We start from the raw sequence: 140952 nt of genomic DNA on the forward strand, positions 1-140952 counted from the left end.
CAATTCACTAATGTTAAATACTAAAAAGGAAAAATCATATTTGTCCCCAAATTAGTCTAGACATTCTGTATAATGTTTTTATTGGGCCTAAGCCCGTTAAATACCAAAATAAAAAATAATTTTTTATCACAAACTTATTGATTAACAACATAAAATACTAAGTAAGTAGTTGATGGTTTTATTTTTTTCTTTGTCTTGAGTGAGATTTATTTTCCCGTTTAGCTTAGTTTATTTTGGTCTTAAGGTCGTAGGGCTTTCCTTGTATTGAAAAAAAAAATGTTAATCGCAATTTGAGTTAGATTGGTGATTAATTTATTAGTTTAAGCAGAATCTCGCCTTGTGCATGCAGCAACCCATTGGCCAGCGACAGACCCTTAAATGGAGCTCCATCCGCGACGGATTAGTCCTTGGCCTGTCGGGCTGGGAGATACCGTGGGCAATCGAAAAAAAAAATTATTAATTTAAGCATATAAGCAAGTGTCAAGTCTAAAAAAAAAAAAAAGCATATATTAGTCAACAATAAATTTTTAAATGAATTTTAAATTCACAGCAAATTAATAAATATTTATTTAAGTCTAGTTAATTACTAAAAAAATTTAAAACAGAATTATCAATTAAGGAAAAATTGCCGGTCTAAGATCAATTTATGGAATTCGACCAATAAATTAACACTAAAATAAATTGTTTACAAGTATTAAAATCAGTAGCATATGTATATATTTATTAGTATGAATCATTAGCATATCAATTAGCGTGTCTGTATATATATTATCACGATACTATTATAAATTATAGGATACTAATTATTTATCATTTTATTTGTTTATTACCTATAAAGATCTTGTAGATTGTATCATTTTTACATAATTCAGATGTATCTTTTTTTTTTCCCCTTAATTCCCTGTTCTCGTTTCTAAAAAAATCACATCTACAAATATATATATATATATATATATATATATATATATATATATTTTATTCTATTTAAATGAAAAAAAAAAGGGAGCAATACCAAAAGCATAGAGGAGAGAAGAAAGAGAGAAAGTTAACTGTTTCTTCAATTTCTCATCTATCAAACCATAAAAGATATGAAGGTCACGTTATTTCTTCCATTAGGAATATCAACATTCCTATTCATCATTATTTCAATCTCATCTGCTTCTACGGACACACCCCTAACCTATACCAATGGACAACAAGCACAAGAACTTGGTATACAAATTTCTTTAGCTTTTTTTTTTTTTTAATTATTATTATTATTATTGTTATTGTTATTATTATTTAAATCCACTAAAATATTGTTCAAAATAAACTTGAAATTAATTGGCATGTTGATAATTTGATAATTTCATATACATTGCTCATTGTAACTTGATAATTTGTTAGAATATAGTTACAAACATGTATAAGTTTATTTTGAACATTACAATTAGGTAGCGTTTGTTTTGAGGTATTGAGACAGAGACTGGGAGACTGAAACTCACTATCATGTTTGTTAGTTCAGAGACTGGTATTAAAACTTTTGTCTCTATCCCCAAAATTTTAGTATTTCAGTACCTCCAAAATCGGGGACACAGGAAACTAAAATTTTTAGAGATGAAGACTGAAACTTTAATAACATTTTATACATAAAATACCTTCATTTTAATTAATTAATTCCAATTTTACCCTTTGTACAAATTAAATTAGAATTTCATTCTTGTTTTAATTTCTGTCTCCCACTCTGCACCAAACAGAATACTAAGATTTATTTCAATTTCTATCTTTTAATCTTTGTCTCTCAGTCTCAGTCTTTCTGTCTCTACCAAACCCTATCTTACAGAACACTTTTCAATAATGGATAGTTAGTTATTACTTATGTTATTGATATGATATGATATGATAGGAAAACTAAATGGAAGCATAGATGATGAAGGCAAAAGAAGTTTGAATGAAAAAGTGACTGAGAAAAATGTGAGTAAGCTGCATAGTGTTTCGAAGATAGGAGGGGGAGGAAGTGGGGGCGGCGGAGGACGAGGAGGAGGAGGTGGAGGCGGCGGAGGACGAGGAGGAGGAGGTGGGGGCGGCAGTGGGGGCGGCGGAGGACGAGGAGGAGGAAATGGGGGCGACAGTGGAGGCGGCAGAGGACGAGGAGGAGGAGGTGGGGGCAGCAGTGGGGGCGGCGGAGGACGAGCAGGAGGAGGTGGGGGCGGCGGAGGACGAACAGGAGGAGGAAGCGGAGAGGACGGGCATGGATGATCGCAGGTTCCGGTGAAGATGATAGAAATTCAGCTCCATCATCATTATTATTATCAGCTTCTAGATTTTGGATCTTACTACTAATTATATTTGTAAGCTTGGATATATTCTTCTATTAATTGTTCTTGTTAATCCTATAATTTTATTAATTTTTATATAATTTATTATTTTTCAAAAAATTATACACATTAATATTATAATATTTGTGTTTATATTCATAATTCATCTAATATCAAATACTATACAAAAGTAAATATCTTAAAAATATTTTATATTTTTAACAAAAAAAATTCAGAAGACCTAACATAACTAAAATGTTTATATATTATAAGAATTCGATTATAAATTTTTAAACTAGAATAATAATTCAAATGAATCTTTGAAATTTTTAGTATCAAACACTTTAATTTTTTAAATTTTAAAATATACAAAATCCATAAAATAGTCTCCCAAAAAGTTTTTAAAAAATTTAAAATAATTCTTAAAAATTCTAAAATAATTATTTTGATTAAAGACATTAAATTGATGAAAACTATATTATTTAACTGTGGTAAACGTTAAAAACTATTTTATGTATTTTAAAATCTAAAATCTAAAGTGTTCAAAATTAAAAAACTCACTGATTTGGATAATTATATTTTAAGATTTAATTTATTATTTGAAAAAAATATTAGGATTAATAGAATGTTAAGCCCCTAATTAAGTCTCAATTATCAAGTCTTCTATGGAGGAAAAATAAAGATATATTTATTACAATTGTTTGTTGATTTTTACACCTAATTTAGGATACTACATTATTGCTTGGAAAATGTAAAATGTTAAATTGTGGTCTAGAGATATCTAGTGTTACTTCAACCGTTAGAATTCAATGACTAATTGGTTATACCCAAGGTTCAGAAAATCGGACCGGTAATTAAACTGCTCTAGTTACTGGTTTATTAGTTTATTGGTTTAATTGGTTTAATCAGTGATTCAACCAAAAAAACCGTTTTAGAATAGAATAATAAATAAATTATAGATAAACATCCTAAAATATAATTATAGTCTAATATAAATCTTAAAATATCTTCGAAATTTAAAACACTACATAAAATATCATCAACCAAATACATATGATCTTATCAAAATCCAAACTCAAAAGTTAAATAGTAATAAAAGCATATCTAAATATTAAATCCCAACATCATGGTTTATCAATCATCAAAATCTGCAAGAACTTGTTACAAATCTGCTTTGTTAGGAGTATCGTTAGCACTACGAGAATTAGGATTATCAGCATCATTCAAAATAGGAGTATCGACAGGCATGTTATTATTCACAGAAGCATTGTTATCAGCAGTTGCTTCTTGATTAATACTATTTTCCATAACTGAAATTAATAAAACATATATGAAATTAAAAACAGCCACAAGCCCACAACACAATGAACATTAACAATGAAAATTAACAGCATGAAAATTAACCATGTTCTTAACCTAAAGCAGGAGCCAAACACAAGACAACACAACATTCAGCCATTCAACAATTCTGCCTACAGCAATTCATAACCATGTTCTTAACCACAACACAAGATCATATCAGTAATTCTGTCTACAGCAATTCTGCCTAGTGTCTACAGCATTCAGCCATTCAATAATATTGCAAAAGTGCAAAACAGAGTAAGTTTCTACTTTCTAGCATTAACAAAACAGAGGAACAAATTAACAATTAGTCAATTACAAAGTAACAAATTAAAACAGAGTAACAAATTAACAATTACAAAGCAACAAAAGTGCAAAACACTAAAACAGCAATTGAACAAAAATCGCGTAACGGGTAAACTAAAAACGTCTTCATGTTTCTGTATCAAACTATCAACTGAGGAAAAAAAACTCCTAGGGTGAAAGAAGAATACAATAAAATAGAAATTGGAATTAATTTAATTTTAAGAATTATTGAAGACGAAGACCCAAGATGAATTATTGAAGACCGAAGAAGACTGAATTATTGAAGACCTAAGACCCAGGATGAATTGAAGAATTAATATTATGGAACAAAAATTGAAGAGGAAGTCGAAGTTCAGAGAAGATGAAGAACGACGAGTCACTCACCTGGTTTCGAGAGGCCAGCGAAGACGATGGAGTGCTACTAAGCTGGGAACCAGGTGACGATGGAGGGCTACTGGTGCTGAGGACCAGGCGACGACGGTGGCGCTCATGACCTGAGAACCGCGGCGACGACGGATGGAGGGCTACTGGGCTGGGAATGCTTCAGACTTCAGAGTGCTAGGGTTCACTGTGAGACTAAGATGAACGATTGGGGGTCGGGGGAAGAAGGGGCCAGGGGGTTTCACGACTGGGTCGGGTCGGGTAATCGGGTTTCACTTTTTAAAACAGTTAAAAACGGCGTCGTTTAGAAGAACCGGCCGGCTTTCGACTGGTTCACCGGTTTTCCAGCGGTTCTCTCACAGGCGGTTATTGAAAGAGGATCGGACCGTTTGCATCGTCGGTTCGCGGTTAAACCGGTCGAACCGGCCAGTCAGGTCCGGTTTTCAGAACCTTGGTTATACCACAAACCGATAATGTATTATTTATATTTTGCCACTATTTAAAAATTTTAATTTAATACCACGATAAAAAATGAAGTGAGGAGTGCTAGAGGGCCAGCACTTTTATTAAATTTTGGCCAGCACTTAACCATCAATAGGAAATTGAATGATTTTACACCATTAGATGCAATTTCACACCATTAAAAATATCATTGATGGCTAATTGATAGATAAAAACCACAAAATCTGCTGACCCTAAACTTTCTCAAATGAAGTTGAGTAAAGACTAAAGATGATTTGTTTTACAATAAAAAATATTAAAAAAATTATATATAATACACATTTTTTTTCAAAATTTAATTGCAATCATCACTATTTACGAAATTTTATTTTTCAATATATATATATATATATATCCCTTAACTCTATTCTAATTATTACATTATAACTCTCACAACAAATGTAATACATTTTTTATATACATAATTTGATATGAAGTTAACTTTTTTTAAGAGTCAATATTGAGAAGAATTTTTAAATTTTCACAATAAATAATACACGATAATTTTAATACTCATTAAATAGTTCATTGTGTATTAGCATAATGATAGACATAACTGACAATTGATGAACACTGTTTTCAGAATTTATGGAATTTGTATTATTTAGTGTTTTAGTTTATAAATTCTTATGTTAAAATTTATCTGTTTTAATTAGTTTTGTGATATAAAAATAGACGAAGTAAAATTTTAAGAGTTTGTTTAAAAACTATTTAATATAAAAAAGGACAATTTACATAAATAAAATAATTGAAGGAAACATTTACGTAAATACAACATTGGCAAACTTCAACCAAGTTGGGTTGGTCTAGTGGTTAGCTCACTAGTCCGCTTAAGCAAGTGTCGGGGGTTCGAATCCTGCCTTGTGCATGCAGCAACCCATTGGCCAGCGGCAAACCCTTAAATGGAGCTCAGTACCGCGACGGATTAGTTCTTGACCTGCCGGGTTGGGGGATACCGTGAGAAACCAAAAAAAACATTGGCAAACTTCAGACGCAAATGCAACAAACGCAATTGTATGTAATCCGCGACACTCTCTAGCGGAACCTAAGTACACGTAATTCATTACAGCCCTGTCACGGATTACGTTGAGAACTTAAATACTCATAAACTGCTACACTCTGTAGTGGTTTATGATCATATGGGCCCGAAGCCTATTCCGCTACACCCTCTAGCGGATTATGAAGAGAGTGGAACCTTGGGAACATATTCATGAATACCAGTCTAATAGTAACAACCCGTGATGCAAAATGTATGAAGTTATACAAATATACTCTTCATAAGCAATAAGCCGTAGAAATATAATAGCTACCAGGCATTAACACTAACATAGAATAAATTACTACATAAGTCATACAAATGTAATAGTCATACAACGATTAACCGGTAAAGAAAATAAAAATGTCATAAGTCATACAAATAGGTCGGAACTAACACTAACACTAACACACCAAAGGCACTAACACTAACACAAAAAAAACGTAAATTGCTACATGAGAAAATAAAATTCAAAAAACTAGAAGCACAAAGACTACAAGTCCTACGAACTACCAGCAACGGTGGAGTCTCTCTGGGGGGCAAGATCCACGCGTGTGCCCAGGCTGTCTGCAGAGCCTGCATCGCTTCGGTCGGTTAGGGTCGGCCTCATCCATATTGTTCCGGATTCCGGTAGACTTAGGTCGCCCATCACGACAACGCCTCAAGCTAGGATCCGGAATAACGGTCAGACCGTCATAAGGTGGCCAAAGTCCCTCTGGTATTGGCGGCATAAAACCTATCTGGTACACCCTGAACACCTTCTGCATGGTGTAGACTTCGTCGACATAGATATACCAGTCAAGTCGTGACTGACTGACTGGGCACAACATGCAATCGCATGGCAACATGGATAATGGAGAGCTTGAAAGTATCCACAGTCGCATGTACGATCCTGAAGAAAAACTCGGTACGTCCCAAGTGAAAAGCTCACGGTCGGTGTCGTCTCGGCAACAGTGTACTCAGACTGGTGTCTATCGAATAGGGTGACAGTGAAGCACCTGGAGTCTCTCAAGTTGCGCTCCATCGCCTGCATAAAAGACTGGCAAAACTTGGCACCGCTGGCCAACTGAGCCTCTGCCGTCTGACCACGAATCACAAACAACTCCGATAGCCGACCATATGTGGACTTCACAAGGGCGGTAACCAGAAGATTCTGTGTACCCTTCAGAACAGAATTAACACACTCAGATATATTGGTCGTCATGTGACCGAATCGTCTGCCACCATCTTGGTGCTAAGTCCACTTATCGTATTCTATTCTGTTCGCCCAATCACACATTGCCGGATTCTCGGTATGTATTATATCAAACCAATAGTGAAACTCTGCCTCAGTCTTCGCATAAGCAGCGTTCACAAGCAAACACTTTGCATCCGTGCCCTTGAAACTGAGTGTGAAGTTAGCTGCAACATGACGAATACAAAATGCTCGGTACGCATGAGGGGGTAACCACCCACTGTTAGGGTTCTCTAGTGCAGCCTTGATGCCGTTGTGCCTATCTGAGATTACCAGTATCCCCTGTTGTGGAGTCATATGTTGGCGCAGGTTGGTCAGGAAGAAAGACCACGACTTGGCATTTTTTCCCTCCACGAGACTGAAAGCAATAGGCAAGATGTTGGAGTTCCCATCTTGAGCGATGGCCAGGAGCAAAGTCCCTCCATACTTGCTATACAGATGAGTACCGTCTATGCTGACCAATGACTTGCAATGTCAGAAAGCTTCAACACAAGGAGGAAACGTCCAGAAAAGACGATGAAAGTACATGGTTGAGTCATCAACGTCATCACCGACTCGAACCGGAGACATCTTCAACAAGGCAACCGTCCCCTCCATGGTAGACTGCACACCAAGGATCCAATGAGGTAGCTCGGCATAGGACTCTTTCCAGTCCTCGTATATTTGTGCTACCGCCTTCTGTTTTGCCAACCACGTCTTCCTATAAGTTGGCCTGAACCCGTACGTTCCTTCGGTAGCTTCTTGCAACATCTTTATCGATACCGCCGCATTGGCTCGAACCAGAGAAAAGATTTTCACACAGATCACATGATAATCAAGTTGTCGGTGGTCGCTTGATATCGATGTAGCCAAGCATTTGTGTGGTCTGTCGTACCGTCGAACCTCCCAGGTTCGACTCCGCGCTCGAAGGCTGATGCGAATCATCCACGTGCAACCCTTCCCGAACTCCTTGCATCTCCCATGGTACTTAAGATGATCCGACTCCATCACTCTGTACTCAACACCGCGCCGAATGCTGTAATCCTTTACAGTAAGAACAACTTCCTCCTTAGTGTGGAAAGATTGACCAACTTGAAATTCAACTACAGAATTTCTCTCGTGCAACCCTTGACCCAAAAAGGTTGGTGCTGACTCCGGCGGTTAGCCGATGGCTTCCAGGTCCAGGGTAGAATAATGTGCAGGTTGCTCATGTGTGCCGACACTTGACGGTGGTTGACATGTTGCTGGGTTTGTTGGAATTTCATCATCGCTGTCCCCTCCAATGTTAGCAGGCTCTTCGTCGGAATCATCCTCTAGCATCGCATTTTCAACCCGATCCGATTCCCCCCTCATAATCCGCTGGAGGGTGTAGCGGAATAGGCTTCGGGCCCATATGATCATAAACCGCTACAGGGTATAGCGGTTTATGAGTATTTAAGTTCTCAACGTAATCCGCGATAAGGTGTAGCGGATTACGTGTACTTAGGTTCCGCTAGAGGGTGTCGTAAATTACATACAATTGCGTTTGTTGCATTTGCGTCTGAAGTTTGCCAATGTTGTGTTTGCATAAAGATTTCCTTCAATCATTTTATTTATGTAAATTGTCTTAAAAAAAAGAATTTTATTTTCTTTAAAAAAATATTTTTATTTGAAATGGTTATCATATATTAATAGAATAAAATTTAAGTTTAGAGAGTGTGACAGTTGATTTAAAAATCAGACATTTTTTTATCTGATTTATAAATAAAGCAAAAATAAAAATTAGAATTCTCAAAAAAGTTCAAATCATTTATTTTTAGTTATTTTAAAGTAAAAAAAAATTTCAACTCTTCAGTAAATTTTAATTCTTAACATTTCAAATAAGCTCTAAAGGAGTGTTCGAAACACTTTGAGAATAGAATTTCCACAAGAAAATAATTCTTTTTTTTTTTGTTTATAATACAATAAAAATATAATTTTCAATTCTTAATAGAATTCTAATTCTCACGTTAATGTTTAAACTAAATCAAATTAAATAGGTTTGATAATTTGATTTGCAATTTTATTATTGTTAAATATTGAAATTTTAAAATGGTCCCTAAAACAAACAAGATTTAAAAAATTTTAAATTTTGGCAAAATAACTAAACGTCAATTTCTCCTATTTCTATTAACAGAAAATGATAAGGTGGCAAACGAAAAAGAAGACATGATAAATTATAAAATGATGTGATATTATTAATTAATAATTATTTTAAAATTAATCTCTCTCATTTTTATTTTTTTTTACCCAACTCCATTCATTTATAATCTCTTTAGATTCAATTTCTCCTCAAATTAAAATTTTCAAAAGTTTTAAGTAAAAGTTTATATGTAATTGTCTTTATACGAAATTATTAACTAAAAATTATCAGATAATTTAACATATTTAACTAAATTATTATCTAATAACTTTTAACTATCACCTTTTCATGATGTGAATGTTAATCAATGTATTTCATGAAATTTAGATCCTCTAAATTTATCTCAATACTTTCCGCTGACTTTCTTTTTTTCTATAATTTTTAAAAATTAATTTTTATAAACTATATTTTAAAAGTAAAAATTTTATCAAACTAGTTAGCTAGGATTAGAAAATTTAAAAAAAAAAAAAAAATCAACAAATAAAGCAAGCAAGCGAGCCTTAGATACGTGAACTTTGGGCCTTTTATATCCATGCATTCCTGGACTACATATTCAGACAATGCTTAAAAAAAATAACCCATAAGTAAGTGGATCGAAGCCTTGAAGAAGTAATGGGACATTATGTCCAATTTGTCAAAAAGAAGAGGAAATTAACTTACTAAGGCGGGTTATTTTATTTTAGAGTCTTATTAATATATATTTTAAGGTTTTTTAAAAAACATTACAAATATAAATTGAATATTTGAATGTATTGTTTGACTGGTTGTGAAATGTAACCAACATATATAGATTAAAGAGTGAATACCCCATCCGGCCCCTGACAATTATCTCGAAAGGACAACGAGGCCCCCAAGAAAAAAAAAACACCCAATCCAGCCCCTGATAAATTTTTTTGGGACAGATTAGCCCCTGTGCCAAAAAAAATAACATTGATTTTTTTTTGGCACAGGGGTCTCGTTGTCCTTTCGAAGTAATTGTCAGGGATCGGGTTGGGTTTATTTTTTTTGTTAGGGGCCGAGTTGGGGTTTTTTTTTTGTCAGGGGCCTCGTTGTCTTTCGAGGTAATTGTCAGGGGCTGATTTGGGTTTTTCTCTAGATTTAAAAGGCTTGGCCTAACTTACATTTAAAAACTTTATTAAAAATTTAATTTATTCTCTGAAATTCTTTTAAAAACAAGAGTTTGAATTTTAATTAGTGTTTAAAAAACTTCATTCAAAACAAGAGTTTGAATTTCTTTTATCTTATTTATTAAGTAACCAATTGGACCAAGTAGTAGTCTAATAATAAGGATAGCGTGTTCCATAAATTATTTTTAGTGAATAGAGAATAAACATGTTCTATATATTGTAGAAAAAAACACTTAATATTCATATAATATACTAAATTTTGTCTGTTTTTTTATCACCTTATTCCTAACATTCGAATTTATTTTAAACATAAAAAATATCTTATAATTATTAATTATTTATATTTGTAAGTAGGAATATTTATGTGAAATTATATTTGTAAGTAGGAATATTAATCATTGTAATTTCATAATTTGTAAGTAGGAGTATTAATCAAATGACGTCGTATTGGATTATGAGGCGGATGATATCGTTTCGTGGAAGATAAATTCGTTCTCATCATAAAAGGCAGAATTACAAAATGGCACCGTTTTAAATGGAGGACCAATTCGATGCATAAATCTCCTCATATTCAATGGTGTGGTGAAATTACTCCATACTCCATTAGCACCGTTAGATTTTACAAAAAAAAAAAAAAATCATTCTACATCTCCATTAACATTATCCATACTCATTACTCTACTTGATCGTAAAAGTGGTTGTGACGGAAGTAGTCACGACAATAGATTCCATACTCCATTGAACAAGGTGAGTTGAAAATGTTTTTGAATTTTTTGATTTTGTGGACATGCATTGTTATGAATACTCTATTTGATTTTTTTGGTGACTAATACTCTATTTGATTTGTTTAGTAATCAATAATTTAATAATTAATTTCAATTATTTTTGTGTGTATGTTTGTATTTAAAATTTTATTATTATTATTATTGTTATTAGCTTAATAAAAAAAGTGGTATGTTCATTTCCTTTATCAGAATTAAAAAAAAAATAATTCAAACACCTTTAAAAATTATAGAAAGTAATTTTTAAGAAATAATGTAAGATGATTTTCTCCCCTCTAATTAATTTAAAGTAATGAGAAGAGTTTTAAAGTTTTCATAAAAAATAATATACGTTGAATAATTAAGAAGATATATGTCGTTTTACTCTTTTTATTTTAAATTATTTTTCTCAATATATAATCAACTTAAAAATTTCAATGGGTAAATCAGTAAATGCACTCTTCTCTTCTATTTTTCCTTTTTTTTTCCCTTTTGGACCAAAGAAATTATCTCTTCTTAAGTATTGGATCATTTGTATTGAAAAAAAAAAAAAGAAAGACTAATCGGAATTTGAGTTAGATTGGTGATTAATTCATTAGTTTAAGCATATAAGCAAGTGTCAGGTTGGTCACCAATAAATTTTCAAATGAAGTTTAAATTTACAGTAAATTAATATATATTTATTTAAGTCTAATTAATTACTAAAAGACTTAAAATTATCAATTAAGAAAAAATTGTCCGTCTAAGATAAATTTATGAAATTCGATCAACAATATAATAAATTAACACTAAAATAAATTGTTTTTTTTTTAACCAATGATAGAAAACTCGAACCCGCAACTTCTTAATTGAGTATGGGGAGACTATGCTATTTGATCTATAACTCATTGGCTAAAATAAATTGTTTACAAGTACTAGAATCAGTAGCATATATATGTATATATATATATATATATATATATAAAGATCTTGTAGATTGTATCATTTTTACATAATTCAGATGTATCTTTTTTCCCCTTAATTCTCTGTTCTTGTTTCTAAAAAAATTACATCTACAAATATATATATATATATATATATATATATATATATATATATATATATATTTTTTTTTTATTTAAATGAAAAAAAAAGGAGCAATACCAAAAGCATAGAAGAGAGGAGAAAGAGAGAGCAATAACTGTTCCTTCAATTTCTCATCTATCAAACTATAAAAGATATGAATGTCACATTATTTCTTCCATTAGCAATATCAACATTCCTATTCATCATTATTTCAATCTCATCTGCTTCCAGGGACACACCCCTAACCTATACCAATGGGCAACAACCACAACAACTTGGTATACAAATTTCTTTAGCATCTTTTTTTTTTAATTATTATTATTATTATTATTTAAATCCACTAAAATATTGTTCAAAATAAACTTGAAATTAGCATGTTGATAATTGATAATTTCATATACATTTCTCATTGTAACTTGATAATTTGTTAGAGTATAAATACAAACATGTACAAGTTTATTTTGAACATTGCAATTACAGAACACTTTCCAATAATGAATAGTTAGTTATTACTTATGTTATTGATATGATATGATATAATAGGAAAACTAAATGGAAGCATAGATGATGAAGGCAAAAGAAGTTTAGATGAAAAAGTGAATGAGAAAAATGCGAGTAATCTACATATTGTTTCAAAGAAAGGAGGGGGAGGAAGAGGGGGCGGCGGAAGACGAGCAGGAGGAGGTTGGGGCAGCCGAGGACGAGCAGGAGGAGGTAGGGGCGGCGGAGGATGGACATGGATATTCGCAAATTCCGGTGGAAGAAATTGTAGAAATTCAGCTTCTAGATTTTGGATCTTATTACTAATTATATTTGTAATCTTGGATATAACGACGTTGTTTTTTTTCTATTAATTATTTTTGTTAGTCCCATAATTTTTATAGAAAGTAATTTTTAAAAAATAATATAAGATTATTTTTTTCTCTCTACATTAATAATAAAAGGATATTTGGGTATAAATTAATAAAATAATAAATAAATGAGAAGAGTTTTTACGTTTTTATAATAAATAAGATACGTTAAATAATTAATAAGATATGTGTTCGTCTTACTCTTTTTATTTAAATTTTTTTTTTCAATGCACTCTTGTCTTCTATTTTTCCTTTTTTTTTTCTTTCGGACCAGAGAAATTCTCTCCTTAAATATTGGATCACATAATTTTTTGGCTGTTTATAGTATTCTATAATACGATTAACTTGTCTCATATTTAAATTTTTACTTTAAAATTTTTTTAAATCTCATTTTAATCTTAGCTAGAAATTTGTTTTTAGGGGTGTAGTTCAAGAATCCTAACTCTGCTTAATTCGAAGATGATCCTCTCAATTGTTAAAAAAAATTAAAGAAGTAAAATATATAATTTTTAATCTTTTATTATTTTTTTTAATATTTTTTCTTAGTTCTACTTATAAAATTAATAATGAGAAATCATACTTTACTCTCTGTAATTTAAACTGGTGTAGCTTGTTTAAGAGACAATCTTATATGCCACTTAGTCTAAGTCTTTTCTACAATTTATTAATATTAAATACCAAAAAGACAAAGTCATATTTGTTCCCAAAATAGTCTAGGCCTTCTATATAATATTTTTATTGGGCCTAAGTCCGTTAAATACCAAAATATAACCCACCGTTAATTACTTCAATTTTATAGTAAAATACATGTCCTACCAAGAAAAAGACAGAATTTGTAACTTGCTATCCTCTTGTCTAGCGGGCAAAATCAAAAAATTTTTTGGGAATCCTACAAGAACCAATCGTTCTTTTTTCTCTAACAGTTTCGAACTCTGTCTGTAACTCTCTGTAAGCTCGAAAAACAAAAAGAAGATGTGTACAAACGAGATATCCAGCAACAAGAAGAAGGTTTTTTCTTTTTCTTATCAAGGAATAGATCGCTTTACTTGTATGACTTAGATGTCTCGTATTTCTCGAAAAAGCGATTCGATTGTGGTTTCGGAGGATCCAGCTACAGGAAAATAGGAACGGAGAGCCCCCCTTTCTGCCCGACTCTTTGATCTTAAGAATGCTAGTTTTAAGAACGAGTGATTACCCTTTTCCGACTCAATGGTTTTTTTTATCACAAACTTATTGATTAACAATATAAAATACAACAATTTATTGGTCAACGATAAATACTTAAATAAAGTTTAGTACTGTGGTAAATTAATTTTTTTATCTACTAGACTAAAAAATACTATAAAAAAAAAAACATAAAATACTAAATAAATAGCTTATGGTTTTTTTTGTTGGTCATACAAATACACTCACGTACCCGAGTACATACCCCTAGCCACCACAGCTAAAATTCGAACCTGTGTGGCTTTAATTTGAGGCAAATACTTTTTCCACTACATCACATGTCTCAGCTACGGTTTTTTTTTTTTTGGGTCTTGAGTGGAGTTTATTTTTCCGTTTAGCTTAATTTATTTTGTCTTCCGATCCTTAGTCCTAGTCCTAGGACTTTTCTTGTATTGAAAAAAAAAAAATGCTAATCGCAATTTGAGTTAGATTGGTGATTAATTCATTAGTTTAAACATATATGCAAAGTCAAGTCCTTTTATTTTTTTGTTAGCAATAAATTTTTAAATGAAATTTAAATTCATAACAAATTAATAAATATTTATTTAAGTCTAATTAATTACTAAAAAAACTTAAAACAAAATTATCAATTAAGAAAAAATTGCCAATCTAACATAAATTTATAGAATTCGACCAATAATATAATAAATTAACACTAAAATAAATTGTTTACAAATACTAGAATCAGTAACATATGTATATATTTATTAATATGAATCATTAGCATATCAATTAGCGTATTTGTATATTTATTATCATGATATTATTATAAATTATAGGATACTAATTATTTATTATTTTTATTTGTTTATTACCTATAAAGATCTTGTAGATTGTATCATTTTTACACAATTCAGGTGTATCTTTTTTTCCCCCTTAATTCTCTATTCTTGTTTCTAAAAAAATCACATCTACAAATATATATAAGTTTTTCTATTCAAATGAAAAAAAAAAAAGAGAGCAATACCAAAAGCCTATCCAACTCCAAGGCTTTGCGAATTGCAAGGTTTTGGAGTTGGGATATTATTGTCAAAGCAAATAATAGAAGAGAGAAGAGAGGAGAAAGAGAGAGCAATAACGGTTTCTTCAATTTCTCATCATTCAAACCATAAAAGATATGAATGTCACGTTATTTCTTCCATTAGCAATATCAACATTCCTATTCATCATTATTTCAATCTCATCTGCTTCTACGAACACACCCCTAACCTATACCAATGGGCAACAAGCACAACAACTTGGTATACAAATTTCTTTAGCATCTTTTTTTTTTAATTATTATTATTGTTATTGTTATTATTATTTAAATCCACTAAAATATTGTTCAAAATAAACTTGAAATAAATTGGCATGTTGATAATTTGATAATTTCATATACATTGCTCATTGTAACTTGATAATTTGTTATAGAGTATATAGACACGGGTAATGCTAGATAGACAAAAAAAAAGAAAGAACTTGTCTTATTTAGCATTAATTAATTATTACAACAATTAATGAATACTAAATAAGGCAAATTATGGCTGTTTTTGTCTGATTTTCTTTGGTTACCAAACATTTTCGATTTTATTAATATGATACGATATGATATGATATACTAGGGAAACTAAAAAGAAGCATAGATGATGAAGGCGAAAGAAGTTTGAATGAAAAATTGAATGAGAAAAATGTGAGTAAGCTACACATTGTTTCAAAGAAAGGAGGAGGAGGGAAAGGCGGCGGCGGAAAACGAGCAGGAGGAGGCGGCGGCGGACGTGCATGGATAATCGTAGGTTCCCATCATCATCATGAAAGAGATTGTAAAAAATCAGCTACTCCATCGTCATCATTATTAGGTTCCCATCATCATGAAAGAGATTGTAAAAATTCAGCTACTCCATCATCATCATTATTATCAGCCTCTAAATTTTGGATCTTACTACTAATTATATTTGTAAGCTTGGATATAACAACGTTGTTTCCCTTCTATTAGTTATTCTTGTTAATTCTATAATTTTATTAATTTTTTAATTATTACCTTTTTAGAATTTTAAAAGTTTATAATTAAATTTTTATATAATTTATTATTTTTCAAAAAATTATAGACACGTTAATCTTATAATATTTGTGTTTATCTACGAAGCACGGATACTTCACTGTGTCCGCATGTCGAACACATTTTGGACACGACAATCATCGACACTCGTCCGCCGTGTCTTAATAAAAAATAAAAAAATTTTCTTCGGACACGCTTAGACATACCTAAATACCATTATGTGTCAGCGTGTCTAATCTTATTATTAACATATATTCTTGAAATGGATTTAGATATAGTATATATTATTATTTATTAAAACAAAAAATATTTTAAATACTTGATATAATTAAAATAAGACATTAAAAATAATAAAAAATTAATTTATATTTTAATATCAATAAAATATCAAAATATCATTATGATTTATCTAAAAAGTATTTTATATTTTATATGTATGCATGTCCCCGTGTCTTATAAGATTTTAAAATTCATACGTCGATATGTCCCGTATCGTATTGTGGATCTTAATACTAATTATATATGTAATTTTGAATTTAGTGACGTTGTTTCCCTTATGCTAAATGTTAATTTTATAATTTTACCACATTTTTAATTATTAAGTCTCTAGAGTTTTAAATCTTTATATAATTTATTATTTTTCAGAAAAAACATACACACGATAATCCTTCAATATTTGTATTTATATTCATAATTCATCCAAATAAATACTTTAAAAATATTTTATATTTTTAACAAAAAGAAAATTGAGAATACTTTAATTTAAAAATTTATAATTGAATTCAATTATAAATTTTTAAATTAGAGTAATCATCCAAATTAATTTTTAAGATTTTTAAAAATAGACATTTTAATTTTTTATATTTTAACATAACAATTTTCAATGTTTATTTCTATTAGACAATATAATCTTATTTAATTTGATTAGAAAAATAAAATATAGAACAATTCTCAAAGAGTTTAAAACAAATCTAAAAATAATTCTTAAAAATTTTAAAAATTCTAAACCAATCATTCCAGTTACACATCAAATTAGTAGGGAATATATTGTTTAACGGAAGTAAATGTTAAGAATTATTTTGTGTAGTTTAAAGCTTAAGATCTAAAGTGTTTAATATTAAAAATCTCAGAGACTAACTTGGATAATTACTCTTTAAATTATAAGAATTAATTGATTATTTAGTGAAAATATTAAGATTAATAGAATATTAAACCAACTAATTAAGTCTTAATTATCAAGTATTCTCTGGAGAAAAATAAAAATATATTTATTACTATTGTTTACTTTACCCCTACCTTTACATATTATATTATTACTTGGAAAACGTTAAACTGTGATCATGAGATAATTAGTGCTACTTCAATAGTTAGAATCTAGTGACTAGTTGGTTATAAATCGAAATTTAGTGATTTTAACTTGGATAATACTACGATAAAAAGTGAAGTTGCACGAAAAGTGCGAATTATTGTTTCACAATAGAAAAAATATTAAAAAAATAAAAAACATCATATACAATGCACATTCTTCTTAAAAATTTAATTGCAATCTTCACTATTTACCAAATTTTACTCTTCACCAAAAAAATTCCTTTATATATATATATAGATATATATACTTTTGTTTTCCCATTGACTCTATTTATTCTCTAATAATTACATTACAACTCTCAACAAGTGTGATACATTTACATAATTCGATATGCAGTTAGCTTCATTTAAGAGTCAATTGTAGAATATAAATCAATGATAATTATATTAGAAAGAATGAAGAATATTAATCATTATTAAAATTGAATTGATAATTGCAAAACTTTCTTAAGGTAGAAAGATGTATGGTCTCTGGTGTAAACTATTAAAAGGAAATTGCATAAACTGATCAGTAATGGAAAATTGAAAAGCATGCTTACACACAGTTACATTTTCTTTGTCAGTATTCCACATGGTTTGCATCAGAATAATAAATCAAGCCAAGCATTTAAGATAATTTGCTTTTTCTTTATTATATTTTAATTTGAGTAGAGAAAAAGACTAGTTCTAAAGATTATGTCATCATAATCTAGTTCTATGTGCATACTTTCTATTGGCTTTTGCAGCAGATATTAGCTTTTATGAAGTTGATCCTGTTTTAAGTTATGATCAGAATCTTGCTTCCTAAATCAAACCAGAAAAAAATTAGAGAAAGATAAAGCAAACTTAATCAACAAGCCTCAATATGAGCATGACTTTATTCTATATTTTTCCATCCACTAAGAGTATTTCTATCACTTTTATGCTGTCTTCCAATTGTTGTGAAAGAATAACATGTCACATGTTAAGTACCTTCAAATTTGGAAACTGAAAAGGAGGCTTCCACCTAATAGAGCCTAAGGAGGGTAAATTTATTTAATTTGCTTCTACAATTCGAAAGGATTTTTCGTGTTTTCAATCGATTATGTTCAAGTCATAAGTAGTATCACTAGGTCTGGTCGACTATATGGCTCAAACGACGCTATAACACTTTATTATGAACCGTATTCGTGCTTGAAACATTTACAACATAGCTTAAAGTGAGTGAAAAAATGAACATAGCTTGCAACTCCTGATTGTTTTTTGCATATTCCATTTGTTGGTTGGTTTGAGGAAAATTTCTCACTCAGAAAGCACCAAGTAAAATAAAATGCATTCTCATGTGTTTACCCCACCTTAGATTTATGTACAAGCAAGGTAGAACAAGAATCTGATGCAGACAGGGACAGGGTCAGAAGCTCCATGTTGCATCGATGCCTCATTCAGCTTCTCCTCCAAGCAAAATCCAAAATCTGCACCATCCACACACATTATCCTTTTTTTTTATAGTGCTTATCCATTGTTGTCAAACTCTCGAGTTAACTCGTGAAATCATATGAGTTTACGAGTTTAGGTAGTGAAATTGAGTTAATTCGAACACAAACTCATTTCTGGGTGGACTCAGGTAGACTCGAGTAAACTTGCATAAACTCGGTCAAACTCACGAGTTTACGGGCGAGTCAACGAATTTGCTTTGTTTGGCCTTTTTTGCAAAAACGGAGCCGTTTTGGGCCAAAAAACGAGAAAAAAGGGAGCAACGTATGAACGTAACCCTAAATAGCTAAATCCCTCACTTTGCTCGCCGCACTCATTCAATCACTCTCTTCTCTAAGCCCTTTTTGCGTTTTATGTTGAACTAGATGCATACTTGTGAAAGATTTAAATGTGTGTTCTAGAGTATTTGTTGTAATTGTAGTATTATGTTAATTTATTATGCTTTTTGATGTTAAAATTGTTGAGTTTAAATGCCTATATTTGAGTAAACATATATATTATACACGATATATATATTTTTTACAAAAAAATTATAACAGGTAAACTCATACGAGTCTACGAGTCGAGTCTAGGTCAGCTCCACGAGTTTACCTATACTCGCGAGTTGACAACCTTGTGCTTATCATTCTTTTATTCTCTGCTTTTTCATGAAACTAGAGATTATATATTTTATGGCAATGAGGATTGAGCTTGATACTAATCACATAAGGACATTAGTTCTAAACACTTAATTGAGCCTAAGAAATAAGAATATGCTTTATGTTTGATAGACTCACTAGTGTTAAACATACCTTCTTTTTTTCGTCAAAAGGAAAACAAAGAGTGTAGATCTTATACTATATAAAAACTCTACCCTCAAACACATTTCAAGTCTCTTAGCTCAAAGAATCTATAAACAATCACCCAAATCCACTATATTCCATACCATCCGCCATATATAGGAAGTTAGAAACAACTAACAAGTTCTAAATCTATACAAAGAAGTTTTTTCCCTCTATAACCCCAAAGATGAGGATACAATTTCTTATTACATGGTTCCTTTTTGTCTCATACAGCCAAGCCATATCAAACTCAGGTTTGCATACAAGTTCTACTGCAGAAAAGAAAGGTCTAAACTCTTCAACCACCATAGTGCAAACACAGCAACCTTTTGGTAAGTTGTTCTGTTCTGTTCTGTTTTGAATATTATATCAAATAAGTGCATCATGAAAGTGAAGGATTCCTGAAATTGTGGATACCCCACATCTGTTTTTGTTAATTCTGAATTGCTTATTCTGTTCAAAACTGCAGAAAACTATGGGAGCATAAAAGAGACAATGTTGTTTCACAGTAAAGATGAAGAAAAGCAAGAACTATCTCATGCCTCAGTAAAGAGAGCAGCACATAGTGGTAGAGGAACTACTGGGGGTTCATCAGATGTTGATCGCCACCATCGCAGCTCTGCAAGCTCCACAGCATCATTGTTACCTTGGAGCTCTAGATTTTGTGTAAGCATGACCTTGATATTGATGTCCTTCTTCCATGTTAAGCTGCTCTGAGTGTAACTATTCAAAACTCCAGATTATGTTTAATGCTTTGGTTGCCTTATGAGGAGCACATTTTTGTACTTCAGTTATGATTCAAACTATGATGAACAAATTTAGTCACATGAGTTGAGTGATGTGAGTTGAATCAATGTGTTATATACTTCATTGTACTTACCAAACCTCATTTGTTTCACCTCTCTGAATTGGCCTCCCATGGATTATGGCACAGTATTAGCCAAATCAAGTGGGCATTTGTTTTTGCTGTCAATTATGAAAGGAGTTTGTGCAAGAAACAATATTGAACTAATAATTAATACACTTGTCTCTAAGAGTCCAATTTATGTTTACAGAGTATAAAACTTGAAAAGGGCAATAATGAAGGCATATATAAGCCCCTTAAGATTTTGCACACCTTTCATCAAATGTATCTAAGGAAAACCCAAAAAAGAAGAACTAAGAATGCAAAGCCATATTAGAAACATATGTGGCCATTCACATTCCTCAAATGTCATAGATCAATTCCTTGAACACCTTCATGTGATCAGGCTGAAGAGCAATTGCCACAGACAAGCTCCCACAATTCGTTGAACTCGGAATTATGAAAGACAATCCTTCATAGGCAATCCCTCCAGGCCCCATGAAAATAGGCCTCCCCCAACCAAAATCAGCATCATGGATTGGAAGCCTAACCCAGCTAGTGATGCCGAGATTCGGACACTTGAAAGTGTGAGCGCCGCGAACCAGCGCCTTGAGATCCGGCTGCAGCTCCAAGTAATCAAGAGCAGACCTCAAATAGTCATTGTCCATCCTCAACAGAGCATTGTGGATTCTGCTTGCAGAGTACCAAATAGGCTTTGACATGAGATCTCCGGCCACAGCGATCGGTGTTGTTGTGAATATCACATTGCCAAAGTAGCCCGGAGGAAGCGGAGGCTGCAGCCTAGACCTTCCATCTGTCGCAATATACAACTTTGTTTCTTGATCCATTGGAAGTCCCCTTGCTTTGCACACACTCCTCCAAACATGACCAGCCAACATCTCATAAGAGCTGTAACTCACAGTGTTACCATCTTCCTTAGACTTTGCTTTCAACTTGTTCAGTTGATCACGTGTCAGCTTGAAAATAGAAACCTCTGCAGCATCTGATCCTGGTTTTTGAGGTTGTTGCTGTGATACTGCTTGTGTTTTCATGGATGGTGGGAGCTTGTATTCAATGTGATCAAAGACTGGCCGAGGCGGATCTCTTGCTCGGAGCAGTGTCCGGTCGATGAATGGTGGGATTGACACCTCAAGGCCGCGAGCTACATCGGACCATGTGTTGATGAAGTGAAGACCAGAAGCTCCATCCGCTGCATGGTGCTGCATGCCAACTCCTAATGACACCCCTCCACATTTAAAATATGTTACCTGAAAATATTATATAACAGACTCCAAAGTTAGCAGCTTAATTTATACAATGATTTTGTTACTAATATAAACGTATACTTAATCATTACCATTAAGGTGATAGGAGAGGGCAAACTAGGAATATTCAACTAATAGTTTTTACATACTTTATGACGTCTCTAACCACAAAAGAATTGAGTTACAGAAACTCACTTATTGCATAAAGTTCAAATATTAAAATATGAAGATATATTATATCAAAAGGTTTAGTTAAATATATTATTCTATTTAATCATATTTAGTTAATATCTTAATACAAAGATTGTACCGACACTAACATAACAATAACATAGGATAGTAGGTAACCATTAACCAATGACAGGTACTTGCTGTATTGCAAGTAAATAAACAATTACTTGTCCTTAAAGAAAAGAAAAATAAAAAAAGAGAGTCGCTTGGAGTAAACCGAAAAAGAGAAGAAACTACACGTCGTCATGGTGAAGTTCAGTTCACGTCACGATAGTGGTTGTATACATAGCACATAATATTAAATTGAGTCGCACTATATTGACTCTATTTTATTTGTGACAGGGATTGGAATGCTTCACCCACCACAAGAAAACAAATAATATGATATTTAAATTTTGAGCATGTCAGAGTCAACTTAGTGGGCTATGTCATGCTTCAACACCATTATAGGTATGAGTTTTGGAAGGTGGCAGCGTCAAAAGTAGGTGAATGAATATGAAGTGTAACCCCTTTTGAATATTTAAAAGTTAAAACTCATACCAAAAGGGGATTTTTTATTTTAATATAGAAGAATGAATAGAGTTTTATGTTACAAAAAATAGAGTTTTAAAGTGTTTTGGGGGAGCTGTACTGTACAAGCACAATACCCAGAACATGTATTACACTAACAATACACAATCTGTGTATTTACAATACCCAATCTGCGTATTGTCTTTATAAATTAAAAAAAATCTAATCTAACAATCTCTCTTCTGAAAATTCTACAGCCCCCATAATTTTACAAAATACCCTAATTTCCAATATTCAAAAATTACACCAATTTTTATCCCATATCTAAAAAACTGAACCACCAAAAAGAACTGCAAATCACTAAATTAATTTTTTTTCTCCGACAAATATTGGATGAGATTATATTATAGAATACTCTTGGTGGCTACAAAAAACATTAGTGGGGAAGTATGAAATATTATTTCATATATTTGCCGGCATGATGGGCAATTAATTGCGTACAAGAAAACATACAGTTCATTTATTTAACCCTTAAGATAGTAAGGTCATTTTTTTCAAACCCTTAAGCGATACTTTGTTTGGCATGTAAGAAATCCAGTACACCTGAGTCTATAATGCTAGCTTCAAAGTGGAGATATATCAAAACTTTCTAATATTAATCATTTGCATAATATTTTATTCGCAACACTTATCATCATAGCACTTGTTTGAATGAACAAGTTATTATACACATGTCTGCATATAGTAGATTTCATTTTGTTTGGTAATCAATATTTGTTTATGTTTGGTGTTTGTTAGGTATACCCTAATAATATGAAGTTGGCATCATTCGAAAATTCCACAGAAGAATAACGCTTAAACATTCAAATCAAACCAAAATTTGGTGGGAGCATCATTTGCATTGTTCAACCATTCTAGACCTAAAAAAACTACTATGAAAGGATAATTCTCGAAATCATACTATACGTGATTGTAGGAAACGTGTGGCACCAAAAAAGATACCTAAAATTTTAAATTACATAAAATACTGAGTTTACTTTTCAAAATGACACAAATTAAATTGTCTGATTTTGATAAATATAAGGATAAAATAATAAAATTAACGTGTTGAAATTTCAAAACAATAAATAATACAAATTAGACAACCAAATATAATTCTTCTTGAATAGACAGTAATATTCGGATTCCACTGAAAAAATATCAAGAAATTTGATTTGACAAATTGCATATTTTCACCAAATGCACTAATTCATGATTTGTCTTGATATTGACCATATCAACGAAAAATCTTATTAGCCAATGAGTAATAGCTCAAATGGCATAGTCTTCATATACTCAATTATGAGATTGCGGGTTCGAGTGTCCTATCTTTAGTAAAAAAAACAAAAAAAAAAAAAACAAAAAATCTGATTAATCTAATTATTTAATAAAAGGTGCTATAATTTTTCGAACTTTTTCTTTTTAATATTGTATTACTAGAGGTGAAATCCTTTATCATGAACCAAATTGTGTGTTGAACACAACTATGGCCATTTACAAAACGTCAATGACGTTTTGTGTTTCTTCAATTAAAATAATATTTTTCTAACAAAACGTCAGCGACGTTTTGTGTTTTAATAATTAAAATAATATTTTTTTTATTACAAAACGTCAGTGACGTTTTGTTCTTTGATGATTAAAAAAAATTTTTTATTACAAAACGTTAGTAACGTTTTGTGCTACTACCACAACCCTGTAGAACACCAAAATCATCAAATATTTTTGTATTTCACATTAAAATTATCCATATATAAAAATTTTAGCCTAATTTTTCTCTATTTAATTAAAAAATCATCTACCTACTCAATCAATCATTCAATCAAAAGTGGATTATTCTTCATAAATTTAATTTAAAGAATTAAATCATAGCTATATTTTACCAACAAAGTATATACTGAAAAAAATAAAAAGAGAAACGCACCTGGAGTACCAAGAGTGGATAGGATTCAATCCCTTGTGAGTAATCAACGGCTGGGATTAGTTGCCGAAGCTCAAGCGTTGGCGCGAAATCCCCAAAATCGTCGATGACGCCGCCGGTCTCCGCCTCCACGAACAGAACCCCTTGACCGTCGCAATCGATCTCCACGCGGCCGTCCTCGTCGCGTCGGAGCCTCCCAGCCATCGGATAAAACGGCACCAGAACCTTGCTCAGCGCTTCCTTCATGATCTTAGCGTCGAAGAAGTTCGACGCGCCGTTCGGACGGTAGAAGTACACGCTAGGCGTGTGGAAGTTCGGTACCACCAAATCCACGTTCGAATTCCACAGCGTCCTTCTCGGTCCTTCCTCCGCCGGACGCACCATTGTCGATTCTCTCACCTTTATGATCATCTTCAATTTTCCAAACCCTCACTCTGTCACACCACAACACAACGCAACGTTAATCACTATAATTAACAACAAATCAAGCGCATTATAATTAATAATTACTGGATAGTTACCAGAATATCAATATTAATTAAATATTATTTTTGCATGGATGAGTTAATATTATTATTACTTTTTTATTATATATATTGATATATTGACATGCATGAGTGACTTTTGTAATAAACTCGCATGAAATTTCCAGAATTATTATTATTATTAATAATATTAATTGATAAATATGAAGAATAGATGAGAGAAGAGGAAGAAGCATTACCGGAGAAGATCGGAGTTGAGTGGTTGGGAGTTGGTGAATGAGTGTGTTTTGGTGGAAAAAACAAAAAAGGTGAATGAATTAGTGACGAGTGTGATAGAGTCTCTGACTCTGAGAAAATGGGGAGGATGATGGGGTGACTTATAAGGGAAAAACCTGCACTCACCAACCCCCGCCAACTACGTGGGTCCCACCACCCATTTCGCACCCCACCTCATTCATCACTCAATTAGCCAATTCACCTCTCTCTATTTGCATATATCTTTCTAAAAGTTTAAACTTAATTTGGAGATTAAACTTTTGACCTTTTAGATCTAACGTTTTAATATTATGTTATGATACCACTCATCCCAAAAATTTTAGTTGATAGAAAAAGATAACACTAATAGTTACATCTTTAATACTCCCTACAAATATTTCATTGGCTCTTCATACTTTCTCTACTTATTACTACGAGAAAGTATAGGAAGCCAATGTAATATCTGTATAATGTGTAAAATGAGATTTAGAGATGTTCGATTTAATGGGGTTTAGAGATGTTTGATTTAGTAGAATATTATATGTTTATTATTCTTGGTATCTAGATACTTATTCTAAATAGTATAAATGTATTGTGTTTGAAAAATTAGTAGTATTTTATTTTAAAAATTCATTTTTTAACTCATATTAGACCAAATAAATAACTCATTATATACATTGTATAAATACTCTATTAACTCTACAGTAGAATTCACTTACTACGACTACCACTCTCTTATTTTTTTATTAATTACCTTTTTATCTGTAAAATTTCTAAATTCAAAAAAAAGGTTAGATTATTATTATAATTTATTATTTTTAATAATTAATTAATTATTAATATTTAAAAATATGAGATAAAATATATTATTAAATTAATAAATTATAAATTAGAATAAAAAATTAAACAGGAAAATGATGAAATAATTTTAACATTTCTATTATAGGAGGTAGACTTGAGTTTTTCACTTTTTTTTTGTCATTGTGAACCTGAGTGAAAATGAAAAATATTATTAGATAGAGATTGAAAAGGTAATTTAGCAAAATAACTTGAACTGCGGGCCTTTCTAAAAACTAAAAAAGCCTATAAAAGTAAAACCCAATGTGGCAACCCATTTTAAGGTATATGTATTTTTTTTTTGACTGAACATAACACAAAGAAAAAATACCTAAGAGAAAGAGTAACACTCCTCTCTAATAATAATGTCTAAATTATTAGGGGGTTGTAACCACTCTAGGTACACCTGCTTGTTTAAAGCAGCAGTCTTAGCCATTAAATCAGCCGCTCTGTTTGCTGTACGCTGGATGAGCACTAAAGTAGCTGTCCAATTGCGCTGAAGCATCTCTTTGATTTTGCCAAGCAGATCAGAGTCATTCGTAATCATGCTGGTTGTGCCTCGCGAAACAAGAAGAAATGCATCAAGATTATCAGTTTCACATATGACCTCTTTACACTCACAATCCCAAGCCATAACAAGCCCTCTCCAAAATAGCATGAAGCTCACAAGAGAGAACACTAGAAAGAGGTATACTGGCAGAACAACCTTTCATCCAAATTCCCATGCTGTCTCTAATAATACATCCAAAGCCCGCTAATTGCCCATTTTCAAAAACGCTTGCATCGCAGTTCACTTTACAGACATTCATTGGAGGTGGTTCCCAGTTATATTGCAAAGAGGAAGGAATAATATGTTTTTGGTTGGTAACAACCTTAGAGAAATCGCCAGCAGCATGTTGAACTAAGTGAACAATTTTCTCCTTACTCCATGGATCATCTTGATGGAAGATGTCATTGTTCCTATCCCTCCAAATCCACCAAAAGGCCGCTGCAAAGAGAAACTCATTTTTGTTGAGGTTAGAACGAATCCAAGACACAAAATCCAAACTAGAGTCCTCAGCGGTCATTCCCAAATTTAAGCTAATCCAAATCTGACGAGCCTTTTGGCAAGTCCTAAAGCAGTGGTTAATATCCTCTAGAGCAAGATAACATCGCTGACAAAAATCAGAAGTAGCAAGACCTCTTTGAAACCGGTAACTAGCTGTGGGAACTCCGTTGTTGAGACAAAGTCAGAGCAGACACTTTATCTTCTCCGGTATTCTCAAGCGCCAAAGCCAAAGCCAATTTTCATTATCGTTCCAGCCAAATTTCTTCTTCAATAGCCATTCATACCCGCTTTTAGTCGAGTAGGTGAGAGTATTTGAGTTTGTCCAAAACCAACCTGTTTTATCTCCTGTCTGCTTGATAGGATCAAAGAGCATCAAATCAAGTTTAACTTCTTCCGGAATCATTGTGCAAAGAATATCCCACCGCCAATGTCCATGGTACCAGACATCTTCTAGCTTCAAGTGAGAATCAGAGATGTGCACAAAAGGAACCAAAGGAGCTAGTGTTCCACATGGTCGCCAAGCATGATACCAAAAGGATTGAGACATCCTATCTGTACACCAATCAAAACCATCACGAAGCTTTTCTATTGTCTTATAAATCGCTCGCCAAGTGCTTGAAACATTATTAGAAAAACTGGATGAAAAGCAAGACCTCCCAGATAAATATTTTGCCAACATAATTCTTACCCAAAGCTTATCATTCTTACCCAAAATGGTATATTATACATATACCATTTTAAGGTATATGTATAATATATTATTATTCTTATACAATACCAAAAAATAAATAATATGTTCACCAAAAAAAATAAAAATAAAAAATATTATTGTTCTTTTATATAAATAGTAAGAAAAATTTGTCCTTCTTTTTTTTTTTTGGAAAAGTCTAGATTCTTTTCCTTGATTGTTATTTGTATGTAACGTTGAAGCTTTCGTCTAGTTATAGTTATGGCTTGTAGATTAGGTTTGTGGGCCAAGTAGATTTTAATGCTTATCAAAATCATGACTTAAAATAGATAATACTATTATACTAATAAGCTTAGTGTTTGGCTATTTTTATGTAATACAGCCCAAATTTGTTTAAGTCAAACTTTGTTACTTTTCACTCTAAGCTGTGGAGGTTCATTTGGTAACGGTGTGTTTGGTTGGAAAACAAACTAATACAAGACAAATCACAAAAATACAAAAATGTATAGAAATTTGATTTCGTAATTAATTTTGATCAATGGCGGAGCTTGAATATAATTTTTAGAGGATGAAAATTGGATTTTTTTAATAAAAAAATAAAAAAATATATTTTCTTAAACATGATTTTTGGACTTTAATTCTTAAAATACGATTTTTTTTTTGTATTTAAGTAAGTTCGCCGGACCAACGAACTCTATAAAAATTAGCAAGTTCGCCTAACCCCAGTGAACTCCACTTAAGTTTTTTGAAAAACGCACTTTTAATTCATATTATTATCTAGAAAATAGTATATTATATCCACAAACAATATATAGAAATATACAAAAATGCACAATCAATAAACATGACTTTTTCAAGAATTTTTTTAATTATAAATAAAAAAGTTATATTTAACAATAACAACTATTGTTATCGTCTCTAAAAAATATATAAATACACTGAAATAAGTCATATTTAATAATAATTTTTTAATTATAAATTAAAAAAAATTGGAGAATCATGGCTCCATCCCCTAAATAAAAATTTTTAATATATTAATAGTATAAAGTGTCTTATATAGTTATTTAATTATATTAATTCTTTTCGATGATTATTTATACCGTTAATATAAAAAATAATTATTTTTATTAATATGAGATTATATAATTAATTATATATAAAATTAATTTATACTGACAATATATTAAAATTAATTTTTAAAACTAATAGTGATGAAATTTTTTTAAGTTTCATAATTTTTAAGAACCAATAATGTTTTTTTTATTTAGTAATATAAAAAATGCTGGTTCATTCTTATTTAAAAAAATATAATTCGATCAGTAGAAGAAAAGAATATTATTTAAAAGAAAAAGAAAATCAACACTATTAATGGAAAGGTAATCCATTGTTTTTGTTGGGGGTAGTCCACGTCATCGAGATTTAAGTTGGTAAGATGGTGACCTGCATTCTCATGCTTTCAGGTAGCGTTTGGTGGAGAGACAGAGACGGAAAGACTGAGACTGAGAGACAGAGACTAAGAGACAGGAATTGAAATAAATCTCAGTATTCTGTTTGGTGCAAAATGAGAGACAGAAATTGAAACAAGAATGAAACTCTAATTTAATTTGCACAAAAGATAAAATTAAAATTAATTAATTGAAATGAAAGTATTTTAGGTATAAAATATTATTAAAGTTTCGGTCTCCATCTCTAAAAATTTCAGTCCCCTGTGTCCCTACTTTTTGGAGGTACTGAAATACTGAAATTTTAGAGACAGAGACAGAAATTTTAGTACCAGTCTCTGAACTAACAAACACGATACTGAATCTCAGTCTCTCAGTCTCTGTCTCAGTACCTCAAAACAAACGCTACCTCATAGTTTCATTTGATATATTCATTGATTATGAAGCACATTCATCCATGACAGACCCCACACATGCAGAAGGAATTGAAAAGGAATAATAAAAATAAGGAAAGTACAATTTAAGGGATTCTTTTCCACTTTTTTTCCCCAATAGTTCTTCTACTTATATGATAAAGTTATTTTAATAATTAAATTTAATTAAATTGATCTAATAATATATTAACATAATAAAAAATTAATTAAAAAAAGAGTTGCATAAAAATCCAGTTGAATTTAGTTATTGTTACGGCTTGGACCAAGCAGTTTACGGGCCGGCCCGATCCGAGCAGCACCCGACTCGAACGGTCGGGAGAAGATGCTCAGATTTCAACTCGGACACGCGTTCCTGACAGCTTTGCCACAGCTGTGCAAGGGAGGCCTCGAAGAAGGTGGGCATGTACCTGCAAGGCCCACCTCTAATACGGTATATATGGGGAAGGACCTATCATTCTCCCAAGATACGTCACATACCACATACTCTCTACTCGTCTGCACACTTCACTGACTAGGGCGTCGGAGTGTCTTTGCAGGTGACACCCCCCTTCCGCATCTGAAGAACTCGGGACCTCGCCTACCCCAACCCAGAGACGTACGACTAGACGACTTCCCTTTCGTTGACCAGGATACTCATCCGACCCGTCCGATACCCGACCTACCCAACAGTTATAAAAATAACTTATTTACAATTCATTTAACATTTTTTTATCCACTTTAACCAGCGTGTATCTTAATAAAAAAAATTAAGGATGACTTCTTATTTTCTCACCATAATTATAATTTTTAAATAAATAAGTACTTGTTAGATATTAAATGAAAAAATAATGTTGCAAAATTAAAAATATTAACTTTTAGAGTGAATATCCTACCCGACCCTCTAATAATTACCTCAAAAAGACAACGAAGCAAAAAAAAACACCTGATCAGGTCTCGATATTTTTTTTGGGACTAATTTGTCTCCGTGACAAAAAAAAACATTGAACTTTTTTTGGCAAGGGGCCTCGTTGTCCTTTCGAAATAATTGTTAGGAGTCGGATTGAATTTTTTTTTTGTCAAGGGCCTCGTTGTCTTTCGAAATAATTGTCAGGGACTATTTTGAATTTTTCTCTAATTTTTTTTAAATATCTATTATATAAATCACATATAAAAAGTATTAACTTATTTTTATTACAAGTAACTTTATTGAACACTTATTCTTTTTAATAATTCAAACTAATTTAGTGCTATATAAATCTTTTCAGTTTTCAATCACATATTCACATGTTAAAAATTGAAAGGTGCCCAACAACTAACCCATGCAAAATAGTAAATGAGACTTAGCTTTTATATGTGATTTACAATACAAGAAAAAACTATGACTACTTAAATCAGGGTGATATTATTAAATTATCATAAAAAATAAGTAAAAAAAAAAAAGAAAGTTTTGCCTTGTAAACATAATTTAGATGTACTTTTATGTTATTTTTTCTAATTATTTATCATGATAGCCGGGTGATAATGGCTCACCAACTCTTATCTTTTTTTTTGGTAATGACCAACTCTTATCCTTAGGAAGTGACCAAAAGAATGGTGATTGTGAATGTGGTTAGGTGAGACTTGAGAGTGAGAATGATAGGTGCATGTTAAGTGGGTATTATGGCCCATCCCTTTCTAATAAAATAGTAATATTCTACATATTTTTTATGGACAATTTTATTAAATAGAATTTTCAAAATAATAATATAATTATTTTTATTTTTAAATTGTGCATGTTTTAAAATATGTCACAAAATATTTGAATAAATTTATTTTTAACGTATTGATAATGTAAAAAAATTCATATGATTATTCAATTGTATTCATGTATTTAGATAATTTTTAAATAATAAACTTAAAAATTAATTATTATACTAATATATAATTAGTTGTTTGCATAAAAATATTTTATACAAGTAATACATAAAAATTAAATACTATTTTAATTATACTTTTTCTAATTTATTAATAAAGGAAAAAAAAAGATATCTCTTTTTATCTTTTTCGTTTATCTAAAAATTATAAATAATAAGACATTATTTAATGCTCAATATGATATTGGTTATTATGATAACTACGTGTGTACTTTAATTAAAAATGATCTAAAATTGAAGCCCAAAATATTAGTATATTATTCAGAGACTCTTATTTTCTTTATATGACTCCAATTGAGTTAAATACTTAAATCAAGTTAATTAAAAATGCACAAAAATTTTTTAGCATAACAAAAAATATATTTCAATAATGTTGGTTTCAACTTTCAACTTCCATGTGTCAATGACAAATTTTGACTATTATTCACTAGCCATGTGTGTTTAATTCATGTACTTTAGCTACTATATGCTTTATATGCTTAATGCCTTAATCAGTGTGTTTAATTCATGTACTTTAGCTACTATAAGCTTTATATGCTTAATCCCATAATCAATGTATTATTGAAGTGCATGTTGTAAAGTAATGTAATTAGGGGTACTTGTTGATTTGTTAGGTGAGCTTCAATAATATATATACACACACATATCATCCAAATCCATTCATTTAACTTGTAGATTCAATATTCCAAAAATATTTTAGGCTTAATTAATTTTTTTACTTCTATAAAATACTTGTTTTTTTTAGTTTTGGTCTTTATAATTTTTTTTCTTTTATTTTAGTCAAATAAAATTTATAATTTATCTATTTTAGTCCTTTCATTTTTTCCAGTTTGTTCTATTAAATACTGATTAACATATTAAAGTAATATGGCATATTTCAACTTATCATATTAATATTTAACATGTTATGTTAGTACTTGATAGAATAAATTAATAATATAAATTAAAATACACGTCCTTTAAATTTTAAAAGATTAAAACCAATTTTTTTATGTGGTCTGAAAAAATAAATATTTTTAGAAATTTAAAATTTATTTTTAAGTTAAATATTTTATATTATTTCTAAGTCAAAAAAGCGTGTTTTGTTTCTAATGTTAGATTATATTAATAAAACTATGAGTTGGTATAGGTTTATCCATAATAATAGTAGGCACTTTTAAAAAGAAATGTATGTGATTTTGTTCTTAAAATTAATGATATTATATTTTTTGTATATTTTTTTAAATTACTCTGTATCTTCAATATCTTATTTTCCATAAAATTTTCATTAAAAATAATTTAAAAATGATGTATAATTAAAAATATACGATATTATTAATTAAGAATCACTCTTCTCTAAATATGTTTAATTTCCTAACTTATTTGTGGACAATACATATATTAATTATAATCACAAATTATGTTATTTCAAATTAAATAACTTATATAATGGTGATCTCATTTATTGTTATAAATGCTAAATTGAATAAGTCATTATTACTTTTGATTTGGAATTAAATGAGAATAAAATCATATATTATCTTTTGTTATTTAGCTAATTATCTTTTGGATTTTAAATATATTATTTTTTGGACTTTAGATATTATTTTATTTGGGTTCAAGGGTTTAATGGGTGCCATACTTAAATATAAATAGTGTCTTTAGGGTTTCGGTCTCCAAGATACCAAAGCCGCCTTTGTTGTTCTTTCCCCGTCAGAAGAGTCACAATTCAGCCGACTAGGGATACAGAAGACTTTGGTTGAGGAAGATCGAAAGAACCACAAGATCCAAATCATTCCATTAATTTCTGATTTCTACGAGTAAAGGTACGCTTCCGCATTATGATATATTTTTTGGTGATTCAATGTAGATGATCTGGATTAATGAAATAATTTATTCTAATAAGTGGTATCAGAGTCATCCATAATTTAGTCATAAAAAATATCAATTTTTTTATTATTCTTTCGATCGACAGATATATATTTTACTGTATCCATTTTTTTTAATTTGATATAATAATTGATTTATTCTGAAACATTAGTATAGGGTATTATTATGATTGTTTCAGATTTAATTATAGGTGTCATTAATTTGGTGTAAAACTAATTAATAATTTCTTTTGGAATATAAAAATTATTGTGTATGTAACTTATGCGAATATTAATCGATCCAAAAGAAGATTTATATTTGACCAAGTTATGTATACACATTAATAATATGTGAGTGATAGAATTATAATGATTGGTTTTAATCTTAATTGATCATGAATTTTTTTGCACATAAATTTATTTCACAGTTATAACCATGTTTTTCTTTAAGGTTTGAAAAGACACTATTAAGATTTAATTCTTTGTGCGATTTAAGGATTTTTTTTTATTGTTACATAAGAAAACTAGTAACAATTTGGATTATTATACCCACCAATTTTATAAAATTTTAGTTTTGAAATAAATTGATTGAACATTATGCTGTCAAAGTACTCTCTTTTGTGAAAATTGATTTATTTAAAACATAAGAAGGAATCTGGTTATATATAATACATGCGAATATTGGTCAGTCTAAAGGAAGATCTATATTTGGCCGAATTATATACACATATTGATGGTAAATACATGTTTGAGTAACTAATTAAGAATAAAGTAATGTTTATTATTTATGCGGACAATAATCGGCCCAAAAGAAGTTTATTGTTTGGCCAAATAATAAGCATTGCACACTTTTGTTTATTTTCTATTAATTATGCGGTCAATGATCGGCCCAAAGAAAGGTTATTGTTTGACCAATTAATAGAAAATATATGCGGTAATAAATAGGTTGCAAAGTTTAAATTTCTATGTGTGTATTAAGTCGATCCAAAGAAAAGCTTAATGTGTGACAGGAATTTTGACAATATTTGATTACTGCAATGAGAGTATCACTTATAGTTAATTTTCTATCTAAAGATTGAAAATTAATGTTGTTCTAGATATCTCAATATGAATTTTTTTCTATTATTTAACTAATGTTTACTGCATGTTCTTTTTGTTCTAATCCATAAACTATGCCTTCAGCTACCAATGCTTCTGCACAAATTAGCAGTATTCCTATGCTGAATGCTTCAAACTTTAAAGTTTGGAAGGATACCGTGGAGATTGTCCTTGGTTGTATGGATCTAGATATAGCTCTTCGAGAGGAGAAACCCACTTCTACTCCGGAAAACCTCAATGAGGTTAAAATAGAGAAGTGGGAGAGATCCAAGCGAATGAGTATCATGATCATGAAATGCTCAATTCCTGAGGCGTTTCGGGGCTCAATTACTGAGGATAAAGATGCCAAACAGTTCCTAAAGGATGTTAAAAAATTCTTTACTAAGAATGAAAAAGCGGAGGCAAGTAGTCGTTTGAGCAAACTTGTCTCCATGAGGTATAAAGGTAAGGGAACATAAGGGAGTACATTATGGAAATGTCTCATCTTGCTTCAAAATTGAAAGCAGTAAAGTTAGAGTTGTCTGAAGATTTACTCGTGCATCTCATTTTGATTTCCCTTCCTGTAAACTTTGGGCAATTCAATGTGAGTTATAACACTCTGAAGGACACTTGGTCCTTAAATGAGCTTATATCTCACTGTGTGCAAGAAGAAGAGAAGCTACAGCAAGATAAGACTGAAAGTGCTCACATGGCTTCATCTTCTCAGTATATAAAAAAAAGTGTGATACTACTGCAGATGTGCGTTCTCAGCAGAAAAAGGCTAAGAAACAGGATCAGGTTTCAACCTGTTTCTTCTGTAAGAAGGTGGGACACATGAAGAAAGATTGTATCAAATATGCCACCTGACGTGAAAAGAAAGGTATAATACTTACTTTCGTTTGTTCTGAGACTAGTTTAAGTTATGCACCTGTTGATACTTGGTGGGTAGATTCTGCTGCTACTACTCATGTAAGCGTTACTATGCAGGGTTGCCTGTGGAGCCGACCGTTAAGTGATGCTGAAAGATACATCTATGTGGCAGACGACAATATAGTTGCAGTCGAAGCTATAGGAACTTTTAGATTATGTTCCACGAGTGGATTTTACTTGGATTTATTAGAGACATTTTATGTACCGTCATTTAGACGGGATTTGGTTTCTATTTTTCGTTTGGACAAATCAGGTTATGTTTGTTCGTTCGGAGACAATAAACTCAGTCTCTTCTATAATTCGAATAATATTTGCTCTGGTCATTTGGTGGATAATCTATATAGACTTGACTTAAATTCCTATAATAATGAAATACTGCAAACAGGTACAAAACAAAAACTAAATAAGAATTCGGCATCATTATGGCACAAACGCCTAGGTCACATCTCTAAACAAAGAATTCAGAGACTTGTGTCGGATGGAATTCTTGGACCCCTAAATTTGGCGGACTTTGAAGTCTGCATTGAGTGCATAAAGGGGAAAAGAACAAATGAAAGGAAAATGGGTGTCGATAGAGCTAAAGATATCTTAGAACTGATACATACCGATATATGTGGCTCATTTTCTACTGTCTCTTGGAATGGACAACGATACTTTATCACGTTCATAGATGACTACTCTCGTTACGGGTATCTATATTTAATTCATGAAAGGTCCCAAATCTTTGATGTTTTAAAGTCTTTCAAAACTGAAGTTGAACTTCAACTCGGAAAGAAAATTAAAGCTGTCGAGTCTGATCGTGGTGGTGAATATTACGGAAGATATGATGGTTCAGGTGAGCAACGTCCCGGGCCTTTTGTTCTTTTTCTAGAGGAGTGTGGTATTGTTCCGCAATACACCATGCCAGGCAAACCTAGCATGAATGGTGTTGCAGAACAAAGGAACCGAACTCTTAAGAATATGGTGAGAAGTATGATTAGTCATTCTTCCTTGTCTGAATCACTCTGAGGAGAAGTTTTAAAGACCGCAGTGTACATCCTTAATAGGGTGCCAAGCAAAGCAGTTAAACCTTATGCATCAGCATTAGGGAGCTTAATGTATGCTCAAGTCTACATACGTCCCGATATATCATTTTTAGTGGGAGTGTTGGGTAAATACTTGAGCAATTTGGGCATGAATCATTGGATAGTTGTTAAACGCGTAACGCGTTATCTAAGGATAATAAAGGATTACATGCTTACTTATCGGATATAAGAAAATTTGGAGATCATTGGGTACTCGGATACCGATTTCATGGCATATGGTTGCGAAATTTTATCACTGAGTTTCGTACAGTAGATGACATTGAAAGGTCATTAAAGATATTTTGTGACAATAAGTCAGCAGTACTATACTCCAATAATAATAAGAGCTTGACAAGATCGAAGCATACAGACATCAAGTTCTTAGTTGTCAAGGAAAAAGTTTAAGAAAAACAGATTTTCATAGGATATATAGGAACAGAGTATATGCTAGCAGACTCAATAACCAAGGAATTGATCCCTAAAGTCTTTCATGAGCACACTGCTCGGATGGGTGTCAATATTTGTGATGCCTTGGTTTAGTGGGAGTTTATTTTATGCTATATGTCCTATGACAGATATTGAGTTATTTTTCTGCAGAATTAAGTTGATGGTTTATTTCATGTTATGTGAAATGTTCATTTTGCAATATTTGTATTGTGTTTGATCTCAATAAAGTTTTAAAGTTGGACCAACTGAAAATAGACATGCATGAGATCACTTGGCATGTAATTTTTATATTACTCATCCAAATTTGATCTATGTCGTTAAGTATATTAGGATGGTGATTGTCGTGGTTTAATCACGACATTAATGTGATAAAAGTTGCGGTAGTTCCATATCTAATGTATGAGACGGACCAAATTGTTAAAGTAATGAGAGAAATAGCATTCAGATGCGCGCATAAAGTTTATAAGATGTGATTATGTCAATAAAGAATATATGTATAGTTCAAGTGGGAGATTGTTAGGAAATTATTTTAATTTCCTAACTTATTTGTGTACAATACATATATTAATTATAATCACAAATTATGCTATTTCAAATTAAATGACTTATATAATAGTGATCTCATTTATTGTTATAAATGCTAAATTGAATAAGTCATTATTACTTTTGATTTGGAATTGAATGAGAATAAAACCATATATTATCTTTTGGATTTTAGATATATTATCTTTTGGATTTTAAATACTATTTTATTTGGACTTAAGGGTTTAATGGGTGTCATGCTCAAATATAAATAGTGCCTTTAGGGTTTCGGTCTCCAAGATACCAAAGCTGCCTTTGTTGTTCTTTTCCCATCAAAAGAGTCACAATTCAGCCGTCTAAAAATACAGAAGGCTTTGGTTGAGAAAGATTGAAAGAATCACAAGATCTAAATCCTTCTATCAATTTCTAATTTCTACGAATAAAGGTACGCTTCTGCATTATGATATATTTTTTGGTGATTCAATATGCATGATCTAAATTAATAAAATAATTTATTCCAACAAAATATTGTATTTATTTTTTATTGAATAAAATATCATTATTGTCTTAAAAAAAATACTCTACCCTAAACAATGAAGCCATTTCAATTTCGTTGACTCAGACTTGAAGTTAAAGAAATAAAAGTTGAGAACCGACAAATGGGTAAATGGGTAATTTTCTAAATCATTCAATTGGAAGTTGCAACAAGCTAGTCTTAGCCACTACGACAGCATCTAGATGTATATGGGTTTTAGCCACCGATAAGTTAGTTTGAAAGTAGAGTAAAACTCATTTTCAATTAATTGGCACAAATATGCTCAAAATTAACTATATTAGATTTGATTAAGTCAAACAAGGTGTTAGTTTCAACGCTAATTACAGCTTTAATAAATGTGGAATAGCACTTTAACCCTTTTTTGCTGGCAATATAAATTGAATTGGATGGAACGATGAGCTCATTTCAACGCACAAAGAGATTAAAGTGATTTCAGTTGTGTATACTTTTCAAATATTATGATGCGTTTGTATTTTTTTTTTCAGATTTTGTATAAATTGTATAAAATATATTTTTTTAAAAATATATATATTTTTTGAAATGATCAATAAAATAATTACATTAGAATTAATGTCTAACCTTTTCAATTATATAAAAACATCAAGTTGTAAAATAAAAATTTTCTTAAGTGAAAAATCAGACTACCCTAATTTACTATTTGAAACTAATCTCACAAGGATTATTTTGTTACTTTTGATTTTTTTTTTGTCAGAGCGAGAGTTAGGGATTTTGTAACATCATAGGTTTGTTATTTTTTAATTAAAATGTCGCATGTATTTTTGGATTAGTAAATTGTGAAGTTAGTTTTTTCTCTCTCTTTCGTAGGCCTGCCTTATTATTTTTATTTGGTAAATATAGGCCTGCGTTTGTTTTATTACAAAAATAGCAAAAAAAAGAACAAAGGAAGCATGGCCCAAGAAAAAAAAATAGTAGAAGTGAACCATTCGGCTCTCCAAAGAGTCCAAAAAAATTTGTCAATTGCATATAATTTTGTAAAAAATTATAATACTTAATATATGATTTTATAAAAAGATAATAATAAATAAATAATCAAATTTATCTCTAAAAAATCACATATCCTTTAAATTGTTTTTCAAATTATTTTAATTAAATTAGCACTTTAAAAATTTTATATTAGTTATATTAAGTGCAAAAATTTGTCTTTATCTATTTTATTACCATCTTTACACACACCTAAATCTCTTAATTAATTTTTAACATAATAATTTTCTATAAAAGACCTACGAATTTATCGTTTTCTTCAAAACCTTTTGTAATCTTTTCACTAAAAAATTTTCTCGCAATCTTTTACTTAAATAAATAATATTTTTGTTTTTCTTAAGTTATAATCCCAAAAATTTTGATCAACTAATAACAAAAAGGGATGCTCCCATAAAGACGCAAAGAACGTCTTTTTTTGAAGATATTTTTTAATAATTAAAATTTAACACATATAATCACTTAAATTGTGTTATTTTTGTTAAAATTAAGTCAGACAAATTAATTTGACCGAAAAATAGTGAATCAAATTTTGAATTTGTCTAAATTAATATTATTTTTTATAAAAAATAACTATAATACTCCTATTTTATATAAAATGACTAAAATGTTCTTATAATATATATTAATTTTAAAAATTATAAATTTTAACTTTTTTTTATAGGATTAGAATTTAAAATTTTCAAAATATATATATATGATAGAAATATTTTAGTTGTATTGTATAATAAGAATATTATAGTAATTTTTTATAAAAAATATTAATTTTTTTAATAAACTAATTTATTCAATCTAATTTTAATAAAAATAATACAATTTTATTGATTATATATGTTAAATTTTAATTTTTAAAAAATATTAAAAAAAAAAGATATTTTTGATATCTTTATCTAAGTGCTCCTATAACAACCCATAACAAAAACGGTGAGCGTGGTCGCGTTGAGTCATTGGTCTTGCGAGTTACACCAACACTGCAGTTAACGGAGCTGCGGCACTGAGCGGTGCGTGGGGGTTCAGCTCAAGATATTTCAATTCTGCGTTTGGGATTCACATTTCAATCTCAATTTGAATTCAGATCCGAAATCCAGAAACAAGAAGAAGACGACAACGAGAAACAATGGAGGTGGAGCTGAAACAGTTGATGGCCGATCTTCAATCTCTCAACCAATCCCTTCCAGATCCATCTCTCCATGCTTCCCTCCTTAAAGTATTATATAATCCCCAATCTCTGCGGCATTTTTTCTTCTTTCAATTATTCAATATTATTTTTGCCCTGCATTCTAATTAGCTTGGTTTTCATGTTTGTTTTTTTCCGTTTTCGAAGATTCAATCGCGTGTTGAGCATCTTGCAACCCTTGCCAAGTCTGAACCTGTTCGGCGCTCCAAAGTTAAGGTAATTTCTCTGTGGTATCTCAGCAGATATTGCTTAAATAAATTAAATTTATCATCTCATATAATTTAATTACTTAGTTAGTTAATTAGCTAGAAAACCATAATAGCATTTAAAAGTTTGTGTTGTTGGTTGCAGGATATGAGTGCTGAGGTTGTAGACAGCAATCCGTACAGTAGGCTTATGGCACTTCAGAGAATGGGTATTGTGGAGAACTATGAGAGGATACGGGAATTCTCCGTTGCCATTGTTGTCTGTATCAATCTCCTCTTTCACTGTACTTTATTTGCACTTGTATACCCCTTATTGAGCATGGTGTATCTAATATAGAATAGTCTAATATTTTGCATTATTAAAGTTGAAAATACATGATTTTTGAACATCAACAGGAAGAAACATTACTTTCCCATGATACACTAAATTAGTAGGATAATTTGCAAAGAGTTTCTATGGACAATTATATTTTGAAAGATAGGACAGAGATGTGAATCTGACTCTTCTGTAAAAGTCCCCTATCTTATTCTTTGGGTGTGTTTTCCTACTACGTTTAGCTTATGAATTCATATTGTTTTTCGTTATTATACAATCACAGGGAATAGGTGGGGTAGGAAGTGTTGCTGCTGAGATGCTAACTAGATGCGGTATAGGTCGACTATTGCTGTATGATTATGACAAAGTAGAGCTTGCAAACATGAATAGGCTATTCTTTCGTCCAGATCAGGTGAGTATATAAGACCTCATTTTCTTGTGTTACAGAATTGTGTATTTGATCTGTGTTTTAATTTCTAGGAGCAAACCATAAATTTTGATGATTGCAATAACTGCCAGAGTGCCAGATATATGTACATGCAAAATTTATGTAGTTTACATATAAAGGCTTCTGGTAGTTTACATAACCCATACATTAACTAATCCGTTCTGGCTTTCCAGGTTGGTATGACAAAGACAGATGCAGCCGTACAAACTCTTTCAGATATTAACCCTGATGTTCTGCTTGAGGTAAGTATTTTGTACTGTTTATAGCCTTTCTTGGTTCACTCCATGTTTCAATGTTGCTAAGACAAGTTGCTTGCTGACAGTTTATTTTCCTTGTCATTTAGAGCTATACATTGAATATCACAACAGTGGAGGGCTTTGAAACCTTCATGTCATCTTTGAAAAATAAGTCATTCTGCGCTTCCAAACAAGACAGTGGTGTGGATCTTGTGTTAAGTTGTGTAGATAATTATGAAGCAAGAATGGCTGTAAACCAGGTATTATAATCTTAGATGATTAAATCTGTCCTTTATTTTTGGGTGGGCGAATTGTCATGTCTAACAGATTTCTACTTGAATTGCAGGCTTGTAATGAATTGAGCCAGACCTGGTTGGAGTCAGGTATGCAATTCTTATCTTCAAAGTTTGCTTGTATAGGTGTATGATCATTACACTTTTCATGTGGAAACTCAATTGAAGTATAAAAATTGAACAGGTGTTTCTGAGGATGCTGTCTCTGGTCATATTCAGCTACTTATTCCTGGTGAAACTGCATGTTTTGCATGTGCACCTCCTTTGGTATGTCTATTCTTTATTTCACCTTGACAGGGTCAAGTTTAATTAACCTCATAATATGCAAAGTTTCAGGAGCTCAAACATTTTTAGTCTATTATACCACAATGTTTTCTTAAATTATCATGGACTATGCAACTAAATTGTTATCATATACAACTACATGTGGCTTACTTCAAATGTGAAACTTTTATGCAGTATGTACCAAAAATATGAAAGCATACATTTATGTTTTTCCTCTTAGGTTGTTGCATCTGGAGTAGATGAACGTACACTCAAGCGTGAAGGGGTTTGTGCTGCATCTTTACCAACAACTATGGTATAATATAATCCTCCAGCCCTCATGTTTGCTTTTATTGTGTATAGTTAAACATCAACAAGTTTTTATGGAAATCCATCTTATTATAATTGAATCTGGTGCCTTTATCGTGCGTGAAAAGACTGAACTGTTCTAAGTAAACACTTATATGGCATTTTCTACTAACCTTAGAGTATTGTTTAAAACATGTTTTTCACTTTATTTGTTTGGCATTCTAAATTTTGTTTTCATTTTCCAGGGGGTTGTTGCCGGGCTTCTAGTGCAAAACACACTCAAATTCTTGTTAGGTTTTGGTCAAGTCTCTCCATATTTGGTAAGTATCACACCTACAACAATGTTCCCTCTATTCTCCTCCTCGTTGAGTTGTCTTATAGAGCTGATTATTCCTTTTTTTTTTCTTCTTAACGTATAGAGGGGTAAAAAACTTTATAGTCTTCAAAAAGAAATTTGGTTATTTTGACATCCCCATTATTGTTTTCTTATATATAGGGATATAATTCTCTTAAGGACTTTTTCCCTACCATGCAAATGAAGCCGAATCCTCAATGTTCAAATTTTGCATGCTTAGAAAGACAGGTAAGATGTTTTTAGTCAGGCCATTGTTGCAAATATTATAGTCGAATTATTGAACTATAAATGTTAATGCAGAAAGAGTACATTCTTGCAAAGCCCGCAAGAGATGCTGCAGCAAAAGCAAAGCTAGAAGCTGAAGCACCGTTCACCGAGGAGGGTCCGCTTCACATTGACAATGAATGGAATATAAGGTGCTTAATACTCTTTTTATGTTCCTCTTCTTCACATTATTATGTGTTAATCTGATTCCTTCTTGAAAAATGTTAGCGTTATCATGTAGTGATCATATTCTTGTGGTTGAATTTTCAGTGTTGTTGATGATTGTGAACCAGATGTTTCTAGTGCCAAAAATTCAGGTATTACTTGATACTTTTCTAAAGTTTATATTCATGTGCTGAATGAAGATTGAAGTAAAGATAAAACTGTGCAACCGTTTTTTTAGTTTGTGGTACTGGCTTTATAGATGTTGATGTTGGTTTCCTTATTAAATCAGCTACATGAGAAATCTTTTCAATCTCATGGCTAGAGGAGTTTTACTTTCGTCTTATCATCTATATCCTTCATAAAAACGCTTTCTCGCAATATGTTTCATCTTGCAAAAGTAAATTTTCAAGGTTATATACATCTTTTTAGTCGATGTGTCTCTCTATTCACCATGGTTTCAACATTTGTTTTAATTCCACTATTCAATTCCAATTATTATCAAATCTGGTAACAACTTCCCTCAATATATGCTGTAGATATATTGCCTGAAGGTCTCACTCATGAACTTCCTGTCGCGGATGATTTTCGGAACATAGTGACTTCTGAAGCTCCAACCACTGACAACGAGGACCTTGAGGAACTCCGAAGGCAGCTTGAAGCTATTAATTCTAAGTAGTCAGTGTTTTCATAGGGACTTATTTTAAAGAAGGAAAAGATTTTGTTTATTTTTTCCTTACAGAAACAGAAAGCAGAAACCCCTTTGAGGGGGTATAATTGTTCAGGCAAGCAGTTTCAAGATAAAATTTGGTGTTCATCCTTTTTGTTCTTTGAAATTTATATGTTGGTATCATGTGGGAATGGGATGCTGTTTCAATAATAGGTCTTAATCTATGAAGCACGGACACTTCGCTGAGTTATTGTGTCTCCGTGTCGGACACATTTTGGACACGATACTCATCGACACTCGTCCGACACGCGCGTGTCTGTTGTGTCCAACCGTGTCTTAATAAAAAATAAAAAATTCTTCTCCGAACACGTCTGGACACACCTAAATATCATAACGTGTCCGCGTGTTCAGTCTTATTCTTAACATATATTCTTAAAATAAATTTAGATATAGTATATATTATTATTTATTAAAACAAAAAATATTTTAAATACTTGATATAATTAAAATAAGACATTAAAAATAATAAAAAATTTTAATTTATATTTTAATATCAATAAAATATCAAAATATCATTATAATTTATTTAAAAAGATATTTTATATTTTATATATATGCGTGTTCTTGTATCATGTAAGATTTTAAAATTTGTGTGTTGGTGTGTCCCATATCGTATTGTGTCTTGTGTCAGTGTTCATGCATCATAGGTCTTAATAGCTTTTGAGAAGTGAGTGAGTGATAGTCGACATAAATCAAAGATCATTGTAACAAGGAGCATATGATGATTTGTCTCGGGAGAATAACTTAGAAATTCACACCTAATTTCACTTTGTTTATTTAAATAGTGAATAAGAAATCGGTTTCTTTGTAAACAAACAATGTCAAACATAGACACCAAAAAAATTCATAGACACCAAAAAAACAATGTCAACATATACTATACAATATTAACGAATGTGGTGGACACCTAAAAACAAAATTAATAAATGTGAATATGACGAAATTATGTTTCACAATTAAAATGATTTTTCTAGTTTAAAAGATATAGGATCGAAGTTATAATTAATATAATCAAATTTCATTTACATTTTTAATTAAATTTTATAAATAATATAATTAAATTAGTTTTATATTTAATAACTATTTTGACATTTGTATTTTATCAACAATTAGCCCAGGTCTTTTTGTTTATTATTATTATTATTTTTTACCAAATATATGAAACTCGAATCCGCAACCTCTTAATTGAATATGTGGAGACTATGCCATTTGAGCTATTACTTATTGGCTTTTTGTTTATTATTTTGTTGATTAAAAATAATATAAATGTATAATGTATAATTAAATAATAATTATCATATTTTTATTCAAATATTAGGAGTGATAGTAGTTTTGAAATATCTGTGTGTGTTTCTAAAACATCTTTCTTAAAAATCAACATGCTAACACAAAATAATTTTTAGTTTAGCAAGCTCAAAAGTCAAAATAGTGAAATACTTATTTGATACAGTATTTTCAAAATATTTAATTACTCTGTTGATTCTTATAGTTTCGTGAAATTTTCAATTAGGTCCCTATACTTTTTTTTTAATTGGGTCCTGCACTAATTTTTTTTTTAATTAAGTATTTCTTAGTAGTAATTGACTTAATTTTATAGGAACCCAACTAAAAAAAAATTGGCATAGGGACCTAAATAAAAGGAAAAAAAATATAGGAACCCAATTAAAAAAAATTTGGTGTAAGGACTCAATTAAAAAGAAAAAAAAAGTATAAAGACCTAATTAAAAATTTCGCAAAACTATACAGACCAATAGAGTAATTAAGCTTTTTTTAAACTAAAGATAAAAAAAATTACCCATTAACCTAAGTTCATCTAGATACTTTCTCCAACGAGCAAAGCTACCCTTCAAATAAGCAATTCCAAAACTAATTCCTCACAAGAACAAGTGTTCCAGCAAACCCTAATTCCTCACACAAAACATACTCAAATCCCTCTCTTTCTCACTTCCTGGTTCCTCTTTACGACTCAAGTGAGTGTTCCAACAAACCTTAATTCCTCACTTCTAATCGCAAATTCTTTTTATTTAAAACCTTATTACTATTAATTGAGCTTTCGGTCCTTTTTTTTTTATTAAAAAATTGTTTTTCCCTTTTTGTGTTCATCAAACAATTGCAGTTTCGGCTTCGAATTGAGCGCACGTTGAGATTTTACCATGGCGACGGAAACAAAGGCAGCCACGGAGGACGTCAAGATCGATCTCTTCGAAGACGATGACGAATTCGAAGAGTTTGAAATCAATGAAGGTTAGTGAAATCCATATTCCTCATTCTTTCGATCTGTTTGTTTCTCTTTTCAATTTTAGCCAATGATTGTGTTTTAGTGTTTCCTTTTTATCAAATTCGTTGAAGCATTATTTTGAATTTATGGTTGTGGCTTGAGGATTTTGTTATTATGATAATAATCCATAATTGTGGAGAGGCTTTCTTTAATCCAATAAGCGTTAAACCATGACAGTGGAATGATTCTTAGTATATTGCTGCAAATCCATGCGAGGTTTTGCCTAGTGTTTGAGAAACAGGGCACGACCGCACAAGTTAGAGTAATAGAGAGAGTTGAAGGTATGAAAAGAATTAAAATGAGATTTAGTGATATGACTCTTGGTCCTTCTAAGAGAGGTGTAGGGTTAGTTATGAACAGCTTTGAGGTGTTGCTACCCCTTGACCCTCGTGTGAAGTGGAACTAATCATGCCTTTACGTCTATCGTGGGCTATTCGAAAGCAAGAAGACAGGATGCTTCCGACGAAATGTTCTTGATAAGTCTACTAATAAAAACAAAGGTTTATTCTAATAACTGAGGCTTGGCTGGGTTTTATCCTGGTGTCCAAGCATGCCAGGGCATGTTTGGAGATTTAAAGAGGTTTTTGATAATTTGGTCAAGATACTATTAGATGCAATGGTCTGTTAGTTGGTGTGTGTTCAATGAGGTTTTTTGCGTCTTGATCAAAACACTGCTGTACAGAGGATGGGCATGTGTGTCGGATGAATATCATTGAGGTTTGCCGTTAGCAATGTGCCCGTCATGTAGAAACGACAACTCAATGTAGTGTGTGCTTCTTAGATAATTCTGTGACTTTATGAGTAATATAAAGTAATACAACCTTTTAGAATAATAAAATTCAAACAATGCAGATTGGTAAAGGTGATTTGACACTTATTTTAAGGTTAGAGTGTTATGAATAAAAGAATCTAGGTTTGGGATAATGATACCCTCATAGTGCATTGACCTAGTTTGAACTAGATTATTCGATGTATAGAGTCTGTATACTGCGGCCTAGACCAAAAATAAATGGAAGTAACCAAGTAATAACTAATCAGATGCCTTGGCAAACTAATCTAGCTAAATTCTACTAAGCTAACTGACCATGACTATATTCAAAGGTTAGTGTGCCTAGACTAGCCGTTTTGTAATAACTAACCAGCTACCTTGGGAAACTAATCTGGCTAAAATCTGCTAAACTAACCGACCTTGACTGTACTCAAAGGTTTGTGTGTATAAACTCACCATTTTGCTGTAATTACAATGCCAAATACTTTGTTCCTCATTCATCGTCTTTCTCGTTATTCTTAAAAATATCAGTATTCATTTAATAACTTTGCTACTTCTCGTTCATCCGGTAATAATGATATTTCAAAGGTCTTTGGTAGTTACGTCTGCTTTTACCACTTATTGGTTTGGGGACTTGGAGCTTCAGCAATTCTGCTCCATATGCTCATATTCTAATGCTTATATTTCACTTTTGTCTTTTATACTACTTACAGAGTGGGATGCTATAGAGGAAGGCAAGGAAGTGACCCAACAGTGGGAGGATGATTGGGATGATGATGATGTCAGTGATGATTTCTCTCTTCAGCTGAGGAGAGAGCTGGAGAGCAATACTGAAAAGAATTAAACATTCTGCTTGCTACGATCGGTTGATAAAAGTGTCATGAGTTAGGTACTTGAGTCTGTTGGTGTTTCCTTTTGTGGAAAAGAAATGAAAGCTATATGCCTTTTCATTTAGTAGATGTAAGACAGTAAGGCAGAACATAAGGACTTAAGTTGTTATTTCTGAAGAACATCTAGATAGAAGTATTGCTTGTACTTTAATTGTATTTTATCTCATAAGTTTTAAACTGGGTCACAATCCCTTGGTGTGCTTTCCCATTAATAACTGGTGAAAGTGGAGTCTGCAGAAACTGGCTTGTGGGTATCTGAATTCAACAACCCTAGGAATTTGAATGCCAATGTCCCAAGTTAGTTTTACTAAGAAGTCAAAAAGTGACTACATACTCGTATGCTTTGGAAGAACTTTCTACATCGGAATTCGGAAACACTTGAGTTAGAATTTGGATCCTCTAAATTTATGATCTCTCACTATTTATTTCATAGGTGGTGGGATCAAGAAAAAGTATGAGAGAAAATCTATCTAAGGATGAAAGATTACATTTTACTCTTTAAAGTAAAATTTAAAATTTAGAGGATATAAATCTCTCGAGTTATGGTCTTGTGGATCATGATAGTTTTGAGTTCTTCACCATTAAAGCTAAAGCGAAAAAAAAAGAATAAGATAGAAGAATTCTTCTATATTATTATATTATTACGTTTTGAGTTTACATTTTATCATGTTGAACTTGGATCATATAAGTAGAAACCTATGTTCTCAATGTAAAATTCGGTTGCTAGTTTTGATTTCGTTCAAGTTGATATGGTGGGGTGAGACACCGTTCAAAATTGATGGAATACCAATGAAAGCCACAACTAATGAAAGGTAGAGCAACTAAGCCAAGATAGTTATTATCATTCACTTGGGAGTGGACCAATTCTTATATTATCAACTTCCAATAATCACTAATCTAACATTTTAAATATACTTAGCGATGAGATGTCTCCCATTTGATGATTTAGATCTGTCTGCTAAACAACATCAAGCTCATAATAATTATGTACCCTTAACTTTAAAGAAAAACAAAAACCAAACGCGCCTTTGAAAGTTTCTTTTATTATAATAATAAACTCAGGTCCATTATTGATTCCAAGAACAACTTCACTCGGGATAAGGATCAAGGGAATCTAATCTAATAAGTAATAACAATAAATAAAATAAATCTGGATTATTTTCTAGTAAAATTTATATTATTGATTAATCATATACCAACACTAGAAGTAAATTGGTAATTTTATGGTTGCAGTATAGTAAAATTCAGTTTATCCAATATTTTATTAATAGAATAATAGAGTAATTTTTCTTGAGAAACTAAATTATATGTTGGCTACAATTCTGTTATTTTGAGTTTTTGACGGTGTGGCGAATAATTTTACCTATGTTTAATGATGAACCTATCATTTTTTATAGGCGTTGAAGATAACAATCATAACATCAATAATGATATTGAGATGAATGAAGTGTACCTACTATTTGAATTATAGAAGAAAACAATAGTAAATTTAACAACGAAGATGAAAATAATTTAAAATATAAATGTAATCTTAATTTTATTTCTCTATCATAGCATTTCAATGTACAATAGCCCCTATAAAAGACACCAAAATATTATTTTGTTCATACACTCGAAGATAGGGATAATTTTTTTTAGGTGAATTATATAGTAAAGATGTAAGTTTATAGATTTTTCTTTTAATAGGATGAAAGAAAGATTAATAAAGGTAGGATCCATATTTTGAATAAAAATAAAATAATAAAAAATAACTATAAAAGAAATTATATTCTCTCTCTGTACCATTCCAATCTGCACAGTAGAGTGTCTTTTTTAAAAAAAGAGAGGAGGTAATTAGTTTTTCATGGTATAATTCTAATAAATATTATAATATATGTGTTTATAGATTTGAAAAGATGTTTCAATATAGTGATAGAATAAAGCTGTAATTATTTTTAATTTTTAATTTCAATCGGTCCATGCAAAAAAATTCCTCATGTTGATAATTTTATATTTTATATTTTCAATAGAGGAAAAATGGGAGAATGAAAAGAAACACGTGGCAGCCGCTGGTTTAAGAAAAGAAGCGTTTCAATTTTCTTCTGTTCTGCTATTTCTTCCTCTTCCATTCCTCACACACTTTCAAATCTCTCTCTCTCTCTAACGCAAGTGAGTGTTTCAACGAACCCTAACTCCTGATTTCCCTTCTATTTTTGCTTATTCTCCTATTCTGATTTCAATTCTTTCTCGTGCTTTTTAGATCCTCATTTTTGACACCACTTTAGCGTTTGGTTCGAACTTTGATTCATATCTTCCATGCTTCTTCATTCGTTCAAATTACTGCTCGTGTTACGCATTGGATTTTATTTTAGATTTTCTTTTACTGAATTACATTGCAAATTGCATTGGTTCTTCTCTGTTTGAATCACGTTTTAGAATATCGCCGTTGTCTGCGGAACCGCATCTTGTAAGAAGAGTATGGCTAGAACTAGATTTGACTTTTTTTTCTTTTTTTTTTCTTCTGAAATGATGCGTATTCTTGTGATTTATTGTTTCTTATTTTTTATAACCACAAATTTAAAGAGAAAAATTGCTAAATTATAATTTTTTTGGTTGTTGCAGTTTGTGATGGGGATATATCTGAGTACGCCGAAAACAGAGAAGGCATCTGAAGATGGTGAGAACGACAAGCTTCGGTATGGTCTGTCTTCCATGCAGGGCTGGCGTGCTTCCATGGAAGATGCTGTAACTAACTACTCTTTTCTCTTTCAGTCTCTTATTTTATTTTATTTTATTTGTTAATTGATAATTTGTAAATACAATAATTTTATATCGTAGAATCTCATTTCCATTTTTATTTTGAATATTTCATTTGGTGGAATTTCTTTCATCAATTAGGTAGTTGAAGTTAGTTAAAAGTTAGTTTTCAGTTGATAATTTGATTAGTGTATGTCTATGTATCAGCCTTGCACATTTAAGCCTCTTGACATCAGAGAATCACTGCGATTCAAAACATTGTACACAAAAGTAGGGTGGGTTTTCAGCCGTAATATCAGATAGTCAAGTGTAAAGGAAATCAAAATCATGCACTATGTCAAGTGTTTGGCATATTAGTGACTGATAAAATAGTGATATTAAGTTTCTGATACTGTGAGAAGGTTGTGAAAGGATTAGTGTCTTACGTTTTTTACAGATTACCTTATTTGATCATTGGTCTGTTATGATGAAGAGTGCAAAGGTATCACTTATTTGTAGTTCTTCTATAAAAGTTTTGTTAGTCAGCTATTGATGTGAATCAGATTTAAGTAACAAATAACCCGTATACTACCTAAAAATTCAGAGAGATAAAATTGCCCTCCTTCTGTATACCTAGAAGACTCATGAGAGTTTGCCTCTCTTTGGAAGTAATAGTTGCATATATGGTGTGGATGGTTTACCACTTTACCTTGGTTCTTTTTTACCTAATTAGCGTAATGTTAGTATTACAATCTTTTTTAATGTGAAGAGTATAGAATTTAATTCTTATTATTACTTGCCAGCATGCAGCTTATCCAGATTTGGATGATTCTACATCTTTCTTTGGTGTTTATGATGGCCATGGAGGTGGGTATTAACTCTTGAGTTATTCAGTAACATATATCTTTTTAATGCCAACTTGGATCCATGCTCATTAATTAGAACGCTGAGTGCACCGAAGGTCCTGAGACATTCAATATTATTGTAATATAGGTTCTCCATTTTGATGTCTCCATTGGAATCCACCTAAACATGGCTGGCCTTTTCATTTACACATGCTGTAGCTGTTGTCTTCTCTGTCATGTACTGATCAAGTTTCATTTACTTTACATGACCTTATATGCTTCATGTTCCACCTTGTCCTAATATCACTTATTTATAGTTAACTTAAATTTAATATAAGAGAAATAAAAATATATTTCTGGTTTAGTGTTAGTAGGCAGTTATTATAATGAGTAGTTATTATAAAGAGACCAAGAGAAACCAAAAGTTGTTACGGTCTCTCATTCTCCCCCAATCATCATATATATAGGTATTGATTACAATTACAGTTTACAACACTTGTAAACTTCTCAGGGTTGTAAAACATTGCTTTAAGATTGATTTTCCTCTCTTGTTCTTTCTTTCTTCTTGTTCTTTTTTTCTTTTAATAATTTCCTTGTTATATATGTGATTCAGAATTCCAACATATTTCCATTTTCTACAAACAAAGATCCCTGTAGGCTGTATACTTAACATTTTTGGTACATTCTTGTTAGATGCTTGTTATAACCAGAGCTCGTGTTTGAAAAAAATGCTTTTCCAATCCACTTATGAACACCTTAAGGGTCTGTTGGATGGGGTATTCTTTAATTTCAGTTTATTTCAAATATAAGGGAATCTAAATGCCGTAATTAAATTCCCTTCAATTCTGGTCTTTTTTTGGTTGAGGTAATTAGCTTATCTCCATTAATAAAATATGCAGTTGATATTATTTATAAGTGTTAATTAATGCATATGAATGCATTTTGAAGTGATGTAGAGAGAGGGGGAAATTAAAATTCCTTCTCTGTTGGGGAATTAAAATTCTTCCTTTTAATAGTTAAAATCCATCATTAAAAAAATCCCTTGAATTTGCCATTGAGAATTTTAAATACTCTCTAAAATTACTTTCCCTCCCTTAATTACCTCATTCAAGCACACTCTAATGTCTTTTTCATGCATTTCATTTATTTTCAACTTCAGGATTTTGTTTTGATATCCATGTTAAAAAAAAGGCAACAAAAAAAGGAGGGAACATATTATCCATGTTTTTGGGTGTACTTTCTCAGTATTGACCCATTCCAGTTTAAATTAGTGTTGATCATAAGGCTTTGTTGTTGTTGTTGTTGTAAAGCTTCCTTAATAACTTGGAGATCTTTAGGTGTTAAAGATTTCAAAATTATTGTGATGGAACCAACATATATAGCATATTAATTAGCTCACTTCTGGTTCTAATATCTTTCCATATGGTTTTTCCTATTTGCAGGCAAAGCAGTTTCCAAATTCTGTGCCAAGTATCTACATCAACAAATGCTTAAGCATGAAGCTTACTTAGCTGGAGATATAGGCACATCCTTACAGAAAACTTTCCTTAGGTGCTTTTTTTATTCTTTATTTTGTTTGTTGTTTTGTTTATTTAGAATTTTCATTATACTTACTGCATGCGGATAAAAGCATGGCGATGAGATTGTCAGGTAGGAGTATAGATAACAAAATACTAAGTAGGACTATGCTCAAGCTTGCAATACTTGATGTTCAACTGTTGCTCTAGATAATTTACTTTATCTAATTTACATGCCCAGGGGAGGTTTGGCATCCCGGTCTCTTCAAGATACAAATATAGCTGGATCCCTAGAAGTTATGTGCAGTTACAAATAATTTTAAAAACACTTTTCTACTTCCCTCTGTTTTCTACTTCTCCTGTGAGTTATTGGAAGTTTCAAAACCCCTTTAATCTTCATTTATTTGTTTCTTATTTTTACTCACGTACTTTATATCTTAAAAGCATTAACAAAACAAAGTGTTTTAAAGTGCCATGCATGTGAATGTTTGTGTAGACATTTATGCTTGTAAAATTATTGGAACCGTGACCACCTGAACCGCCAGTCATTTTTTGGGAATGAGTGTTAAGTTCTTACGTATACTTTTCCTCTTCATGATCAAAATGATTTTCTTATCTAAGTTTTTAAACATGTGATGGTTTTTCTGCCCAATAAACAAAAGTGGGATATGGAGTTGAGACAAATAGTTTTGTTAAAGTTGTGCCCATTTTTTTCTTCCTTCATATTGAGGCAGAATGGATGAGATGATGCGTGGACAAAGAGGGTGGAGAGAATTGGCAGTCTTGGGAGATAAAATAGAAAAGTTGTCTGGAATGCTAGAGGGGTTTATATGGTCTCCCAGGAGTGGTGAACCAAATGACCATTCTGATGATTGGGCTTTTGAGGAGGTAATGGATTATGAACCCATTTTGCTTTCTTGTTCCACCTCTGCTTGTTACTCTTTCTTTGCTCCTTTCTTTATAAATAAAATAAAAGCTATGCTGCATGTATGTTGGAATCTTTTGATATGTGGAATATAAGCTTGTGAATTTAACCGAAGGTCCTTTCTCAATAAATGACTGCAAGTTACATATAAAAATCATTAGGTCTGATGTTGGGCATACAAACTTTGAATCCTTACTGTATAAAATGTGTTATTTTAAACTGAGGATGTTATGCTGCAAATAGGGACCACATTCTGATTTCACTGGACCAAACTCTGGAAGTACAGCTTGTGTGGCTGTCATTCGAGGAAACAAACTTGTCGTCGCCAATGCTGGTGATTCTAGATGTGTATTATCAAGGAAGGGCCAGGTACTTCCACCTCATTTTGTGGTTTTTTAATTGTCTCGAATTTACTAGGCATGCAATATAGGGTATTGAATATGGTTGATGAGAGTTCTGGTGGTAAAGATTGCTAATTCAGAGTACACCTTTTGTATTCTGAGATAGATATTTCAGTATGGATAAGCTTGGACATATATAATGTAGCACATTTTATTTCCTTTTGCTTTGAAGGGTTCGTGATTGAGGTTGAACCAGCATAGCTTGCTACTCAGCATGATCTATATTCTTGATTTTTTAATGAAGTTGTATTTCCAGGCACACAATTTGTCTAAGGATCACAAGCCTGAGCTTGAGGCTGAGAGAGACAGGATTTTAAATGCTGGTGGTTTCATCCAAGTTGGACGTGTCAATGGAAGTTTAAACTTGGCTAGAGCGATCGGTAATAGGAATTTGTTTTTATAAAGTTTGTAAGGAAAAATGTGAGAGTTCATTACTATTGTAAAATTTACTTGTTGCTTTCTACAAATGTTTTCCTTTCATTAGTCCCAAAAATTTGTAATAAAAAATTCCCTCAATTACAGGAGACATAGAATTCAAGCAGAACAAACGTTTGCCTGCTGAGAAACAGATTGTGAGTGCTGAGCCTGACATAACTTCCGTAAGTATTGCTCAGCACATTATATGTTAATATTTATGGCACGATTAGCACCTTTTCTTGCATGCCTCTCTGGTTTCCTCGTGTTTGATGGGTGAAAGAAATATATTTATTTGAAAAAGGAATTCTATGACTTGAGTTTCTTTTTCGTCTGACATCCCCTCATTGTGTTATTTGCCATTTTGTTTGCTCTTTTGAATTTTCTTTTCCGTGTTCTTTGTAACAGATTGAGCTTTGTGACGATGATGAGTTCCTTGTAATAGCTTGTGATGGGATATGGTACGCTACTTGGCTATTTAAATTTTCTGTGTACGAACTCCATTGATATTACCAAGTTCCTAGAAAATCTTCCCCTTTTTTTGTTTTAATTTTTATTGATCATCAACAAACTATTATATAACCTGTTATATGTGTAGGGATTGCATGTCAAGCCAACAACTTGTGGACTTCATACATGCCAAGTTAAAGGAGGTAAGTTCTGTGGCTTTTACTTTTGTTTATGTTATGGAGAACATTAATTTGGCCACAGCATGCGGATTGTCATAATTGCAATCTGTTATGACACCGATATAAAATCATGAATATGTAGGAGAATAAACTATCTGCGGTGTGCGAGATGGTTTTCGACAGGTGCTTAGCACCAACAGCTGGTGGCGAGGGATGTGATAACATGACCATGATCTTGATTCAGTTCAAAACTCCTTCGAATCCAAGTGCTTCTGATGCAGACCCGCCTCAGTCGTCTGCGGAACCATCCGAAGCTGATAAAAGTTCAGAGCAAACAGAACAAAAGTGAGGGAAGAGTTTCAGACCTGACTAGACAGCGATTGGCGCGAGCACAGAGATGATCATGGGTAATATTTTAATATCCATATTTGCAGGATGTTGATTCTCAATAGGGGATTGTAAATTTGTTGGGGGGAAAAAAATTCGATACTACTGCTGCTCATGGGGGCTATTGACTTTGTACATTAAATTCGGGTCTCTACATGTGAAAGGTAAAAAACAAATGGCTCAGCAAGCACGGCAGACACCTAAATGGATGGCTAAAACCACCCCTCTGGCCATTTTCTTTTGTCAATTTTATTTCTTAGCAATACCAGTGATCGATGACTAGAACAATACGTGAAAGAACATCTCTAAAATTATGGAACCATGTTTGATGTTTCAATACCCATCATCTATACAAGCTTGTGCCTTTTAAGGATTCAGTGCGATGAAATGACCCCCGTAACCCTGATATATAGTATTGTTACTATTGTTAATTTTTCTTTCTGGGAGAGATGATATTTCGTTTTGTTTTACTTGAGCCTCATCATTTATATACCCTAGCTACAATGTTATGAAACAAGTGTATTTCAAGTTCTGCTTGTATCTCTTCTACTAGACCATGTGGAGATTGCATAATGAAATATAAGAGAAAGAAATAATGGTGAAAGATTATGGATGAAGCAAGGTATGAAATGTCGAAGGATCTCCCCACGAGTACATTTTAATCTATCCACGGCTAGTAACTTAATAATTGGTGTATAGTGTTAATTTATAATCAAACGAATACCATTTGTTACGTTACAATTTTAATAATTGAGAGAGTAAATATAATTTTATTCAATTTTTTTTAATAATTAAGGGAGCAAATATAATTTTATACTATTAATTTTATAAGTGAGACTATAAATAAATATAAAAAGTTAAAAAATTAGAAATTATATTTTACATTCTCAATTATTTTTTAACAATCGAGAGAATTCATTTCCATATTTAATAAATGAAAAATGTTTTCAGAGTCGATAGAATTACATTTAAAGAAGTTGCAAATTAACTGATAAGCCTGTGCCGAATAAAACGGAAGAGATAAGCAGAGAAGGGAGATATATATAGATGCGATGATGGTTGCATGGTTGCCACGTGTCCAATCTGAAGGAACCCCTTATCCGCTAGTGTTTCTGGTCTTATCGTATCGCATCGGATCTTCTTAGTTCTGAACGCGCATTAACTTACAACTGATTCTCTCTCTATTGTCGCGTTAATATTCAACACGTGTAAAGTGCTACTGCCACCTCCCTCTTTTTGCAATCATCTCAATTCTGAAACCTTTCATTTCTCGCAACATTTTTAGCTTGTAAACTCTCTTTTTGGCTTTTTTTTTTAATTTATTTATTTTTAACCTTTATCTAAGACGATGCTTTTAGATCGTGTTTGTTTCTCAGAACAGGATAAAATATTCAGAATAGGATAAGATAAGATCTTGAAAGATAGAGACACAAATTTTTGTGTTTTTGTATTTTGTTTGATAAAAAATTAGAATAAATTATGAAAATTCAACTTATTCGCATTATTTTTTTTATTTAAAAAATTTAAGATAAAAAATATAAAATATAAAATATAATTATGAAAAATTAATAAAAATAATAAAAAAAAATAAAAAATAAAAAATAAGTTATGTCTTTTGTTAATGTTTTTGTGTCTTTCCTATCAGAATTGATACAAAATACACTAATTCAATGTCTCTAGACACATTATTTTTGTTCACATCTCTTTTGTCAAATATGATTATGTGTTCCTATCTGTCTCTGTAAACAAACACAACCTTAATAGTGACTGTCATAATAAAATAATAATGGCCTTATGATTTGTAAAGAAATTAAGATTCTAATTTTCACAAAACCATAAATCCACCGCAAATGAAAATTTGAATATACAATGATATTGAAATGGCGATTTGATATGGACTTATAAGAAATATCTATTTAACGAAACATGAGAGTGGCTAGTAGTCTTCACAAAATAGTTGCAATTTTCACTAAAATATTAAATATCGTTCACGTTATAAAATGTGTTTCACTCATTCGAAGTAGTCATGATCATAAATAAAACGTTTATTTTATCTGAAAAAAAAGATAATTTAAATCATCATATTTGTCTCATATATGGATGTGTGTGTATCTGTTTTTTTTTTATTTTCAGCTCCTTCATTTTTTTTGTTATTTTATTTTCATTGACATTTAATTAGATTTCTCTTCAAGAATAATGGCATTTAGTTAGATATTTTGAAGAAATGGCATAGCCTAATATGACCAAATTGCCAACTACTATAAATTTGTTGCACCAAAAAGATAAATTGAGAGAAGTAAAAGGGATAATAAATAGTGAATTAATGGCAATAGAGGTGGAAGGGATATCCAATATTATATGCTTCATTCAGTGAATAATAAACAAATAATCCAAAACAACAGTCTTCCAATTCAGACCAAGTAAATAACATCATATCCTTCAAAAAAATAGAGAGTAAAGATAAAGGATAATCCAAGAATCTCTCACCTTTTTTTATCATCTTTTGTTCTTTTCTTTTGCCTTTTTCATGTGCTGTTTTTCTCTCTCTCCTTTGATCCTTTCCCATTTTTCTCGTATCTAAATTTTTTACCTAGTCCTAATTCTAAAATTTTTTCACCTTATAAATTATAAAAATTTAGTTAATAATGTTTTTCCCGTTTTTTAATAACTTAAAACCGTACTTATTTCTATGGGATGCTCCTATAAAGACACAGAAAACGTCTTATTTAATAATTAAAATTTAACACATATAATCACTTAAATTATGTTATTTTTGTCAAAATTAGGTCAGACAAATTAATTTGACCTAAAAATAGTGAATCAAATTTTGAATCTGTCTAAATTAATATTATTTTTTATAAAAAATGATTACAATATCTCTATTATATAAAATGATTAAAATACTCTTATTATATATATTAATTTTGAGAATTCTAAATTCTAGTCATTTTCTTCTCTATCGTTATAGGGTTAGAATTTAAAGTTTTCAATATATATATATATATAGGGATATTTTAGTTGTGTTTTATAATAGGGATATTGTAGTAATTTTTTATAAAAAATATTAATTTATATCGATTTAAAAATTTAATTTATTAATTTTTTTGTTAAACTGATTTGTTTAGGTTAATTTTAATAAAAATAATACAATTTAATTGATTATATATGTTAAATTTTAATTTTTAAAAAATATATTTAAAAAAAGACTTTTTGACATTTTTATTTAAGTGGCTCCGTATATCTATAGTAAATTTTGCCACTTAACTCTCACTTAATTTCAGAAGAAAAAATAAAAATAAAAATAAAATAGACAGAGTCATAACACAAGAGATAAGTGCCTATAATTTCTGTCTTCTCCACAAAATACGAAGTTACACGTCACTCCACAATAAGACTCAATGGATAAGAACCGTGCTTGCATTCCCAATTCCACCTCAGATTCCTTTTCTTTCTTCATCATTATTTATTATTTATTTTATTTCACACTATACTATATAAACAAATCCACTCCCTTCCATTTTTCTATTCTTACTTAATAGTGTTTCAAAGCATCCATTTGATCAATTCCACAATTATTGAGCCTTAAATAATTCAACAAGAGTGAAGCTACTATTTCAACTCTACTTGCCCTTTTAAAAAAAAAAGAACTTTAGACCAAAGTTGTGTTATTTATACCCAAAGTTTTTGTGGGTCGTCATAGTTTTCTGTTGGGGTGTTTCATATTTGTGGTTTTTGGACATCTGTTGAGGTTTCTTTTAAGAGTTTCAATGGCTGCTGCTTCAGTTGCTGGGGTTGTTGGTGGAAAAGGGTCATCATCTTCTTCATGGATGAAACAATTCAAAGGAAACAAAGGAAAGAAGATGAACAAGTTTAGGATTTCATGCTCTTCTTCTTCTGTAGCAGATCCTTATAAGACCTTAAGGATTCAACCTGATGCATCTGAATCTGAAGTTAGAAAGGCTTTCAGACAACTTGCTTTGAAGGTTAGTTTGCTTCTCTTTCTTCCTTCAATTCTTATCTTTTGTTCTTTTCATTTTTCATCAATTTTTTAACTAAATGAGAGAAATATTTTGTGTGTTTTTGTTATGATGCAAATTAAGTCTTTACATGTCATCTGATGATAATTTCTCATGTTATTATTTGATTAAGTTCAAGTGAGACATTTCCCCCCCCCCCTTTTTTTTAATTAAAATATTGATTAGTTGATAATCTGTTTTGTGTTTTTCTTGCAGTATCATCCAGATGTATGCAGAGGGAACAATTGTGGGGTGCAGTTTCATCAAATCAATGAGGCTTATGATGTATGTAACAATCATATGCAAACAAAATTTCCTCCTAAATTTTGGTTACATAAAAATAATGCATCATTGAATATTGAAAATTGAATTGTTATTAATTGAGGCATGAACAAATGCTGCTTGTGGTTTTGGGACAATCAATTGGTCATTTGTTATTTCTATAAAGTGAGAAATATTTTGGTGGACCAACAATAATGCAAGAGAATAAGAATGGGGTCTCTTTGATTTCATTTTAAAAAAGTTCAGATTCTTTATGCCAAAAGAAAAATCTTAATTATTTTATATAAAAATTTTGGGGTGGTTTGTATAATACTTGCATAATTGACCTTCTTTTAGTTTAATATTATAATTATGAAATAATGCAACTATAAAGAATTGTAAATGTTAACCAACTTGGGTTGGTCGAGTGGTCAGCTCACTCGTCCACTTAAGTAAGTGTCGGGGTTCGAATTTCGCCTTGGCCAGCAGCAGACTCTTAAATGGAGCTCTGATCTACGACACATTAGTTCTTGGTCTGTCGGGTTGGAGATACGGTGGCAACCAAAAAAAGGAATTGTAAATGTTGGTGTGTATGTTAGCAAAGGGCAGTGGTTGCAATGATATGATCATCCCAACTACTAACACATATCCTTCAAAAAAATAAAAAAATGAGAACAAAAGCAACATTATGGGGTCCATAATTTGTTTTCTTAATTTGGATATCATTATTAATGTTTGGGTGTTTTGAATGCAGATTGTGATGGCTAATTTGAGAGGAGAATCAAATGAGACAGAAGTGTACAATGTTTATTATGAAGATAAGGGCATTGATGAGCCTCTTAGGGGAATGAACGATCCAGATTGGGACATGTGGGAGGAATGGATGGGTTGGGAAGGTGCAGGAATCCGTGATTACTCTTCTCACATTAATCCTTATATTTAAAAATAATAATAATTTATGTAAATTATTATTAATTTTAATTCTAGTCTTTGAATTTATCATCAATTGCTATGTTAATGTTATGTAATTAATAAGTAATAGCTAAAGTGCGCCGTAGAGCCACTTCAACTTGTACCTACCAACAATTGTTGGTGTTCAATGTACATAGTCCAATTTCAATGTCCCTTCAAAATTAATTAAATTTGAGAAGAGAATTATTGTTTTTTTTTTTCAAATATATGTTTATGTATCTTATCTAACTCTTGACATTGTTTAAGGAACAAACATGAAACATTAGATTATATACAATTTGATTTAAGTCTTCTGCATTATTAAAGGCTAATCATGATAGCATCCTTTTAATTTTATATTTATCCTCAACTCAAAGCATAGGGAAATCGAAGAGCGGCTAATATTATTTAAGACACGTGTCATATATTCAAAGAAAAAGTCTAGGGGGTCAGCAATTTTAATGAATTTTGGCCAGCATGTAACCAGCAGAAAAAGGTGAGTCATTGGATGAAATCTCACACCATCAAATTATCATTGATGGCTAGTTGATGGTTAACAATTACAAAAGTTGCTGTCCCTAGCATTGCTCATATTCAAATTCCAAATTTTGTCATGTTTTCTTCAAGCGATTTTACTTGGTCTCATTTGGCATCTAGAGTTACGTATGAAATTGGAGTAGACTTCTATCTCAGATTCAATTTTTAATGTTTATAGTAGTTTACTTTTTTTTTTTTTTTACCAAAGATAGAAGATTTAAACCCGCAACCTCTTAATTGAGTATGAAGAGACTATGTCACTTGAGCTACAAATCATTAGCATAATAATTTACTTCTTGTATTGCATCTTTTGGATACATTTCACTAAACACATAAATAAGGTTTCTCAAGTAATACTTGTTTCTGGTGGAGTGAGAAATATTTTGAAGTTAGACAATACAATGCAATCCATCCATCACAATAATATTTAACTATTTCCTTCTTTGATAAATTATTTGAATTAATACTAATCAATTTTGTGTTTGACAACTTTTTGCTATTTAGTCTTATCACATTTTATCAAGTCATAAGATCATTTCAATTTTGGTGTTCATAGATAGTCTAAATTGATCAAAGCCAAGGTTCAAAATGAACTGCTCATTATTATTGGATGAGATCTAATGAGTTCAGTCAAAAATTGGAGAAGAGCGCTTTCAAAGATACACAAGTTATCCTATTCGACCTACTCAGTAGAACTACGGGAATGGATCTTCTCATTTTTTTTTTATAATTGAGAGAATAAAATGTGATCTCTTATCATTAATTTTATAAGTGAAATAAAAAATAAATACAAAAGAAAGTAATAAAGAGTTAAAAATTACACTCAATTTTTTTTTTAACAATTAAGTAGCCGCACACGGATCGGATCGGATTGGATATAGTCTAAAATTCTATCCGATCCGCACTGCATTCATCGGATCGGATATCAGATATATCCGCATAATTCAAAAAAAACTATTTTAAGATTTTGTTTGGCTGTTTTTACAAAAAAATATCTAAAAAATTCATTTTTTATCTGATTAAGCCTATTTACTTCTAAAATATTATCAATAATAGTTCTCTTGAATAACAAAAACAAAATAATAACACAAGATTTAAGTTTAATTATTCTAAATTGAAGTACAACATAAAAAATTAAAAATAAAATATCATAAAATTCATAAAATAACACACTAAAATTCATATCACATTAGGGTTTACTTTTTTAAACTATGCTATTTATATGTGATGTGCGGATATGTGGATTTGCGGATCGGATCCGCAGATATCACTGTCAAATCCGCAATCCGATTCGACCATAGTGCGGATTGGATCCGATCCGATCCGATAGCTATGCGGATCGGATAATATCTGCAAAATTTGGATCGAATGCGAATAATTACCACAGATATGCGGATATTATCCGATCCATGTCCAGCCCTATAATTAAGAGAATCTATTCCCTAGAAATACCATAGTCTGTGCCCTGAAATTCCACCCGACTTGGGAACAAGAAAAAGAGTTCATGTCCTACTACTTGGATTATTATTCTAAATGGATTAACTAGCTTAGTGTTGGTTTGGGCCTCAATACCATTTTTTTGGTAAATTGTTAATAATAAAAATAAAAAAATATTTTTATTTTATTTTATCTAAATATAATTGATAGATAAAAAAAATCTTTTTACATATGATATCTAAATATAAAATTATTTTTATTTTTATAAAAAATCTTTTAAAAAATTATCATTTAAAAAAAAAATCTTTTTTAAAATAGTGTCCAAACAAACTCTTAATGGGAACTAATTTTTCATGCAATAAAAAATAAAAATCACTCATTAACTTTAGATAAGAGCTCAGTAATTTATAAATACTTTCAACATTTTAAGTATTTTTCAATCTATTATATATTTATTGCTAATTTAAGTATTGAAATTTGTTGCAAGTATTGTCACCTGCTGATTCGAAACTGATGTGAAGCTACCTTTAACGTTTTTACCACCATTTTCGTCCTCTTTACTCGAAACACATCTACTCCTTAGAAATAATCAATATGATTTTGTTTGTCATTTTCTCTTTCCATCCTCAAACTTAACTTTCCTCAATTATTATTTGTTCTCTTCTAAAATTGTTCGTGTTCACGGATTTTAGTTTCTTTTTCTTTTTCCTTGATAAAATTGTGAAAGAATAAGAAAAGAAAAGAATGCGAACTTTTATTGATTATTGATTGATTGAATTGTACTGAAGTGTTGTTGTAAACTATGAGGGTAAAACTAAATATATATAGAGCATTGTCCTATGAAAGATAAAAGCAAATAAAGATAAGATAATAACAATTAAAGATAAGATAAAGATAAAATAATAAAGACTAAAATTAAAATTGAATTTTTGTATTCTGTTGGGCTGAATTTGTGGGCCACGATACTTCTTTATTGTTGTCATGGTCTAAAGTAGAAGAGTAGTTTAATATTCCTCTTCTAAATTTTTGTATCATTTCGAAAAGAAAGAAAGATGGAAAAGGTGGGTAAATGTAAGAAAAAGCAAGGAAGCTAATTAACTAAGTAAGAGTATAAGTTCCACTTTTGCTTGAAAGCAAAGCAAAAAATAATGTATAGAATGTACTATCATATACTACAATTTATTTCATTTCATCTAATCTATTTGATGTGATAAATTTCTCAAGACAGTAAAGAATAAAAGATATGATGTCTAAGAACACTTAACCACAAAGAAATGTCTCTTGAGAGGTACGAAAAGGAATAAGCTAAATATTGAAATGGTGCATTTCGTGAAGGAATGAAGGGTTTAAAAGATATTGTATCAGTTTTGACATATATAATTTAGGAAAATGTTCAAGGGTATCAGTATATTAGTGATTTTTAACGGTTGATTTTAATTATAAAAAATATATATAATTAAGATCAACAGTTATAAATCACTGAAATACTGGTATATCGGTATATTTAAAAATTCTCTTATAATTTAATGACTATGTTATGTATATATTAAAATCAGCCACAAAAATCAACTATCATATAAAATACATGTTAAAATATGAATACATATTGAAAATAAATTTAGTCACATATATGTTTATACACAAATACATTGGTGGCTAATTTTAGTGTACTAATAGCATTTTTGATAATTTAAACTAACAACATGGCATATTTATTTAAAAATTTTGATAATAGTAATTAAATTTTAATGCCAATTTATTATTTTTTGAATGTAAAAATAATATATAGAATATATAATTAATCGACGAATATATATATATATATAATTAAAACGTGACACTAAATACTAATATAAAATAACATTAAGACTCTTTCCTTCCAAAAAAACTTAAATGAAAAATCAATGTAGTTTTTAAAAACATGAGAAATTGTGACAATTTTATCAAAACTAAAAAGATATTACTATAATTTGCACTTTATATTATGATTCTACCAAGAGGATTTTTTTTTACATTATCAAGATTCAGTTCGAAATTCGGTTAATGTCTAAAGTATTTTGTTTGATTCACATTTGTCATTTTTATTTGGTATTATTTTTTTATTATCGAATTTGAATAGTAATTTGGTTCTAAGTGATATTATATAATTAAAATACATAATTTATAATAAAATAATACGAATTTAAGAGGATAATTTTATTATTCTAAAATTAAGAGTGATTTGAATTTAAAATAATATTTTTGTCATTCTAAAATTAAAAGGCAAAACAATAATCGTATCATACTAAAGACCGAAAGAATTATAATATACCAGCCTTAAAGATTAAGAAGAGAAAAAGTTTATTTTTAATGCAATTACATCGATTTAAAAAATAAAAAATATAAATTCTCCTATGTTACTTAAAGTGCAAGTAATCATGAAAAATTTTCTAAACCCAAATTGTCTATAACTAAATTGATTGAATTTAGTATAAATTTAAAAATTATTTAAGGATTAGATTTCTTATCTTTTATTTAAATTTTAAATAAGATAGTTCATATTTAAATTTGATTAGAATTTGTCAAAAAACTTCATTTAATTTTGATTTATTTAATAATATCTTTAAAAATTTAAAATTTAAATCTAATCTAATTTATTAAGATCAAATTTAATTTAAATTAATTAAAAAATACCAGAGTTAGAAGTGATTATCATGTGTTAAATTAGGATTCTGTTACTGTTTTCCGATCTCTCTCTCTCTCTCTCTCTCTCTCTCTCTGGCATGAGATTCTGTATCGAGTTTCAGATTCAGGTTGAGTTCTTCACCCAGAGTCCTGTTCAGTTATAACTTATAACAGAGATTACAGGTTAGTTAGTTAGTTAATGGTTAGTTATGCCTATCAAAATTGTAACTTGTTCTTTTCCCACCACTTTTCTCACTTTTCAACCTTCAATTATGTCACCATAACCCCACTAGTTTCTTTTTGCGACATAAACCCCACTATAAATTATTCATCAGGTGCATGTCTCTGTCTTTGTCTTTATTTATTTGCATATTTAATGAATTCACCATGCTCACCAATACATCATTAATTTTCTGCCAAAATTCTGGTTTTGGAAGCATACATATCTATATTGAATTATTAATAAATTAGTATGGAATCAACATCGGTTTGGTTGAATAGTAGGGTATATTAAACTGATTAGTCAAATTGAAACTGATTCTTTGAAAGTTCTTTTTGTATCATGAATAAATTACCATTTGTACCCATAAAAGATATGACAAATGTATCCATATAAGAATAAAATGACAATTATAACTACGGAAGATGGCTTTCGTGTGCCAAAAGTACCCAGACGTTGGTTACACAATTGGTCCGTCAGGGTATTCTTGGCATACGGAAGCTATCTTCCGTGGGTACAATTGTCGTTTTATTCTTATATGGATACATTTGTTAGCGTTTGTATCTTTCATGGATACAAATGCTAATTTATTCTTGTATCATTGTTTGTGCCTTGATAATGTGATAAGTTGGTGATTATTCTATTAATTGATTCATGCATCAGTGTTGATAAAGAGGAATGTTCATTGTATGTTTGATAATGTTACCAACATTGATTAAGTTGTCTGATGTTGTTACCTTTCAGCAATTAGCAATTAGGAAAGTTTGATAATGGCAGACCTGAAAGATCCACTTCTCCCTCCAAAACTGGCAACGACCATCAACATAAGAGAGGCTGTGAATCGGCCTATGGGTGCCGGACGGCAGCTGTATCAAGGAGTGGATGTTCTTGAGCTGAAGAAGAGAGGGCAGAGTCTTCGGTCGTGGATACGAGTTGATATGTCAGGAGACTCACAGATAATTGAGGTAGACAAGTTTACTATGATGAGGCGTTGTGATCTTCCAGCGCGCGATCTTCGCCTATTGGATCCACTTTTTGTCTATCCATCAACAATCCTTGGAAGGGAAAAAGCTATTGTTATCAACTTAGAACAGATAAGGTGTATTATTACGGCCGAGGAGGTTTTTCTCCTGCATTCCTTGGACAGTTATTCATGGAACTATGTGATGGAGCTACAACGACGATTAGCATCGACCAGTGTTGGCGAGCCAGGAGATGTGTGGCAGTCAGACAATTTTGATGTGAACCGGAGCAGAGGAAGTAGGAATTTCGATAATGACTTTAGGAATAACTCGTCCCCGGATGACTTGCCATTTGAGTTCAGGGCACTGGAAGTTGCATTAGAGTCAGCATGCACATTTCTTGACTCTCAGGTTTGTACATTGAAGAGTTCATGGTTGTGAATAATCAGAATAATTTACAGCTTGATTCTTAGGATGACTATGCACATGGCTTGAATTATTTTATCTGGTTCTGCACTTAGAAAACAGTTTGAAAGCACAAAAGTTGTGTTAATTTATCCCTAAGCAGGATCCTTAATCAATACGGTTGCATGTTGTATTTCCTTTCCTCAAATTCTTACTCATTTGATTTTGGAAGATTAGTTAGTAACACTCTAATCTGTTGTGGCCATTTCCAACAGGTGTCTGAGTTAGAAATTGAGGCTTATCCGTTGTTGGATGAACTAACATCTAAAATCAGTACTCTGAATTTGGAGCGTGCTCGTCGGCTGAAAAGCAGACTCCTTGCCCTGACTCGTAGGGTTCAGAAGGTAGTCTTCATGGATATATTTTTTCTTCTTACCTGCAATTGATGAAGTTCATAGTTTTTCTCACTTTTTTTTAACCTTTCCTCTTATTGAATGAGTATGAATTCAGGTTAGAGATGAAATAGAGCAGCTTATGGATGATGATGGTGATATGGCTGAGATGTATCTTACTGAGAAGAAAAGGCGAATGGAGTCATCATTCTGTGGAGATCAGTCTTTGTTTAAATCAATTGATGCCGTATCCATATCTGCTCCGGTTTCTCCTGTTTCGTCGCCTCAGGCTTATCGGAAACTTGAAAAGAGCATGAGCAGCGCTAGGAGCCGACATGAGAGCACGAGAAGTTCTGATAGTGCTACAGAAAGCATAGAAGAGCTTGAGATGTTACTAGAAGCATACTTTGTAGTAATTGATAGCACTCTAAACAAGTTGACATCGGTAAACACAGTCTTATCTTTGTAAAACTTCTCTCTGTCTGGCCACAGCAATTTATTGATCATCGTTTCTTGTTTCAGTTGAAAGAGTACATCGACGACACAGAAGATTTCATCAACATTCAACTGGTTTGTTTTCTGTCATTTCCTCTTCGTGTTTAGTCCGACAAAAAGTCCATGCTCATTATTGGATGCATCATATCATTGTCCATGTTTTTTTAGTCTTTACTCTTTTGTATTACTAATCATCTGACATGTTCTAGTTCTATATGTCAAAGCACAAAATGGTTGTGCACATTGGCCTCATTTGTCATTGATGATTATTTGGTTTCGCAAACTTTGTGAATTTCGAAACACTGACTGAAACCTCTTTTTTTCCTCCGGCAGGATAACGTTCGGAATCAGCTCATCCAATTCGAGCTGTTGCTCACAACAGCAACATTTGTAGTTGCCATCTTTAGTGTTGTAGCAGGAGTATTTGGGATGAATTTTGATATCTCATTATTTAGGGTTCCTAAAGCATTTCAGTGGGTTCTTATAATCACAGGAATTTGTGGAATCCTCATATTTAGTGCATTTGTGTGCTTCTTCAAGTACAGAAGACTCATGCCCCTTTAGAATAGAGATATTTTAGCTTTAGTTATCACACCATTAAGATGGATAGGTAGTATTTTGGTACACGCAATTGTGAATTTCAACTGAAAAGTTAGACAATATTAAAAGCAATTCTTTCAATTCATTTATGCATCAATTGTAAGTGGTTCTTTTCTTTATGATTTATGATTTAGACAAAATTGTATACTAAAACAAAGTAGTTAAATTTACAGTGTTATTGGTTGCATCTATCCTTTAATCTTGTTTCTTATAATGTGAAATACACTTTAAAAGTATGCAAGTGTTTGTGTTCTTATTCAAGTTTAAGTTATACATGTTTGAAATGTTGGGGTTTTGTGACCCTAATTTGTGTTACTATTTGTTTCATGCTCTAGATCAATACAATTCATTCACCATCATATAAGTTGCAAAACTCATTTCATCTAAAGTTTACACCACATTCAATGATGAAAAAAGTATGTTAAAACCACTATGACACAAAAATTTACACGTAAAGACACAAAGTGGGCGATCCTCCCAAACAAACAAACTTCATTCCCATCCTCCAAGAATAATCAAACCCGGAAGAGATGGTTAAGGGGCATAAACTCTCATCCATCTGTGCCAACTTGTGTTGGTAGAGCTTTGTCTTTAATCACGTGTTAATTTCACAAGAACTAAAAAATTAAGAAAGCCTTTTTAGTTCGTTTCAATTACATCATCTTTAAACACTAAATGAGTATTACCTCCTCTTAATCAATCATCAATCAAAATTAGGTTAGTGCTCACTAGTGGGTTCTTTAATTGATCATTAGAGATTAACAAACGTTGCAACACATAAATCTCTTAAACTCAATCGCCATGCTTCAAACAGCATAATCATATCTTACCAATGAAAATTGCCTACATCAAGTTATAGTACATCATTATTTTAATAACATGATAAATTTAAGTTCGGTACAATGGAAACAGGACATGAGGGAAAAAATGGACCTCCATTGCACAGGAAAATCTAAAAGACACTAAAAGGGTAATCAACAAACATTTCTAACTCCTTTATAATTTTGGTGTAACTTGAAAGTTATTCTCTTGAACATAATGCTGTAAAACATCACTTGGTAGCAGCAGAACTAGCTGAGAGTCTTTGGCTCCTTGCTTTATCAGCTCTTTCCAAGTAATCTTGATGAGATTGATGTGTGGTTCCTACAGGGAAAGAGAAGCTCAAAGGATTAAGTAATTAAATCGCGAACTACGTAAATATAATCCGTTTTCAAGGTCTAATCATGATCAAAAGAAACCGATCGAGTGATCGTATAATAATAAGTCTAAATCAGATTCTAAATGTCAAAGAATAAATGCATTTTGGCTTCAACAATTTTTAAGTCATGCAATGGAATGAAATACTAATACAACAAATATGTGAAAATCAAACAAGTTTAACCGAGTTAAATCTCAATTGTACCCCTGAAATTTAGCCCGATGCTCAGAATGACCCCCACAATTTTGTTGGCCTCAATTAGAACCCCCAAATTTGCAATTGTGGCTCCAACTTGCCCCTGCGATCATCTCCGTCACTAGAATGCTGATTTGATGCAATTGCATGACACAGTGGACACTACTTAAACGACGGCGCATTGGTTTCACGCCTAAACCCTTTGGAAACCACGTCGTTTCAGTTTTTTTGAGTTAAAACTCTCTTTCTTTCCACTACGACGATTATAAGTTGCCAAACATCAAGAAAACCCTTACACTACGTGGTTTCTAAAGGGTTTGCACACGAAACCAATGCGTCGTTGTTTAAGTAGTGTCTACCATGTCATGCAATTGCGCTAGATCAGCATTCCGGTGACGGAGATGATCGCAGGGGCAAGTTGAAGCCACAATTGTAAATTTGGGGGTTCTAATTGGAGCCAACGAAATTATGGGGGTCATTCTGAGTATCAGGCCAAATTTCAGGGGTCAAATTGAGATTTAACTCAAGTTTAACCCTATGAAAATTATAGCCTTCTACTTCCAATGCCATAGCTTAACTCAAAGTTAAGAGCTTAGATGCAAGTTCTAATAAGCAAAAGGAAAATATCAAATGAAACTCCATTGACAGATAGATTTACTCCCCTTTTCGTTTTAGAATGAAAAATCATTCATAGACTTAGGCTCTCACCAGCAACCTCCAAAACCCATGATCCAAATGGGACAATTGCTATCTTTCACTATTTATTGCAAATAAACCCTAAAACAGGATTGTAACTCTCTAATTGATTTATCCTTCAGCTCAACAACAACTAACTAGGTCAAAATCACTACTCAGACAAATTTCATTACCCTAAAACTACTTCTAAGTTCTAACCTAATTTTAACAAAATTAAAGTCACAAAGAATCAAATTTGCAAAAATAGAACCAAGCACACACTAAATAGCTCCTCAAAATGATCTTTTCCCTAAATCACACAAACAAACAAATAATCAAATAAACACATTTATAAAAGATTCGAGCTTTACAACGCAACAATGGTTTGAAGGATCTGAATTATGTATAAAATAAGAATAAAGGGAAGTCACCTCTGTTTCTAAGGAACCAAGGAACGGAGAAAACGGCAGTGATGAGAACTATGCCAACGAAGACATGTTTTGGAGAACCGCTATATAGATAGTGATCCAATTTTGCCCTAAATCCACCACTTCCTACCTTCGCTTTTGTTTCGCTCTTCATTTTCTTATTCTTCTTCTCACTTCAGAGCCTTGAATAAAAGGAAGAGGGTGATTGTTCAATATTTCAGCATGTCATCTTTTTTTAGTGTAATTCAATAAATTCATTTTCGTTTTAACGTATTAATTAAAAATATTAAAAAACTAAAGAAGTATTATAAAGTTTTTTGTTTAATTGCAAAAAATTTCACTACTTTCTAAGTGAGTAAAACATAGACTAATTAAATTAGTAGTTAGGTCATTAGTCCGCTTAAATAAGTGTTAAAAATTCGAATTTTATTTTATGTATGCATTAATTTATTGGCCAATAATAAATTTTTAAATAATGCTCAATTTCGCGATAAATTAATAATAAACCTAAAAATATCGTAGAAACTAAAAAAGTTAGCTGCCACCTTCAAAAATATATGCAACAGATTTATATTAGCAAGCTATGCTTTTTTTTTTAATAAGAGAGCACAACACAATAAAGTGGAGCAACAAATAGGCCAACAATTCAACAAGAATAAGAAAATAAAGATAAAAATCTCCTTAATGTCATCTCCGGCATTGCCATCAACAACAGAAAGGATCTAGACTACTTCATTCTCTATAACTGTTTAAAGATTTCTGAAATACCACCTCTGCAGTTGCCTCCTTGTTATTAAAGATTTGTCCGTTTCTCTCGAGCAAAACGTTCCAAATAACCGAGAAAAAGCAAATGAGCAACTTGTTGCGCTCTACCTTCCTGTTAGCAGCACCTGTCAAACCCTCAAAATGTTCTTTCAGTGAGCCCGGGACAGTCCACGATCTCCCAAATTCAGTTAGCCATTGACACCACACTTGCCAAGTAAACTCACACCCCAAGAATAAATGGTGAATATGTTCAACTTCTTTGTTACATAGGACGCATATGTTATCACCTTGGCTAATAATTCCCAATCTAAGGAGTCTTTCTTTAGTATTTACTCTTCCTATCAGAGTAAACCAAGTAAATAACTCTACTCGTGGCGGCACCAAACCTTTCCATAGTGTTCTTGTGAAACTGTAGCTGGTTATATCCTCTGGAAGGGATTCTGACTGTACTACCTGCACAAAAGAGTTAGTTGAAAATATACCTTCCTTGTAAAACTTTCAAAAAATTCTGTCCGACTTATCATGTGTTAGCTTTATGGGCCTTAAGGTCTCATGCAACATATCCACTAATTCCAACTCCCATTGGTATAAAGTTCGCCTCCTGCTATTCTTAATTAGCTTTATTAATAATAAAAAAATAGTTATGATGACTCGCTAAAAAAGTTTTATTTGGTAGACAATTTTGTGATATGCTAAAATATGAGTTTTGGAGGTAATTTTTTAAGAAAATAATAATGTTACTCCTATTTGATAATAGCATTTTTATTTTTTAAAATATGATATTTGAAGAAATCACCAAAAAACGAATGCTAAATGAACTTTGAGAAAAGGACAAATAGGTTCCTGACCTTTTGTCTCGCGGACATTTTTGTCTCTAACCATTGAAAAATACTTTTAAGTCCCTCACCTTCACAAAATTTGGACGTATCAGTCCCTCCGTCTAAATGCCTCCGTCAGGGACTAATCCGTCCAAATGCTTCCGTCAGGGACTGATCCGTCCAAGTTTTGTGAAGGTCAGGGACTTAAAAATATTTTTCAATGGTCAGGGACAAAAATATCCGCGGGATAAAAGATCAGGGACCTATTTGTCTTTTTCTAACTTTTTCGTATAGTATGTGAGATTTTGTCCAAATTTGGGCTTAAATGTTTTTTGTTTAATTTGGGCCTCAATCTGATTTGGCACTTTTTGTGCTCTCATTGGACCACCCTTCATCAGGGCTCTCTCAAAAGATAGTGTAGACATCTAGTGATGACTTGAGATGCCTTGGGCCTCTTACTATTTGACCACAACAGAAAAAAATTACTATAACTATTGATTCACTAAATAAAATGTTAATAAAAAAAAATTGAATTGTCCAAAAACTCCAAAGTGAACAAATATGAAAACTTTTTATGACTAATGAACAAAAATACCTTTAAATGTTCATAACTTTATATAATTGATTCAAAAAATTAATATTTTTATCCTCCGTAACTATATTTCGTCTTGTATATGCATCAATTCATTAATTAGTTATAAACTCTTAAATAAAGCTCAAATTCACGGCGAATCAGCTCTTAAACTTTTGAGCTAGAAGATACTGCAAGAAAAAAAAAATTGATGGCAAAATTAATTTTACTCCACAAAAACAAAGAATTAAGGGGAGAGGGAAAAAGTTATGTTTAAACTTAGAAGGTGGGTCAGTGTCAAGCACATTATGAATTATGATACAGCAAATGCACCACTGTCTACATAATAAGTGTCCAACTTTCTTGGACCCTACCACAATTATTACTCCATATTTCTATCTATCTAGTGACTATTCATCTTCAATCTTCTTCAACTCCTTCTTCTCTTCTTCCAGTGATTATGAAGATGAAGATGCCCCATTATTACTACTCATTGTGTGCAATGTTGCTTCTTGTGATTTCAGGCACCACTGTGGTTACAGCCACAGACCACATTGTTGGTGCAAACCGTGGCTGGAACCCTGGCATGAACTACACTCTTTGGGCCAATAACCACACTTTCTATGTTGGTGACCTCATTTGTTAGTATACTCATTTCTCTCCTCCTTCTTAGTTACCCTTCTCTTTCCCATTTCTGAATTCTATCTTTCTTGTAAATGTGACTATTGTTATTGCCATAGATCTATATATCATAGATCTAAAACATTCTATTTTGGTCTATGGTTTGTTTTGTTTTGTTCAAGGAATGAAAATGATGTATTAAATTACACATTAAAATAGGTTAAATTACGCAGTTGGTCCTACACTTTCAGTGAAATTGCAAATTGGTCCCTATACTTTAAAAGTTTGTAATTGGATCCCTAAAAATAATTAAAATTTGTAATTTAGTTCCCGTCGTTCAAAAATTGTTTGATTTAACAGAATATTCTCAGTGTATTCTCTATTTTAACAGAATATTTTCAGCATATTCTGAGAATATTATGTTAAATCAACATTTTTTGACCAACGGGGACTAAATTGCAAATTTTAATTCTCTTTAGGAATCTAATTACAAACTTTTAAAGTGTAGGGACTAATTTACAATTTTACTGAAAATATAGGGACAAATACATATATTTATAGACAAATACATAGTAGCTTATTTTAAGTTACACATGACATGTTTTTTTTATCTACATTACTAGTTTTAGTGTTTATGGTTTAATAGATAATTCTCAATCAAATTTTACATTTTCTTCTTACTTTTATTAGAATAGTATTATCCACCATTAGTTTATTTTTTCATTTTTTTAATGAATTAGACTTTTGAGTTTCATAATTTGGATTGTGTTGTTAACAGCATTTAGGTACCAGAAGACACAGTACAATGTGTTTGAAGTGAACCAAACTGGCTATGATAACTGCACTACAGATAGTGCTGTTGGGAATTGGAGCAGTGGCAAGGATTTCATACCCTTAAATAAGGCCAAGAGATACTACTTTATTTGTGGCAATGGACAATGTTTCAATGGGATGAAGGTCTCTGTTCTTGTTCATCCTCTTCCGCCTCCTCCTTCGGCCGCTGTGGCCGCCGAACATTCGACAAAGTCAGCTTCTCCTCCTCCTGTGCTCTTGGATTGGGGACTCTACTCTTTAATAGTGTCTATTGTTTTACACTTTTATTTCGGTTTAGATTGGATTGGATTTAGTTAATTAATTTGTCAAGCATAAACATTATTGTTAGTTCGGTTTGTCCTTAATTTCCTATCAAATCAGAACTTTATGATGTTGTAATTACAATGATATTCACTCAATGGATATCATGACTTTTGTTAGTTTGAGAAATTATTTATTCTCCATTTATATGAAGTAAGAGTTGATTAGTTTTTAGGATTTTAAGACATTAATTATATATACTTTTTAATTTCATTTAGTTTCTTTTTTACAGTATTTCTTAATTCGGACGAAAGACTAATCTCTCGCAAATCTAAACTCCATTTAATCTTGCAATTGTGAGCTCATATAATACAATTTTTTTTTTAATTTTTTTTGTTCTACTTAAACCTTTGATTTCAATTGGTTAACCTTTTTAACTTTTCCAATGCTATATAACTGTTTGTCTTGACTAATGACTATTGCTTAGTTATATAGGTCAATTCAATTCAATTGAACTAGTGTAGAAATTCAAAATATTTCTAATTTGGTGTAGAATATATATTGTGATAAAAATGACCCATTTTATCAATATATATATTTGGTAAAAAAAAAATATATATAGTTGACTCAGTACATCAGAAGCCAAGCTAATTATTATTAATGTTTATATATGAAGAAATTGGAGATACACTCTTTACAAAATTTTTAATCACTTAATTATAATAAATTTTTATATTTATTTGTTTTATATAAAAAATAATTAATTAAAAATACAATTTAATAAATACTTATAAGACAATATCTGAATATTCAATATTTGTTTTAACGAATAAATAAACTAATTACTCAATCAACTAAATTTGATTTTATATATCAATATAATGAGCTATTATTTATTCGATTTTAGAAGGTTTAATTATTCTGTTGGTCCCTATAATTTTTTAAAATTTTCAATTAGGTCTCTATACTTTTTTTTTTCTTTTAATTGAGTCCTTGCACCAATTTTTTTTAAATTTGGTCCCTATACTTTTTTTCCTTTTATTTAGGTCCATGTACCAATTATCTTTTTTTTTAGTTGGGTCGTTATAAAATTAAGTCAATTACTACTAAGAGAGACTTAATGAAAAAAAAAATTTAATACAGGGACCCAATTAAAAAAAAAAAGTATAGGGACCTAATTGAAAATTTTACGAAACTATAGGGATCAACAGAATAATTAAACCATTTTAGAATAACAACCATAAAATACTTATTTTTTATTTATATTCTATTGTTTCAAATTAAATACTATTATTTCAAAATTTGAAAACAATTACATTGTATACTATTATATATTTATAAAAATAAATTTCATTTTAGTTTTAAAATTTAAGTGTTATAATTTTAAAAAATAATTTTAGAAAAACAAAAAGAAAATTTTAAAAAATTTTTAAAAAGCAAAGGCAACACTAACCAGTAACCACCATGGATCTTCAAAACTGAAGCAGAAGAAACCAGCCGGAGAGAAGCACAATTACGAAAGTGCCCTTAAACCCCTGAAAACACAAAATCCTACTTATAACTGCTTCTCTCTTCAGCGTCACAGATTCGTCTTCAGCTTCTTCTTCTTCTTCTTCCCTCTCGCTAGGTATTATATTACTCTTCCAATCTCTCTCTTTTCCGAGATTCATAGCTATATTTTTCATTCTTTTTTACATTGAATTTATTTATGTTTTAATGTTTCTAATTTCTGCAGTTTTCGAATTCGTTCATGTAGTTCTTTCTTTTTACTTCATATTTTGGTGTTTATATGTTGACGCAAGCTGAAAAAACAAATTATTCGAAAAAGTTCATGACTTTTTAGTTTTTATTGATGCTGAATGCGGTGATGTTGTTGTTATTGCTATAAGATGAGTAGTATTGTTGGCTGATGTGCAATTCCCTCGTTTTGCATTGTGGTGTTGCTTGCTTGCTCTGTAATTGTTACTTAATTTTATCTAATTTGTTGTTGCTGGTAATTTTTATTGATGATCGAATGTGCTGTTGTTGGTAAATCTTCTCCTAAATATACAGAAAAGTAGGTTTTCAACAAAACTCTTTCTGGTTAAGTGTCAGCATATCTTTGTTTGTCACCATATCTATTAGAAGCTCAAACTCTATTTTCTATTTCTGCCATTACTGAACAATAAAGTGACCTCAGTTACAGCTACAGTTACTCTAACACTTCTGATTTTGTTAAGGTAATGGCGTTTTTGCAACGAATCCGAAACAACAAGCTCAAAACAGCTTTCACCCAATTAAAGAACCATAGATGTTACATGCGGCTTCCTCATTCTTCATCCATCAATTCCATTCCAAAACCAGGCACTCTTCGGATTCCGCAGCCCTATTGGGCATTCCATGACACACCTCCTCTCGTTTCTAGTAGCGTGAGGTTTTTTGCTGCTCCCATTCAGGTAAATTTTCAAGCATTTGTCTATGCTGGAGGTTATTGTCGAAGCTGTTTGTCTTGAATCTTAACTGTGATTGGAATTGGGTTGCTTTTATTAGTTTTGCTATCCATGGTGGGGCGTTTTTAGGTTGATTATTGACTTGTTTCATGGCTGATCAATGTGGGGGGATGTCATTTTTCTGCGTTGTACTTGTGGAGGGTTTTGAATTTTGGTAGCATAGCCGGTGGAGTGGGCATTAATGGTTAAATGGTAGTGGTCTTGGATTTGATGATGTCAGTTGATACATTTTGGGATTTCAGTTTCAGAGTAAGTGGAAGAAGGAAGAAGAGGACTCCATTGAAGGGCGACGATTGAATGACCAAATCAAAGCTCAATATGTTAGGCTTGTATTTGACGATGGTACAAATTTTCTCATGCTAATGAATGGGGATTTGGTTGTTTTATTTTGCTTTGTTATTATCATATTGGACAGCATTGCATATGTATGTTGACTTTCAAGTCTTGCCATCATTCATCTTTTCTTATTCTTAATTGCTTAAATTGAGGAATGTTGATTTATTTTTCATAATGGTTATGCTGCACTAGCTCATTACTATGGGGCTTGCAGTTTAGCCGTTTTGTTTTATCTTTTATGAATGGTATATGTTTTGGAGTCATGCACCCATGCTTAGATGATAGATATCCATGGATCTGCTGTGGATGGAAACATACCAATTAGATATATGTCTGCTTGAAAGATCATCTTTATTTTCTATTTATGACAATATGAAATTCACAGGGAATCATTCAATAATATCAAGGTTTGAAGCACTTGATCGTGCCAGGAAGCTCAAACTTGATTTGGTTGAGGTGATTATTTTTAGTTTATTATTTTCTTTTAGAGTCTTTTCCATTTAACTGATATTTCGATATACTTGCATAGTATAGGTGTTGAGTTGAAGTAGGTTACATAATTTGAATGAAAATGTTTACTGAAGGATTTATTGTTTTTCTGCTATCCTGGGGTCTTTCCAGTGATTATGTCATAATCTGGATTTTGGTAGAGTGTGATCATTTTCACCCCCCACCAACAGCATATCCTTGATATTTGGGGCATGTTGTGACCAGTAATAATTTATATACCCATGTGTCATATCTGTCAACTTTGACGCACTAACATTTTTATAGAAATATGAATTAAGAAAGTTACATGAATTACATGAGGTATGACATTTATTATATGAGTGCATGTATTACAGGTTCAGAGGAATGGTAATCCACCTGTTGTAAAAATAATGGACTACCACAAGGAAACATACAAGAAACAAGAAAAGGAAAAGGAGCGTGCTAAAAGCAAGGTGCATTATGCAATGGATTTATGTTTTCAATTTGCTTGTGTAGTTTCTGTAAATTGCTTTTGGTTGAAATTGGATATGAGATTTTTTATTTTCTTTTGGTCTTTTGAATTTTCAGTCATACACTAAAACATATGAATCTTTAATTAGCAAATTACTGGTGCTTGAGCTACACTGTACCGTGAAAATGTCAGCAATATGCTCATTCTGCTTTTAAGGCGTGCTTAATGAGTTGCCAAAGACAAATCTTTATGATATGCACTATTGTTAATCAGTTTTCTAACAAATGCAGTCTGAACTGACATTGCGAAAAGGAGAATGTAAGGAAGTGCGGTTTTCTGGAAAAACTGTAAGTGTTTTTTTTCTCCACTTCATCCTTCCTTTTATTTTTTATTTATCCTTTACATATTTAAGCAAGCTTATTTCTTTCAAATCAAAATTATTTGCTGTAGGTCAAATCTGTTAAACATGTATTTTGCTTATGTTCTTATAGGCTTGCTGCAATCGGCTTTAAGGCATGCAAATAATCTAGATGGATACATATAGTTTTTTTTTTTTTTTGGGGGGGGGGGGGGGGGAGGGGGTTTCAATTATTGGGTGTAAGCTTTTTGTATTCTGACTGTGTTCTTGTTGTATCCGGAAGTACAGAGCCTTGAAAAGGATTAAAGAAGTTTGATATTGAATTTTCTGTTGACATTTTCAGGAAATGAAAGACCTGAAGATGAAAGCAGATATGGTTAAAAAGTTGATGGAAAAGGGATATCGTGTGAAGGTACTCTCTTTTTTTCATATATGGAATATGCACTCTGGTTTTGGATTAGGTTACTGCTTAAGGCTTATGTTTAGGTTCTAGGTTTGAGAAATAATAAAAGAACAAAAAAGAGATAATCTAATAAGATCTTGCTCTTTATCACATCAAATATCACATTAGTCAGTTGCATTATGTATTGCTAGTTAAAGATGATGTGACAAAATAAATTTATGATACCTTTTTATTTGTCCATTTAAAACAGTGCAGGGCAACAGGCAGTGATACGCAGGAAACAACAGGAGCGTTATCCCGTCTAAATGCTCTGGTATGATGGTGCAGGCTTTATTCTGGGACTTCCAATCTGAATTATTTTTTTACAAGATACTATGTATATTTCTCTCCTATTTTTTTGTCCTTCCATTCTATATTCATAAATCATAACGATCTTTGCAGATAGAAGATGTCACTGTTGTGGAAAGTGGACCAAGTGTGGCAAAAAAAGATGTATTTATGATTGTTAGACATGCCAAATATGGGCCTAAAAAAGGTGGTGGTGCTCCACGAAAATTTCAAGATGCTTTGGAGATGGCTCTTAAGGCTCAGGAAGATAATGCGGAATCATTAACAACTAGTTCTAGTGATTCTATCGAACATGGGAAGCACAGTTCTACTAAATATGGGTTTGAAGCTGCAGAGGAGGTAGGAGGATCAGAGAAAAATAGCAGAGACCGGAATAATGCTTGTCCTTCTGATTACCAAAACATTACCACAAGTGATTCAGTGTCTCCGCCTGAGCCAGAAAATAGGTATAAGAGAGCTGACCGTAACAAGGTTCAATCTCATGCACAAGCACCTCCTGCTGCAACTGAGAATAGATACCAAAGAGCCGAGCCAAGAAACCGATACCAACAAACATCGTCGAATAATACAGGTTTCAACAATAGAGGTCCTGGAACAAGGGATGCAGCAAGGCCAAACAATCAATATATTCCTCCTGCAGGATCAAGATACTCAAGGCCTCCTAACACCAATCAAAGACCCGGTTTTGGCTTTTCTAATGCTCAAAGAGGCCCTGGAGAACAAGGTGGACAAGCAGGGATGCGTAGAAACATAGAAGGGAACCCTCAGGATTCTACTCAGAATTCGTTCGGTCGTGACTCCTGGTAAGGTGTTGGCATCTCATCTTATGCGTCAAACAGAGGAGTGTTGTATCAAAGTTATGGGCAAATGTGTTCCAAACCCAATGTCACTCACCTATTTAGAAACAAGAATGAAGCAATGGGTGTCCTTCCCCATACTCAGCTGAATTAAGCTGAGGCTTTTACAACATCTAGATTAGTAATTTTTGCTTGGAGGAGCACATTTTTTAATTTATGCTTAACTATAGAGATGGGGTGTTACTACTACCCCAGTGGAAATTTTGATACATGTATCCTGTTTTTCACCCACTAAGAACAGGCTATTGTTTGATGTGGCTTTGTCATTTTTCATTTCAGAGCCTACCAATAAGTTCAACTTTGAGATACTATATACTAATAATGTCATCTCAGTTCTTTAGTTTAATGGATGCTTTGATTGGGTTAATCTCTTAAAGAGTAACTCCTAAATTTATTACCTTTTGTATGAAGGATGAGGCAGAGTTTTGACTTTTGAGTGAGTGTAAGCAAAGCATTGAATTGGGTAGGAGAATTTATTATGGAGATAAAACTTAAAGAAGGATAATCCAGATTCCAGTGCATAAGCATTTTCTGTTAATGTAAGGTTTGGAGAAAGGTTGCTCCTAAAGTGACTAATACAAGTAGCTTAAATTATAAAAGAATTCAAATCAAGAATAAGTGTACTAAATCATGCCTTGATTTAGATAGATAATATTCTACTAAATAAAAAATGTAGTTTTTTAACGTAATTATAAAATGAAAGAAAGAAGAAAATCCTCTTTTATTAATTACCGTGACCTTTTTCTTTTTTTAATTATATTCTTTCTTAATTTGAATACAAATATTTTAACTATTATGATTCATGAGAAAAACACGTATCACATCACCACAATCCATTTCACTTTTATTCTTTTGGACCGAATTTAGTTATTCTCATTACCAAAACCTTTTTTTTTTCCAGCGGCCTTTTCCTTTTTTTTTTATTTACGTATATTTATTAATTTCAATTCAGATAATTTGACTATTATGGACAAAAGGCATATCAGAAGAATCTGTTTTACTTTTATTATTATGTTAACCACAAATTAGTTTTAATAAATAACATATATATTCAATGAATGTTGCTTAAAAAGAGATCCTACCTATTAAATTTAATAATGTAATTTAAAAGCAAACTAAATAATGGTTGATTTTGAAATTCTGAATAGATTGCAAAGATTTATTTCCTAGTAAAATAATATTTTTACAATCATACTTAGATTAAGCCAACGGATAATTATCATTGATTGCTATAATATTAATTAGATTGAAGGAAAATTTTCAACCTTTTATGCTCCTCCTGATGTTAGTAAACCAATAATCTAAAATGATATTGTTTAATTTAATATTTATAATTTAAAAATATAAATTAAGATAAACAATAATTAAAAAATAATTTTAATATATTATTAATAAAAAATAATTTTATATATACGTATATAATGTTATATTAATAAAGATAATTATATTTTATATTAACCGCAAAAATATTAAATGTGATTAGAAGACTATATTAAATTTTACACCGTCTGCTTATTACAAAGTTTCCAAAAGTGCCAATACTTGTTACAATATCTAAATAATAATTAATTAAAAAAATATAGTTTAAATAGACAAATAATTAAAACAAAATCAATAGAAGGAAACAAATGGTAATAATAACTATCAATAGTCAATTCTGTTCCTCTCCTTCGGTCCTTCCTGCCCTTTTTCATGTCCTACTCATTCTTCCCTTTATATTAAATCATAAAATATTAATTCCTTGGTATTAATTATTAAAGTAATTTACATAAATAAATTAAATAAAAAATTATACAAATATTTTAAATTGAATTTAATTACGTGCATATCTTATTTGACATTTCATATAAATCGAATCAAATAAATTTAATTTACACTTTTTCAATGTAAATTGAATCAACATATATATGTTATAAAAATATTAAATCGAATCAAGTAATGTATATATGTTATAAGAGTAGTAAATTGAATTAACTTGATTGGATTTATTATTGTACAACACATATTGATAATAAGACCCAGTTTGAATAAATAATTTAAATAAATTTTTTTTAAAAAGAGTTTAAAATATAAGAACTTTTATTAATAACATCTTATAAATAAATTATTTTACTGTTTGAATTTTTAGTTCTAGAAATACTTATTTTAAAGTTATAGCATTGGGATAAATGACTCAAAAAATATAATTTTTTTACACAAAAGAATGAGTATTAAAATAACAATGATAACAAATACTTTTTAATATTGGATGTTGATTTTATATAATCTAATCACTAAGATTACTATCGATTAGACAATTGGTTCTTTTATTTACTCTTTTATTAGTTCTATTTTTCTAACACTTTCAGCATTCTAATTCATAGTAATCTTGATGGCAATGCCAACAAAATTATTGTGTAGTTAGTGTTTGATGTTTTATTAAGTATGATACGGTAGGTAAAAATAAAAAATAAATGTGAAATATGTCTCATGTATGTTTTTTATAACAATTATAAAAAAAAATAGCAAGTTATATAAAAATAAAATCACACGTAAAAAAAATTAAAACTGAAATGTTAAATACAAATTTAATAATAAAAATATAGTGGTAGAATAATAAAAAAATGCATGGAAGTGACATATGCAACATATGGATCAGATAAAATATTGTGTAAAAATTATGATGGAGGGTTAGTACTTCCAGTAGATGAAACATTGCATAAAAATAGTGATGGAAGACCATTACTTACTGCGGATAAAACCGAAAATGATAGTAGAAGTCAGTACTTCTACCAGATGAAATATTGCGTGAAAATAGTACAATGGTCTTTTTTATTTTGAAGTCAAAATTTTTTGAATGGGAGTGATAAAATAACTTTTGAGAAGAAGAGAAGTCATATTTTTTTTACTACTTTAAAAGCTCTAAATTAATTTCTCATAAAACTAAAAGTATTTCTCAAAAATGGTACTAAACACGAATAATATAAGAAAATAGCTTTTACTACTTTTTAAACTAATTCTAAATTTATTATTACATAAAATCTAACTTTTGTATTTTAGTTCAAATTTTAAAAATTTTATATTTTTACAAACTTATAAATTTAAAATGAAACAAAAAATTATTTCTAAAAATTTATTAAAAATCTTTCTTTAATTCATTAGCATTTAAAAAATCATTATCAAAATTTTTAATGTTAAAAAAATTATTATAAAATATAGTCCTCCAAAATAATATACGAATTAAAATTTAGAGTTATTTAACTTATATGGTACCTTAAAAAACTATACTTTATAAAAACATCATTGTTACCATAATGACCGTAACATAATCATAATAAAATGATTCATATATATAATTGTCGGTTTGAGAGGATCCAAAGAATTCACATACTCCTTGTTTTCAGTGTTGCTCCATCAAACTCCATGGTTCTGCGTTCTTTAAGGAAACCCACTGTTGAATTTGAACAGGTAAAACATCGTTGTTATCTCTATGTAGAACACTATCACCAATATGTCTCAGATCACAACATCATCATCATCATCATCATCATCATCATCATCATTATCATTTTTTGTCAGCAACAACAACAACAACAATCATACTAATAAGAAGAGTTGTTTCACAACAACACTTGTTAGCAGCAGCAGCATCTCCTATTTATGCAACGATTTGCTCTCAGAGATCTTCACAAGGCTCCCTTTTCGATCAACAACGATATGCAAATGCGTCTCAAAGAGCTGGCTCGAATTGATTTCAACTTCTCACTTCATTTGCCAGTTCATGGGGACACAACATAAGTTCTATGGTGCTAGCTTGGTTTTTCTATCACCACATCAACTCATGCTAACTTTCCCTCCAGACCCTTACGATGATGATGATTTAGAACATGATCATCAGAACAAAAGGATTGTAATTTCCCCTGAGGTTTTCATCAAAGGGACAGTGTGTGGTTGTTCCATGAATGTTTTCTTGTGTAGTGACAACAGGTACACAAGTGGCTATGGTTATTTCCTCCATGACCCCATTAACAAGGAATCATTCAAGCTCCCTTCGCTCGAGGTGAAGAAGGAGTGTCTTCATGCTATTGGCTTTACATGTGATCCATTTTATTGCAACGAGGATTCAAGGAGAAACTATCTTGATCCTAAGAAGTGTTTCAGGGTGGTAAGAATCAAGTCCTTCATTGTAAGACACTATGAATTCGAGGTTGATGTTTGGTCCTCAGAGACAGGAAACTGGAGACAAAAGACTGTGATATTAGACGATGGTTTTGCTTTTGCTCCTCATTGGTCAATGAGTTTTGCATATGAAGGAGGATTGTATTTCATGGGTAGGACTAGTATATTTGTTTACGATCCTTATCATCTCAGTGGTGAGACACTTGATTACCCTATTGATTCTGACCCAATGAACATTATGAGCTTTGGTTTTCTTGGATCTTCTTGTGGAGACTTGAGGATTGCTGATATTGGACACAATGATATTAAGGTTTGGGAGTTGGTTTCGAATGATTGGGAATTAGTACACCATGTTGATTTCTCAGGACATTTGCCAAATGAGTTTTGTGCTGATTACTATAAGCGTGTGGGGGGTTTTCACCCACATGAATGGGAGACTGTGTACTTGTATTCTTTTAATGAAGGGATTTATGTTGCAAATCTTCAGACAAAGAAATTTACCTATATCCCTGGATATCAGAAATGTGATTTGAGTCCATTTCATTTGGAGTTGCCATTGTGGTCATCATCACCGGAGGAGTGATTCAGATTTCAGAACTTTTTCTTTTAGTCATAGTTTGTTACTTGGTAGATTTTATGTCTTGAATAATTTGATTGTACTTTACTGTAGATTTATATCTTGTGATAGTTTCGCGCAGTTTTAGTAGTTCTTCTGCTTCCAGGATAAATTCTTCCTGCTTCATAAAAAGAACTAGCGGGTTGATGGATCATTACCCTAATGATATAACAAAATACTGGTTTCCTCTCTGCCGCACGATAAGGCGAGAGAGAGGAAAAAGATAGAATCGAACAACCGTACAGGCATCTTTTGCGGATTGCATACGACTCTACTATGGAATTGATTTAGACCTTCCATCAAAGAAATAGAACATATACTAGGTCTATCAGACCCAGATCAGCATCAGTAGTTCTCTTTTAGTCATAGTTTGTTACTTGGTAGATTTTATGTCTTGAATAATTTGATTGTATTTTACTGTAGATTTATATGTATTATTATATGATACAATGGAGTAAACAAATGATGAGAAAGGACCAAATCTTATTGAGTTGTATTCGGTCTACTTATTTTTTTTTTGTAGAGAAGAGTACATTAAACATAAGATTAGGTGACTACTTAATTAAGATTTATTGAGGGACAAATGATAAATAATTATTAGATATTTCCATTTCATATTAAGTGTCTCATTTTAATTTTACACAAGTATCAAGACAATCATTGTATTTAATTGAAAATATAAACAATCAAAAGAGAAAGACAAAATTATCCTAAATTCTATCTTCTAAATTTTCCTTTCTATTTAATAATAGAAGATATAATATATAAAGATTAATTGATGACTTCTTGAAGTTAGAAAATGATACTTTATTTGTAACAAAACTAAAAATGAAAAGAAATTGAAGGAATAGATCACAAGTGATTTTTTTTAATAAGTGCTTTTGGAATCATACATTAAAAAGAAAACTTGATTTTGTCATCGATATTTATTTCGGAGATAATAAGATGAGGTCTCTTAAATGTGGTCTTCTAGAAACCAAAATACCAAAGGGAAGGTATTCCAGACCCCTAGTCCAAGTGAAGAGTGAGGCAAGTCACTAACAGTTGAGGAATAATTCCGAGGCTCTAATGTTTTTGTGCCCATATGTCACCTTTTTTTCTATTGGACAAATTGATTATCGACCGTCGCCACCTTAACTTTATGCGAGTGATCTCGGAATGATTCTGAGGCTCTAAACCTTTTTTCCTATTGGACAAGTTGATTATCGGTCGTCGCCACCTTAACTTTATGCGAGTAATCTCGGAAGTATCACCAGTCGCCGCCTTAACTTTATGAGAGTGATATCGAAAGAAAACCCGTACCGTGAGATTAAATGTGAAGAGTGTGTGAGTTTGTTGTGTGGTACTTAGGATAGAGGGTTGTTCAATTCATCTGACAAAAAAAAAATTGCAAGTGCTACGTTTCATGGTAATTTCAGTTCCAGGTTTTGGCCCATGTCCAAGGTCCCATGTGCTCTATTTCATCCAACTTGTGATTCCAGATTTACCTTGAACTATCATGTTTCCACAAAGGGGTAAACATGGGATAGACAGCAGAAAATACTAGAGACAAAAATTGAGTTATTCTTATTTTAAAATACATAGTATACCAAAAGACACTTTGAAAGCTTAAACTATGACCCTATGACTATGAGGCATAAATGCTTCACCCCTTCATTTCCTTGACTTTCATCACCTTGTAACTTTATGCGAGTGATCTCGGGGAATACTGCGGCATGAGATTAGTACTTGCAGAAAGATAAAGGCTAAAAACTACTAGATACAAATGAAGACATATTTAAGATATTTTTGTCCTTGGCACTTTAGAGAAATATCTTCACACGTCACCACGAATGACAAGCAGCATATGAATGGCATTCAAGAACCATCTAAAATTATACAATAGAGAGGCTGGTAAATGTTGAGAGATGGTTATGAAACTAGACAATTTTTGTTCTCAAGTTTCCTTAATTCGTGCCTTCTTGAAACTTCATGCAAGTGATCCCCACAATCGAGTTCACGCCGTCTTGAGACGTCATGCCGGCAATCTCGAAGGAAATTCCGTAACCCGTAACATAAGATTAAACCTGCAACCTATTTAAACCTGCAACCTAACTAGTGTTCGCCAACAGATTTTGGCCAAAATTATCACACACACTCGTATAGTTTAATTTTGATGCACTATCAAAAATAAAAAGTTTGAACAGGTGTTCAAGTTTGTCTTGCCAAATCATTTGAAGTGTTTTGAGTGAATCACCCAATACCTTAAAAATCTTACCAATAGAAATATGTGGTTGAATGGCAATGTAAGACTCGTACACTGAACTCATCAAAATTAAGTTCAAAATGAAAAGAAAAATGACATATTAAATTCTGATATTACTTTATGTTCTGTCCTTAGAATAGAGCCTCTAAATGCTTGAGGTATTTTTACATGCCACCACAGGTAAAAAGGAAATATCCTAATAACACTCTAAAGCTTAACTAAGAATGCACATCAATCAATGAACTGAGAGATGTTTGTAACTTAAATATTCAGCCACCATGTTTCCTTAATTCTTGCAGTCTTGTAAGTTCATGGGGATGATTTCAGAGGAAATTCCAAGTTGCTTTAAAAAAATATATATACCTAAGCTCATTTGTTAGATGAAACAGGCAGGCGACACATCTAATGAGAATGTTTATTAACATCACATAGATAGACACACCATGAGATAATGTGAATTATTACAACTATAGGTACATCAACAGAACTAAATATATAGTTTAATATTATTCGCAAAAGTGTTTTATCTTGGTGTCAAAATTGTGCACCAACAATGGAACTGTATAATTAACAAGCCACAATAAGATGATGACTATTATCAAGAGTAGGTAAAGTACCATTAAAATTTATAGGCATAAAACTCCAGGTATATTACATAATTCTGACGACCTTAAAAACAGATTTCTTGCCCAATCCCAAAATATATTCAAGATTAATGAATGATTATATTATACATTTCTTTAATTTGTAATTTCAATGTAAGATTCCAAACAAGGAAGACAAAAGAAAGATAACATTTCCCATTAAAAAGGTGAAAAAAGATCTTATAAATGCTAAGAAATTTCCTCTAACACTCTTCCATTCATTTCGATATACCATATACTTTTGTTAACAAATTTATTTGACCCTATATATCATTGAGGAAAACAAAACAAAGAAGAGATTATCATCACAGCAATATGAACCTGATTCTGGAGTAGCGCCATATAGGGGAACTAATCGTAGTTATCATCATCAGAACCCTTCTTCTTAGGCTTGCGATATGTTTCCTCAATTTACTTTGCCTTGTGCAAGGTAGTGTCAATTAGCTTGGTAATGTTAGAAACTTGATAATTTTGAGCCACATAAATGCCACAGACTGTCCCTGCTATGAATGAGAAGCAACTCCTTATTATACCCATCAGTACCGGCTCGAGCGATTTCCTACTGTTTAAATATCCAATATCTGCAAGAATCACTGCCAGACATCGCCATATCAGATACAATGTCCAAAATAGACTCATTTTTGTTTTTCCAAAGTACATTTACACTAATAAAGCATACAATTTAATTCAGAAAAGAATCCCAAAATCTTTACAAAAAAAATAAAGCCGTCGATTGCAACTCATGACACCATCTGAATTTTACCTAAGGTTCAAATCCTGAAGTTGCTTGGTGAGATTTTCACCTTATAATCACCTATTACCCCAAAATTTCATGATCATCTTTTCAAACCAAGGTAATAATATTTATTTTTTTTAAAAATAAAATGTATTTAGGCAATGTCTATACTATATACACCAAATCACAAATATAATGTCCAGAATCTTAACCCTGTGTAAAACAGAATACAGAAGAGATGCTCTTTGAATCCCTATCTTCCCAAATAACCCTTCCATTTGCATAAATTGAAATGATTTATCAAGCATGAAAAGTATGAAATTCGACTGTACTAGAACATCTTTTTCTTTTCAACTTTCACTCAATCCCAAAAATAAGAAAAATTATACTATACAATGACTGAAAAAACAAAACAAGGAACAAAGAAAAAACCGTACCATAGCTGAGGATATTGAGTTGAATTTGAAAACTTGGGCGAAATTCCGAAACCCTAAACGCGATGAAGGGAAGAAAGACAGTGACGGAAAACTTATGCACCGCCCTGTGAATCTGTGAGTGAATCTCTGATTTGATTTTCAACTTGTTTCGAAACGCACCATTTGAATCGTGTAACAGTCAAAGGTCAAAACTATTTTTGCTTGCGGCGCACGTGACCAAGTTTGGTTCATGGTGTGCCAACTTATCAGGGGTGCATTATAATACCTTCTTTCTGCTTGACCATCCATACTCCATCAGCGTCAAGATCACTTTTTCTTTTATTTATTTATTTGTTTTTTTATGAATTATATCTTTAATTATGGAAATACAATATATTTTATGATTAGTGGTTCATATTGCGACTTATTTTATTATAGTAAAAATCCAAGTGCAATCAACTTTTTGATAGTTAAAAGTCATTAAATAATTAAGAGTCGATAAAGACGTCTAAAACGTCTTTTTTTTAAAGATGTTTTCTAATAATTAAAATTTAACATATATAATCGATTAAATCATGTTATTTTTGTCAAAATTAGGCCAGACAAATTAATTTGACCGAAAAAATAATAAATCAAATCTTTAACCGGTCAAAATTAATATTATTTTTTATAAAAATTACTACAATACTCTTATTATAAAAAATAACTAATATATATATATATATATATATATATATATATATATATATATTAATTTTGAAATCTCTAAATCTTAACCCTATGACGGTAGAGAAGTAAAGGACTAGAATTTAAGATTTTTAATATATAATAATAATAATAATAATAATAATAATAATAATAATAAGAGTATTTTAGTCATTTTCTATAAAAAATAATATTAATTTAGACCAGTTCAAGACTTGATTCACTATTTTTCGGTCAAATTAATTTGACTGGCCTAATTTTAATAAAAATAATACGATTTAATTGATTATATGTATTAAATTTTAATCATTAAAAAATATTTTAAAAAAATACATTTTAAACATTATTATCTGAGTGACTCCCTAAATAATTTGATTGATTTAACTAAATTTTCAAACTGTTAGTTATTAACTTTACTAAAATTTTCTATATATAAGTTTCCACCTTTAATTATTCTATGCCAATGAATACCTGAGCTCTTTAGAAAATTCTAATTGTCAACCGATTAAATAATAATCACAAAATTAACTAGACATCGTAACTTAACTTTTAACTTAAGAGTGCGTTTGTTTTTAGGGACAGAACATTAAAATACAAAATTGTGTTTGACAGATAAGACATGGATAGAGACATTATGTCTGAGGACACTGAAGTAGTGTATTTTGTGTCCATTCTGATAGGAAGGACACAAAAATACTAACAAAGAACACAACTTTTTTTTTTCTTTCATTATTCTTGTTAATTTTTTATAATTATATTTTTTTATTATTATATTTTTCTTCTCAAATTTATTAAATGAAACAAAAAATAAAAATAAATTGTATTTTTATAATTTGTTCTAGTTTATCACCAAATAAAATACAAGAACACAAAATTTTGTATTTCTATCTTTTGTGTCTTGTTTTCAATGTCTTGTCTTGTCCATTTCTCAGAAACAAACACAGCATAAGATTATTGGTTTATAATTCTTAAACCAAACTTAAAAATTAAAATATATAAAATGTACAATTCTCAATTGAACAAAAAAAAAGTAAATGAATATACACCTACAATAGTACAAAAGAAGAAAACAAAATGAAACTAAAACCTAGATAAGAAATTAAAAATTAATGAACTACACCATCACCCAACTTCACTCCACGGTAATAATCCTTGCATTCAAACATATGTGGGAAAGAAGCAGCAAAATGTTCTTTGGAGTTCCCATTACACTGATGTTGAGGTGGAAAATGGTAACAAGGCTCAGGTGACAAGTCCCTAAGACAAGGTGGAAAATGTGTTTCATTACTTACCAGCCCATAAAGTAACCAAGGCTTCAAACCCCCAAAACCTTGAGCCACATACCCAAAAGTAGACAATGAAGAAGTCACCAACACATCACATAAACTTAGTAGATACATATCCACCAATGCCTTTATGTTATGCACATTATCTTTAAACTTTTGCTTTTCTTCATGACTTGGTTGATAAACTCTTATTACTTCTCCGGTAATAGTTGGTCCTTTAAGGTACATACTTCTCAAATTTTCACCATATTCTGGATACAAAGATGCCACAACAACAGCCTTTAGAGTATGGTTGTTTCTCCCCACTTTTGAAGCCGTCGTGCCGGCCGGATTTTGCGTATCGACTTCTGGAAGTATCTTATTACTTGTAGCACAGCTTAAAAGCAAGTCCATAACTGCTTGTTGAGGAGTGAAAGTGGGTCTAAACACTCTTATCTACAAATATTTTATCAACAACATGTAAATATTTTTATAGTCTTAAAAAGTTTTTTTTTTTTATACTTTTAATAACAAAATTTTTTAAATCCGTCACTGCTTACCTGCAGTCCAATCCTCTCGTCTGCTTTCGCCAAGTATGTATCATAGAATTTACTAATTTGTCCCCACGCTTCATTCGAAGGGTGGAAAAGGTACCGGCCGACGTGGTGGAAAACGGCATCCTTTTCCGGGAACATCTTGTTCATATCATGACTAAAAGATGGAGTCATGAACAGAGAAGGCACAAAGTACTGATCTGATTGAACAATCAAGACATTAACTTTCTTGAGAGCTTCTTGATTATGATCACAATGAAAAAACATTTCAGGATCTTCTTTTGTATGTTGTAGATTAATAAACAGAACAGAAGGCAATAACAATTGATCCAATGTCAAGTTTCTAGCTTTGTCCACCTTAGCTAACACTATACTTTGATATGTCTCAACATTCTCATGGTTCCAAAAGGGTGAATTCATAGGCAAAATCCAAGTTGACCCATGAAATGGTTCACAGAATAGGCCATGCATGTCTGCTTCAAATCTTACTAACAGAACTCTGTCTGTGAGGACGGCGAAGAGGAAGGCGGCGGCGATGCTAATCATTCGATTTCCCAGTCCATTTACAGGTGTCCATACAAGATATTTGCACTTTGCAGCATCAACATTATCATTGTGATGATGATAATGATGATGTGTTTTAGAACTTGGGGTTGTTATTTTTTGCATGGCTATTTTATAAGCTCTAGAGTTTGGTCCACATCTTTTGTGAAATTCTTCATAGTTTCTGAGTTTAGATATCAAATATGGAGATGGCTTGTGATTAGAAGGTTTGCGGTATAAATGGGATTGATACCTGCTTAGGCATGTTGATTCATCAAATCCAGAAGGTAAAAGTCCATCAAGAAATTTGTCATGTGTGGTTGAATTTTTTGAATCATTTGTTGAAAGTTTTTGTGTGTTATTTTTTGGCCCTGAAAAATTAGAGAACAATAGTATCATGTATAAGTATAAGAAGTATTTAGACATTATTTGTAACACTTCTTAAAAATGATTTATTATTAGAAGTAATGAATAAAATAATAAATTATGAGTTTTAATTTAAAATAAAGAATTAAAATTTGTTTAATTAATAACGAGTGTAATATTTTTTATTTAATAAAAAAAATTAAGAATGAGTCTTAATTTTTAGACAAAAATATAAATATAGCAAAATAAAAATTATTTAATTGTTAAAATATAAATAGAGATAGAAAATTTTAATATTTTTGTCTTTTTCTTTATCTATTTGTTTTGTCTTAGAGATAAAATGCCATTACAAGTCTATAAATTAGAGTTAAAAAAAAAAAAAAGAGTTTATTCTAAAATTCATGTACAACTTAGTTTGGTACTTTAATTTTTATAATTAAGTTATTACTATTCCATTTATTTACTGTGAATATCAAATAAGAACACTTATTATAAATCTTAAATCATAAATTATTTCTCAATTTTTAAATTTGTGCCTTATCTAATCTGTAGTATAGTTTTAACAAAATTTTATGTACTTCATAATCATACCTCATAAGAAAACAATATATAATAATGAATGAAAACTTAAAGGTTAATAAAAATGAAAAAACTTAAATTAAAAAAAAAAAAGAAAAAAAAAAAAGAAACATATAACTAACCTCCATCTGTTACTGTTCCTTGTGAAGCAGTGCAATTATTCTGAACTTTCCCTTGAGATACCTTAATTTAGTCATTAATTAAGTTTAGATTAGACTTTAGAATGAATTACATGTTAAAAATAAAAAAAATATCATCAAAATTCCTAATTTAGTAATTTTAGAGAATTTGATTTTGATTCACACACAATTTATTCAACCAATTTCGTTTTTTAGATGATTATTTTTGTCAATAGTAATTTTTTTTATCTAAAATTTTATCAAAAAATAAAAGCAATATCAGAAATATGGGTTGAAATTATTGGGTTAAAATTAAGGTTTTTTATTAGTTAAAACTCCTTTTTTTTTTAGTTTATTGTCTAATTTATTTTAGACCTACTATTAACTTGTTCCGGCAAATATTAACCCATAAAAGATAAAACGAAATACATAAATATTTAGGAAATAATAGAGACCAAAATAAAATATCTTAAATTTTAAAATAATATGACAAAAATTCCAAAGAACTAAACAAAAAAATATATAAATTTGCTAGAAATTTAAAACTTATTTTAACTAAAATCATATATAAAAAATAACAAGAAGGACATTACAACTTTACAATGTTGCTTACCTCAATAGTATTATTCTTTTCTTCTTCTCCTCCTCCTGAGTTCTCATGTGTCATATTTTGGACTATTCCTCTTCCTTCCAATTCCATGCTATGATTATTATTATTATCATTATCATTCTGATATCTTCCTTCTAATAATACTTTTTGAAACCCCTCAAAAGGAAGAAAATTGTTTGAGATTTTGCACATTGAGGTAGTAGTGATGAAAACCAAAGGGATGACTATGAAAAGCACAAGTAGAAGCTTTGAAACTTTTTTGTTACTCAACCCCATGTTGTCAATTGCATCATCAAGTATTTCCATGGCCCTTAAATTAGATATTTACTGCCAAAAATAATAATCAATCAAGATGTGAGAACAATAAGAATATATATATTTTATTTAGCATTATTATTCTATTTGTAATTAAAAAAATCATATAAAATCACTACATTTAGCATGGTTCATTTTTTTTAGATATATGATCATAATTATGTCATTATTCATTAATAAATAAAATAATCTTACCATTTTTATTATTATTATTATTATCATCATCATCATCCAATAAACAGAACATCATAGAATTAATCTAGACTCTTGAAGCTTTAATCTGAGTGTATCATTTCAATTCTGAATTATGTAAGGAATTTATTCAAAAAATAAACAAAGGGTATATCATGAATTATGCTATATCAACATGATTATGATTATTCAAAACTTAGGAATTTATCTACAGGATATTTATAAAGCTAAGTGAAACACATATGTTATATGATTCTAGCTCATAAGTGTGCTTCTCAATAAGATTATCCATCAAAAAAACATTTACAGAACAGAAGAATAAACAATAAAGAGATGGGAAAAAAGTCAACTCCTCAAACCAGATTAGTCCTAGTAATCGTAATTAAAAAAAAAAAAGAAAAAGAAAAGAAAAATACCTTGTGGGAGAAAATATTCAGGGGTTCTGTACAGAGGCTCCACAAAGACAGTATTTTTTTTTTGGGGGGGGGGGGGGTATAATAAGAGACAACCTTGTTAAAATACATAAGTTTCTAGATTCAACTTTTTTCTCTTTGTTTTTTCCCCCTTTGAATAGGCTTAGCATAATTTGAGGCTAAGCAATTCAGATTGTGTGTTTTAAGAAGGTATCAATTACTTTCTTGAAATGTTCATTGAGAATCATATCCTCACTAAAAATGCCAAGACTATTAAGTATATCATATTATCAATACAAATAATCTAATTGATATCTATAGTGTGAAAGGAGTACAAATATATTGATATTTATTTTATAATAAACAGAGGACTAATAATGTCTTTAAAAAAAATAACATATCTATTTATGAAAAATCGTCACAAAAATAATCAACCATTTTTGGAGTAAAACTCTACCTGTTTTGGTAGGATTTATGATAAATAAGGAGTCGTTGATAAAAGTTATATGAAAACTAAAAAAATATAGAAGGTTTCATTAATCATTGTTCAAAATTACATTGTTTCTATATTCATGTGACAGTAAAGGAATACACATCACTGTAAATAACAAAATGAATGAGCAATTTTATTTCGTTTCGTATCATCTATTGACAGAAAGACATACATGTCCATAATTTATTATCGGAAAAAATTTAATTAAGATTTAAAAAAAATTAATTACTTAATTAGTCCAAAATTAAAATTTTTTAAAATATAATTGTTATTTTACTCAAGAAAAATATAATAGGATTATGTGAGAATGAATACAAAAGATCCGACCATCAATCAACACAATTAAAAAAAAAAGGAGATTTCAATGATAAGAAAATAACAAAAACATTACATTCAGAAATGATAAGGCTCTAGTGGCTATAAATTTTTCAACGTGTTTTTTGGTCTCATCGAAAATTTTTGGTGGTGATAGTATCTTTCCTAATTTGCGAGATCCTTGATATTATACATTCTTTTTAATTTCATAATATATTTTTAATTTCAACATGAATATATGTGATACATTGATAACAAACAAATAATAGTAACTGATTATGAAAAATATACCTTTTTATATAAAATTATGAGCAATATACTATACATTTTGAAGTCTCTAGATCTAAGGAGATCTTTTTTACTAGTAATTTATTATATAAAAGTCAGGATCGGATATGGTTTTAATTTCTGTATGATTATATACATATTTTCTTTAAATAATAATATGTGTAGATTTTTATAATTCCGAATAAAGTTGCACAAACAGGTTTACACACACATAGATTAATTGAGGAGATAATATTCAATTTAATCCATCAACTTATATGCGAGTCTTAATTTAGTCTTTAAAGTTTCAATTGCCTCTATTTAGTCTTTAAACTTTGCGAATGTGACTCACATTAATCTATAAGCTAATTTTCGATACAAAAACGTTAACGAAACGCTGATGTGGACAACCAAATATCACGTTGATTCTGTAAAATGACGTCATTTTTGTTTTGACATTTTAATAGTCTAAAAAAAATATCTTAAGTAGTATTTATTGAAACTTTTTTCCTAAAATACGTGTTCTGACGCCGTTTTTGGACTATTTAAGCGTTAAAACCAAAGCGATATCGTTTTACAAGTTTCAGTATGACATTTGGTTGTCCATGTCAGGGTTTTGTTAACGTTTTTGTGCCGGAAATTGTCCCAAGAACTAACATGAGTCATGTTTATAAAGTTTGCGAACTAAAGAAAGACAATTGTGATATCATGAGAAAAATAGCAAGAAGACTTGAGTGATATCTGAAAAATAAATAAACAGTATAGCACGTGTGAAGGTTGTGATGGCATGCATACATTGCAGGGACAATAATCCTAACTACCATAACGGTCTAAACTACCTAGATCTACTCCAAAAACCAAACCAGACCACCTTAATTCCAATTTCTTTATCAGCACAAACAAAAACATTCTCTCTTTATTCATCAATCTGCATCTTATGTTATTGCTCTCTTTATTCTTCAAATCAAAGCCTTAAAAATTCTCATCAGTAAGTCTTCCTCTATTTTTTTAACCTTCCTAATTTAATGTTGTTTCAATTGTGCATTTCAACATTGCATTTACATGATTATGTATATACCTCTCCTTTAATATGAACATAGAAATTAGGGATCTTTGAAGGGAAAAAATAAAATAAAATTAAACAATCATTCTTAGAAATTAGCATTATGATGATCAAATCAATAAGAACACAAACCAATGAACATTAGATAGGTTTCAAGCCTTGGATGAATAAGCAATTACATTGTTTCCTAAGGATCATTTGTCACCCTTTTTTTTTTCATAATTAATTTTTCTTTGAATTAAATAAAAAAGTTTTTCCAACAGGTTTGGCTTTTTTTTTTTTTTTCTCTTTCTCTCTCCATTGCAGGAAATGGGATACTAAACTTCCTGGTATAATAACAAGACAGGAAACTGCTAGGAAGATCACCAATTCCTGGCGGGGTATCTATGTAATTTCCTCAAAATGTTTGACACTGGTTACAAGTCACAGTATATTGGAGGCCAGAGGGAGAAGTTTGTAAGGTACACAAATTCTTATACAAAATAAAGACACAATTGCTTCAAATGTTCACAAGTGTTACTTATTACTTACATACATAAAAGTTTCATGAACTTACATACATAAAAGTTTCATGATTATCATGGTTATGAAACAAGGTAAATATTGAGAACAGACTACCATTTTGGTCCTAAAAAAAGTGATACAAAATAGTCTCTTAGACTGCATTTGATTCTGAGAACAAGACATTAAGAACAAGACACAAAAGATAAAAATACAAAAATTAGTGTTATATCTTATTTGGTGATAAAATAAAATAAATTATGAAAGTTTAATTTACTTTATTTTTTCCGTACAAAAAATTTTGGAAGAAAACTATAATTATGAAAATTTGATAGAAATAATGAAAGAAAAAAAAATATGTTGTTTCTCTTGTTAGTATCTCTGAGTCATTCCTATCACAAGTGTTACTTATTACTTACATACATAAAAGTTTCATGATTATCATGGTTATGAAACAAGGTAAATATTAAGAGTAGGCTACCATTTTGGTCCTAAAAAAGGTGATACAAAATAGTCTCTTAGAATGCGTTTGATTTTGAAAACAGAACATTAAGAACAAGACACAAAAATTAGTGTTCTTATATTTTGTTTAGTGATAAACTAGAATAAATTTATGAAAGTTTAATTTACTTTATTTTTTCCTATAATTATGAAAATTTGATAGAAATAATGAAAGAAAAAATAAAAAATAAATTGTGTCTCTTGTTAGTATCTCTATGTCATTGTGACGAATTCACTCAAAGGCCAATAATGAAGCTAACATAGAGTGTATAATGCAGGTTGGATGATCTTGATTCTAACATGTCATTCTCAGGCAGACCGAGTTTGATGGATAGGCTAAGATCGATCTTCCATGTTGGTGGCCGCGCAAGGAAGAATCCGTCGCAATCCTTTAGGCTAGGAGTGAAGAAAGGATCAGCAGGACTCAGAACATTTGGAAGGTCACTGAAAACTGGTGTAACTACTTGGGCAGTGTTCCCTGAAGATCTCAAAGTTTCAGAGAAGAAAGTGTTTGATCCTCAAGACAAGCACCTTCTCCATTGGAACAAGTTCTTTGAGATCCTCTGCATTTTTTCAGTAGCTGTTGACCCTTTCTTCTTCTATCTCCCTTACTTCAACGTCAAGTCATTCTGCCTCGCCATAGATAGCACGCTGGCGAATTTTACAGCAGCACTGAGGACTGTGTTGGATTTTATCTATCTCCTGCGCATAAGCTTTCAGTTCCGAACTGCTTATATCGCGCCTTCATCTCGTGTGTTTGGAAGAGGTGAACTTGTCATAGATCCTGCAAAGATTGCCAGTAGATATTTACAGCGATATTTCGTTATCGACTTCATGTCTGTGTTTCCTGTGCCACAGGTTTGAAAACCATGCCTTTTGAATTGTCAAGGGCTACTGAACAAAACTTCTAACTTCAATACAAGTTGATGATGATTTTAGTTAGATATGGTTCATTTTCTACATGTTTCTAATGCAGATTATAGTGTGGAAATATCTATACAAAACAAGACATTCAGAGGTATTGAGTACAAAAACAGCACTGTTGAGAACTGTGATCCTGCAATATTTTCCAAGATTTCTAAGGTTTCTTCCATTAGCATCGGAAGTTAAAAAGACAGCTGGTGTTTTTGCAGAAAATGCACTGCTTGGAGCCATTTACTATTTGATTTGGTTTATGCTAGCTAGTCATGTAAGTGCATGTTGCATGATTGAACCTTCTTATTATTCTTTAGGGTCCTCATTTAATCATCATATGTACTTTTAATTAATTAGAGATGTCTTGTTTATAGCAAGAATCACCAAAAGTATCACCACTAATCTCTACTAGCCTACTAAATCAAGAATTTGTCACCATATAGAGGACAAAGTCGTCCAATATTTGAAAATGATGAATTCATCTCTCACCATTCAAAAAATGGTGACGAATTAGTCCTTTCATACTAAATCCATCCATAAATCCAAGGATTCAACTCAAAAGTGCAACATTTCAACTGTTTATGAGAAAAAAAAAGGTTTAGGATTTTATAAACTAAAAACAGAGGCATAATGACTGATACGTCGTAAACTGACAGTGTAAAAAGTTTTACTAAGAACATTCTTCTACTTTGTTCCAGATAACTGGCTCCGTTTGGTACTTACTTGCCATAGAACGCAATGACACATGTTGGAACAATGTTTGTCTTGAAGATAATAGATGTAACAGTCATTTCTTGTACTGTGGAAGTACCAATAAGCACATCCCAGGGTTTGATGCTTGGAAAAATGTCAGTGAGGAAGTTCTTGTAAAGAAGTGCTTTGTTGATGGTGAGTTCAATTATGGAATCTTTGCTCAAGCAATCAAGAGTGGTATTGTTGCTTCTGTTGAAGTCTTTCCTAAGTTCTGTTACTGTTTATGGTGGGGCCTTCAAAATCTGAGGTAAATTGTTGCACTGCCTACACTATATAACTAGCAAAAGCAGTAGGCAATGACGAATTCAGAAAATTTAGATAGTATATATATGCGCCATCTTGGCACAAATTGTCCTGCATTAGTGGCTAACTCTGTGGTTTGAACCTATGATCTTGTTATCTTAGTGTAAGGTCAAATGTAATAAATAATGGTGGATAAATATGCACTTACAATTGTATTATCTTAAAGATTTTCCAAATCTCAGTAGGGACTCCCCTGTAAAGTTAAAATAAGTAACCTAAGGGATATCCATATAGGCATAACAAATCAAGGGAATGTCATATGTAATATAATTTAACATTGGAGAAAATCATTGCAATTTAAATATGCATTGGCAAATTTTTAACAAGCTTGAGCTTCCTTCTGTTTTGTGTTTGACAGTACAATTGGCCAAGGGCTTTCAACCAGCACCTACAGTAAAGAGGTGTGGTTTTCCATAGCAATAGCTGTTATGGGTCTCATCCTTTTCGCACTTCTGATTGGAAACATGCAGGTGAACAAACAGCAAGCACTATTGATATTCAATTTATTGAGGATGCTTATTGATCTGCAAATTTGTGAGACATAAAACTAGTTTTCCTTGGAAATGATACATGGCTTAAGTTTGATCTACTCTTGTTTTTACTCCTTTGTTTGACTTGATATGTCAAGACATTTGTATTATGTCATGAAAATTCGACAAAGTTTTATGTTAGCTGTCAAAGGCCTAGCACAATCCTCCTCTTTTATCCAAGCTTGGGATTGGGACCGACTATATAACATAGGCAGAGTTGGGTTTAGTAACTGTTACATGGTCTCTACAAACTTCGGTATTAGTTTCAAGTTTTTTATATGATTTAAGATTCTATATATACTTGGTGTCTAATTCAAATTGGAGGAGTTTCAATTCCATGCACTTTTTTTGTTCCCTAGAAAATAGTTCACTATGGTTTTCATCATAACCACCCTTGGACTCAGGTACTTCATCTTAGTTCATCCATATCACTCACAATAACCACAAACCTCATTCTATCATTCTATGTTTCTCTTCCATGTGAAATGACTGGAGCAGCAGTTCGTGTTTATTTGCTTAACTTAAACTGTTAGCAGATGATCTTTTGAAATGTTCAATAGATGAATCAAAACATCTTTATGCTTTAGGACACTAAAACACTTCATGTTCATCTCATAAAACCAAACGTACTTTAAAAAATTTGCATGCCAAGTTCTAATCTTTGTGTCATCGTGGAAATGAACAGACATACCTTGACTCAATGTCGGTTCATCTTGACGAAATGAGGATCCAAAGACGTGACTCCGAGCTATGGATGCATCATCGCTCGCTTCCTCCAGAACTAAGGGAAAGAGTCAGACGCTATGATCAATACAAGTGGCTGAATACCCGAGGCGTGGACGAAGAGAGCTTGATGAAGAGCCTTCCAAAAGATTTAAGGAGAGACATCAAACGGCATCTTTGTTTGAATCTGGTTAAAAGGGTGAGTCTTAAGAATACTAACTTGTGCTTTCTGAGATGTTATGTTATAAATAATTCAGAATCTAAGAATTTATCTTCATTTTCTCATCGGTCTTCCTATGCATGGGAAATATGTATATTCAGGTTCCTCTCTTTGCTAACATGGAGGAACGCCTGCTCGATGCTATATGCGAGCGACTGAAACCTACTCTGTATACAGAGGGCACTGACATAGTTAGGGAAGGAGACCCTGTCAACGAGATGCTCTTCATCATCCGTGGACGCCTAGAGAGTGTCACCACAGATGGTGGAAGGAGTGGATTCTTTAACAGAGGGCTTCTCAAAGAAGGAGACTTCTGTGGTGAGGAGCTACTAACATGGGCACTAGATCCAAAAGCTGCAGCAAACTTGCCATCATCTACTAGGACAGTGAAGGCCATAAATGAGGTCGAGGCATTCGCATTGGAAGCTGAGGAGCTTAAGTTTGTCGCTTCGCAGTTTAGATACATTCATAGTAGGCAGGTTCAGCATACCTTCAGATTCTACTCACAGCAATGGAGGACATGGGCCGCTATCTACATTCAAGCCGCGTGGAGGAGGTATATGAGGAGGAAACACACCATGCAAAGAAGGCAGGAGGAAGAGTATTATTATGATTCTGATGACAGTGGTGGTGATTCTGCAAAGGCCTTGGTTAAACGTTCCTCAAGTTCATCTAGCTTTGCCACAACCATGTATGCTTCACGCTTTGCCGCGAATGTACTTCACGGTCATAGGCTTCGTGAAGCAGGTAGTTCCACTAGTCTAGGAAGAATTCAAAAACCGTCTGAACCTGACTTCAGTCATTATGGTCCAAAGTGACCTCTATCTTTTTCTTTTCTGTTTGTAGAAAATGGGGACCAATTGCAGTCTCTCAGTGCAAGACTTCTTGCATTTGTAAAGTGCTGTAAACATGTTAGTTTAACAAAGTCTGGCATGTGAAATTTTGGCAAAAAATCTGCACCAATATATGATTAGGCTTCCTAGTATATCAGAGGAGAAACCTTACAACCAATATGGCAATATCAAACTCTTGTCATAATTATAAACAAAAGATAAAAACTTTAAATGGTAATAGTCACAAGAAATGAAGACTATAGTGTTGCTTGTGCAGATTGAATAAATACAAGTACATTTCTAATCGTCATCTATTTGTTATGCATGTTAGCAAATCAAACTATGGGATTACACAGACAATAAATGCAACAAGATTCCATGAAGTTAAATCCTCTCATGTTTGAAGCAAACATATCTGGTTAGAGCAAATTTTTTTATTCTAAGTATGAGAGGATCCAAATCAATTCCGCAAGATAGAGAGATTAATGGTCTTTTCAGGGATATGATGGGTTTCTTTAACCTTTTATCAATCTAATTGCTGGTATACTTTGGTGGATTCCCACAATTTGATTTGTTACAATTGGGTTTGGAAATTCCATCTGATATTTGTTTGCAACAATTCAACTATAAATGCCACAAATGGGTCACATTGGTTTCAAACTGAACAGAAAATTGGGAATATTACATAAAACTTACATTAAAATTAAAAAAAAAAAAAAAAAACAGAGAGAATCTCTTATAGTAGTTTTACAGTGTAGTGATCAGCTCCTCCATGCAGAAGATGCTTCCAAATCAAAATCTTCTTCCCACCATGTGCTTGCCTGCAATATCAAATGAGGCAGGTAAAAGATTTCAGGCATGTTTGACAAAAGTTTCTTTATAATTGAAAAAACTAAAAGTTGATTTTTCTTATATGCTACTATCTTCAGCTCCAACAAAAAAAAAAAAAGCTTAAAACTCGCAAAATCCTGATTATTTCTAAAATTTATCCAAATATGTGAAACCTGGCTTTCTTATACAGTATTTTGGCAAAATAAGTTGAATAAAAGCACCCTTATATGTGAATAAGAGACGCGCCAACAAACAAGCAACAAGCATAAACAAAAACATAGACTGATAAACTAACAAAATAGAACACCTTGTAGCCTCTTCGAAGAAATTCTAGAGAGCTTCCCTCCTCTTCTTGAAGTCCCAAGACTCTCAACAACTCTTCTTTGGCCTACATCAGTTTAAAAGTTAATATCAAAGTGTTTACAGTTTAAAAAGTGAAAAGAGTTAAAGATGGTGTATTTACTTCACCAAGGGTGAAGCGGATTGCGCTTTCTGCTATGCAAGCGTAAGAACCATCTGCTTGCTTAAGCATCACCTGCCAAGGACCTGAACAACAAACTATTAAGTAACAATTTAGTGCACTGGTTATATACTAAGATCAAAATACCATATAGCCATACCTGGATACTGGCGGAACACTGCTCCACTGTAATTGACAATATAAGGTGCTATTGCAACTGTCTTAAAAACATAAAAAGAAAACAATCAATACCAATTATTTGAGAAAATGATCAGGTAAAAACAATTCAATAAAGAAGAGGCACCTTTGAATACTCTCTGATTCTAATGTAGAATACCGGAGTAAATTGTGAAAGGAAACGGTAATGCAAATCTTTGGGAGGGAAGCCCAAAAGGCCTAAATCGGCACTGTAAATTCAATACTAACTCTGTCAAAAATAATTATATTAAAACTATGGATTTAGGCACAGCAACATGTATGTATATATAAAGAGAATATACCGTAGTGTGTCTAGTTCAAGATTAAATAGAAGTGTTGGTGTAGACACGGCAAATTTTTCCTGCAAAATTCAAGAGGTAACAATATATAAAATACATTAAAGTAACTACCACCTACATGAAACGAGTCAGAAATATAACCTGATCAATAGCTAATAATTAAGAATTTAAGAATTGCTTATACAGCCAACAAAGGCCATCAAAATCTAGATTTGGAAGAAAATAGTATACAAAAAAGAGTGATACATGCTGTCCCAAAATCAAATGAAAGGATTCAAGCTTTATATTCCATTGCATATTATCACCAAAGAAAAAAACTAAATATTTTCTGAATGGATAAGCCAACAACAACCCAATGCAAATAAAGAATAGCGAAATTTCATAAGCACATCAAATATTAAAAGTGAAAAGAGGTTCAAGAAACATTCCAAATGGCAGAGACACCATACCACATACTTCTCTATATTTGCAAGTTCACGCGTACTGCAGTTAAGGAATATGTAGAGTGATGGAGGCTCATTAGACTTCCATCTATCTGCAATTCAAGTATCAAGTCATCGTGCATTATTATTAATTTTGAATTTTTGATATATTCTCATCCCTAAGTTTCGAACATGATAATTTGGAAAAAGTTATTAACTTAGTACAATATCCTAGTGCCATTTTCCCCAAAGAACAAACCTTCATTTTCATCTTCAAAATCAAAATCAAGGGTGTTCCTAACGGACCGGAAAAATGAAGTCATAGGTCCAGCAGGGACATCATCTAAGGAACCAATGGTAATGCCATCAATCTGAATTCACAACAAAAATGACACTTCAAAATAAGAAAGATGCAGGAAAATAAGATAAATCCATTAGAAAGATGGGGAAAAAATCATAATAAGTGTATTTTCATTACCGAATCCAGAGCTGATTTGAACAACTCGGAGGCTCTGCGCTTTTCTGGCTTATCAGGGAAGACCTACAATCGGGAACATATATCATAAGATCTTCTCCAGAAAAACAGAAGGTAAAAATTTATTCACGAGAATAAATATTTCTTCTAAGTAAGGATGGGACGAAAATAATGCGTCTTCTTACTAAGCAAGCTCGGGTCTCCTGTTTCTCCTGGAGCTTTTTCACAACAGCCAATGCGAGTTGAATGTTGGCATCAATGAACTCATCTGAAGATCCCTTGAAATATTTAGGAATTTGAGACAATTATGTGCAATGTTTTGAGACGCATGCCTCACAAAGGTCAAGTAACCGTGAATTAGAACAATGTCTCTTGAAGCATGAAATTGATGTTAGCCTAACATAAAGCATAGACATGAAAATCAACTAAACGGACTTATATGTCGACACACATGAACTGTGCTCACAACCAATAAGAAATAAATGTCATTTTAGATCAGAATTCAAGTTAGCCGTGCGCCATATCTTAAAATGTTATGTTATTGATTGTGACAATATCCGCAAGTGCATCTAAGAATCTGAAGCTAAGTACTAATGAAGAAGAAGTAAAAGTTGACAAGTTAAGGCACTCTCAACTATCATTAATAGCACTACAATGGAAAAGTTGCAGCTACATATAATGAAGGGCCAAAACTGACAAACATTAGTCACTTCATAACATTTGTTTCATGATAGCAAAGAATAGTACCTTATAAGAACTTATGTTGCTGGGCAAGGGCCTGCATACACAACCCAAGGGAACAAAAGTCAGGAAGAGAATTACAGCAATAAAAGCCACACCTAAAAGCTCAATTGTTAATTGGAATCCTGAAGAGTTATAGGTTAACAACATAGGAAAAGAAGATAATAATAGTATCTAGTGTCCAAACAAGAAACTAAACCATTTCCAAAATAGCAATATGATGCTAACTGTCACACAGGAACATAGAAACCATGTAAAGCATTGCATTAACCATTGAAAAATCAATAATAAGCTTTACTTGAACAATAAATAAAAACGACTATCTTAAAGACAAAGTATCACTATGCATGGACGAAGACTATTATAAGTTACAAATTACAACAAAGTTTCTAGCTTTTATTCAAAGTTGAAGCTTTTTAGAAATTGTGAAAAAAGAAATGCAAAAAGAGATGTACGGGAAATCGATCTCGAGGCGAATTTTGGCGTCTTGGAGAGCAAAAGCGAGGGAATTGGCTGCATCAGTGACGAGAACTTCGTATGATTTGGGCTTGTAAACGGAAACACCTGCCTTTGGATCATAACCTAATTCTGATGAAGATGAAGATGAAGCTTCTTCCTTAGCAAGGCTTTGGATTCTGGTGGTGGTGGAAGTAGTGAGCTTGAATGGGAATAAGGGGTTTCTGAGAGAATGTGAGGTTGAAGAAGAAGAAGAAGATGAAGATGAAGAAGAAGAAGAAGAAGAAGAAGAAGAGAAGAGAGGAGTGAAGAGTTTGTGAGGTGGAGAAGAGATGGAAGAAGCGCAGAGAAGAAGCATTGTCACACAACACCCCAATTACGTATGGATTATTATGGATACCAATATTAAATGTTAAATATTAAAAAATACAAGCCAAAAAAAATATCCATTATGCTAAATAGTTTTTTTTTTTTTTTCCTTCTTCTACTGTTTTTCCAATTTGGTCAAACAAAGATTAATTTGTCAGCTATATTGAAGAATTTATTATTGGTTAATAAATTATTATATATGATTTAAAATTTTAATATTTATTTAAATAAATAAATTATTCTATTAATTTAAATTTATTTTTAATGCTAAATAGTTCTTCATTATAATAATTGTTTACTTTATTTATTTATTCATATTTTCTATTTTTTGTTGATTAATAGTATATAATTACTTTATATTATACATAATTATTGAAGTTGTAAGAATATGCAATTATAACTATACTTAGATGTGTAAATTATTAGGTTAAAAAATAATTATTTAAATAAGTATGCATAGTTTTCCTTAAGAGACTTAATTTTGTAATTATTTTATTATTTTTTTGGAATACTGTAATTTTTTATTTTATTTCCGTAATATCTTAAATGTTTTTTGTCATGGCGCAATATGTTTTTTTAAAAAGTCATATAAAAATTGTTGGGCCATATATGTTGCCTCCTTTTTATTTGGTGTAAAAATGGGACCTGAGCCCAAAAACTCTGCTAAGTAGGAGAAACTTCTCTTTTCAATATCAGAGCCTGGTTTCGATCCAGGGACCTGTGGGTTATGGGCCCACCACGCTTCCGCTGCGCCACTCTGATGGCTGTTAATGGTAAATCGCTTATTTTGAAACTATTATGATCTCCAATGTCCACAACCCTGATCGAGCCTTTATTAGTCTTGTTTCTATTTTTGTTGGGCCTTGTGCCCTCACTTAATTTATAAAAAAAAAACGTTAATATCAATGTTTGGAATAATTTATTACGTATGTCCAAAAAGAAAAAAAAAATAATTTATTAGGGGAATCAAGTTTAACTATTGAGGTGCCTTGAGTCCTTGTCTTGGCAAACATGCACAGGGTTAAGGGTCCCAAACATGGATCAATTTTTCCCCACCATTTATTAGTAGGAAAATTTGGTTTAGAAATTTATATAAAATGTAAGCCAAATGTGATTGTAAATTTAAAAACTCTCTCTTGCCCCTTCTTCTCATATAAGATTTAGAAAAAAAAAAATTATGAACATAACATCTACGTATTCTTACTTAAACTTTTAAATTTTAAATATATTTTAAAAATAATTTATATATAACATCATATTTTTAGATGTATTATAATTAAAAAAAAATTATGAATATACTATTTACATGTTTTTACTTAAATTTTTAATTTTTTGTGCATCTTTAATCAAATTAATTAAGTATAACTTACTTTATTTAAAAACGTTAATATTTTCAACTAATAATTAAATAATAAATATTAGTTACATTTTATCGAATCAAAAATCAAAAGATTAATTATATTATTAACATTTATATTTAAATTCTATAATTTTATGATTTTGAATGTGTTTTAAAAATATTTTGTATATAATATCATACTATTATATGTATTATAATTAAAAAAAATTATGAACATACCATCTATATCTTCTTACTTAAACTTTTGATTTTTTGTGTTTCTTCACTCAAACTAATTAAGTACAAATTATTTTATTGGTAACAACTCTATTATTAAGACCAAATAAAATCAACTGCGTTACAATTAAATAAAAATAGATTATTATGTTTATTTTTAAATAACAATTATGTTTATTTATGCTTTATCTTATGCTCCACCTGCAGAAGATGACTATGCACCATGTCTAGGGGTGGTAAAGCGGGCCGGCCCACCCCAACCCTCCTAGGCCCGCCCTATAAACGGGGCGGACTGGCCCGCCCACCAAATAAAATGGGTTCAAAATGCTAGTCCGTCCCACTTTATGGCGGATTGGCGGGCTAACCCGCTTCTTTTTTTTTGAAAAATAAAATTTATTAAAATTAACCAAAAAATAATAATTAAAAAATCAAATACAAATAAAAAATAGTCAAATTATAATATAATTTTTTTACTATTTTTTTAAATTTTTAACTTTAATAAAATTGTTCAAAATAATATTTGTCAATAGAATATCTTTATCTTAAAAAATAAGTCACATAATTTGAGTATATATACGAAATTGTAAAATAAAATAAATAAAATTAATAACTAAAATATAAGAATAAAAACAAAAAATGAAAAAAAGTGTTTAAAAATTTTATAATAGTAATCACTCTTTTATTTAATAAAAAAATAAAAAATAAAAATCTTCGACCCGCTTAGACCGGCCCGCCCTGCCCCGCCAAAACCCGCCAATTTGGCGGTGCAGATTTGGCGGGCTCCAAATCCTAACCCGACCCACCTTTTTTTAGCGGGTTTAGCGGATCGGTCTGACGGAGCTCGACCTGTTTTGTCACCCCTAACCATGTCTTTCACATCATATTTTTTATGTTTGTTATCAGTGTGCTGGGATTGGAAAAGAAAATATTTTATGAACACAAATATAGTAGAATGAAATCACAAAAAATAGCCTTAATAATGGTGAATCATAAGATTTTAAAGATTTAAAGTGTGCCAATTACTTCTTTCGTTTCGAAACTATATACAGGTACAATCACATAAACAAGGGGGCAAATAAATAATAATAACAATAATAAAAGAAGAAGAAGGTGCTATCTGACTTCATCATGAGAACATTTTGGATGAGTTTCAAAACGAGAAAGTGGTGTTATCACATTTAAGAATGTAATGTAAAAGAAAGAAGAAGAAACCGTGTTTTTTATATGAAGTAATGTAAAAGAAAGAATGAAATAATGTGAAAATTCAGGTGAAATCGACTTCATGTAAAGTTGATATCTGAGAGCTGTTATATAAAAATTTAGTCAAATCAATCAAATTATCTATCGGCTCTCAGTTATCAACTTCACGTGAAGTCGACTGCACTTGAGTTTCCACCATAAAACAATAACTAACTATGAAGTTAACAAGAAGTTAGAAAATTTTAAGTTTTTTAAATTATAAATATGTATCTAAAAAATAGAGATATATTTTTTTCAATATTTTATTGGTTCTTATTTTTTAAAATTTTACTTTAATTTATGTATTTATTCTTATTACACCTAACATTTTTTATTTATGTGTAATATACATTCTTATATATGTTATAAAAATATGATTTGATTCCATTAACTTGTCAATTTTTTTTTTTTTAAATTTAAAGCTAAAGCACAAAAATATATTTATAGATATTTTACTTTTTTAACTAAAAAATATAATATTTTTATCATATTTGTTGAAATTCTAAGTTAAATATGAATATTAATTTTTGAAATAGAATAAATATATTTTAAATTTTTTGCATCTAAAGATAATATTTTATCTATGTTAAAATTATTTAGATGGATAAGTAATTGTGAATATAGAATTATTTAGGATGGATAGAACTAAGTACATATTTTTATTGAAAATACGAATTTAAAAATATTATATTCAATTCTCAATAGTGAACCTCTCATTGAACTATTATATGTTCAAAAATTTTTTGAAGAAATGAAATAATTTTAGGTATATAATTTTTTGTAAAAATCTAATTAATTCAAGTTATTTATTGTCGTTGATTAAAAAAGTAAAGTGAAATGACAATTTAATATATATTTCTATACTCTTAAAATATTATTTATTTATTTTTCTAACATTTTTTATCATCTAATGATCATATTATTATAATTTAATTCAATAAATTTATTTATCATTATTTGATTGAATAAAAATTCTATTTTATTTGAAAATTTTAGTATTTCTCAATCTCAAGATCATCCATGTTAAATTATTAAGAAATATAACTGAGAGCGAGAAAACGTCACTTCATTCGAGAGCATAGTTGAGATAAGAGAGCTTAGCTCTTGTGCTTCTTTGATCTTCGTCAACCAAAATCTTCTGCATCCCTAATAGGGCTGAATCACAACTCCACTGTGGGAAAAGAGATACGGATACGAGTTTGATGTGTTGGAGACCAAAATTCTGAAATATTCTTTATATTTGAGTGTAACACTCATTAAACCCTAAAACTTAAATAAAATAGTATATATGGTTTTAATCTCATTTATCCAAATCAAAAGTAATAATGATTTATTTAATTTAATATTTATGACAATAAATGAGATAACCGTTATATAAGTCATTTAATGTGAAATTACTTAATTTGTGATTATAATTAATATATATGTATTATCCATAAATATATTAAGAAATAATAATTTCCTAACAATCTTCTACTTGGGCTATACATATATATTTGTTATGCATGTTAGCAAATCAAACTATGGGATTACATAGACAATAAATGCAACATGATTCCATGAAGTTAAATTCTCTCATGTTTGAAGCAAACATGATCTGGTTAGAGCAAACTTTTTTATTCTAAGTATGAGAGGATCCAAATCAATTCCGCAAGATAGAGAGATTAATGGTCTTTTCAGGGATATGATGGGTTTCTTTAACCTTTTATCAAACTAATTGCTGGTATACTTTGGTGGATTCCCACAATATGATTTGTTACAATTGGGTTTGGAAATTCCATCTGATATTTGTTTGCAACAATTCAACTATAAATGCCACAAAATGGGTCACATTGGTTTCAAACTGAACAGAAAATTGGGAATATTACATAATACTTACATTTAAATAACAAAAAAAACAGAGAGAATCTCTTATATTAGTTTTATAGTGTAGTGATCAGCTCCTCCATGCAGAAGATGCTTCCAAATCAAAATCTTCTTCCCACCATGTGCTTGCCTGCAATATCAAATGAGGCAGGTAAAAGATTTCAGGCATGTTTGACAAAAGTTTCTTTATAATTGAAAAAACTAAAAGTTGATTTTTCTTATATGCTACTATCTTCAGCTCCAACAAAATAAAAAAAGCTTAAAACTCGCAAAATCCTAATTATTTCTAAATTTTATCCAAATATGTGAAACCTGGCTTTCTTATACAGTATTTTGGCAAAATAAGCTGAAAAAAAGGACCCTTATATGTGAATAAGAGACGCCAACAAACAAGCCACAAGCATAAACAAAAACATAGACTGATAAACTAACAAAATAGAACACCTTGTAGCCTCTTCGAAGAAATTGTAGAGAGCTTCTCTCCTCTTCCAAAAAACATACACGAAGTAATTAAAGAAGATTTATATCTTACTGTAAACATCATACATAATAGAATTCAATGAAATTATTTAATTCATATAATCGACCCACCAAGTGAAATAAGACTTTGTTGATGTTGTATGTATAGCATTTGTTTGTGTCTTTGTGAATTCCTGTTTCAGAGGAAAAGGGAGGGAGAGTCAGGTCTTGAAATGTTACATTTTAAACCTTTACACTCTAAATTCTATAATTCTAACTCGCAAATGTTATAAGCATTTTTTCCCTGAACATATAAGTAACAGTAATCCTCTATTTTTTTTTTAACACAGCTTCAAAGGTTGTTATGCAGTGTCATAAACATATAAAAACGTCAAGAATCTTTGGGAGGGAAGCCCAAAAGGCCTAAATCGGCACTGTAAATTCAATACTAACTCTGTCAAAAATAATTGTATTAAAACTATGGATTTAGGCACAGCAACATGTATGTATATATAAAGAGAATATACCGTAGTGTGTCTAGTTCAAGATTAAATAGAAGTGTTGGTGTAGACACGGCAAATTTTTCCTGCAAAATTCAAGAGGTAACAACATATAAAATGAGTAAAATGAACATCATCCGTACTATCCAGAATAACCATCCGGATACTAGGGATAATAAACATCTCATGTTATAAAACCACTTATTTCAAAAGCTTAAGCTGATTTTGGGGTTCACCAAGAATCGAACTTTTAATCTTTTGGATCTAGAACTCTAATATCATATCATGAAACCATTCCTCCCAAAAGCGTAACCTGACAGGATAATGTAACACTAATGGTCATATCTCTAATACTTCCTAAACCTCCATTGTACACATTGTACGCTTAGACCATTGACTCTCTATACTTATTCATATAAAATACATTAAAGTAACTACCACCAACATGAAACGAGTCAGAAATATAACCTGATCAATAGCTAATAATTAAGAATTTAAGAATTGCTTATACAGCCAACAAAGGCCATCAAAATCTAGATTTGGAAGGAAATAGTATACAAAAAAGAGTGATACATGCTGTCCCAAAATCAAATGAAAGGATTCAAGCTTTATATTCCATTGCATATTATCACCAAAGAAAAAAACTAAATATTTTCTGAATGGATAAGCCAACAAGTCAACAACAACCCAATGCAAATAAAGAATAGCGAAATTTCATAAGCACATCAGATATTAAAAGTGAAAAGAGGTTCAAGAAACATTCCAAATGGCAGAGACATCATACCACATACTTCTCTCTATCTGCAGTTCAAGTATCAAGTCATGCCATTTTCCCCAAAATCCTGTTAAAGTGGGAGAAGCTTCTCTTTTTTATATCAGAGCCTGGTTTCGATCCAGGGACCTGTGGGTTATGGGCCCACCACGCTTCCGCTGCGCCACTCTGATGGTTAGTAATTATAAGTCGGTTATTTTAAAACTATTATGATCTTTATTAGTCTTGTTTCTAGCCTTGTGCCCTCACTTAATTTAAAAAAAAAAAAAAGCGTTAATATCAATGTTCGGAATAATTTATTATTACGTATGTCCAAAAAGAAAAAAAGAATAATTTATTAGGGGAATCAAATTTAACTATTGAGGTGCCTTGAGTCCTTGACTTGGCAAACATGCACAGGGTTAAGGGTCCCAAACATGGATCAATCTTTCCCCACCATTTATTAGTAGGAAAATTTGGTTTAGAAATTTATATAACATGTGAGCCAAATGTCATTGTAAATTAAAAACTCTCTCTTGCCCCTTCTTTCATATAAGATATTGACTTATTGATTGAGTATTTTTATTACTAAAAGAAGAATTTGATTTTTACATATTGAGGTTGTGTTTAGATAAAAGTATTTTAAAATTTTATAGAATTTTAAACACATAGACATTTATGTTTTAATTAAATTTTAATCAATTGCAACATTTTTTATTTGGATGAAATAAATATATTACTTGCATTTATAAAATTTTTTGTATGGGCAATGTAATTAAATTACTTCTATTGGTTTATTTTTCTCTCATTTGACTTCTTTTTTTGTTAATTTTAATTAAGATAAAAGAATGAGAAATTAAAATCCATTTACTATAAGTGAAAATTGAAATCCTTTATTTTAGCTAATTAAAATTATTCATTAAATTTTCTTAAATGTTATAATTCTTCTATTGAATGCCCAAACACAATTTTGTTATAAATTATTTTAAATATTTTCCATAATTATTTTCTTTTCTTTAATAATTTAATGACCCCATCCAAATACACTTTGAAAGTATATTTGATTAGAAGATAAGATTTATGCTACACTAGCTTTATTTTCATCTTTTAAGTTAATAATATAGTTAATTTTCACCCATATATATTATTTGATTATTTTAATAACTATGCAAGAAAAAATACTACAATTAGTTAATGAGCATAAATCTTTTTAAATTTGATAAAGCATCAAAGTCATACTCTAAAATAATTGATTAATTAAAAAGTATAGTTAGTAATACTCATAAAACATTAAACTATTTTTTGCAAAGCAGGTAGCCAGATATGTAACTACATTAATTAGTACTTTAAATTAAACACATGATTGTTGCTTGGAAGAATAAGGATGGTATTGGTGGGTAGTGGGTTACAACAATTGAACAAGCCACAAAAGCAGTTGGATCAATAACACAAGAAAAGAAAATGATGGTGATATTATATTAAAAGTGAGCTATCAATCAATTATTTATATAGATTATATATATTAGAATATAAACATATATTAAAAATATATAAAATAATATATGTAAATACATATAATAATTGTTCTTTTATACAATACTTTTATGTATATTTTCTTTCTTTTTTAAAAATTATATCTACTCAATGTATAATCATCTATATATTATCATATAAGAATAAGATATTAGCCACTAAATAAAAAGTAAAACTAAAAACAAAAAATTATGTCTTTATTTTTATTTTTCAAAACAACTTGTATGTTTTATATCTAATTATCTATATTATTATCAAATAAAGCCTACTAAATGAAAAATGTGTGTTAATTGATTAATTCTTCTATATTAAACAAAATAAGTTAATTTGAAAAGTTTAATTTTAACTTAATAATAATATAAAAAAATTTACATAGTCATTTGACTACAATTCCAATTTTTTAAATGATTATTAACATTTTAAGTGACAAAATAATTATCTGACTGATCTTTTAATATATGATTAGATACATGTGTATAATTTATTTAAATCAAATTAAATAAATTTAAAATTCAACTTATTTAAAAAATAAGTGAGTTGAAATAATAATTAGTTTGAATTAATCAAATAGTTAATTTATTTATTCACTTAAATAAATATTCAAATTTTATCTTATATAAATAATAATTCATTAATCAACAAAATGTTTAAATAAAATTTTGATTACATAAGATTTGGATTTTCTAAAGTTTGAATTTTACTTTAAAGAATAAAGTATAATCTTCTAGACTTGAATAGTTTCTCTTTTATATTTATTTTTAGTCTCACTTATGAAATAAATAATAAAAAATTACACTTTATTTTTTAAAGTAAAATTCAAATTTTAGAGGATTCAAATCCCGTGACATAATCTCTAATTTTTTTTGTTAATGAAAAAGAATTGACAGGTTTTTTTTTCTTTTGTAATCTCCGCCGCAAAACGGCGACACATTAGGCACCGCTTTTGTTTGGTTCAATTCGTGTGCGTGTTAGTTTCAATTCCCAACGACTCTGAAAACACATTAACATAACAAACAACATTAACATCTCTCTCACAAAATCTTACTTGGATTTTGACGATCTCACTCTTTTCTTCTCTTTTTTCAGTTCGTTTTTTTCTTTCTTTCTTTCTCATATGACATAATTCACACACAAATACATACATCAATCTCTTTTGCTTTTATAGTTTTCTGGTGCAAAAATGCCAAATGTATCTTCTACCTTCTTCCTTGCCCCTTATTCTTCACTTGGGTATCCCAAAGTTGTTTGCTTTAGTGCACTCCAAGGCAAAGCTTCTTCCATTGATTCTTCTCCTTCCCAATCTCCCATACCCAGGTCTCTTTCTCTTTCCAAGCTCCATTTTTTAGTCCTTTTTTGTGCTTAACTTAATTCTGCACATGCCGTGTTTGTTAATTTGCTCCACTGAACACTAGCTTTGACTTTCATACTCATTTTTTGGAATTTGATGGATTTTGGGATATAATAATTTCTTTTTGTTTTCAAAACTTATCTGATGCTTGTAATCATTTCTGCTCATTCTCAAAAGGTTACAATTTCTTGCATCATGGTTGAATTTGGATTTTCCAAGACATATGTAATTTCCTTGTTTTGGGGGGGTCTTTTGTTTTCTCTTTCTTATTTATACAAGTAAACTCTTTGTTTGCAGGCTTTTTAGCAGGGGATGCAAGTTAGTTGGATGTGGTTCAGCTGTTCCTTCTCTTCAGATTTCCAATGATGACCTCGCAAAAATAGTTGATACTAATGATGAGTGGATATCAGTTCGTACTGGGATTCGTAACCGCCGAGTTCTTTCAGGTTAGTGAATTGCTATTTGCTACTGCTAGAGCTACTATGGTTAGGTTACATAGCATGTTCTTAGGGTGGCTCTAGAATTTAGTTGCTGTAGAAGTCAATGGAGCATCGATAACTTATAAAGCAGGCCATTGTTTCCGTGGATTCATCACATAAATATATTGATAACAACTTGTTCAAAATATCATTCGAAGTCGTATTGTGTGGTGATGGACCTGGCTTGATGTTGTGCTTGCAGGCAGGGATAGCTTGACAACTTTAGCAGTAGACGCGGCACAGAAAGCTCTTGACATGGCAAAGGTTGATCCGGATGATGTTGATCTAATATTGTTGTGCTCGTCTACTCCAGAGGATCTTTTCGGCTCTGCCCCTCAGGTATGGGTTAAGGCTGGACTATAAGAGAAGCTGCACAACTGTATCAAATGATTGAATCACTTTCATGATCTCTTATATTGTCCTTATGAATTTCAGATTCAAAAGCACCTTGGCTGCAAAAGAAATCCATTGTCTTATGACATTACAGCTGCTTGTAGTGGATTTGTGTTGGGTTTAATCTCAGCGGCTTGTCACATTAGGGGTATGGATTCATTATTTTGTTGAAATGAGGTTGTAATATCTTTTTAATCTGGTGAAAAAATCTCTGTTTATCAATATGAATGTAGGTGGTGGGTTTCAAAATGTCCTGGTAGTTGGTGCTGATGGTCTTTCAAGATTTGTCGACTGGACTGACAGGGGGTCCTGTATCCTTTTTGGAGATGCAGCCGCTGCTGTACTAGTACAGGTAAATGTAAACCTTCCTAATGGTGTCTGTCATTTATAGCAGTATTCAATATTTCCATTTAATAAGTTGAACAGTCGAACATCATTTGTGACTGGGCAAAGTATTTGATGGAGCTCTTATAGAAAGTTCCATCAAATGGAGTTGACTAAAATATTTATAAATTGGGAACAAAACTCTTAAAAAAAATTTATTAACGACCCCTTCTTCTTCATGGTTGCAATCCTCACCAATTCACCATACTCTATTTTATCCAAACTCTGCACAGTTTAAAAATTTGACTCAGGTTTACTCATCTATGAATATTAATTTAGTATTTACAAAGTAATATTTTGTATTTAGTTGTATCGATCAGATCCACAATAATTATGTCACATTAGTAGTAACTTTGAACCAAAAAGCAACCTTTTTTATAGCAACCTTTGTTGGTCTTGTTTTATAACGATGACTAAAATCATCTTCGAACCTTGAATCTGTCCGGGAGACCCATTTTGGTCGCCACAGTGTTCCCACTGGCAAGAAAATCTTCCGACTGAAACAGAAGACCACCAATGGAGTTCTCAGGAAGAAGTTTCAACTGAGTTGCTGCCTAATGACCAGTAACAATTTCTCGTTATCTTTCTCTTCGTATTTCCATTATTGAATAATGAGAACACACTAATCTTAGTGGCTTAGTGGCAGTGCAAAGGGTAGTATTCTTTTGAGTTAAAAGATTTTTTTCTTTTTTCTGTTTAACCTCAACCATAGAGAAGAGACTGATAAAAAATTGTTAATTATTTTGTTCCCAATCTATAAATCTAGAAAAGTGAGATAGGACGAGTTTTAAATATTTTAGACAGCTCCATTTGATGGAACTTTTTGTGAGAGCTCCATGAAATACTTTGCCTTCTTACTGTTAATTTTAGCTTATTATAATGTTTGCATTGTTATCTTCTCAGTTTGAGTTGAAAGGAAACAAAAATTGATGACATTGCTCCCGTTTTACGATTATACTGCAGGCTTGTAGCGGTGATGAAGATGGTTTATTCGGTTTTGATTTGCATAGTGATGGTGATGGTCAAAGGTATGTGCTCCTTGCTCCTCAATTTTTTAATGCCATTCTCTTATGTTTTGTGACTAAGCATCTGATTTCACTTCCTGTAGGCATTTGAATGCTACAATTAAAGAAGATGAGACCAATGATGCAGCAGAATCAAATGGTTCGGTGTTCAACTTTCCTCCCAGGCGACATTCATATTCATGCATTCACATGAATGGCAAAGAAGTCTTTCGCTTTGCAGTGCGAACTGTTCCACAGTCAATTGAAGCTGCCCTACAAAAGGCTGGTCTACCTGCATCGAGCATCGATTGGTTACTTCTCCATCAGGTATCGGGAACATATCATCTGATATCTAAGAAAGTGGTACCACTGTTGAATGTTAATATAATCTTTATATGAATGTTGTCCAAACTCCATGATTCTTTTTCTGTGCCATCATGTGAAGTTCCATATAGCTATTAATTTCTTATTTATCTACTTTCTTGCTAAACCAGTAGGTATCGAGTTCATTCATTCTTTTGGTTTTTGTTAAATCCTATTATTGAAAATGAATTTAAAGGAGAAAAAAACCGTAGCTTGATAGAATTTTTTGCAACCACCAAATCACTAACTCCACAACACTGCTTTTTATAATATCATTTTGCTGAAAGAGAAGCAATAAGTACAAAAAAGGATGAGCATTCTCAACAAGTAGTCAAAATGACAAAGTTAAATCTTAAGATAAACCATTGAAGATTAAATATCAATGCCTTTGCATGACAAAGCTGAGTGGTAAAATTTAACTCATGATTAGTAGAGTATAAATTGGGTAACTTGCTCCTTATTTCTGAACAAGTGTAGGCAAACCAGAGGATCATTGATGCAGTCGCTGATCGGTTAGAAATCCCCTCGGAACGTGTAATATCAAATTTGGCTAATTATGGTAACACAAGTGCAGCTTCTATTCCGTTGGCTTTAGATGAAGCAGTTCGGAGTGGGAAGATCAAGGCAGGCCATACTGTTGCGACTGCCGGCTTTGGTGCTGGTCTTACTTGGGGATCAGCAATATTGAGATGGGGCTGAGCGAAAATTGAACCTGTCCAAACACTGTTACACACTTGTAGAAATGAGGGAGAGTTTTGCTGTTGGATAAAAGGATCATGCAGCATTCTCAATTCAATTAGTTCTTCATTTTTGTCTTCAATTCATAGTCTGATATTTTTTCCCCTTTCTCCGAGTTATGTATCTACGATTCGGATTGATCTTATAATGGCATTTTAGCCAAGAAGCTCTCTTGTTGCAAAATGAATTCAGACTGCAAAAATAAGAATTTGAATGTTAAAATAGTTTTTCCAAATGAAGTTTCAAGAAGTGGGCCTTTTATTTGTGTGCATTGGTTGCTACATACTCAACATTCTTCAGATAATGAGTTCAAATAAAAGACAGATTTGGCAGAAATCCATTACAGCATCCTAGCTTTTTACACCTGATATCAACCTTCCCAGACCCTCTTTTAGAGTGGGTGAAAGTGCAGGACAATAAGTCAAAACATCATATGACTGAATCACACCCTTCTTGGCAAGTAACTGAAGAGCTGATGATACACCCTTAGCTATGAGAATCTTATTCTCCACCTGAACATCATAGTTGTCCACAAGATATAACAAGAACTCAAGAAGATTGTGTGTGATGTCAATGTACTTCTGAATAGAATGCACCATCAACAAAATTGCAGGCTCTATGTTCATCACACTGTCAACACTTTCATCAAAAAAGAGCCAATCATAAAACAGAGCAAATTTAACACTTCTCTCAACATAACTGCTCCTACATGACTTCAAAAGCCAGCCTATAACAGCCCATCGAGGAACAATGTCTGATTGAATGATCTCATTAGGTGGATGGTGTGCACAACATATGAATCTAACTATATCAACTATGATAGTTTCTCTATCTGGTTCATGAAGAAACTTCTGAAAAAACCATATTTGGTGCCTCTTTTGATGTCCCAATTTAACATATGTCATCAAAAACCGCAATCTGGTCTCCATCTCAGGATTGATTCTAAGCAAAACATACTTGCTACAAGTTCTTGTGCGGTATAGCTGCAAAACATTTACAAATCTTGAAGTATTGAACTTTGATGGACAAAGCATCAAATCCTTCCAAATATCTCTAAACTCAAGAACATGAATCAAATCCTGCAACAACCGAATGAAATCCCTGCCGATTCTTAAACACAAGTGAAACTCTTCCCTCACAATCTTCACACACAAATAAACCTCCAACCTCCTCAAAGTCTCAAAATTTTGATCACTCGGCCTGTTGGTTCTACAATGATCAGCCAAAACTCTAAGAAACACATATAAAGCACATGACAAAACATTCGGTTCTTCTTCCAACAAGCACTGCCACTTGTTCAAGAAAAGTGTGGCCATCTTCAAACACAACCACAAATTTCCATCACTGAAATCACCTCCATTGATTTGCCTCAAAAGGGACACCAAAAGCGCATCGAAACCAATCCCCAACACATAAATCATTTCCTCAGCAACCCAAAGTAGCTGGCTTTTCACAGAACCAAGGAGCTTTGGGTACAACTGGTGAACTACTTTGATGAGTAAATTGATGAACATTGCATACCCATCTGTTATTATGCCATGTAAGTGCTTGATGTGGGTTTTTGCAAAGTGTGGTTCGGTTAGGATGCCATGGAGGATTGCACGGTTAAGTTGGGAGTATTGGTCAGGGTTTGGAATGGATATAGAGAAGGAAAAAGGGGGTCTTAGATTTGGTTGAAGGGACTCAAAAGCTTGTCTCAGAGATAATTCAAGTTGGTTTTCAGCTTCAAAAGGAGCCTCCACAATGAGCTTCGATGCCATGGAATAGAAGAAGCTTACTTTGATTCTGAAAAACCGTTAGGAGTTAGAACTGTGATCAGAAAAGTGATTGATAGGTTTTTTTTTTTTTTCATTGTTTGGTTCATTCAAAGAGAAGAACACCATCAACTACTGTAACAGCAATCAATCATATTTCAACAAAAATCATATTTTGAAGTGAAATTTCAGTGTACAAATCCTTTGTGGTGAAGATTATAATGCATAATTGTAAATAAATGAAATTAATAAAATGAATTCATCAAATTACGTACCAATTCTCTCTGTTCATTGCTTCATGGAAAGAAATTGAAGGAAGGTTGCTTCTGGACCTCCACAAGAGAGAGCAGGGAGACGCGACGGCGCTAAGCTGAAGATATCACTTTTGCGGCGGCGCTGATGATTTGGGCCTTTCCGGCCCAATGGGCTCATGTTGAAAAAGATACAAAAAAAAAGGTGGCCTTTACATAGAGGCTAATTTTTTTTGTTATGGAAGTAGAAGTGGTGATATACTTTAATATTGTAATTTTTGGTATTTTTTAAAACGGTGAAAAATACACAAATTGGAGAGTCTGATTTCTGTACTTCAAATTTTTTTATTTTTTTTACCATAAATCAGACGGTCTGATTTGTGTACCTCTCACAAATCAAACGGTCCGATTTCTGTATCTCTAATAAATCGGACGATCCGATTTCTGTTTCTTTAGTTAAACGATTCCACATTTGAGTATAACACCCCAACAATCCATATTTTAAAAAAATACTACTACCACTCCAATATTAAAAATAAAAAGTTCTTACATAGCATGTAGCATTAGTTAGTAGTTGGTGAGTATAATTTAGGGTAAAAAACATATTTAAGTCAAGGGAAGAAACTTGTTACACAAATCAGCCAAATAAAAATCTGATTCATCAATCAACCAAAGCATATTATTATGTAATTCGAAGCAACTTCTTTCGAATTACATTCCTACATAATTCGAAACAATATAGTTCGAATTATGCATAAGCGTTTTGTGAAGGTATATCGAAGCAACTTGGTTCGATTTACTCCTTGGTTTTGTTTCTATATAATTCGAATGGGGCTGATTCGAATTACTATGCATTGAGCTATTACTCTATTACAAATTTTTATAGTATTCCAAACATATTTTAAGTTATTTTTAAAAATTATTTTACATAGAATAAAATTTTTTTTGTGGTATAATTTAAAAAAATATTAAAAAAATTTATTAAATTATATATTTACTCAAATTTTAAATATAATACTCTTCTACATAATTAATAATTTAAAAATTAAAAAATTATTTTATTTCATGCGAAATAATTAAAGAGAAGACTAAATTTAAAGATAAATATTTATGCATGTAGTCAAATTTTAAATAAAATACTCTACATAATCAATAATAATTTAAAAATTAAAAAAATATTTTATTTCATACAAAACAATTTATATTTACCTCAATCTATTATTTATACAATGTTATAGCATCTAAAAAAAAGTTAACAAAAAATTCAAGAAAAAAAATCTTTATTGAAATGTATAATATCCACCAAACGTGTCGCTTTTCAATGTTGCTTGTCCAAACAAAATCTCATCAAATCGAAGACACACTCTCCCAACAAGATCATGAATGGACGGCTCAGATTGTTCCTTCTCACTTTCTCTCTCATCATCTTCTCTAGAGAGAGAAACAAATATGAATGAAGGAAATGAATGAATGAATGAAACAATGCACAGCACATTGTTTTCTCTTTCTTCTTTCTCTATCCGAAAAAGAGGATGATTCACCCATTCTCTGCAAGTTCCCTCACCCACATTCATATTCCATGCAATTTCGCCACTTTTCTCTAACCCCATCTTTAAAAATCTAATCTTTTTCTCTTCCATTGCTTATTTTCTCTGCTAAAGTCAAAAGTTTTCACCTTAGCTTGAACTTGAAGAGATTTTATTACTACTATAATAATTACATTAAAATGGCTATAGCTATGGCTGCTTGGAGTCTTGGACCTCAATTCAGTGCTTTTGATAGCACCAACAGCTTTAGACCTTTGGAAAGGACAATTTGTGTTGCTCCTTCATTGAAGACTTCTTCTGGGTTTGTTGCAACTACTGCTACTAAGCTATCATGCATTATTCACAGCAGAAGGTAAACTGAGCTATTGATTACTTTTTATTTGTTGTTTTTTCAAATCTCTTTGACCATACTTGTTGATAGATAATCATTTCATAACAATTCTATTTTCTGTTGATGATTAGTTGATTTGAATGTTCTTTGGTAGTTATTGTTGTTGTTGTTTTTGCTGCTGTTTTTGTAATGCATGGAATTGTAATTTACTTAATTCAATTAGTACTTCTAAGAACTTTTTGTTAATAGTGATCCTGTGGTACTGATGTTTGGATCCTCTGCTCACTGCTTATGGTAATATTCAATTCTGGCAAATGATTTGTTCTATTTCTTCAGCCCCAATGTTTCTAGCTTGAATGATATCTGGTTGTATCATATGTAGAGTTGAAAACTTAATGGACTTATATGTAGTCAGATTCTGATTAAGGAGAAAAAAAAATTGCAGTTATTTCTTTTGAATTTTAGCTCATGTGCACTTTACACCACTAAAATTTCAAAATGTGTGATTTTTCGACACCCTGAGGTTGTCAAATAGTGCATAAAAAGCCTTTTTTTATTAAAGTTCCAAGATTGTAAACTTCACAAGCCAAAGTTCAAAGGGGTTAATTGTATATTTTAGTCTGATTAATTAAACTAGGAAGTAAAGTGCTGAAAGTGAACCATGAACTATTGAACTTCTATATTATTGCCAAATGTTGGTTTTTTTTTTTGAAGGCTATTGAACATGTAAAATTTGCAAAGTGAGTGTGGTAAGATGTAACCTTCAGCTAGGACTGCATCTGAAAGATGTGTCCATTTGTTTTATGTTAATTGTATGTACCCTTTTGTCAGATTGTCATCTTCCGGAACTACAATTATACCCCGAGCAGCACCTGTTACTGATGTGGAGGTATTGCTATTTAATGTAATATCAGCATATATGAATGTTGCTTGTTGCATGTGAATGATCATTGCTTCATTTTTTCTAGTCTTCTTGACTGCCATTGGTGAAAATTTGTTTTTTTTTTTTTTATTCTGTTTCTGTGGAGAACAGGATGGAAACCAAGGCATCACCGATACCGTTCCAACTCCAATAGTTATAATTGATCAAGACTCTGATCCAGATTCAACCGTGGTCGAGATAACTTTCGGTGATCGGCTTGGGGCTCTTCTTGATACGGTTGGTTAGCCATGCTTTGACTTAATTTAAGCTCTTATTAATTCTTCCTTTTTATATATATATAAATTTCTATATTGCCACAACATAGAATTTGTGGATTTCCAACTTTCTCTTTTATTTGGTTTTGTTGAAACATATTTGATAATGTGCATCAATAAAATTTACTCTCTGTATGGTTGCAGATGAATGCACTAAAAAACTTGGGTCTCAATGTTGTTAAGGCAAATGTTTTTCTTGATTCCTCTGGCAAGCACAACAAATTTTCGATCACAAAAGCGTAAGTGCGACATCATTACACATTATTTATGTGATGTTCATAATGCATGTTACTATCCAACCATTGTATGTCTCATTAGGACTAATATCTTGGATCAGGTTTTTCAATTAGCTTTTGTATTAATTCATTGGATATGTATGTTGCTGGAAATTTGTTTACAGTGATACTGGCAGAAAAGTGGAAGATCCGGAGTTGTTAGAGCAAATTCGTTTGACAATTATAAATAATCTAATTCAATATCACCCGGTATGCTTCCCTGACTATTCTCCTTATCATTGAAGCATGGTTTTGTTTAGATGCCGATAGCGATTCCTCTGCTGATTAGAGTTACATGTTTCATACTGGTTTAGGAATCAAGTTCCCAATTGGCAATGGGAGCAGCTTTTGGACTTTTACCTCCAAAAGAGCAGGTGATTAATGTCTACATTTTATTTTCACTCATTATGGTAATAATTGGTCATTGTAGAAATAGAGCTAAATTAGAAAGTAGGATCTGGTGTTCATTAGACCTTTAATTTCAATCTCTTTAATCTGTATTTCTTGATCTTAAACTGCAGCATAAAAGCTTGAGGAAGCGAAGACGGTAGAGTAAATTTTTAGGGCCACTTCTTGAATCTTAATAGAACTTGCAAATATTCATCAACAATGTAGTTGACTATTCATCTCTGGACTCTGATGACTAATCTTCTCTGAACTTAATGATCATTTTTCATATCTTTCAGGTTGATGTGGACATAGCAACCCACATAAACGTTTCCGCCGATGGTCCAAATCGAAGGTAAAGCATACATTTTCTTGCTTCTTCCTTACATAACTGAAATTCTGATCCAAATAGCCTCACATAGTTTTTGAGGTCTTAAAAAAAGTGCTCAGTTCCGCATTTGAATTATTATGTGTTACTTCTTCTGACCAATACATATATGCAATTGCTTAATGCTTTTTTTTTATATGTTTTTCCTTTTTGTAGTTTGTTATATGTTGAGACAGCTGATCGACCGGGATTACTGGTTGATCTTGTAAAGATTATTACTGACATAAACATTGATGTTGAATCTGGAGAATTTGATACTGAGGTATGTATATCATGTTACATTATTATGGCCTTCTAGTAATTCAAAACTATTTTTATCAATTAAATAACTCATTAAAAAAATGGTGAAATGTGCGAATCTTATCGAAAATCTTCGTTGCCGAATCTAGGGTCTCTTGGCTAAGGCAAAGTTTCATGTTAGCTACCAAGGCAAAGCAATTATCAGGCCTCTCCAGCTGGTAACATTATTCCTCCATTGATTCATAAGAAATCAAGATTTCTTTACATGCAAGTAACTAAATGTGTGTTTATTGAGAAAGTTGTAGGATTTGAATTATCTCTATAATTTCTATTATATGAGAATGAATTGTATGAGAGAAGTTGGTTTTACATGGTAAAATTACTAAAAGAAAAGTGTGGAATGGTTATTTATATTATTAAATAATTAAATACTTAGAGTCAATTTGATAAAATCATAGTAGTTGTGAAATAATCAACTTTTACTTATAATCATAAGCTTCAAAAGGTTAATTAACTTTTTCTACTAATTGGCAGGTTCTTGCTAACAGCTTGAGATATTTCTTAAGGCGTCCATCAACTGAGGAATCCAGTTTTTAATGGTATCTCTTGGTACAAAAATACAGAACAATGTATTTTCCCTTTGGAATACATGGCCACCATGGAATTGTATAATGCTTTGCATTCTTTTACTTTGGTCATTTAATGGAGAATGTAGTTAAAAAAAAAAACCCTTAAAACATAAAATTGTGTTTCACATGGATAGGATTGTAAATTACTACCGTCTATTTTATTATTATACAACTAAAAATTGTATGAAAATCTAAAATGCTAGAATTATGTGTAAAATGGTATGAGTCAAATCCAAACCGATCTAAATTAAACCGCTCATCCAATCCGATTCAATCCGAAAACCGATTAAAACCGCACTAATTCGGATTTGATTGGATTCTATTTTTTGTAAACCGCTGGATTGGATCGGATTTCGGATCTACTTTTTATAACGATCCAATTTAATCTAAACCGCACAATGTGCTATAATATTATTATTTTATTATTATATTTACAATTATATTTATAACATGTTTAATTTGTTATACATTTTTCTATTATTTATGTATTATTATTATTTAATAAATATTTTATATTCAAAATGTTATTTATTTATTTATTTTAACTAACCTATAATTTTATTTCTATTGTTATGTTATCATTAGTTTTTTAAGATATTGTTAAAACTTGTTATGTCATTGTTGATTATTTAAAATTTGATGTTGAGACTTGTTATATGTATTTAATTTTTTTTATTTAAAAACCCACAAATCCAAACCGATCCAAATCGCTTGTAATCGGATCGGATCGGATTTCCAAAAAAAATTTATCCAATTCAAACTACACCGCACATTAATTAAGCGTTTGGATCAGATGACTTTTTCCATTAAAACCGAACCAAATTGCACCGCGAACACCCGTTATGAGTTGATACCATGCCACCTAACGCTCACATAACAATTTTGCCACACCTAGCATCCATCTTTATTAAGTCCCTCTCACAACTTACACATGAATCTCCAAACATATTCACCTACCTATTTTCCAATTTTCACATGAATATTTGTTTACACTTATATACAAGACACACAACAACATGAAATGACTAGAATCATCAACAATTACTCTATCTAAAATTGTTAGTATTTGGATTGTTTAGTAGTAATTAAATTGTTCAATTTTGGATCAAATTATGGCTTGTTGTGTGATGATTATGGATAGAGCTTAATTAATCATTGCAATTTCATTAGTTACTTTACATCTTACATTGACATGAAAAAAAAAAGACTTTACCAAGATCTCCACCATTTGAACTATCTATAAGACTAATTCTGAAACTCAAACACTTCATTCAATTAGTAACTCTTCCTCTCTTTTTTTTTTTTTGTTTATTAGAATTTAGGGTTTTAGAGTTTAGAGTCAAAAATCTCGGGGATCAACAAAAATAACTGGAGAAGAGGATTTAGAAGTCAACCAATCGGACGGCTCACATTTCTTGTCAAGATTCTTGATGCACCACATGTCCTCAGCCCATGAGAACTTGGTCCAATGTGGGACAGCCTCTCTAACTGGGTCCCTTAGGCCCAACTCAGCCACAATGGCCCCACATCCACCATCATCTCTAGCCATATTGTGCACAAGTCCACATAGACCCTTCATGAGTTGTTTACCATATTTTCCCTCCATGTGTAGACCAAAAAGACAATAAACCCCAAATGGCCTAAAAACATCAGGGAATGAAGGTAACCTTAGCCATGGCATCCATTCATCTAACAACCTTGTACCTGCACAACAAGCATGTGCTAATGGTGACACACCCTTCAATTGCAATTTGAACACTTCTTTGGTGTTCCAAACACTTAGTATAGCATAGCTTGGAGGGAGAATACCCATTTTAAGATCGAATTTCGTCATATTCTTCTTTGGTATTGCTATAAAAGTCCCCAGATTGAGTTTGTTTGACAAAATTACGTCCATATCCTTAGGATAAAATTCCGAATTCGCGAAGATATAGTTGTACATCGACTCGGCTAGGCGCACTGGAAGCCGAAGCATGGCGATTTTGGAGCTTATTGGCTTGTAGTGAGCATGAACAGGTTGCACTAACATGGTTAGAGTCCTAAATTTTGAGTATCCACATTTTTTTGTGAACAAATTGAGTGAAGGCTCATTTGTGCAATCAGTTGCCATATATGCATAGTTAGCACCTTTTTGCTTGCACCATTCTTCTAAATGTTCAACTAACTTTGTGCCAATGCCATATCTCCTGCATGTGCCAATAGAACCTTTAAACTTGTTATTTCCTTCTCAACTATCACACCATTTTTATTTTATCTTTTGCTTTTGTCCTTTAGCTTTTAACTTCATTTCTTTATTTTTCTTAAAGTAGAGATCTATATTGAAAAGTATCAAACATGAATTATAATTAATCAATCAAGATTACCAAACTTTCTATTTATTTCATAAAATTTTGTGAGATCATATATCTATTATTTTTTCAGTATTTACATATAACCTATGATGCATAGACACTGACACGGACATGGGACACAACACGATATGGGACACGCCAACACGCGAATTTTAAAATTTTATATGATACGGGGACACGTATACATATAAAATATAAAGTATTTTTTAGATAAATCATAATGATATTTTGATATTTTATTGATATTAAAATATAAATTAAAATTTTTAATTATTTTTAATGTTTTATTTTAATTATATTAAGTATTTAAAATATTTTTTATTTTAATAAATAATAATATATACTATATCTAAATTTATTTTAAAAATATATGTTAAGAATAAGACAGGACATGCTGACACGTGATGGTATTTAGGTGTGTCCGGAAAAGAATTTTTTATTTTTTATTAAGACACGTTCGGACACCACAGACACGCGTGTCGGACGAATGTCGTCATGTCCGAAATGTGTCCGACACGCGGACACGACAACTCAACGAAGTGTTCATGCTTCATAGCATATAACTTATATTATTATATAATAAATTATGAAATAAAAAAATATATATATACTAAAAATAATGAAACAAGAATTAATTAAAATGAAGAGGGAGATGATGTGGATGATTTGAAGTGGGCAGAAAAAGTGGACTTTTGTGGAGCTTATTATTAAGAAGTTAGGACCAATATTTAGTGATATAGTTGAAATTAAGAATAAGACATGGTATCCTATCCAATTGTTAGTTTGTTGCTAAAGTAGCCTTGTATTAGTGGATACATGTGTCAATGACAGCCTAGCTTACCTCTCCTTTATTCACACTTTCCATGATACGAGGATCAATAACCTTCTCTTTTTTTTAGAATCTAATCTCCCCACCACTTCTTTTTCACTCCATTTTCTTTCTTTTTTTTTTTAATTATTTTATAAATAATAATAGGCAATGGCAAACAGAACAGAAGCAAAACACACTTTCTGAACTGACTTTTGTGGAGAATACACAACACTAAAAATGCTACTAACTTTTACTTGTGCTATTAAGAGATAATACTCAATTTGATCCCTGAAATTACACTCGAGTCTCAATTTACTCCATAAAATTTTAATTGCCTCAATTTAATTTCTAAACTTTTCAATTGATTCTGTGATGGAAACTACTGTAGGGACTAACGTGATTAAAATTTAAAAAGTTCAGAGACTAAATTGAGGCAATTGAAACTTCAAAGACTAAATTGAAGTTCGAGTATAACTTCAGGATCAAACTGAGTATTTTGTCTGCTATTAATAATAAAATGGTTTAATTTGTGACATCACAGAAAATTGGATATCATTTGTGTTATATATTATTGCATGTAATAAATGGGACCAAAAGACAAATGTTTTATATATTTATTGTGTATGTCTTGTAAACTAAATTAATAAATAAATAAATAAATAATATAATAGGAAACAGAGAATTTATTTAGAGAGTGTAACTAACCTGTGTAGAGGAGAGACTCTGAGTCCTAAGATATAAGCAAGCTTTATATGAAGTGATGAATTCCCCTTTGTAACTGTTTTCACACACCCTCTAATCACTCCAACTACTTCTCCTTCTCCATATTCTGCAACCTTTTTAAACCCCAAACATATAAAACTTTCAAACTTAAAACATAAATTATATATTATGCAATCTAAGCAATATACTCTACTTCAATTTGAACATCATCTATGGGTTCACATCTACTACTTTTCCTTTTTTCCAAAAAAAAAAAAATTAAATTTATATTATATCTGTTAAAGATATAACCATTAATATCACATTGTCCTATCCATTGTCAAAAAGAACCGCCATTTTAATTCAAGAAATTGTGGCGGTTTTTAAAAAACCGCCGCAATAACTAGAATGGCGCTCAGAATTACGTCGCTTTACGAAACCGTCATTATTAATAATAATGACGGTTCAAACCGTTGTAAATACTAAAAAAACCGCCGTTTTTATCAAAAAAAATTTTAGTATAATTATTAATGTTACTTCCTCTTATCAACTTAAACTTTTAAAATGAGTAATTTTATGATAATATCAAATAAACAGTAAAAACAAGTTGAAAACTCTTGTCGATTAAAAATCGTTAAATTACAATTTACAACAATAACAAAATATTATCCCACTAAATAAAATCGACTATGCAGATCAAACGATATTATTGAGTTCGAAACGGTTCTACTAAAATATGTAAATTAAGGAAAGAGTTAGTAGATAAAGAACCTACTCCATTGACATTTGATGAGATTGGGTAGATATAATTATAAAAAATTACCAGCATGAGATGCAAGTGAAAGTGACGGATACGGCAAATGGGGTCTCCCATGAGGTCAGTGAGAAGAGAAGGCTTCCCTCTCTGTCCAACTTCACAAAGCTTCTCAAGTTTCTCAACTTCCATTTTGTGTCTCTCTTCATCATACTCTCTCACCTTCACTTCTTCCATCTTTGATGATGATGTTTCTCTTTCATCAGCTGCTATCTTCATAGACATGACGATTGATCAATGATGTATAGTTAATTATTTGCAAAGAAAGAAAGAAGAGTAGATACTAGATATATAGTGTATGTATGTGTATGTATGTTCCTTCTTGCGTGTTTGATGTGCTATAACTAACTCTATATATATATATACTCATCATATATTTATATGGTAAGTAGTTCATAGAACCACAAAGAATATATGTTGCCTTCAAGTGGTTAGAGGGACTCCAATTATCATATTAATTTAAATCCAACGTACTATATTATATATAAATAAAATTTATTATTTTTTACTAATATTTTGCCAATTTTAAATTCTACATGCTACATTTTATGAATAATAATATATAGTCAGAAAATATTATTATTTTTTGTTAGTATTTTATCAGTAATAATTTATACTTATATTTTCAGATATTTTACAGACAAAAAATATATAATTTATATTTATATCTTTTAAAATTTATACACATAAATTAATAATTTTTTTATTAAAGACAATTTAATATTTGTGCTAGTTAAATAATAACAAAAGATATTAAAATTTTTTGAGATAATATTCAATTTGGTCTCTAAAATTACACTTGAGTCTCAATTTAGTCCTTAAAATTTTAATTGTTTCAATTTAGTTCCCAAACTTTTCAATTGATTCTGTGACGGAAACCACTGTAGGGACTAACGTGATTAAAATTTAAAAAGTTCAGGGACTAAATTGAGATAATTGAAACTTTAATGACTAAATTAAGGCTCGAATGTAACTTTAGGGATCAAACTGAATATTTTCTCAAAAATTATTGATTCTCACAAATTTCTCAAACTCTGTATCACAAATTTTAAATCTCTAAATCATAATATATGATTATACTCATGAACCAAATGATTACACGTATTTAAAACTTTATTAAACTAATTATTATTAACTATTATATATATATGTATGTGTGTGTGTTCTTTTATTATTTTTTAATCAAATGTAATTGATATATATGAAATTAAATTATATATTTAAGCTACGAATTCTAATGGAATATGCAGAAGTGGCGTCTCCCCCACAAAGTCTAGTGGAGTTATATTATTTATTTACTTATTGGAAAAGAAACTATAAAGAAAATCTAGATTTGCATTGTGTTGTTTCTAGTTCCATATATGGTATTACATCATGCTAATATCTTCTTTTGTTTGTAGTGCGTGATCCAATACACCATCTCCATATTCAAATTAAATATCCACAATAATATAGTGCCCTAGTTTTTATATATATTGTTTTTGGGTATAGATAGAGATAATTAATTAATAAACCACAAATTATTTCCAATTATTTCAAGTTAAGAGGTACACTATATATTTAATTTCACAATGTGCAAAATAGTTGTGGGGATAATGATTTCTTGTAGTTTGTATGGTGATGTTTAAATGATTATTGATAACAACTATGACAACAAGGTAGCATGCTTAAGGTAAGGTTTATCTAAGGTCAAAGTCATGATGACCTAGCTATGCACAATAATTGTCCTTTCCTTTTTAATTTCAAGGGTTTATATCATCTCTATCTAAAATTTCAAGACTTTAAATTTCTAGAGTTTATTTGAACTTTGAAATTTGTAATAAGATAAGCCTTAGCTAGCTCTATAACTATGTCACAAGTTGAAAATACCAAAACAAACCAATTTTTGTTGTAAGATATTTTTTCTTCATTCTTGGAAAGTGAAACCATATAAGTTATTAGTACTATATTACGTATACACTAAAATTAACTATTAAAATTAAGGGTAAAGTATATTTTTTGTCCCTAAAATTTGGCAAAAGTTTTAAAAATATCTTTAAGTTTTATTTTATTTCAATTTTGTTCCAAAATTTTTCGATTTGCATCAAATATACTCCCAACGGCTAAATTTTCAAAAAATTTAAGACCAATCTAATAATAATCCATGAAAATGATGTTTGATTTGCTTATGTTGAGAGTTGTTCTTATGAGATTGTTATTGAATTTATCTTAAATTTTTTGAAAAATTACCCGTTAAGGGTATATTTGATGCAAATCGAAAATTTTTGGGACAAAATTGAAATAAAATAAAACTTAGACGTATTTTTAAAACTTTTATCAAACTTTAGAGACAAAAAATATACTTTACCCTAAAATTAATTATTAGTATAAAATATATATTGTAATATAATTAAATACATATTAAAAATAAATTAAATTATATATATATTTATATATAAATATATTAATAAAATAATAACTAATTTTAATGTATGAATAATATTTTTTTTATAAACTAAGGGTAACTTAATTAGTGTGGACTAGTAGATGGTTAAAATGTTCGAATACATGGCTTAGCCCACACATGAAGATTAATTATATGATGAGTTAAGATGAATACTAGTATGTTTTGGAAAAAAAAAGAAAGGACTACAAGATTTTTTAAAAATTAAGATGTGAGAAATAAAAAGTAGAACATTCTAAACTTAAAATTTTAAATTATAATTCTTAAGTCTAAACAATTGATGATATAAAATATAATAAATAAAAAATTAAAATTTATTTCATTAATAAATAATACAATACTACTTACTTAATAATAAAAATATTTAAGAATGAGCTGTTAAAATCTAAAATTAACCCATTTATTTGTTTTCCCCAACACTCATGAGGAAAATTTGATTAGTGCATATTATATGATTGACAAATGTTAGGATGAGTCTTAATATATGATTAATTAGAGTAAATTATTATTTTTAATAATAAAAAAATTAAATATTAATAATTCTAATCATAAAAAATATAAATTAACTTAATATCATTGTCGAACTAATCTAATCATTAAAGAGTGCTAAATTAATTTATATTTTTCATAGTTAAAATTTTGAGCCATCAAATCTTATATGAGTAAAAAATATATCAAATTGTATGTCTTTTTAACCATTTAACTTCATCTTGTATCTTTGGTAAAATCTAAAGATGACAAGTGTTGGGTCACTTTGTATTCTTGGAATCATGATGCCAAATGCATATTTTGAGATGCACCAAGTGTTTGGAAAGCCATGACCCTAAACCTTAAGAAAACAAAATCTTTTCCTTTCACCAATTATTGAGGGAGGTGGCATATATATATATATATATATATATATATATATATATATATATATATATATATATATAGGTGTTTACCACCCATCATCATATGCACATATTGAGGCCCTTTTTTCAAATGATATAGTACCACCCTTTTGTTTGTTTATTTTTTAGGAAGAGTTTTAAGTATACCGAGAATATCGGTGTTCTAATTATTTTAACCGTTGATTTGAATTATAAAAAATATATATAATATATATTAATTAAAATCAACGGTTAAAATAACTGGAACACCAATATTCTTAGTATATTTGAAATTTTTTCTATCTTTTAAATGAAAGGAAGGTTATCAGGTGTATCGGGAATACCGGTATTCCAGTTATTTTAACCGTTGATCTGAATTATAAAAAATATATATAATATATATTAATTAAGATCAACGATTAAAACAATTGAAATACCGATATTTTCGGGTACACGTGATAACTTTCCTAAATGAAAAATGGTTTTGGCAAGTGTTATAGATATATTTAAAATAATAACTTCAAAAAAAAAAAAACAAATTAAAGGGCCTTCAATGGCTACACATGTCCCTAGAAGCTTCCCTCTACCCTATATATATATTTTTTAATATAAGATGACGTGTAATGTTTCTAAATAAGGGTAGCTTTTCATTTTTGTATATAGGACATTGTGGTCCAAATGTACTAGAAATTACCACTTTGGGAATATAAAAATTTATCATAGAATATTTAGAACAATATGAGTCCTAATCAATGCAACTACTTGCTCCAAATGATACATACAAATGGTACAAAAACAAAAAGAACACTTTCTTGGAGATGAGGAACAATAATAATTAAGAGAAGTCTAGATGCATGCATAAGAAAATTAAAATATGCATATACCAAAGTTTTTCGAAATTATTTGATGGTGTGAAATATCACTAAAATGTGGTGACGGTCATGTTGGAATTGCAAAATGTGATTTGCCATATTAATAATATTTACAAATTAAAGTCTATGAAGGTGTGATTAGGCTATGTAATAATTTGACATGAACAAGTTGTTGTGTTAATTTTTGGGTGTTGTCCTTTTACCATGACAAATTCCATCAAAGTTTTTAATTTTGGTAAATTAAAATCGTGTAGTTAATTAATTGCCTCTTTCTTTCTTTGTCCAACTCCTCAAGTATATTGTATAATCATACCAACGTGTTTAATGTTTTAGATCAAGATTTTGGTAATAGGCCAAACCTAATATTCTTTTTTTTTTCCTTGCATATATAATTAGATTAATTATTTTATTGGTTCTTATATAGTTTTATTAAATTTTTAATTAGGTCTCTGTATTTTTTTAATTGGGTATTTATATTATTTTTAATTTTATAATTAGATTATTTTCATATTAAAAACGTTAAAATTAACATAATATTTCTCCCAAAATACATACGATCAAAGATCTAATTAAGTTTTTAATTATAAATACCTTTAATTTATAAAGAAATATTCAGGTAACTCTAACATTTTTTATATTAGAAATGATCTAATTATAAAATCAAAAGCAGTGTAAGTATCCAAATAAAAAGAAAAAAAATATAAAAATCTAATTATAAATTTAATAAAATTATAGAGACCAATAAAATAATTAAACCTATATAATTCACTTTTGAGTTTTGGTATGGAATAAATTATTAGCTTTATATTTTTTTAAAATAAACAAAATTACAGGATATATTAAGTAGTCTATTATACTCAATGATTACGGGTAAATGAAAAAAAAAAAAAAAGATGTGAAACATTCTCAACTATATTGTTAAACAAAATTTTGAATAAAAAAATATAGTAGTTACTTTTATTTATATTATTGAACAAAGACAATAACCCTTAATAAAAGCATATATACTTCTGTATGTATATTTTTTTTTTTTTACAATTTTTCAAAACTATAAATTTTACCCAATAATATAAGTGTCATAAATCAAGGTGTCAATTAAGTTTGGCTGAAAGATTTTAATATTGAAGAATTATGGGTGTATATATATTTAAAATGGTTTTAATTACATTGTGTAATTAACACATATATGGAAGTAAGCAATTTGTTAGTGACTTAGTGGTAAAAAAATTAATGAAGGCAAAAAACTCTTTTCAGAGGAAGCTCAAGTAAATAATAAATTAATAATAGAGTTAACGAGTTTTTTCACTTATAGATTAATTTTTGATGTCCATATCTATGTATTATATTATTTTAACCCATCTTTTTGCAAAACACCATTTTTGTTTCCATTTAAAAAATAAAAAATGGTTAAGTTTAATTTATATCAAATTTTGTGAGTAAAATTGATCAAAGTGATTGGTATGATACTTAAAAGGAAAAGTATAGGTAACCAAGTGTGTAATCAGTCAAGAATTAAACAACTCAATTAATTATAATTATTAATAATTAATTTTAAATTTTTTAAATTCAAAATTTAAATAATTAAAAATTGATTAAGTAAATCTAATTAAAATTTATAAAAATCTTATTTTTCCATATCTGTAATACAAAAAATTCGAAAAATACATTAAAAAATATCTATTTAATATGAAAAAAAAAACATCATAATGTTTAGCAAAAAAAAAAATATCTATATATATCAACTTACCTTTGTTAAGACGGACTTCAAAATCCAATTTATTAGAAAATTAACAGAAATTGGCTGGATCCTAATTGATTCCCTAACAGAACTCTACTTAAAAATATTTGTCTAATTTATCAAAAAATTTAAAAATTAATATTTAATTTTAAAATATAAAAATAAATAATTATTAAAATTTTAAAATTTATCATAAAAAATAAAATAAATAAAAATTAAATACTAAATTATAAACACCATAAAATTCACTCCATCAACTATATAAAATGGACAGCTTCACTATTGCTTTTGAGAGTAGACTTTTGTGACAGATTGGTTTACATGGAAACTTTTTTTTCTATTAAAAAGAATAAAGTCAAAATAGTGAAGATGAAAGCCGTAATCTAAAAAACACATAAATATATCAAAACAAAAGATTTTTAATGCCAAATCTTTTGCAGAAATTTGATGCCTAGAAAACAAAGGAAAAATGATGTGACTGCTTTGGTGAGGTTTAAATGTTGCATATGCACTTGCCTACCAATTAAGCTTAGCTTGTGGTACTAACTTAAATTTAAATCACAAGTGAAAAGTAAACATAGATTCTTGTACCCAAAAAGGGAAAATTGGAAAAGATGTTAAATGATACTTACTAACATGCTTATATGTAGACACATGTAAATTTACATCACTCAGATTCACTATTATCTTCCTATATAACATTAAAGTTTATATTAGAGGGTACGTACCAAGTAGGAGAAATATAAGCCATTCATAAAATCTTTTTTTTTTTTTTTTAAATTAATGGCTAAAACAAATGGTGAATCTATGCTCTATGTTCTCACTCTTTTTATGATCAATATTTTCCATACTCCTAACTAGGGTTCTCACTCTTTTTATGATCAATATTTTCCATACTCCTAACTAGGGCTGGTTTAGAGTGTATCCTACTGTATCCTATTCGCACTTTATATATAACACATATTTTATAAAAATTAGGTATATAATGAAGAAAGTGAGAGTTGAATTCACAACTTTCTTTATGTAATGACTTACAATAAGTGAACAACCACTAAAACTAATTAGTTAATTTAGTAATTTAGAGCATTAGTTTTTTATTTTTTATGTTATTAATATATATACAATTCAAAATAATTGAATTTTATATTTATTTTAAAAAAATTTGATATTTCTGCGGGTAGGGTAGAGTAGGGTAGGGTTTAGAATTTTAGGGTGCAGGTAGAATTAGGGTTGAAAGATTCTCAACCCGCAGATAAAATAGAGTAGAATTATTTTAATAAAATTTTCAACTCATGGATAGAGTTAGGGTAGAGTCCAAACCTTACCCTACCCTACCTATTGCCAGCGCTACTCCTAACTATGATACATTGAAGAAAAACAAGTAAAATGTCCTAATTAAGTGTTAGATAAAGAAAAATCAAAGGTATAATATATATGTCCCTCCTTTATATTTATATTTATGGGGAGTCAATTTTTTTATTCAATGTCAATTAATTTTTTTGAAATTATTTTTTAAATTTAAATTAATTTAAATTCTGAATTTTAAAATTTAAAACTTGAATTTAAAAAAAAATAATTTTGCAATATATAAAAAATTGACTAATATTAATTAGTTAAAAGTTATTTTTTTATATTTATTTTATTTATTTATTTTGATGTTAAAATATCACGTTTTAAAATATGTTAAAAGCTAACTAAAAGTTATATATATATATATATATATATATATATATATATATATATATAAAATTTTCATTCACTACCACAGGCAATAATTGACTACAATAGCAAATAGATATTCGATTCTAAATTTACATATGATCAATGGCTTAGGTATATTGAATTAGGAAAAGTATATCGGTAGATAATAAGAATATTAAATAACATGATCAATAAATATGTCGGATATTTAATTTAATAGGTATGTAGATGATTATGTTCATTATTTTTAATTGGATGGTTATTTTTTTTTATTCGATTTACTCATGCACATTTAATAATGACTGAATGTTTAATTTACTAGATGTACAGATGATTATTCTAATATTAAAATTTAAAAAATAATTTGAGATATAATATTTTTTATTTTATTAGGTTAATTTTAGAATCCATTATTCACATTATTTACAAAAATCATTATCTACCGAGCAAAATTCAATTAATTATTGACTATATTCTTGCGTTCTCATTATTAGAGTAAACTAATAATAGAAACAAAGACTAACAATGCAACCATTCATGCCTTATATATTAGTTTTTGATGAATATAAGAATGTAGAAAAATATTAATATGGTCGGTAACGCGTAATTAGGGGGGAATGAATAGGAATTTATGCAAATTCCCTTGAAATAACTAACTTTGCATTATAAAATTCCATTATTTATATACGTTTTTTTTAGTTTCTTAAAGATTAGGGACTGACCTTAATTAGAAACTTATATATATAGGGTGTTACCAAAGTAAAAATAAAATACCAAATATTCTTATCATACAAATATTCGATCTTTTTTTATTTCCTTTGCGTTTTCCTATTATTTTTTCAACCCTATGAAGACAGAAATTTATAATTATGTAACAAGCTTTGAAAACTACTAGTATATACATAATATCGTTGGAATTCACAATCACCACAAGTATATAACATTAGTTGAATCGTAATATAAATTAAAAAATTTACATTACTAATACATTTAAAATTAAACTTATTAAATTATATCATTATATTTATAATTATTTTATGTATTTTTATTTATTAACTTAATTTAAACGTTTCGTTAGCTAATTATATATGTATAATATATATGGGTTTTGTACAATTTTCATCCATAAAAAAATTATATGTTTATTCCACAATTGTTTTTTCCAAAAAAAAAAGAAGATTAATCCAAATCTATGGATTGGTAAGATTCTTGTTATTAGTAAGCTATATGATCTTTGATATTAATTAATAAATTAAAACAAAGGACTTTAATTTGATTGCAAGAGGGATGCATGTTCAAAGAATGTGCCATTTACACTCAAAAGCAACATTCCAAATTAGAGATAGCTATGCATCTAAAATGTCCTTGTCATCACATTAGTGTAACACATTAATTTTTTATTTATATTTTTTTTTTATTTTTTGGTGATAACATCTATCATATGAAAAAAAAAAATTTTGGTTTGCACCAGGGTATCCATCAGGTCGGAAGTCTAATAACTAATCCCTCGAGTACTGCAAAGACAAAGTGGGCGACCCTCCCAAACAAGCAAGCTCCATTCTCATTCTCCGATGAGTATCGAACCCGAAAGAGATAGTTAAGAGACACAAAACCTCATCCATCTGTGCCAACTTGCGTTGGGATCACATGAAATTATTTATACCATTTATATAGCTTTCTTTTATTTTTGGGCTTTGGCATCACATGAACAAGGTGGTCCAACACCCAAAAAGATATCACAAGACATAAATAATACTACTTATCCCTAATCATTATACTGACCATAGATATATAAAATAAAGTATTCTATTCTCCCCACAATAATAAGTCTAATTAAATCCCTGTTTAATTTAATAATAAAAAGTCTTAACAAATTTTATGTGGGCATGCATAGAGCAAAGCAACAACAAATAAAAAATGCTAGTAAAGCAAACACATCTCAAGGTATTATGAAAGAGAAGTCTCTATTATTGGTTCCATTGTATGTACAAAATAACAAAAAGCATTGGCTTTCTGCTCTAAAAATACTAAATACTTTTTATAACAATTAATA

General features: G+C 30.7%; 18 protein-coding genes, 2 long non-coding RNA genes, 2 other non-coding genes and 1 pseudogene across 26 annotated transcripts; 12 read left to right on the forward strand and 11 right to left on the reverse strand.

Moving 5' to 3' along the window:
- Positions 1 to 7096: 7096 nt before the first annotated feature.
- On the reverse strand, positions 7097 to 8428 carry LOC110266229 (uncharacterized). Its single transcript, XM_021110457.2, has 3 exons — positions 8297 to 8428; positions 7623 to 8143; positions 7097 to 7550 (listed from the first exon to the last, which is right to left on the reverse strand). Exons 1-3 carry the CDS (start codon positions 8426 to 8428, stop codon positions 7097 to 7099), a joined length of 1107 nt encoding a protein of 368 aa, XP_020966116.2.
- An 11383-nt stretch (positions 8429 to 19811) lies between these two features.
- On the forward strand, positions 19812 to 20913 carry LOC107617939 (uncharacterized). Its single transcript, XR_015899835.1, has 2 exons — positions 19812 to 20272; positions 20410 to 20913. It is a non-coding gene; the product is annotated as an uncharacterized LOC107617939 (long non-coding RNA).
- Positions 20914 to 20925: 12 nt separating this feature from the next.
- HCT (hydroxycinnamoyl-CoA shikimate/quinate hydroxycinnamoyl transferase) lies at positions 20926 to 25708 on the reverse strand. Its single transcript, XM_016319831.3, has 3 exons — positions 25472 to 25708; positions 24751 to 25181; positions 20926 to 22052 (listed from the first exon to the last, which is right to left on the reverse strand). The coding sequence occupies exons 2-3, from the start codon at positions 25156 to 25158 to the stop codon at positions 21147 to 21149; spliced, it is 1314 nt and encodes a 437-aa protein (XP_016175317.1). The 5' UTR covers positions 25159 to 25181; positions 25472 to 25708; the 3' UTR covers positions 20926 to 21146.
- Positions 25709 to 40120: 14412 nt separating this feature from the next.
- Positions 40121 to 44117, forward strand: LOC107618774 (NAD(P)-binding Rossmann-fold superfamily protein). Its single transcript, XM_016320923.3, has 14 exons — positions 40121 to 40477; positions 40595 to 40663; positions 40799 to 40912; positions 41253 to 41381; positions 41591 to 41659; positions 41761 to 41913; positions 42000 to 42036; positions 42131 to 42213; positions 42452 to 42526; positions 42765 to 42839; positions 43016 to 43102; positions 43175 to 43290; positions 43409 to 43455; positions 43840 to 44117. Exons 1-14 carry the CDS (start codon positions 40388 to 40390, stop codon positions 43977 to 43979), a joined length of 1284 nt encoding a protein of 427 aa, XP_016176409.1. The 5' UTR covers positions 40121 to 40387; the 3' UTR covers positions 43980 to 44117.
- A 1747-nt stretch (positions 44118 to 45864) lies between these two features.
- LOC107618792 (protein DELETION OF SUV3 SUPPRESSOR 1(I)) lies at positions 45865 to 48289 on the forward strand. The gene is made up of 3 exons (XM_016320949.3): positions 45865 to 46000; positions 46147 to 46274; positions 47791 to 48289. The coding sequence occupies exons 2-3, from the start codon at positions 46184 to 46186 to the stop codon at positions 47919 to 47921; spliced, it is 222 nt and encodes a 73-aa protein (XP_016176435.1). The 5' UTR covers positions 45865 to 46000; positions 46147 to 46183; the 3' UTR covers positions 47922 to 48289.
- A 1695-nt stretch (positions 48290 to 49984) lies between these two features.
- On the forward strand, positions 49985 to 56177 carry LOC107618125 (putative protein phosphatase 2C 60). Its single transcript, XM_016320074.3, has 11 exons — positions 49985 to 50115; positions 50569 to 50691; positions 51486 to 51549; positions 52970 to 53078; positions 53779 to 53932; positions 54213 to 54338; positions 54627 to 54750; positions 54893 to 54969; positions 55193 to 55245; positions 55383 to 55437; positions 55556 to 56177. Exons 2-11 carry the CDS (start codon positions 50575 to 50577, stop codon positions 55760 to 55762), a joined length of 1086 nt encoding a protein of 361 aa, XP_016175560.1. The 5' UTR covers positions 49985 to 50115; positions 50569 to 50574; the 3' UTR covers positions 55763 to 56177.
- A 3146-nt stretch (positions 56178 to 59323) lies between these two features.
- Positions 59324 to 61219, forward strand: LOC107618955 (chaperone protein dnaJ 8, chloroplastic). Its single transcript, XM_016321150.2, has 3 exons — positions 59324 to 59783; positions 60033 to 60101; positions 60832 to 61219. The coding sequence occupies exons 1-3, from the start codon at positions 59568 to 59570 to the stop codon at positions 61018 to 61020; spliced, it is 474 nt and encodes a 157-aa protein (XP_016176636.1). The 5' UTR covers positions 59324 to 59567; the 3' UTR covers positions 61021 to 61219.
- A 4459-nt stretch (positions 61220 to 65678) lies between these two features.
- On the forward strand, positions 65679 to 68931 carry LOC107618611 (magnesium transporter MRS2-1). 2 transcript variants are annotated; one of them, XM_016320718.3, is made up of 6 exons: positions 65679 to 65849; positions 66631 to 67259; positions 67529 to 67657; positions 67764 to 68090; positions 68168 to 68215; positions 68474 to 68931. In XM_016320718.3, exons 2-6 carry the CDS (start codon positions 66657 to 66659, stop codon positions 68702 to 68704), a joined length of 1338 nt encoding a protein of 445 aa, XP_016176204.1. In that variant the 5' UTR covers positions 65679 to 65849; positions 66631 to 66656; the 3' UTR covers positions 68705 to 68931. The 2 variants fall into 2 exon arrangements, with proteins under 2 accessions (XP_016176204.1, XP_020966171.1); XM_021110512.2 differs by lacking the exon at positions 65679 to 65849 and adding an exon at positions 65891 to 66001.
- Positions 68932 to 69649: 718 nt separating this feature from the next.
- LOC148543502 (uncharacterized) lies at positions 69650 to 71462 on the reverse strand. The gene is made up of 2 exons (XM_088499875.1): positions 71240 to 71462; positions 69650 to 69883 (listed from the first exon to the last, which is right to left on the reverse strand). The coding sequence occupies exons 1-2, from the start codon at positions 71388 to 71390 to the stop codon at positions 69792 to 69794; spliced, it is 243 nt and encodes an 80-aa protein (XP_088356001.1). The 5' UTR covers positions 71391 to 71462; the 3' UTR covers positions 69650 to 69791.
- Positions 71463 to 73738: 2276 nt separating this feature from the next.
- On the forward strand, positions 73739 to 75298 carry LOC107616663 (early nodulin-like protein 19). The gene is made up of 2 exons (XM_016318617.3): positions 73739 to 74031; positions 74790 to 75298. The coding sequence occupies exons 1-2, from the start codon at positions 73851 to 73853 to the stop codon at positions 75140 to 75142; spliced, it is 534 nt and encodes a 177-aa protein (XP_016174103.1). The 5' UTR covers positions 73739 to 73850; the 3' UTR covers positions 75143 to 75298.
- A 1237-nt stretch (positions 75299 to 76535) lies between these two features.
- LOC107618971 (uncharacterized) lies at positions 76536 to 81186 on the forward strand. The gene is made up of 9 exons (XM_016321166.3): positions 76536 to 76712; positions 77305 to 77520; positions 77817 to 77916; positions 78296 to 78366; positions 78756 to 78854; positions 79144 to 79200; positions 79555 to 79623; positions 79865 to 79927; positions 80056 to 81186. The coding sequence occupies exons 2-9, from the start codon at positions 77308 to 77310 to the stop codon at positions 80767 to 80769; spliced, it is 1386 nt and encodes a 461-aa protein (XP_016176652.1). The 5' UTR covers positions 76536 to 76712; positions 77305 to 77307; the 3' UTR covers positions 80770 to 81186.
- Positions 81187 to 84579: 3393 nt separating this feature from the next.
- On the forward strand, positions 84580 to 85560 carry LOC107614701 (uncharacterized). The gene has a single exon (XM_016316844.1). The coding sequence runs from the start codon at positions 84580 to 84582 to the stop codon at positions 85558 to 85560; it is 981 nt and encodes a 326-aa protein (XP_016172330.1).
- A 3109-nt stretch (positions 85561 to 88669) lies between these two features.
- LOC107617199 (uncharacterized) lies at positions 88670 to 89773 on the reverse strand (annotated as a pseudogene). The gene is made up of 2 exons (XR_015899897.1): positions 89656 to 89773; positions 88670 to 89075 (listed from the first exon to the last, which is right to left on the reverse strand). The product of XR_015899897.1 is annotated as an uncharacterized LOC107617199 (transcript).
- Positions 89774 to 91290: 1517 nt separating this feature from the next.
- LOC107617191 (putative fucosyltransferase 8) lies at positions 91291 to 95581 on the reverse strand. The gene is made up of 5 exons (XM_016318955.3): positions 95299 to 95581; positions 94379 to 94702; positions 93769 to 93829; positions 92165 to 93072; positions 91291 to 92060 (listed from the first exon to the last, which is right to left on the reverse strand). Exons 2-5 carry the CDS (start codon positions 94679 to 94681, stop codon positions 91446 to 91448), a joined length of 1887 nt encoding a protein of 628 aa, XP_016174441.1. The 5' UTR covers positions 94682 to 94702; positions 95299 to 95581; the 3' UTR covers positions 91291 to 91445.
- A 1640-nt stretch (positions 95582 to 97221) lies between these two features.
- Positions 97222 to 102847, forward strand: LOC107617200 (putative cyclic nucleotide-gated ion channel 7). Its single transcript, XM_088498489.1, has 8 exons — positions 97222 to 97358; positions 97740 to 97894; positions 98714 to 99293; positions 99412 to 99624; positions 100049 to 100350; positions 100765 to 100876; positions 101622 to 101858; positions 101981 to 102847. The coding sequence occupies exons 2-8, from the start codon at positions 97836 to 97838 to the stop codon at positions 102695 to 102697; spliced, it is 2220 nt and encodes a 739-aa protein (XP_088354615.1). The 5' UTR covers positions 97222 to 97358; positions 97740 to 97835; the 3' UTR covers positions 102698 to 102847.
- A 375-nt stretch (positions 102848 to 103222) lies between these two features.
- LPA3 (Low PSII Accumulation 3) lies at positions 103223 to 107024 on the reverse strand. The gene is made up of 12 exons (XM_016318959.3): positions 106594 to 107024; positions 106145 to 106175; positions 105583 to 105675; positions 105401 to 105463; positions 105182 to 105293; positions 104950 to 105035; positions 104504 to 104562; positions 104308 to 104410; positions 104164 to 104224; positions 104007 to 104089; positions 103851 to 103931; positions 103223 to 103533 (listed from the first exon to the last, which is right to left on the reverse strand). Exons 1-12 carry the CDS (start codon positions 106950 to 106952, stop codon positions 103474 to 103476), a joined length of 1191 nt encoding a protein of 396 aa, XP_016174445.1. The 5' UTR covers positions 106953 to 107024; the 3' UTR covers positions 103223 to 103473.
- A 629-nt stretch (positions 107025 to 107653) lies between these two features.
- On the reverse strand, positions 107654 to 107725 carry TRNAM-CAU (transfer RNA methionine (anticodon CAU)). The gene has a single exon. It is a non-coding gene; the product is annotated as a tRNA-Met (tRNA).
- A 3840-nt stretch (positions 107726 to 111565) lies between these two features.
- On the reverse strand, positions 111566 to 113536 carry LOC107617201 (uncharacterized). Its single transcript, XR_015900008.1, has 3 exons — positions 113388 to 113536; positions 112631 to 112689; positions 111566 to 112297 (listed from the first exon to the last, which is right to left on the reverse strand). It is a non-coding gene; the product is annotated as an uncharacterized LOC107617201 (long non-coding RNA).
- TRNAM-CAU (transfer RNA methionine (anticodon CAU)) lies at positions 113477 to 113548 on the reverse strand. The gene has a single exon. It is a non-coding gene; the product is annotated as a tRNA-Met (tRNA).
- A 2196-nt stretch (positions 113549 to 115744) lies between these two features.
- On the forward strand, positions 115745 to 119831 carry LOC107617196 (beta-ketoacyl-[acyl-carrier-protein] synthase III A, chloroplastic). The gene is made up of 8 exons (XM_016318960.3): positions 115745 to 116201; positions 116533 to 116681; positions 116917 to 117053; positions 117150 to 117255; positions 117341 to 117459; positions 118455 to 118519; positions 118600 to 118822; positions 119336 to 119831. Exons 1-8 carry the CDS (start codon positions 116068 to 116070, stop codon positions 119555 to 119557), a joined length of 1155 nt encoding a protein of 384 aa, XP_016174446.1. The 5' UTR covers positions 115745 to 116067; the 3' UTR covers positions 119558 to 119831.
- EMB2739 (embryo defective 2739) lies at positions 119156 to 121780 on the reverse strand. 2 transcript variants are annotated; one of them, XR_001614845.3, is made up of 3 exons: positions 121626 to 121760; positions 119883 to 121381; positions 119156 to 119789 (listed from the first exon to the last, which is right to left on the reverse strand). XR_001614845.3 is itself a non-coding variant. In XM_016318957.3 (2 exons), exon 2 carries the CDS (start codon positions 121354 to 121356, stop codon positions 119947 to 119949), a length of 1410 nt encoding a protein of 469 aa, XP_016174443.1. In that variant the 5' UTR covers positions 121357 to 121381; positions 121626 to 121780; the 3' UTR covers positions 119822 to 119946. The 2 variants fall into 2 exon arrangements, 1 of the variants encoding a protein (XP_016174443.1); XM_016318957.3 differs by lacking the exon at positions 119156 to 119789 and having other exon boundaries at positions 119822 to 121381; positions 121626 to 121780.
- A 1200-nt stretch (positions 121781 to 122980) lies between these two features.
- LOC107617197 (ACT domain-containing protein ACR11) lies at positions 122981 to 126722 on the forward strand. The gene is made up of 10 exons (XM_088499666.1): positions 122981 to 123500; positions 124311 to 124368; positions 124513 to 124638; positions 124821 to 124915; positions 125077 to 125161; positions 125266 to 125325; positions 125638 to 125693; positions 125883 to 125988; positions 126116 to 126184; positions 126501 to 126722. The coding sequence occupies exons 1-10, from the start codon at positions 123328 to 123330 to the stop codon at positions 126561 to 126563; spliced, it is 891 nt and encodes a 296-aa protein (XP_088355792.1). The 5' UTR covers positions 122981 to 123327; the 3' UTR covers positions 126564 to 126722.
- A 1013-nt stretch (positions 126723 to 127735) lies between these two features.
- Positions 127736 to 131706, reverse strand: LOC107617194 (putative N-acetyltransferase HLS1). 2 transcript variants are annotated; one of them, XM_088497994.1, is made up of 4 exons: positions 131283 to 131638; positions 130463 to 130593; positions 128405 to 128781; positions 127736 to 128299 (listed from the first exon to the last, which is right to left on the reverse strand). In XM_088497994.1, the coding sequence occupies exons 1-4, from the start codon at positions 131496 to 131498 to the stop codon at positions 127935 to 127937; spliced, it is 1089 nt and encodes a 362-aa protein (XP_088354120.1). In that variant the 5' UTR covers positions 131499 to 131638; the 3' UTR covers positions 127736 to 127934. The 2 variants fall into 2 exon arrangements, with proteins under 2 accessions (XP_088354120.1, XP_016174444.1); XM_016318958.3 differs by having other exon boundaries at positions 127736 to 128781; positions 131283 to 131706.
- Positions 131707 to 140952: the final 9246 nt, after the last annotated feature.

This window comes from Arachis ipaensis, chromosome B9, assembly GCF_059453495.1.
Source record: "Arachis ipaensis isolate K30076 ecotype BB chromosome B9, ASM5945349v1, whole genome shotgun sequence".
Classification (NCBI taxonomy): domain Eukaryota; kingdom Viridiplantae; phylum Streptophyta; class Magnoliopsida; order Fabales; family Fabaceae; genus Arachis; species Arachis ipaensis.

Excerpts from the sequence above, each read along its gene's own strand:
- LOC107617196 (XM_016318960.3), top strand. The coding sequence starts at position 116,068 with ATGCCAAATGTATCTTCTACCTTCTTCCTTGCCCCTTATTCTTCACTT. Across the intron at positions 116,202-116,532 it reads TCCCAATCTCCCATACCCAG|GCTTTTTAGCAGGGGATGCA; the intron begins GTCTCTTTCTCT and ends CTTTGTTTGCAG. Across the intron at positions 117,256-117,340 it reads AGCGGCTTGTCACATTAGGG|GTGGTGGGTTTCAAAATGTC; the intron begins GTATGGATTCAT and ends ATATGAATGTAG.
- LOC110266229 (XM_021110457.2), bottom strand. The coding sequence starts at position 8,428 with ATGAGGGGGGAATCGGATCGGGTTGAAAATGCGATGCTAGAGGATGAT. Across the intron at positions 8,144-8,296 it reads CATGTCAACCACCGTCAAGT|GAGGAAGTTGTTCTTACTGT; the intron begins GTCGGCACACAT and ends TTCCACACTAAG. Across the intron at positions 7,551-7,622 it reads GACGTTGATGACTCAACCAT|CATAGACGGTACTCATCTGT; the intron begins GTACTTTCATCG and ends GTCATTGGTCAG.
- LOC107618971 (XM_016321166.3), top strand. The coding sequence starts at position 77,308 with ATGGCGTTTTTGCAACGAATCCGAAACAACAAGCTCAAAACAGCTTTC. Across the intron at positions 77,917-78,295 it reads TAGGCTTGTATTTGACGATG|GGAATCATTCAATAATATCA; the intron begins GTACAAATTTTC and ends TGAAATTCACAG. Across the intron at positions 79,928-80,055 it reads TATCCCGTCTAAATGCTCTG|ATAGAAGATGTCACTGTTGT; the intron begins GTATGATGGTGC and ends CGATCTTTGCAG.
- LOC107618955 (XM_016321150.2), top strand. The coding sequence starts at position 59,568 with ATGGCTGCTGCTTCAGTTGCTGGGGTTGTTGGTGGAAAAGGGTCATCA. Across the intron at positions 59,784-60,032 it reads TCAGACAACTTGCTTTGAAG|TATCATCCAGATGTATGCAG; the intron begins GTTAGTTTGCTT and ends TTTTTCTTGCAG. Across the intron at positions 60,102-60,831 it reads AAATCAATGAGGCTTATGAT|ATTGTGATGGCTAATTTGAG; the intron begins GTATGTAACAAT and ends TTTTGAATGCAG.
- LOC107618792 (XM_016320949.3), top strand. The coding sequence starts at position 46,184 with ATGGCGACGGAAACAAAGGCAGCCACGGAGGACGTCAAGATCGATCTC. Across the intron at positions 46,275-47,790 it reads AGAGTTTGAAATCAATGAAG|AGTGGGATGCTATAGAGGAA; the intron begins GTTAGTGAAATC and ends TACTACTTACAG.
- HCT (XM_016319831.3), bottom strand. The coding sequence starts at position 25,158 with ATGATCATAAAGGTGAGAGAATCGACAATGGTGCGTCCGGCGGAGGAA. Across the intron at positions 22,053-24,750 it reads ATCCACTCTTGGTACTCCAG|GTAACATATTTTAAATGTGG; the intron begins GTGCGTTTCTCT and ends TAATATTTTCAG.
- LOC107618774 (XM_016320923.3), top strand. The coding sequence starts at position 40,388 with ATGGAGGTGGAGCTGAAACAGTTGATGGCCGATCTTCAATCTCTCAAC. Across the intron at positions 42,527-42,764 it reads CATCTTTACCAACAACTATG|GGGGTTGTTGCCGGGCTTCT; the intron begins GTATAATATAAT and ends TTCATTTTCCAG. Across the intron at positions 43,456-43,839 it reads TTCTAGTGCCAAAAATTCAG|ATATATTGCCTGAAGGTCTC; the intron begins GTATTACTTGAT and ends TATATGCTGTAG.
- LOC107617197 (XM_088499666.1), top strand. The coding sequence starts at position 123,328 with ATGGCTATAGCTATGGCTGCTTGGAGTCTTGGACCTCAATTCAGTGCT. Across the intron at positions 125,326-125,637 it reads TTTTACCTCCAAAAGAGCAG|GTTGATGTGGACATAGCAAC; the intron begins GTGATTAATGTC and ends CATATCTTTCAG. Across the intron at positions 125,694-125,882 it reads GCCGATGGTCCAAATCGAAG|TTTGTTATATGTTGAGACAG; the intron begins GTAAAGCATACA and ends TCCTTTTTGTAG.
- LOC107616663 (XM_016318617.3), top strand. The coding sequence starts at position 73,851 with ATGAAGATGAAGATGCCCCATTATTACTACTCATTGTGTGCAATGTTG. Across the intron at positions 74,032-74,789 it reads CTATGTTGGTGACCTCATTT|CATTTAGGTACCAGAAGACA; the intron begins GTTAGTATACTC and ends TGTTGTTAACAG.
- LOC107617191 (XM_016318955.3), bottom strand. The coding sequence starts at position 94,681 with ATGGAAATACTTGATGATGCAATTGACAACATGGGGTTGAGTAACAAA. Across the intron at positions 93,830-94,378 it reads AAAAGAATAATACTATTGAG|GTATCTCAAGGGAAAGTTCA; the intron begins GTAAGCAACATT and ends GACTAAATTAAG. Across the intron at positions 92,061-92,164 it reads ACGAGAGGATTGGACTGCAG|ATAAGAGTGTTTAGACCCAC; the intron begins GTAAGCAGTGAC and ends AAATATTTGTAG.
- LOC148543502 (XM_088499875.1), bottom strand. The coding sequence starts at position 71,390 with ATGAAGAGCGAAACAAAAGCGAAGGTAGGAAGTGGTGGATTTAGGGCA. Across the intron at positions 69,884-71,239 it reads TTGGTTCCTTAGAAACAGAG|GAACCACACATCAATCTCAT; the intron begins GTGACTTCCCTT and ends CTTTCCCTGTAG.
- LOC107617194 (XM_016318958.3), bottom strand. The coding sequence starts at position 131,498 with ATGTCTATGAAGATAGCAGCTGATGAAAGAGAAACATCATCATCAAAG. Across the intron at positions 130,594-131,282 it reads TTCACTTGCATCTCATGCTG|GTTGCAGAATATGGAGAAGG; the intron begins GTAATTTTTTAT and ends GGGTTTAAAAAG. Across the intron at positions 128,782-130,462 it reads AGAGTCTCTCCTCTACACAG|GAGATATGGCATTGGCACAA; the intron begins GTTAGTTACACT and ends TGGCACATGCAG.
- LOC107617200 (XM_088498489.1), top strand. The coding sequence starts at position 97,836 with ATGTTTGACACTGGTTACAAGTCACAGTATATTGGAGGCCAGAGGGAG. Across the intron at positions 99,294-99,411 it reads CTGTGTTTCCTGTGCCACAG|ATTATAGTGTGGAAATATCT; the intron begins GTTTGAAAACCA and ends TTTCTAATGCAG. Across the intron at positions 100,351-100,764 it reads TGGGGCCTTCAAAATCTGAG|TACAATTGGCCAAGGGCTTT; the intron begins GTAAATTGTTGC and ends TGTGTTTGACAG.
- EMB2739 (XM_016318957.3), bottom strand. The coding sequence starts at position 121,356 with ATGGCATCGAAGCTCATTGTGGAGGCTCCTTTTGAAGCTGAAAACCAA.
- LOC107618125 (XM_016320074.3), top strand. The coding sequence starts at position 50,575 with ATGGGGATATATCTGAGTACGCCGAAAACAGAGAAGGCATCTGAAGAT. Across the intron at positions 51,550-52,969 it reads TGTTTATGATGGCCATGGAG|GCAAAGCAGTTTCCAAATTC; the intron begins GTGGGTATTAAC and ends TCCTATTTGCAG. Across the intron at positions 55,438-55,555 it reads TACATGCCAAGTTAAAGGAG|GAGAATAAACTATCTGCGGT; the intron begins GTAAGTTCTGTG and ends ATGAATATGTAG.
- LOC107618611 (XM_016320718.3), top strand. The coding sequence starts at position 66,657 with ATGGCAGACCTGAAAGATCCACTTCTCCCTCCAAAACTGGCAACGACC. Across the intron at positions 67,658-67,763 it reads TGACTCGTAGGGTTCAGAAG|GTTAGAGATGAAATAGAGCA; the intron begins GTAGTCTTCATG and ends GTATGAATTCAG. Across the intron at positions 68,216-68,473 it reads ATTTCATCAACATTCAACTG|GATAACGTTCGGAATCAGCT; the intron begins GTTTGTTTTCTG and ends TTCCTCCGGCAG.
- LOC107614701 (XM_016316844.1), top strand. The coding sequence starts at position 84,580 with ATGGGGACACAACATAAGTTCTATGGTGCTAGCTTGGTTTTTCTATCA.
- LPA3 (XM_016318959.3), bottom strand. The coding sequence starts at position 106,952 with ATGCTTCTTCTCTGCGCTTCTTCCATCTCTTCTCCACCTCACAAACTC. Across the intron at positions 105,676-106,144 it reads GCAACATAAGTTCTTATAAG|GGATCTTCAGATGAGTTCAT; the intron begins GTACTATTCTTT and ends AAATATTTCAAG. Across the intron at positions 103,932-104,006 it reads TCCGCTTCACCCTTGGTGAA|GCCAAAGAAGAGTTGTTGAG; the intron begins GTAAATACACCA and ends AAACTGATGTAG.